The 144,179-nt window shown below is 43.2% G+C and overlaps 5 protein-coding genes and 1 pseudogene across 9 annotated transcripts; 2 read left to right on the top strand and 4 right to left on the bottom strand.

The window, feature by feature from the left end:
• Positions 1–63,373: 63,373 nt before the first annotated feature.
• Positions 63,374–68,615, bottom strand: tmem275a (transmembrane protein 275a). Of its 2 annotated transcripts, XR_008754713.1 has the most exons (3): positions 68,076–68,615; positions 66,191–67,017; positions 63,374–66,061 (listed from the first exon to the last, which is right to left on the bottom strand). XR_008754713.1 is itself a non-coding variant. In XM_055883431.1 (2 exons), exon 2 carries the CDS (start codon positions 66,867–66,869, stop codon positions 66,252–66,254), a length of 618 nt encoding a protein of 205 aa, XP_055739406.1. In that variant the 5' UTR covers positions 66,870–67,017; positions 68,076–68,615; the 3' UTR covers positions 63,374–66,251. The 2 variants fall into 2 exon arrangements, 1 of the variants encoding a protein (XP_055739406.1); XM_055883431.1 differs by having other exon boundaries at positions 63,374–67,017.
• A 6,688-nt stretch (positions 68,616–75,303) lies between these two features.
• LOC129824612 (kinocilin-like) lies at positions 75,304–82,951 on the bottom strand (annotated as a pseudogene).
• Positions 82,952–84,865: 1,914 nt separating this feature from the next.
• Positions 84,866–115,150, top strand: LOC129824099 (elongation of very long chain fatty acids protein 1-like). 2 transcript variants are annotated; one of them, XM_055883430.1, is made up of 9 exons: positions 84,866–85,058; positions 110,633–110,708; positions 112,311–112,414; positions 112,564–112,754; positions 112,910–112,990; positions 113,167–113,223; positions 113,385–113,490; positions 113,989–114,128; positions 114,290–115,150. In XM_055883430.1, the coding sequence occupies exons 3-9, from the start codon at positions 112,354–112,356 to the stop codon at positions 114,632–114,634; spliced, it is 981 nt and encodes a 326-aa protein (XP_055739405.1). In that variant the 5' UTR covers positions 84,866–85,058; positions 110,633–110,708; positions 112,311–112,353; the 3' UTR covers positions 114,635–115,150. The 2 variants fall into 2 exon arrangements, with proteins under 2 accessions (XP_055739405.1, XP_055739403.1); XM_055883428.1 differs by lacking the exon at positions 110,633–110,708.
• Positions 115,151–129,693: 14,543 nt separating this feature from the next.
• cdc20 (cell division cycle 20 homolog) lies at positions 129,694–134,847 on the bottom strand. 2 transcript variants are annotated; one of them, XM_055883424.1, is made up of 11 exons: positions 134,766–134,847; positions 134,245–134,467; positions 133,932–134,080; positions 133,753–133,849; positions 133,543–133,668; positions 132,521–132,717; positions 132,290–132,384; positions 131,159–131,393; positions 130,855–130,980; positions 130,532–130,649; positions 129,694–129,978 (listed from the first exon to the last, which is right to left on the bottom strand). In XM_055883424.1, the coding sequence occupies exons 2-11, from the start codon at positions 134,441–134,443 to the stop codon at positions 129,800–129,802; spliced, it is 1,521 nt and encodes a 506-aa protein (XP_055739399.1). In that variant the 5' UTR covers positions 134,444–134,467; positions 134,766–134,847; the 3' UTR covers positions 129,694–129,799. The 2 variants fall into 2 exon arrangements, with proteins under 2 accessions (XP_055739399.1, XP_055739398.1); XM_055883423.1 differs by having other exon boundaries at positions 134,702–134,811.
• Positions 134,848–135,004: 157 nt separating this feature from the next.
• On the top strand, positions 135,005–139,449 carry LOC129824097 (tRNA selenocysteine 1-associated protein 1-like). Of its 2 annotated transcripts, none has more exons than XM_055883425.1 (9): positions 135,005–135,348; positions 136,092–136,189; positions 136,583–136,682; positions 136,967–137,187; positions 137,388–137,519; positions 137,988–138,107; positions 138,276–138,522; positions 138,669–138,714; positions 138,889–139,449. In XM_055883425.1, the coding sequence occupies exons 1-9, from the start codon at positions 135,313–135,315 to the stop codon at positions 139,029–139,031; spliced, it is 1,143 nt and encodes a 380-aa protein (XP_055739400.1). In that variant the 5' UTR covers positions 135,005–135,312; the 3' UTR covers positions 139,032–139,449. The 2 variants fall into 2 exon arrangements, with proteins under 2 accessions (XP_055739400.1, XP_055739401.1); XM_055883426.1 differs by having other exon boundaries at positions 135,008–135,348; positions 137,135–137,187.
• A 2,360-nt stretch (positions 139,450–141,809) lies between these two features.
• On the bottom strand, positions 141,810–143,544 carry fitm1l (fat storage inducing transmembrane protein 1, like). Its single transcript, XM_055883427.1, has 2 exons — positions 143,366–143,544; positions 141,810–142,461 (listed from the first exon to the last, which is right to left on the bottom strand). The coding sequence occupies exons 1-2, from the start codon at positions 143,542–143,544 to the stop codon at positions 141,810–141,812; spliced, it is 831 nt and encodes a 276-aa protein (XP_055739402.1).
• Between the last annotated feature and the right edge of the window lie 635 nt (positions 143,545–144,179).

The following is a 144,179-nucleotide window of genomic DNA, read 5'->3' as shown; positions in this document are numbered from 1 at the left end:
CAGCCATTGAGAAATGTTTGTTGAAGTTTTCGATTATCACGGACTTATCAGTGGTGACCGTGTTACCTAGCCTCAGTGAAGTGGGCAGCTGGGAGGAGGTGCTCTTGTTTTCCATGGACTTCACAGTATCCCAAAACTTTTTGGAGTTAGAGCTACAGGATGCAAATTTCTGCTTGAAAAAGCTGGCCTTTGCTTTCCTGACTGACTGCGTGTATTGGTTCCTGACTTCCCTGAACAGTTGCATATCGCGGGGGCTCTTCGATGCTATTGCAGTTCGCCACAGGATGTTTTTGTGCTGGTCGAGGGCAGTCAGGTCTGGAGTGAACCAAGGGCTATATCTGTTCTTGGTTCTGCATTTTTTGAACGGAGCATGCTTGTCTAATATGGTGAGGAAGTAACTTTTAAAGAATGACCAGGCATCCTCAACTGACGGGATGAGGTCAATATCCTTCCAGGGTACCCGGGCCAGGTCGATTAGAAAGGCCTGCTCGCAGAATTGTTTTAGGGAGCGTTTGACAGTGATGAGGGGTGGTCGTTTGGCCGCGGACCCGTGGCGGATACAGGCAATGAGGCAGTGATCACTGAGATCTTGATTGAAGACAGCAGAGGTGTATTTGGAGGGCAAGTTGGTCAGGATAATGTCTATTAGGGTGCCCATGTTTACGGATTTAGGGTTGTACCTGGTGGGTTCCTTGATGATTTGAGTGAGATTGAGGGCATCAAGCTTAGATTGTAGGACTGCCGGGGTGTTAAGCATATCCCAGTTTAGGTCACCTAACAGAACAAACTCTGAAGCTAGGTGGGGAGCGATCAATTCACAGATGGTGTCCAGGGCACAGCTGGGAGCTGAGGGGGGTCGGTAGCAGGCGGCAACAGTTAGAGACTTATTTCTGGAGAGATTAATTTTTTAAATTAGAAGTTCGAACTGTTTGGGCATAGACCTGGAAAGTATGACAGAACTTTGCAGAGTATCTCTCCAGTAGATTGCAACTCCTCCCCCTTTGGCAGTTCTATCTTGACGGAAAGTGTTATAGTTGGGTATGGAAATCTCAGAATTTTTGGTGGCCTTCCTAAGCCAGGATTCGGAAACGGCAAGGACATCAGGGTTGGCAGAGTGTGCTAAAGCGGTGAGTAAGGCAAACTTAGGGAGGAGGCTTCTGATGTTGACATGCATAAGGCCAAGGCTTTTTCGATCACAGAAGTCAACAAATGAGGGTGACTGGGGACATGCAGGGCCTGGGTTTACCTCCACATCACCCGAGGAACAGAGGAGTAGTAGGATGAGGGTGCGGCTAAAGGCTATCAAAACTGGTCGCCTAGAGCGTTGGGGACAAGGAATAAAAGGAGCAGATTTATGGGCGTGGTAGAATAGATTCTGGGCATAATGTGCAGACCAGGGTATGGTGGGGCACGGGTACAGCGGAGGCAAGCCCAGGCACTGGGTGATGATAAGAGAGGTTGTATCTCTGGACATGCTGGTCTCAATGGGTGAGGTCACCGCATGTGTGGGGGGTGGGACAAAGGAGGTATCAGAGGTACGGAGAGTGGAACTACGGGGTCCATTGCAAACCAAAACAATGATAACTAGCCTGAACAACAGTATGCAAGGCATATTCATATTTGAGAGAGACATACAATAAGGCATAAAGTGATTGCAGGTCTTGATTGGGAGAGCTAGCTAAAACAGGTGAGATAACAGCAGCTAGTCAGCTAACACAGCAACAGCAGGTAAAAATGGCGACGACCAGGCAGACAGGGTCGGATTAACTACACACAGATCCTGAGTTAAAGCACAGAGCCGACAGATAAAACACAAATAAACGGAATGGAGTACCGTGAATTAATGGACAGTCAAGCAGGCATCAGCTATGTAGCCGAGTGATCATGGTGTCCAGGGGGCAGCCGTAGATGGAGCAGTGAGGCCTCCACTAAGCTAGCCCGCGGCGTTTAAAGTTAGTAGCCCGGGGGGGTGGTCTGCTCAGACGGAGGGGTTCTGCTCAGACGGAGGCCGGTTGAGGGCACAGCGGATGGGGTATTTGTCTGCAGACCAGACGTGGTCGTGTCGACAGAGAATCCAAGCCGGATGGCGGTGGCGAAAGAGAGGTTGTGAGTTGTAGAATTGTGTTTGCTAACTGGTGCTAGCTTCGTGATTCAGACAGCTAGTCATGGGTAGCAAGCTAGCAGAAGATGGAGGTCTGTTTTTAGCCACGCCGTGCAATTCCGTCGGTAGATTAGTGGGGTTCCGTGTGGTAGAGGGGACCAATCCAATTGTCAAAATAGTTATAGTGGCCTAAGAAGATTGTTCGATAGACCTGTTCAGATAGCAGCCGATATGCTCAAGACAGCTAACGATTAGCGGGCCGCAGTTAGCATATGGACGTTCAGGTTACGTCGCGATGGAGGGGCCAGTTGAAATACTCCCTCGGGCAGATAACGTCGGTATCCCAGTCGTGAAGGCCCGGTGGGGCTCCGCATCGGCAGTAAAACGGGTCCGGATAGGTGATTGTAGCCCAGGAGTGGCTGATGGAACTCTTCAGCTGGCTAGCTCCGGGATAATTGGTGTTTGCTCCGGAATTGATGTTAGCCGATAGTCACTCGGATAGCAGCTAGTTAGCTGCAAGATCCAGGTGTAAATGTCCAGAGCTTGCGGTAAAAATCCGGGGATATGGAGAGAAAATAGGTCTGGTATGCTCTGGTCTGAGTCGCGTTGTACAAAACTGGCAATAGTTTTCCGAGCTAAAGGATAGCTGATGAGCGCTAGCTGTGGTTAGCTGAACTACTAACGTTAGCTTGTGAGCTGGCTAACTTCTGGCTAGCTTCTGTTGTAGATTTCGGATACGAGGTGAATAATACTTTTGAGGAAAAAAAACAGATCCGCACCACATTTGGTGAGGTGGGTTGCAGGAGAGTGTTTTGAAGTTGAGTTTTTAAGAAGAAAAAATATATATATAAAAAGATATGCGAAGAAAAATATATAAAATATATATACATGGGACAAGACGAGGACAACGGACATCTGCCTGCTACGCCATCTTGGATTCAGTATGTCGCTACTATGAATGTGATCTGTGTTTGCGGGTGATCATTCTGCTGATTCTGTTGAAAAACGTTTCTTAAGCGGAAGCAAACGGAACGAAACAGGGATAAACATAGAGTACTGTACCTTATATTTGTCCAATAGAAACTTGCGTTTGCAACTATTTGGACTAATGATTACACCCTAAATCATCTAGATGCAGGCTAAAGTGTGCAAGGCAGTATTGAATGTGTCACTGTCTGTCACCATGATTACTAAAAGTTTCTCTCGACCTGTGCACCTACCTTGTAAACTTTAATTCGTAAGCTAGGTTGTAGCAACCTCATGATGGGTATAGGGAAAATTTGATCGTAGTAACCTAAATCTGTTCGTGTTACATTTAGCTGGGTGAATGGAATATGAATGACAGTCGTCCAATATGCTGTAATAGATATAAACCCATGATCGTAAAAAAATTAAATGGTCCTCCCTAATCTTAAAGGCACCAACCGCCACTGATTTTAACCTACTTCTCTTTTTTTCATGCAATACATGCTTTTTATCCTGCCAATGTTTCTACTCAAATGAATATTTACTAGTATAGTATATATTTTACTTTTGTCACCCCCAAATCAGTCTCTGTATTCTTTGTTTTTTGTCCAGCTACAAATCTGTGAGCAGAAGAATGCCAACTTGGTGTTTGAGGACATCTTGAGCTGCGTCGTTTATGACCGTTTTTTAGAATCTGACTGCGATTGTAAACCGATTGACCCTTTTCATGTGGTGCAATGAGTGATATTCTGCTCTGATTACAGGATACTGTTTCGGTCAAGTATGTAGCTGTACCTGCCCTGGTTTACAATCAATGTCCTCCTACTGTCACACTCTGATCTGTTTCACCTGTCTTTGTGCTTGTCTCCACCCCCCTCCAGGTGTCGCCCATCTTCCCCATTATCCCCAGTATATTTACACCTGTGTTCTCTGTTTGTGTCCAGTTAGTTTTGTTCGTCAAGCCTACCAGCGGTTTCCCCCCTTGCACCTGCCTGTTTCTAGTTCCTGTTTTCAAATTTTCCTGGATTTGACCATTTTGCCTGCCTTGAGCCTGCCTGCCGTTTCTGTACCTTGTCACACCACCCTGGATTATTGACATCTGCCTGCCGTTCTGTACCTTTTGGACTCTGATCTGGATTTCTGACCTCTGCCTTCCCTTCACCTGTTGTTTTGCCTGCCCTCTGTTTTAGTAATAAACTTTAGTTACTTTGACATTGTCTGCATCTGGGTCTTCCTTGAAACTTGATACCTACCACAAAAACAAGAAACCGGATCATAGCAGCAATTATAATGTGCCGCCTTGAAGCATCTGTCTGCATGCTATTCACTGCCTGCCTAAGCTGACTGAAAAAAGGAGACTTGGGAAGAGAACACAAACTGTCCTTATAAGGAATCAGGAACAACTTGTACTATCTACTGCACATGTTACTATCCTCTGTCAAAGCAGCTATAAATCTGTAACCAAACACCTCAAAAACATCTGCATAAAAAAAGCAACAACAAATTGGAATTCTTAACATATCATACGTATTGCAAATTCATAACATATTGTACGAATTGAAATACGTCACATTTCTCAGGAATTGTAATTTGTAACATATACTAAATGGAGGGAGCTAAATGTACATTTACTATGTTATGTCTACTCCTGAGTCCAGGTTGATTTCACGTGAGACTGTAAACAGGGGCAGTTCAGCTAAGCAGGTCATGACAGCTCTCCCTACTGTATATGTCTTTTTTTAAATCATTGGAAGAAAATCTAGAGTGACCAGGTGACCTGTGCTATTTGTGTACCATTGTCATATTCAAATGATTTGTATATGCCCTGCTTTTGTCCAGGATCTCTTGTAAGCCCATGTTCTGACTATTTTCTGCAGTAAATTGCAACAGAGTACAGCTGGTTCATGGTATGTAGCTGGTACAATTTTAAGCCTTAAATGCCCGGTTGCACGGGTTAGATTAGTGTACTGATATAGAGCACATTGTTTATTTAGGAGTCTGGCTGTAGGGAGAGTGTTTCCTTGTAAGAAAAGCTCAGTCATGAATACTTCTACTGCTGGGCTCCATTCGCAAGGGTCCTTCCCTTCCCCCGGTCATGGCTGATCACTGTCTCCTACTGTTTTTAACTGCAGGGGGTGTCCATTTTCAGTTACATAACAAAGAACAAAATGCACCCCTTTCTTTCTTCCTGTATGTCCCATAATAGCGGAATGCTTCACGGACTACACAATAGGAGCTATACTAGAGTATGCATATAACCCAGTCATTAGAGAGGTTGCTTTTCTAAGCTAGGTGGCTAATGCTAATGTTAGCTAGGTGGCTAACGTTAGCTAAGCTAGGGGTTAGGTTTAGGGGTTAAGGTTAGGGTAAGGGTAGCCTCTGTCGAGTCCCAAACAACCGGATGTTCCAGTTTTTAGGAGAAATGGAAAGAGAGCCTGTGAAAGAGAGCCTTCTGCTTTTGGACGTTAAAAGGCAACACAACATCTTAACTCTTCCTCCATATTTACTGGATTGGTTGAACGGTGCAGAAGAGAACCTCCCCAAACATTTTTTTCTTTTCATCAATACCAGTAATGTAGGGGATCTAGTTTCAAATCAAATCAAGTTGTATTAGTCACATGCGCCAAATAGAACCGGTATAGATAGACCTTACAGTGAAATGCTTACTTAAAAGCCCTTAATAGGGATCCCTTCACCCCCATTCCCACTCGGATCCCGTTAACGGGATTGTTTTGACAACATCCAGTGAAATTGCAGCGCGCCAAATTCAAAAACAGAAATACTCATAATAAGAATTCATTAAACATACAAGTGTTATACATCAAAATACAGCTTAACTTCTTGTTAATCCAGCCACAGTGTCCGATTTCAAAAAGGCTTACGGCGAAAGCAGACCATGTGATTATCTGAGGACAGCACCCCGCATACAAACACATGAAAATCAGATTTCAACCAGGCAGGTACTACACAAAAATGAGAAATAACGATATAATTCATGTCTTACCTTTGAAGATCTTCTTCTGTTGGCACTCCAAAATGTCCCATAAATATCACAAATGGTCCTTTTGTTTGATAAATTCCTTCGTTATATCCCCAAAATGTCCATTTATTTGGCGCGTTTGGTTCAGAAATACACCGGTTCCAACTCGCCCAACATGACTACAAATGATCAAATAAGTTACCTGTAAACTTGATCCAAACATTTCAAACAACTTTCCTAATCCAACTTTAGGTATCCTAAAACGTAAATAATCAATACAATTTCAGACGGAATAGACTATGTTCAATAGCAGATAAAATCAAAGCGGAGCGAGTTCCAGGTCGCGCGCACCAAACAAAAGAGTCCACTTGGCTTGACACTCAGTCTGAACAGCCCTACTTCTTCATTTCTCAAAGGAAAAACATCAACCAATTTCTAAAGACTGTTGACATCTAGTGGAAGTCATAGGAACTGCAACCAGGTGCCTCATAAATCTGGTTTCCCATAGAAATCCAATAGAAAACACAGTGAACTCAAAAAAAAAAAATCCTGGAAGGTGTGTTCTCTGGGTTTTGCCTGCCAAATAAGTTATGTTATATTCACAGACATTATTTTAACACTTTTAGAAACTGTAGAGTGTTTTCTATCCACACCTACCAATTATATGCATATCCTAGCTTCTGGGCCTGAGTAGCAGGCAGTTTACTTTGGGCACGCTTTTCATCCGGATGTGAAAATACTGCCCTCTATCCAGAAAACAGGTTTTAACTAACAATGCAGTAAAAAAAAAAAATCTGGATAAGAATAAGAAATAAAAGTAACAATTAATTAAAGAAGAGCATCAGTAAAATAACAACAGTGAGACTATATACAGGGGGGTACAGGTACAGAGTCAATGTGCGGGGGCACCGGTTAGTTGAGGTAATATGTACATGTAGGTAGAGTTCAGGTGTTTCTTTTACGCTTGCTACGTTAGGTTAGGGTTAATTAAGGGAAGAGTTAGCTAACATGCTAAGTAGTTGCAACGTAGTTAAAATGTGGTAAGTAGTTGCGAAGTTGCTAATTAGCTAAAATGATAAAGTTAGCCAAATTCAATGTTTCATCAAATATATATATATATATTTTTATACTTACAGGTGTCCTAACATTCAAAATCAAATAGCTAAACAATCCTTGGTATGACCATCTTAAAAACAAATCCATATTAATATGGATTATTAATATCATGAATTTGGCATCCCATTTATAGGGCTAATGGTAACTACTTCTTAGCCAAAGATACGATCAACCATGGATGAATGATCATATACTGTACCTAGCTACATGATGATGTTGTTTGGTGGGCAAATCAGATCTCAACGTAACATACGGAATATATAGACTGACTGAACTCAAACATACCAACAAACACGTCATCGAGAAATAGTGCTATTTTCGCTGAAACAAGGGAGCAATTGAAATCCTTCTGTGGGTTATATTGACAAGATGGGAAAAATGTCTCTTGCAAAATACATTTCCTTAGAATTTCATCATCTCCTGCTCGACATGCCCAGGCAGCCAGGCTAGTGCAACACATAGGCAAATTGATTTTAAAATACGAGTCTCAATAACGAACATCAGATCTCCAAGTTTGTTTTAACCCACAACACAATTTCATGTGTATCACTAGTATCTTTAAGACACCCAGCTGTACAACTATACAGTTTAAACCCTGTGACACGTTTCACTGGAGAAGGTCATAAGGAAAGACAAAACAATATTGTGACCTTACTACGCCCGATAAGCACACTCAAATCTAATGATTGCCACTCACAATGTTAGACACTGAAGGTGTGGTGGAAGGAAGGGGAAAGGTCATCAATAAACTTTCCTTGGCCAAAGACAACTTAAGGCCAAGGCTGCTCTTATGTATTAGCGTGTCGTGGGGCATACGTAAATAATAAATACATTGCTCCACAGTAAATGACACAGACAATTCCAATGTCTACCGACTGAATTAGCAGTAAAACTCATTGTGTTAAGGGGAATGTATTTTTTGGACATCACGTTGAATAGCAATCACTCCGTAAGGGCTGTGACAATAGCAGTGTGACACAGAGAGAGAAAAAGGTCAGCCTATATTGTCTGTTGTCTGTGCTGCTCAGCAATATGAACAGGCTTTTAGTCCACACCAGGTGAGACAGGAGACCTCTCTGTTTGTCTCTACTCTATTGGCCCAATCACAATGGATATATTGTGCTGTCACTGACCCAACAATATAAAGCTTACTCATCCAGGACTGTCACAGACATGGATGTGACATGTGATTCCCCTGCCTATCCTGCTACCACCCTTTAAGCAGATACACACATTCAGAATAAGTACAGTACATAAAGTACACACACACACACACGTTTTTGATCAAGGGGCTTAAGATGAATAATTGGCTACTCCTGCCCCTGCAGGTAACATAACTAAAAATGTAAGCAGACATTTGTATCATAATGAGATTGATAACACACTGATGGGTAATGTACATTTGTCTCTATGTTTTCTTTTATTTATTGTAAAAATTAAGATAAGAAATGAAAGACTGGGAGGGAGGAGGGAGAATGAAGAAGATACATTCCGTTAATCAGTAAGACACAGATACAGTAGATATTACATGTATAGTGCATTCGAATAGTATTCAGACCCCTTGACTTTTTCCACATTTTGTTACATTTCAGTCTTATTCTAAAATGTATTAACTATTTGTTCCCTCAATCTACACACAATTACCCATAATGACAAAGTGGAAACAGTTGTTTTTTAAAAACATTTTTGCAAATTTATCAAAACATCAAAACAGAAATACCTTACTTACATACATGACAGTTCAAAAGTTTAGGGTCACTTAGAAATGTCCTTGTATTTGAAAGAAAAGCAAATTTTTTGTCCGTTGAAATAACATCAAATTTATGAGAAATACAGTGTAAATAACTATTGTAGCTGGAAACAGCTAATTTTTAATGGAATATCTACATAGGTGTACAGAGGCCCATTATCAGAAACCATCACTCCTGTGTTCCAGTGGCACGTTGTGTTAGCTAATCCAAGTTTATCATTTTAAAAGGATAATTTATCATTAGAAAACCCTTTTGCAATTATGTTAGCACAGCTGAAAACTGTTAGTCTGATTAAAGAAGCAATAAAACTGGCCTTCTTTAGACTAGTTGAGTATCTGGCAGCTTCATTAAATAGTACCCGCAAAACACCAGTCTCAAAGTCAACAGTGAAGAGGAGACTACAGAATGCTGGCCTTCTAGGCGGAGTTGCAAAGAAAAAGCCATATCTCAGACTGGCCAATAAAAATAAAAGATTAAGATGGGCAAAAGAACACAGACACTAGACAGAGGAACTCTGCCTCGATGGCCAGCATCCTGGAGTCACCTCTTCACTGTTGATGTTGAGACTGGTGTTTTGCAGGTATTATTTAATGAAGCTGCCAGTTGAGGACTTGTGAGGCGTCTGTTGCTCTAACTAGACACTGTAATGTACTTGTCCTCTTGCTCAGTTGTGCTCCGGGGCCTCCCACTCCTCTTTCTATTCTGGTTACAGCCAGATTGCGCTGTTCTGTGAAGGGAGTAGTACACAGCGCTGTACGAGATCTTCAGTTTCTTGGCAATTTCTCACACGGAATAGCCTTCGTTTCTCAAAACAAAAATTGACTGACGAGTTTCAGAAGAAGGTTCTTTGTTTCTGGCCATTTTGAGCCTGTAATCCAACCCACAAATGCTGATGCTCCAGATACTCAACTAGTCTAAAGAAGGCCAGTTTAATTGCTTCTTTAATCAGCACAACAATTTTCAGCTGTGCTAACATAATCTCAAAAGTGTTTTCTAATGATCAATTAGTCTTTTAAAATGATAAACTTGAATTAGCTAACACAATGTGCCATTGGAACACAAGAGTGATGGTTGCTACAGTGTAGACATTAACAATGCTTTGTGTAGATTGATGAGGGGAAAAAAACAACAAAATCAATTTTAGAACAAGACTGTAACGTAACAAAATCTGGAAAAAGTCAAGGGGTCTGAATACTTTCCGTATGCACTGTATGTTGTTCTTTTATTTAACACCAGATAGCCGGGTGACTAGGGGACTGGGTGACGACCAGGAAAAACTTCATGAGGTGGTTTTCACACTGCTCAGCATAATAACTCTACTGTGTCAACCAAGGTGGGTGATTATTATATGACTAGTCATAACGAGATACGTTTATGCTTCAGACTGCTTTCTTTTTATGAGGTTGGTTCAGGAAAACAACATTTTGAGGGAAACTAATACCACGACCAAATCAGATGCATCTCTGAAAAGCATGTGACCCAATGAGATAACCAACTATGTATATAAGGAGTGCTGATGCTATGTATTGGCCATTGAGAGGCTTTAAAGCCACCGGTCGGCCATATTGGCACTCCCCAGAAGGAGCAGTCCTCCATTGGAATGAATGGAATTCTACAGTAACATTAGTACATTCTAATAATGCTTAGCTCGCATAATATAATTTTAAAGTATGCATTCAGCTAAATTACTTTGCACCATGTTGTCCAAAAAGTACCTGGAAGCACCTGGATGATCAAGACACTTGGAAGAATGTTTTTTGGACAGATGATTCAAAAGTATAACTTTTTGGACGACATGGGTCCTATTACGCCTGGTGAAAACCAAAAACTGCATTCCACAGTAATAATCGCATACCAACGGTTAAGCATGGTGGTGGTAGTGTGATCGTTTGGGGATTCTTTCCTGCCTTAGGATGTGTACGACTTGCCTTAATAGAAGGAACCATGAGTTCTGCTCCGTATCAAAGAATTCTACAGGAGAATGTCAGGCCATCCGTTTGTGAGCTGAACCTGAAGCACAGGTGGGTCATGCAGCCAGATATGGAACCAAAACACACAATCAAGTCTACATGAAAATGGCTAAAAAGCAACAAATGTGACATTTTGGAATGGCCTAGACAAAGTCCAGACCTAATCCCAATTGAGATGTTGTGGCAAGCAATTCATGCTTAAAAACCCACAAACGTTGCTGAGCTACAGCAATTCTGCATGGAACTGCCAAAATTCTTCCACAGCGACATGAGAGACTGATCAACAACTAGTCACGCCCTGACCATAGAGAGCTTTTATTCTCTATGTTGGTTAGGTTGTGGTGTGACTAGGGGGGGACATCTAGGTGATTATATTTCTATGTTGGCTTAGTATGGTTCCCAATAAGAGGCAGCTGTTTATTGTTGTCTCTGATTGAGGATCATATTTAGGCAGCCATTTCCCCTTTGTGCTTTGTGGGATCTTGACTATGTATAGTTGCCTGTGAGCACTATAGCAGCTTCACGTTTCGGTTTGCATTTATTGTTTTTCTTTGAGTTTCACTTCTAAATAAAGAGGATGGAACCATTTCATGCTGAAACTTGGTCTACTCATTATAATGATTGTGACACAACTACAGGAAGTGTTTGGTTGAAGTCATTGCAGTTAAAGGTGGCACAACCAGTTATTGAGTGTAAGGGGGCAATTACTTTTTCACACATGGGCATTGGGTGATTTATAACTTTGTTTATGAAATAAATTAAATACATGTGTAATTGTTGTGTTAAGTTTGTAATTGTTGTGTTAAATAAGTTCACTAAACTTCCCCTTAATCTAACATTAGGTCTTGGTTGAAGATCTGTTAACATTCGGTATCAAAAATATGCCAAAGTAGAGACAATTTGAAAGGGGGCAAATACTTTCTCACGGCAATGTACATAGGTGTACTTTACTGTGCAGCAATATGTGCTTATATGGTTTATAACAATTGCTGATGTAAACCCCTAAAATAGATTGGATCGTTGTTACAGAATTGCCAACAGTGTGTCAGGATTGTTTGTGCCAGTACAGACGCACACATATTCACACATGCACAGACACGTACACACACACACACATACGTACACACACACAGGTAATGAAACTGTTGTCTAGCTTTGTGCACCAAAAGACATGCATGAGTATGTCTGGTAGACAGAAATGCGTGTGGGTTTTGAAGACTCTTCCAAAATCTGTTTGCTTTTGTCATATTATTTTCTGTGACGAGGTCAACATACTGAAAAAACTCCAATACTCTGAGATTGCATCAACAACAATGGATAAATCGCTGAACTGAGCACTTTAGGCCTTGCTTTGACCCAAAGATGTACAAATGATTACATGGAGAGAGAGAAAAAAATGCCCCTTTCCACTCCACACTGCCCTGAGCCCCAGTGAGATTGAGATTAAGGCCTGATCATGTATCTGATGGTTACAGAGCAGTTTTCACAGAACCATTCGCCTGGTGGTGTAGTCCTAATCCCAACAAATCCTTTATTTTCCCCTGAACAGCGTGGTTGGATTTGCTTCTAATAAAAGGGGTAAAGGGAGAAAAAGAAGAAACTGTTGCGTCTGCCATGCAAAGAATGTCATCACTGAGAATTAATTGACTGTAATCTGTACAAAGTAATCAAATCAGAATGATGCACACCAGGCGAGGATGACGCATGTTCCCCCGAGCACCTGTTCTTGGTGTGCGTCTTGGGACTGGTGGAGCAATTGGATCACTGTCCCAGAGGGCATAGGGTTTTGGGGGGTGGGGAGGGGAGGGGATGGGGGAAGGGTGTAGATCAGCTTAATAAGGCGGCTCTGACGAAACTCTAATGCCCCAAATGCCTAGATTGGACAGGAGTACATTTTCATACAATCTTGGTGTGCGTCTTGGAGCTGGTAGAGTTGTATGATCACTGTCCCAGAGGGCAGAGGTTCTTCGGGGCACAGAGTGGCACAGATGAGCATGGGGTGGCTCTGAAAAAACTGTAACGCCCCAAATTCCTAGATGGGACAGAAGGTTTGCCTTGTTGATGGTTCAGTTGAGACACATGAAATAACCAGCCAGTGACATTGAACTGAAACATCACCATCATAAAAAAACACATGCATGAGGACTTCAGCATAAAGCCTCAGTGCACTAGAGACAAAACTATAAATGTAACTCCAAAAATAACTTTGAGTGTAACGGCTGTCGTCCTCCTCTTCTGACGAGGAGGGTCCCTTACCGTCCAGAATTTCCCCCCATGTCCAGGAGTCCTGTGTTCTTTGCCGCTGCTGCTGCTGTCCTTTACCACGCTGCTTGGTCTGGTTTTGGTGGGTGTTTCTGTAACGGCTGTCGTCCTCCTCTTCTGACGAGGAGAAGCGAGAAGGATCAGAGGACCAATATGCAGCGTGGTAAGTGTCCATACTGTTTATTTAAAGACATAAACTGAACACTACAAAATACAAAAACAATAAACGTGAAACGAACGAAACCGAAACAGTACCGTGTGGCGACAAACACTGACACGGAAACAAACACCCACAAACCAAAAGTGAAACCCAGGCTACCTAAGTATGATTCTCAATCAGGGACAACGATTGACAGCTGCCTCTGATTGAGAATCATACCAGGCCAAACACAAAACCCCAACATAGAAAAACACACATAGACTGCCCACCCCAACTCACGCCCTGATCATACTAAATAAAGACAAAACAAAGGAAATAAAGGTCAGAACGTGACTTTGAGGCCTATTAAACCTGACTTCAGTGTATCACATGAAACGTCTGGCCCTTTATAGAGTAAAGCACTGAGTAACCTTGAAGGCTGCACTGAACACCCTTTTCAGATTATGACCGGTTTTGTACTGAAGGAAAATGAAAGTGCACGAGATGAATGATTTAATCAGTCGTCATGTGAAAAGAACAACTGTACTTTGTTGGAGAACCTATGTCAACAGCATAAAGGTGAAACAATGGAGATTACTACTTGTGACCAGACGGCCCATAATCTCCTTGCAGATATATTACTTCAACTCTAATGATGACTCAAGGATAAATACATGTTATCTGGGCATTTTTCATCGTTTCAGTGATGTCATCAAAGTAGTTCTTAAAATATATGTATCTATCACATCACTCACTATCAATGTGAAACTGGTTGTGTCAAGCAAACATGGTTCAATAAAAATATTATGCAAGCACTGTACTTTAGAACGATGAGCTATTTTTGTTGCTGTGATGTGACACTACCAAACTCTTACAGCGATATTTAAATAGTTCAAATTTGAGACAAAACTATAAATGTAACTCCAAAAATAACTTTGAGTGTAACGGCTGTCGTCCTCCTCTTCTGACGAGGAGGGTCCCTTACCGTCCAGAATTTCCCCCCATGTCCAGGAGTCCTGTGTTCTTTGCCGCTGCTGCTGCTGTCCTTTACCACGCTGCTTGGTCTGGTTTTGGTGGGTGTTTCTGTAACGGCTGTCGTCCTCCTCTTCTGACGAGGAGAAGCGAGAAGGATCAGAGGACCAATATGCAGCGTGGTAAGTGTCCATACTGTTTATTTAAAGACATAAACTGAACACTACAAAATACAAAAACAATAAACGTGAAACGAACGAAACCGAAACAGTACCGTGTGGCGACAAACACTGACACGGAAACAAACACCCACAAACCAAAAGTGAAACCCAGGCTACCTAAGTATGATTCTCAATCAGGGACAACGATTGACAGCTGCCTCTGATTGAGAATCATACCAGGCCAAACACAAAACCCCAACATAGAAAAACACACATAGACTGCCCACCCCAACTCACGCCCTGATCATACTAAATAAAGACAAAACAAAGGAAATAAAGGTCAGAACGTGACTTTGAGGCCTATTAAACCTGACTTCAGTGTATCACATGAAACGTCTGGCCCTTTATAGAGTAAAGCACTGAGTAACCTTGAAGGCTGCACTGAACACCCTTTTCAGATTATGACCGGTTTTGTACTGAAGGAAAATGAAAGTGCACGAGATGAATGATTTAATCAGTCGTCATGTGAAAAGAACAACTGTACTTTGTTGGAGAACCTATGTCAACAGCATAAAGGTGAAACAATGGAGATTACTACTTGTGACCAGACGGCCCATAATCTCCTTGCAGATATATTACTTCAACTCTAATGATGACTCAAGGATAAATACATGTTATCTGGGCATTTTTCATCGTTTCAGTGATGTCATCAAAGTAGTTCTTAAAATATATGTATCTATCACATCACTCACTATCAATGTGAAACTGGTTGTGTCAAGCAAACATGGTTCAATAAAAATATTATGCAAGCACTGTACTTTAGAACGATGAGCTATTTTTGTTGCTGTGATGTGACACTACCAAACTCTTACAGCGATATTTAAATAGTTCAAATTGAGAACCCATGCCAGAGAAAAGCAATAGTCATTGAGCTATTCTCCACCTGCCATTCTTTGCCCAGCAGTTATATTGCACCTGTGCTTAATTGTTACAATTACATTTCATTCAGTTCAATTTAAGTAGGTTTGCTCCCGAGTGGCGCAGCGGTCTAAGGCACTGCATCTCAGTGCTTGAGGCGTCACTACAGACACCCTGGTTCGAATCCAGGCTGTATCACAACCGGGCGTGATTAGGAGTCCTATAGGGCAGCGCACAATTGGCTCAGCACCGTCCGGATTTGACTGGTGTGGGCCGTCATTGTAAATAAGAATTTGTTCTTAACTGACTTGCCTAGTTAATTAAAGGTTAAATAACAAATTCACCAACAAAACAAATCCTGAACTTTATGGGAAAGGCAGCAGATATTACGTTAAGGAAAAAGATGGACAAGCATTTACATTTCAGTCATTCTTATCCAGAGCATCTGACAGTGGTGAGGGCATACATCTTTGTACCGGTCCCCCATGTGAATCAAACACACAATGCTGTACCAGCTGAGCCACACGGAAGCTGCTATCGCCAGGTTGTTTGGATGATAACACCTCACCTCTCACATGGATAGCATAGATTTATTTTATAGACAGTAGCTACCCACGGGGCACTAACTGGTTGAACCCCGTTGCACCCCCATATAGACTACCAGAGGTCCGGACAACATGCCCTCCGATTTGACACACTGAACTCTGTCTGCAAAGTAGTTGGTGAACCAGGCGAGGCAGTCATTAGAGAAACCAAGGCTATTGAGTCTGCCGATGAGAATACAGTGATTGACAGAGTCGAAATCCTTGGCCAGGTCGATGAAGACGGATGCACAGTACTGTCTTTTATTGATGGCGGTTATGATATCGTTTAGTACCTTGAGCGTGGCTGAGGTTTACCGGTGACCGGCTTGGATACCGGATTTCACAGCGGAGAAGGTATGGTGGGATTCAAAATGGTCAGTGATCTGTTTATTAACTTGGCTTTCGAAGACTTTACATAGGCAGGGCAGGATGGATATAGTCTGTAACAGTTTGGGTCTAGGGTGTCCCTCCCTTTGAGGAGGGGATGACCGCGGCAGCTTTCCAATCTTTAGTGATCTCGGACGATACGAAAGAGAGGTTGAACAAGCTGGTAATAGGGGTTGCAACAATGGCGGCAGATAGTTTTATAAAGAGAGGTTCCAGATTGTCTAGCCCAGCTGATTGTACGGGTCCAGGTTTTGCAGCTCTTTCAGAACATCTGCTATCTGGAATTGGGTGAAGGAGAAGCTGGGGAGGCTCGGGCGAATAGCTGCGGGGGAGAGCGGAGCTGTTGTCTGGGGTTGTAGTAGCCAGGAGGAAGGCATGGCCAGCCATTGAGAAATGCTTATTGCCTCCCGGGTGGCGCAGTGGTCTAGGGCACTGCATCGCAGTGCTAACTGCGCCACCAGAGTCTCTGGGTTCGCGCCCAGGCTCTGTCGCAGCCGGCCGCGACCGGGAGGTCCGTGGGGCGACGCACAATTGGCATAGCGTCGTCCGGGGTAGGGAGGGTTTGGCCGGTAGGGATATCCTTGTCTCATTGCGCTCCAGCGACTCCTGTGGCGGGCCGGGCGCAGTGCGCGCCAACCAAGGGGGCCAGGTACACTGTGTTTCCTCCGACGCATTGGTGCGACTGGCTTCCGGGTTGGAGGCGTGCTGTGTTAAGAAGCAGTACGGCTGGTTGGGTTGTGCTTCGGAGGACGCATGGCTTTCGACCTTCGTCTCTCCCGAGCCCGTACGGGAGTTGTAGCGATGAGACAAGGTAGTAATTACTAGCGATTGGATACCACTAAAATTGGGGAGAAAATGGGATAAAAAAAAAAAAAAGAGAAATGCTTATTGAAATTTTCGATTATCATGGATTTATCGGTGGTGACCGTGTTACCTAGCCTCAGTGCAGTGGGCAGCTGGGAGGAGGTGCTCTTGTTCTCCATGGACTTTACAGTGTCCCAAAACGTTTTGGAGTTAGAGCTACAGGATGCAAATTTCTGCTTGAAAAGCTAGCCTTTGCTTTCCTGACTGACTGCGTGTATTGGTTCCTGACTTCCCTGAACAGTTGCATATCGCGGGGACTATTCGATGCTATTGCAGACCGCCTCAGGATGTTTTTGTGTTGGTCAAGGGCAGTCAGGTCTGGAGTGAACCAAGGGCTATATCTGTTCTTAGTTCTGCATTTTTTGAAAGGGGCATGCTTATCTAAGATGGTGAGGAAATTACTTTTAACGAACGACCGTCCTCGACTGACGGGATGAGGTCAATATCCTTCCAGGATACCCTGGCCAGGTCGACTAGAAACGCCTGCTCGCAGAAGTGTTTTCGGGAGCATTTGACAGTGATGAGGGGTGGTAGTTTGACCGTGGATCAGGCAATGAGGCAGTGATCACTGAGATCCTGATTGAAAACAGCAGAGGTGTATTTGGAGGGCAAGTTGGTCAGAATAATGTCTATGAGGGTGCCCATGTTTACAGATTTAGGGTTGTACCTGGTGGGTTCCTTGATGATTTGTGTGAGATAGCGGGGTGTCTTTTTGAGTGGGTGAATAAAGGTTGAAAATTCATTGATAAATGTCTTAACAAACAATGACTCATATTTCCACATTGAAATTACATGGTGTGCCCAATGGGTACATGCTTTTATTGGATAATCTGTGGACATTTGGCAGAACAGTCAAACCTACATGGTCTACTGATGTGTACAATTGGCCCAAAGACTAGCTGGCATAATTAATAGACCAACAATAATGCAGCATGCAGGATGTGCATGGTCAGTTGAGTGACTCATTCAAGGAGTAAGAACAGGGAGTATTAACATCACCTTAAAACATTTACAATGGACCAAAGTCAGTGAGTGAGTTTATGGTTTACAATCCATTTGACCATGCCCTCCCTATTTCCTAATTTGTGTATATTCATCTCAGATGGCAAATGCTATTGACTTTGTACTGGCCGTGTGTTATTTCTCAGCCTTGAGTAGGGATTTCTACCTAAGGCAGGCTTGTTCTGCACACACAGTACTGGAGGCCAGGGATTGCCCTCCAGTGGCCACTGTTGATAGGAATTATGGAAATAGGAGACATATTTGGGTCAACACGGAGCAGGATGATACTACAGTGCCAAACAGGTGGCTCAGTGTGGCATGGCTCCCGAGTGGCGTAAGGGGTCTAAGGCACTGCATCTCAGTGCTAGAGGCTTCACTACAGACCCTGGTTTGATCCCGGGCTGTATCACAACCGGCCGTGATCGGGAATCCCATAGGGCGGCGCACAATTGGCCCAGCGGTGTCCTGGTTAGGGTTTGGCCGGGGTAGGCTGTCAATGTAAATAAGAATGTGTTCTTAACTGACTTGCCTAGTTAAATCAAATAAAAATATATTTTTTAAATGGCCTGGTGCTGTACATCATTGTCATCATTACACAGAAAGGGCCACACAACTACAACACTGTAGTAAAGCGGTACAGCAAACTATAGTGGTAGAGAACCTACAACATTTGAGCCTAAGTTTGTTTTTCAGACTTCAAAAATACTCTTCCCAGACAGAAATAGATGGGCTTTGGGCATTCCCTTAGCCAACTACCTCAACTCTATATTTTTATACAACGACTGACTGTTTCCTTGTTGAGATTCAATTGGCATATGTACATTTTCGCTGAGTTGCCATCTTAGAGCAACAGCAATAAGGAAACAGTTGATGGTTATACTTGATTAAAAACTATGATTGTTTTATAAAAACTATACATTTCAGCAAACAAAAAGAAAAAACAGAGGACAAACATAGGTACACGGTAAGGGTTTAAGGAGTCAAATGTTAATTTCAAAACTCTAGTCTGCGCTCAACTCCGTGGAGGAGTTGAGTGAGGTACTTGGCAAGGCTGAGGATGGTGACTTGTTTCCAAAACACTTGATTTTGTTGCCATTATTGCGACTGCTACTTGCACTATACAAAACAATTATCTTACCCTCTGACTGGATGGCTGAATGCACAGTGAGTTTGTATTGAAAAGACCCAACGTGTTCTCATTTTGTCTTTGTCCAACTCTCCAATTATCTATCAGTCATTCCAAAGCTGGCAAAGAGGGAATTTAATTTAACATACAAATAAATGCTCATTGAGTCCCCTAGTTTTTTGGGGGGCAGCGCTGAAGTATCAGATTGAAAATTGGTCATGCTGGGTTGAGTGGAGGATCATGTTATTTTGTTTTGGGTTGTTGCTTTGGGGGCTATGAACTTTCAATGAGCAATGTCAAATTCCTTGTGTGCAAGAACCAAGAGAGCTCTCTTTATAAGAACCATATGCTCCTCTGATGTTTCAGGAGAAAAGCAAAACTGACCTCATAACACACAATACAATGTCCCTCTTTCTGTTATGGTCTATAGTACACTAACTTCCTCTGTTGCAATTTTCTCCTTTGTCCCTGTACCTTCCCAAGACCAGCGACAAAAACACACCCAAACACACTCACAGGTTCTTTCTCCTCGAACAAAGCCTCAAAATTACCTTGATCAGTTTTCCTTCACTGTTCCCTTGAAATTACTTTTTTTCTCCTTTACTTCCCTATTCTCAATGTTGTCTCTTTTGTGCAATCACCTCCCTCGCTAAAGAGAAATAAAGAGCAACTGACTTTGAGGTAAAGACTCACAGGTACTCTCAAGCAGACACACAATCATCTCATGCACTCACACAGCACACACACACGCACAGAGTCCCAGGTTGCCCACTACACCGTGGGAACTGCATTGGTCAAAAGTAGCTACATTGTGTTAAAGGAGCTGTGAGAAGGGACTTCAGTATAAACCATGAATTGTCCATCCTAGCAGACCCAATTCAGACAGTTGGCACGCAGTAGTCTTTTCCGTGTAACTTCACCCAGGTCACACGAACTGAGCAGGACTGGGAGCCTCCAAGTCCCTGAGAGGATAGATGCCTCAAAAACACCATTATTCAGGATACCCAGCTCGAGGCACACAATGGTAAAAACAAACCCTAGTACAATGACAACAACAGGCGCTTTATGTACCCGGAGCTTTGAGTGGACAACACTTGAACGTGAGCCATGGTGGTAACCCAAATGGCAGTGCAGCGCAGTACAGTGAGTCTGGCCCTGGTGACTTCTGCCTACCGGTGGACCAGGTTAACCTTCCCATCATCCGGTTCTGTTTGTTCTCTCCTTGCATATTGCTTTTAAAAGTCAGTCTTTTAAAAGTCAGTCTTCTTGATCACACACTTCAATTGGCAACACTCAGAACTTTTTAACTGGATGAAAGATGACTTTGAACCTGCACCTTTTAATCCTGGTGAGCCTTGGTGACAGTTGAGTCACAAACAGATGTATTTTGGCAGGGTCAGGGCATCCCAGAGAGCTACTGTAAATCTTTAACTACTATGGCTTGTAAATACAGTTGGACTCCACATGCTCACCCTAAACCTGTTCTGTTCCACTCAACAGTTATTCATTTAATTGAAAGACATGTGGGACAAAATACTGCAGATCAGGGGTGAGTTTCCTGAAAGCTTCGTAGCACTAAGTTCATATTTCTTCCAATGCCTACAATGTAGTGTAGTACACGATCTGAGTATTATGAAGCTTTCCAGAATCCCACCCCTGTTTGGTATTGATCTCAGTCTTCATGACTCAAACCTGCCTGTCAGTGCCTGACCATGGAATGGGTCTCACAAGACTTTGACTGGTCTGGTTAAAACGATGGTGTGGTGTAAAATTGAAATGAAAGAATGTAGCTATGCTGCAACTGCCGTTTAGGAGAGCAGTTGTGTACAACCAGGTTGTTTTGCACTGGGTCAAGGAGAGGCTAGGGTTAACTTGTTTAAAAGGTCTGTAAAGGTAAAGTAGTGATAAGGGTATGGGAAACCCAGTCAATACCGCTAGGGGAATGGATTAGGACTATACCCTGAAATATTGTCAGATGGATAGAGCACAAGTAGTTATAGTGCTGGTAGTAGTAGTATTAGTAGTAATGGTTGTTGTAGAAATAACAATGTGTTAGTTCTAACAGCAGAATAAACTTTTACATCTGCTGCTGCCACACCCTCTACTGCTCATCCTGTGTCTCCTTGACCTGCTGCCACTTCTACACTGCCAGATTGTAGCCTCTGCTCAGTCAGTCTGTGTTTTAGCCATTGGCTCACGCATAGATCCTGTGTTCATGTTGTGCCCGTTTTTCCTTGCCTGACGCTGTTTTCTGTCTCCAGTCTGTCTCCAGTCCCACGTCTCGTCAGTCCTGCCACCCTGCCCAGAACCCCCACTCAACTTCTTCCTTGGATTATGCTCCGGACCTGCTTACTCAGCCCCAACTCCCCTCGCTCCAGTCTCAGCCTCATAACCTGGCTTCCTGCAACCCCTGGCCTGCACCCCATCTTTCCCCTGCTTTTCAATAAATACCTTGTATACCTCATCCCAGCATGGAGAGTGAGGCATCGAGAGAGGGGGGCGTCACTAAATGGCCAATGCCATCACGGGCGAAGGTCTCAAACCGAATGAGACACCATGAAATGCCACTCGGAAGCTCATTGTGTGGCCACTTTGATAATGAGGATTTCCATCCATGTGTGCTGTGAATCTGTTATACAAGAGGGTCCTGTTTATTCATAGTGTTTTCAGTTTGTGCAAAATCCCCCTCTGGATTTCAATGGCTTCATTATTGGGGCCCGGTTAAAGCCTCTTTCAAACTTCAAACATAATAAGTATTCCCTCCCTCGCCTGGTCAGGCACACTAACACTGGCCTGGTGGCCTGAAATGAAATTACACTGACGGTATGTGCTTCAATGTATTTTTCTGCTGGAGTATATGGTACAATTTGAGAATGTATGTGGTGTGTGTTCGTGTGTTAGTGTGAGTGTGCGTATTTATATGCTGTACGTGTGGGCTGTTGCAGGCAGCAATCTGCACACTTTTGATGTGCATTCTGGAAAACACCTTAGATCAGCTGTGTTCCTGGGGCTTTATCCATAAGGGCTTCAGCCATGCGGAGTTACTCACATGTACCCTATAACACCACAGGACACTGATGTAACATGGGCACGGCTGAGGACTCATAACTGTTCCATTTACCTGTTCAGTGTTCCTGTTCACAGTTCCCAAGGTATCCGGTATGTTCTGCACACAAGCTCACTCAGGTGTTAGCTAGCTAGTAATTGCCACAGCACCACAAAGGAGGTGGGGCTTTGTTTCTGGGATGTGCTGTACCGTATAAAGCCTCACTAAGAGCTGTTTCCTGTGGGGTGGAATGGTGCACCAGACACTGAATGCTCCAAGTACAGCAACAGCTATGAACCGAGGCAGAGGCTCAAGGGCTGGAGGAACAGAATATTGTGTGACTGGAAGGTTGTTGGTTCAAATCCCAGAATAATGCAGGAGAAGTATTTGTATGAGTATTTGCTTAAGTTTGATTTTGTATTGAAAGAGGCCATAGTCTTTGAAGGGGTTATAACTGTGTTATGACTGCCAAATGAACTCCTAGATAGAGAATGGTACCCAGAGAGAGTGGTCTCTTCATAACAATTATAAAGAACAGTCGCACAACACCGGTGAGGTTCAGAGTCAGGAAATTTGGTTCAGTGAAGTCAGTTCCTTCCCTCTATAGATGTAGATGACAGCCACAGCTGGATCAACAGAGTGGCCAGCTCAGAGGTTTTACCTTTTTTTTTGGGGGGGGGGGGGGTCCCCATTAGCAGGCAACAGCTAGGCTTCCTGGGGTTCTGACACATAATGGAAGAGCTTACAGACAAAAATACTTTACAATTGACATATGTTTAAAAGCATCAACATAGACATTACAGACTTAAACGCATACATACATTACTACATATACAGTATGTAATGACTTTGGTTTGATTGATTGTCTTTTAACACCACATTATAATTCTGTCTTTTTGACCTATTACTTAATGACTTGCACCATATTCAGGTCTACTACACATCTGAGGATGCAGAACTTAATGCCAAACCAAAACAGTGGAATTGTGATGATCAAGGTAAATTCTATCAATTTTGATGGCTTGACAGAAAAGGAATACACTATAGGCCAATAATCATCTGTCTCTCTTTAAGAGAACATATTATGTAATGTCATGTAAGGGTTAAGTACTTCATGACCTTTGGACCTTTGAAGCATAACTTAAAAAATAAGAACGAGCAATCCTTTGTCTATAGTTGTGTCAATGGAAGTCTCTCTTTATGGCATCTGTATTATGCTGACATCACTATCACGCTGGTAGTGTCACAAGGCTAGCCGTATGTCAATCACAGGGTTGAGTGAGATTGACACTGGGCACGACCTTCCTGCAAAGCATCTATCTATCTATCAGCCCTTTGATCTCTACAGAGGAGAGGAATACTGAGAGGCACACTGACAGGAGGTTATGTAAAACTGTCTAGGCACAAAGTGCTACTCCAAGTAAAAGACCTGCTACTCAAATAACAACTTGTGAGTATTTAAATAAGGTAGTTATACTGAAATATTCAGACTACAAATTATTTTATGGAGGATGAATTGTTTACACTGCATGATAAATCGACCACATGCATAACATGGTAAACTAAAGACATGCACAAGAGAGGACCATATCATATATAATATGAATATGTCTACTACCTATTTTACTCAAAGGAACACGCTCACACGGGGGATGAGAGTGCTTGTATCCAAACTGGTTGTAACGATTCTCGTGGGCTGAAGGAAGAGTGGACCAAGGTGCAGCGTTTAAAGTGTTCATGATTTAATCCAAAAAACCAAATCGAACAAAAACAACAAACAGGAGAACGAAAGCGAAACAGTTCTGTCTGGTGCAGACACAAAAACAGAAAACAACTACCCATAAAACAACAGGTGGGAAAAGGCTACCTAAGTATGGTTCTCAATCAGAGACAACGATAGACAGCTGCCTCTGATTGAGAACCACACCCGGCCAAACACATAGAAATAGACAACATAGAACAAAAACATAGAATGCCCACACCAACTCACGCCCTGACCAACCAAAATAGAGACATAAAAAGGATCTCTAAGGTCAGGGCGTGACGTGACCCACGCCCCCCCCCCCCCCCCCCCCCCCCCCCCCCCCCCAAAGCTCCGGCCGCAAAACCTAAACCTATAGGGGAGGGTCTGGGTGGGCATTTATCCGCGGTGGCGGCTCTGGTGCGGGACGTGAACCCCGCTCCACCTTAAGCTTGGCCCACTTACGCCAAACCCTCGCAGCAGGCCCCGGACGGGAGGGCGACTCTGGCAGCTCCGGACGGGAGGGCGACTCTGGCAGCTCCGGACGGGAGGGCGACTCTGGCAGCTCCGGACGGGAGGGCGACTCTGGCAGCTCCGGACGGGAGGGAGACTCTGGCAGCTCCGGACGGGAGGGAGACTCTGGCAGCTCCGGACGGGAGGGAGACTCTGGCAGCTCCGGACGGGAGGGAGACTCTGGCAGCTCCGGACGGGAGGGAGACTCTGGCAGCTCCGGACGGGAGGGAGACTCTGGCAGCTCCGGACGGGAGGGAGACTCTGGCAGCTCCGGACGGGAGGGAGACTCTGGCAGCTCCGGACGGGAGGGAGACTCTGGCAGCTCCGGACGGGAGGGAGACTCTGGCAGCTCCGGACGGGAGGGAGACTCTGGCAGCTCCGGACAGGAGGGAGACTCTGGCAGCTCCGGACAGGGGATCGACGCTGGAGGCTCCGGACTGGGAATCGACGCTGGAGGCTCCGGACTGGGAATCGACGCTGGAGGCTCCGGACTGGGAATCGACGCTGGAGGCTCCGGACTGGGAATCGACGCTGGAGGCGCCGGACTGGGGATCGACGCTGGAGGCTCCGGACTGGGGATTGTCGCTGGAGGCTCCGGACTGGGGATCGACACTGGAGGCTCCGGACTGGGGATCGTCACTGGGGATCGTCGCTGGAGGCTCCGGACTGGGGATCATCGCTGGAGGACTGGGGATCACCGCTCCACCTTAAGCATGGCCCACTTACGCCAAACCCTCGCAGCAGGCCCCGGACAGGAGGGCGTCCCTGGCAGCTCCGGACGGGAGGGCGACTCTGGGGACGGGAGGGCGACTGGGGATCGACGCTGGAGGCTCCGGACTGGGGATCGTCGCTGGAGGCTCCGGACTGGGGATCGACACTGGAGGCTCCGGACTGGGGATCGTCACTGGGGATCGTCGCTGGAGGCTCCGGACTGGGGATCATCGCTGGAGGCTCCGGACTGAAGGGCGTCACTGGAGTGGAGAGACACACAGGAGGCTTCGTGCCATGGATCATCACTGGAGGCTTCTTGCCATGGATCATCACTGGAGGCTTCGTGCCATGGATCATCACTGGAGGCTTCGAGCCATGGATCATCACTGGAGGCTTCGTGCCATGGATCATCACTGGAGGCTTCTTGCCATGGATCATCACTGGAGGCTTCGTGCCATGGATCATCACTGGAGGCTGCGTGCTATGGATCATCACTGGAGAGGAGAGACACACAGGAGGCCTGGCTCTGGGAGCAGGCACAGGACTCACCAGGCTGGGGAGACATGCAGGAGGGTTAGGGCTTAGCACAGGCACAGGACTCACCAGGCTGGGGAGACATGCAGGAGGCCTCTTCTTTAGCCGAGGCACCGGATACACTGGGCCGTGGTGGCGCATTGGCGGTCTCAAGTGCAGAGCTAGCACAACTCGTCCTGGCTGGATACCCCCTGTAGCCCGGCAAGTGCGGGGAGCTGGAACAGGCCGCACTGGGCTGTGCTGGCGAACCGGGGACACCGTGCGTAGGGCTGGCGCATGATAACCCAGGCCGAGGATATGCACTGGAGGTCTGGAGAGCAGGGCTGGCACACTCCGTCCTGGCTCGATGCCCACTCTAGCCCGGTCGATGCGAGGAGCTGCGATGTAGCGCACCGGGCTATGAGTGCGCACTGGGGACACCGTGCACTTCACCGCATAACACGGTGCCTGCCCGGTCACTCTCTCCCCACGGCAAACACGAGGAGTTGGCTCAGGTCTATGACCTGACGCCGCCAATATCCCCATGTCCCCCCCCCCAAAAAAATAATAATTCTGGGGCTGCCTCTCGTGCATGCCTCCTCGAGCCAACTCCTCGTAGCGGCTCGCCCCTCCGCCTTAGCTGCCTCCAGCTCCTCTTTAGGATGGCGATACTCTGCCGTCTGTGCCCAGGGTCCAAAGCCGTCCACGATTTCCTCCCATGTCCAACAAATGCTGCTCCTTCCTACCACGCTACTTTGTCCTTTGGTAGTTCTGTAACGATTCTCGAGGGCTGACGGAAGAGTGGACCAAGGTGCAGCGTTTAAAGTGTCCATGATTTAATCCAAAAAACCAAATCGAACAAAAACAACAAACAGGAGAACGAAAGCGAAACAGTTCTGTCTGGTGCAGACACAAAAACAGAAAACAACTACCCACAAAACACAAGTGGGAAAAGGCTACCTAAGTATGGTTCTCAATCAGAGACAATGATAGACAGCTGCCTCTGATTGAGAACCACACCCGGCCAAACACATAGAAATAGACAACATAGAACAAAAACATAGAATGCCCACCCCAACTCACGCCCTGACCAACCAAAATAGAGACATAAAAAGGATCTCTAAGGTCAGGGCATGACACTGGTCGAATCTAGTCCAGACTGAAACCGTATTCCTCTTTATTACCAGCCGTTATGCAACCCCCTCCTCTCACACAGAGCTCAGTTAGATAACGGAATTTATTTAGTCTTTGACACAGTTGACCGCCACGCACTCTGGCGCATACTCTAGAAATATGGCTGCCCTGACAAGTTCATGAGAATACTGAGGCTGCTGCATGGTGGCATGTGTACCACAGTGCTCAGCAACAGAGGCTCTGACTCAGAACCCTTCACTGTGGAGACAGGGGTCAAAGAGGGCTGCATCATCACGTCCGCCCTGTTTGCCAAGTTCATCGCTGACATCCTCCACCTCAAGACTCAAGTCCTTTACCAACCACCACCCAACAAGCCCTCTACTCCTCCCATAATACAAGTTGACAATAACACCCTTGAAAATGTGGATCACTTCCCATACCTCGGTAGCCTTCTCTCTTCCAAAGCCGACATTGACTCAGAGATAAACCACCGCCTCACTTGTGTCAGTGGAGATAACGCAAGACCGAGGAAAAATAGTCTCCCCACACTGCTATATGGAGCCGAAACATGGACCACCTACATTATGCACCTGAAAGCACTGGAATAACACCACCAAAGATCCTTAGGAAAAATCCTGACTATCAGTTGGAAGGACAGGCACACCAAAACCAGCAAGCTTGAGGAGCCCAACAAACAGCATCACCACTACTATAATACCATACCAAATCAGATAGACAGCCCACCCACTGGGCACACACTGGTTGAATCATGAAATTGTTGAATCAACGTGGAATAGATGTTGAATTGACGTCTGAGCCCAAGTCACGCCTCCTGAAACAGATAATGTACTCCCAGTTGAAGGAAGGTCAGCGAACCACTAGCGGGAAAAAGAAACGCTACAAAGACAGCATTAAAACAAGCCTTAAAGCATCCCGGGTGGCGCAGTGGTCTAGCGCACTGCATTGCAGCGCTAGCTGTGCCACCAGAGATTCTGGGTTCGAGCCCAGGCTCTGTCGCAGCCGGCCCCGACCGGGAGGTCCGTGGGGCGACGCACAATTGGCCTAGCGTCGTCCGGGTTACGGAGGGTTTAGCCGGTAGGGATATCCTTGTCCCATCGCGCACCAGCGGAACGCTAACCAAGGTCACCAGGTGCACGGTGTTTCCTCCGACACATTGGTGTGGTTGGATGCGCGCTGTGTTAAGAAGCAGTGCGGTGTTTTGGAGGACGCATGGCTTTCGACCTTCGTCTCTCCCGAGCCCGTACGGGAGTTGTAGCGATGAGGCAAGATAGTAATTACTAACAATTGGATACCACGAAATTGGGGAGAAAAAGGGGGTAAAAAATAAATAATAATAAATAAAAAAACAAACCTTTAAAAAAGAATCCCCTCCAACAACTGGGAGAACACTGCACTAAACAGACACAACTGGAGAAAATACATTCAAGAGGGAGCTGCACTACCAATAAAATATCTCCACTGTGCCGCAGAGGACAAGTGGCAGCTATGCAAGGAGAGACTCAACACCAGGAAGGCCTAACCACCAACCACAACCACCACTCATCCCTGCCCACACTCAGAGAAAGGTGGTCAGGGAGATGGTTGATGAAGAGTCTGGTGACGATCACGTAGAGGGCTACTCTGGGAACCAGAGTAGCTACTGGACTTCTCCTCCTTCACAATGTATGGCATCCACTTGAGTGATGCCTCAGCAGCTCTGGGAACCACAAAGCTCACCACACACAGTTCAGAGTAGTAGCCAGTTGTCTTCACTACGAGCCCTCTGCCTCAGCACTGCATACCTCTACTACATCTCCAATTCCTCTCAAGGTTTAGATTACATTCAATGGATGTTTTCAAAAGATCAGGGCCTGGTTGCATTAAACATCTTAAGTTAATTTCCCCCCTTAAAGTTTCCTTAACTTTATGAAAGGTGCATTTCCCCCTTAAATAAAGTGGAAAAAGTTAAAGGTGCCCATGAGGTCCCTTAAGTGCTTCATTCAGTATGGGTATTAATGTTAACAGTATTTGTGGAGGTGAATGTTGCTTTCCTCTGCCATGGTTTCAAAAGGAAAATATTCAACTAGATAGCTTACTAGCTACTTCACCAAATAAGGGAAGGTGCATATTCACAATCAATGGCTACAAAGCTAAATGGCTAGCTAGCTACCTAACGTAAACTCACCCCATTCCGTACAAATGTGCGTAACCGCAACATTCAAACGAGGCTACAAAGAAAACTAATGGGACTGTAGCGACTGTGTTGACTTCAAAATCAAGGGTGTGAACTAGGTTTCTATTCAAGCGTTGATCGACATGGTAATGGCTCTATATTATTGGAGAAAAGTTGAAAAAAACGGACCCTCCGTTACATTGTAACGTGTCATGTTGTAACGTACAGCACGCATAAAGCAACTATTTCTGTCTTACAATCTCTCTCCACCAGGTGTAGCACTTCTCTCATAGTTTAAAAACAAGAAATGGACAGTGACGGGGGTAAGGGGGGATACCTAGTAATTGTTTGCGTCATAATTGCATGCGATCATCATTCTCAAAGCCGCTCTTTACTTCTAAGATCACTTTATCACCGCCCTAAAAACCCGATTCAAATTCGACACAAACCTTCAAATAGGTATGTAATCACACATTATATAAACTCTTTATAGTGTTTTATTTACATTTTAGAGGCGATAAGGTGATAAGTTGGACAGATCGAGTGAAAAAAAGCAATTTTCCCACACAACATCTCTCCTTCTCACTATCACGCATTAGTTTCGCTTCCCCACCCACCATTTTTTTAAAGACCCGACAGGGCTCATTGCCTGCTTGAATTATGCAGAAACGGGCAGCGTTTAGGTCATGTAATTGATTCTGTTGGAAAGGGGAGAAATTGTGCTTTACAATGGTATTGACATTACAGTTGATCTGGAAGGATTACGTTTTTGGGGCGCTAAAATAAGGGCAATTGTACGGACCAGGGCGATGTACGAGTTTACGTGAGTTTAAGTTACCTACTCTGTAAATTAGCTTGAAATGCTAGAAAGTAATATAAACAAGTTGAGAAAGAATTAACTAAAATAAACCTGTTTTCTTGTCTTCTGAATCAATTTGTTTATCCTGTCTTAAAATGTAGAGGGTCTGTTTTGCGATCTTCCAAAATAAATGTGATCTCTTTGACAAGATGTTCAGTCAGTGAATCAAGTCATCTCCATGGTAACCAGAAACTCTTTCTGCCATCAAACTACTGTAATACCCTTAAATTATGCCCTTACTGGAGGAAATGTTGTAGGGGTTCTATGCAACACCCTTAATTCCCTTAGGTAAGGGGAAACTATTCCTTAAGGGGAAAACTTAAACTGTTTTATGCAACCGGGCCCAGGAAGCAGCAGCCAGGTGAAACAAAAAAGCTGGTACAGTGTCCAGATGCACCATCAAACAAAAACAATTAGCCAGCTGGCTAGCTAGCCATGCCATAAATATATGCAATGAAACTCAATGTTATCAAAAAACAACATAACAATTAAATATGCACATATTTACAGAAGCTCTCTGCTTAGGTTGCTACTAGGGTGCCATGGCAACTACAGAACCAAGAAATATGATGGGCCTGGTTTTAGTCCAACACTGGAGTTATTTTGACCACTGAGTGTTAATTTAACTCTTTACAGTGTTAACTGTCACCGACGATGAAATTGATTTACATTAGCCATTAGGGTTAAGTGCCTTGCTCAAGGGCACAGACACTTTTCACCTAGTCGGCTCAAGGTTTAGACAGGGTTCAGGACAATGACCCTAAGCATACTGCTAAAGCAACACTCGAGTGGTTTAAGGGGAAAAATGCTAAACGTCTTGGAATGGCCTAGTCAAAGTCCAGACCTCAATCCAATTGAGAATCTGTGGTGTGACTTAAAGATTGTTGTACACCAGCAGAACCCATCCAACTTGAAGGAGCTGGAGCAGTTTTGCCTTGAAGAATGGGCAAAAATCCCAGTGGCTAGATGTGCCAAGCTTATAGAGACATACCCCAAGAGACTTGCAGCTGTAATTGCTGCAAAAGGTGGCTCTACAAAGTATTGGCTTTGGCGGGGTGAAAAGTTTTGCACGCTCAAGGTTTCTGTTTTTTTGTCTTATTTCTTGTTTGTTTCACAATAAAAAATATTTTGCATCTTCAAAGTGGTAGGCATGTTGTGTAAATCAAATGATACAACCCCCCCTCAAATATATTTTAATTCCAGGTTGTAAGGCAACAAAATAGAAAAAATGCCAAGGGGGTGAATACTTTCGCAAGCCACTGTACCTGGTTGACCGGGGTGCTGGCGACGGAACTCAGCGATGAGGGCTGGGTCAAGTAAAATACAATTGCTACACCCTGATCAGTTTCACCTGTCCTTGTTATTGTCTCCACCCACTCCAGGTGTCGCTTGTTTTCCCCAGTATATTTATTCCTGTGTTTCCTGTCTCTCTGTGCCAGTTCGTCTTGTATGTTAGTCAAGTCAACCAGCGTGTTTTTCCTGTGCTCCTTTTGCTAGTCTTCCCAGTTTTGACCCCTGCCTGACTCTGGTCTTCTTTCCTGCCTGCCTGATCATCCTGCCTGCCCTGACCTTGATTCTGCCTGCCCTTCGGTACCTTTTGGACTCTGAACTGGTTTTGACCCTTTTGCCTGTCCTCGACTATTCTCTATTATCAAGAACACGTCCGACAAGTCCCCCAGTGTCTTCTGGAGAACCAGCTGTTCATCAAAGCGGATGATAGGGGAAGGCCTGTTCACGGCCTTCCCCTATTGGATTAATAAATACTGTAAGACTCCAACCATCTGCCTCCTGTGTCTGCATCTGGGTCTTGCCTTGTGTCATGATAAAAATTGGATTGGTCACGTTCACGTGATTAGCAGATGTTATTGCGGGTGTAGCGAAATGCTTGTGCTTCTAGCTCCGACAGTGCAGTAATATCTAACAAGTAATATCTAACAAGTTACACAACATATACCCAATACACACAAATCTAAGTAGGAATGAATTGAGACTATATACATATAGAGCGATGTCAGAGAGGAACAGACTAAGATACAGAAGAATAGTATAGAATACAGTATATACATATGAGATGAGTAATGCAAGATATGTAAACATTATTAAGTGAATGAGATACCATAGAATAGTATAGAAAACAGTATATACATATGAAATGAGTAATGCCAGATAAGTAAACATTATTAAAGTGACTAGTGTTCCATTCCTTAAAGTGGTCAGATACTGTATTTCTAGTCTATGCCTATAGGCAGCAGCCTTGAATGTGCTAGTGATGGCTGTTTAACAGTCTGATGGCCTTGAGATAGAAGCTGTTTTTCAGTCTCTCGGTCCCAGCTTTGATGCACCTGTACTTACCTCGCCTTCTGGATGATAGCGGGGTGAACAGACAGTGGCTCAGGTGGTTGTTGTCCTTGATTATCTTTTTGGCCTTCCTGTGACATCGGGTGCTGTAGGTGTCCTGGAGGGCAGGTAGTTTTCCCCGTTGATGATTTGGGCAGACCGTACCACCCTGTGGAGAGCCTTGCGGTTGCGGGCGGTGCAGTTGCCGTACCAGGCAGTGATACAGACCGACAGGATGCTCTCATTTGTTCACCTGTAAATGTTTGTGAGGTGACAAGCCAAATTTCTTTATCCTCCTGAGGTTGAAGAGGCTCTGTTGCGCATTCTTCACCACACTGTCTGTGTGCATGGTCCATTTCAATTTGTCAGGGATGTGTGCGCCAAGGAACTTAAAGATTTACACCTTCTCCACTGTGGTCCCGTCGATGTAGATAGGGGGTGCACCCTCTGCTGTTTCCTGAAGTCCACAATCATCTCCTTTGTTTTGTTGCCGTTGAGTGAGAGGTCGTTTTCCAGGCACCATACTCCCAGAGCCCTCACCACCTCCCTGTAGGCTGTCTCATCGTCGTTGGTAATCAAGCCTACTACTGTTGTCTCGTCTGCAAACTTGATGATTGAGCTGGAGGAGTGCTTGGCCACGCAGTACAGGAGGGGGCTGAGCACACACCCTTGTGGGGCCCCAGTGTTGAGGATCAGCGGAGTGGAGGTGATGTTTCCTACCTTCGCCACCTGGGAAGGGGGGGGGAGGAGGGGTCCAGGACCCTGTTCCACAGAGCGGGGCTCAGACCCAGGGCCTCGAGCTTAATGATGAGCTTAGAGTGAACTATGGTGTTGAATGCTGAGCTACAGTCAATAAACAGCATTCTTACATAGGTATTCCTCTTGTTCAGATGGGATAGGGCAGTATGCAGAGTGATGGCGATTGCATCGTTTGTGGATCTGTTGGGATGGTAAGCAAATTGAAGTGGGTCTAGAATGACAGGTAAGGTAGAGGTGATATGATCCTTGACTAGTCTCTCAAAGCACTTCAGGATGACAGGAGTGAATGCTACAGTGCGAAAATGTTTAAGTTCAGTTACCTTTGTCTTCTTGGGTACAGGAACAATGATGGCCATCTTGAAGCATGTGGGGATAGCGGACTGGGATAGGGAGAGATTGAATATGCCCGTAAACACCAGCCAGCTGGTCTGCGCATGCTCTAAGGCCGCGGCTAGGGATGCCGTCTGGGCCGGCAGCCTTGCGAGGGTTAACAAATTTAAATGTTTTACTCATGTCGGCCACGGTGAAGGAGAGCCCACAGTCAGTGGTAGCGGGCCGCAAATGTGTTTAGCCTGTCCGGAAGCAAGACGTCGGTCTCGGCGAAGTGGCTGGTTTTCCTTTTGTAGTCCGTGATTGTCTGTCACGTACGTTTCGTGTCTGAGCTGTTGAATTGCGACTCCACTTTATCTCTACTTACATATAGCTTGTTTGATTGCCTTGCGGAGAATTAGTACACTGTTTGTATTCTGCCATATTACCAGTCGCCTTGCCATGGTTAAATGCGGTGGTTCGCACTTTCAGTTTCGCGCGAATGCTACCATCTATCGACGGTTTCTGGTTAGGGTAGGTTTTAATAGTCATAGTGGGTACTACATCTCCTATACATTTCCTTATAAACTCAGTCACCGTAACCGTGTATGCATCTAGATTATTTTCACGAGCTACCTGGAACATATCCCAGTGCACGTGATAAAAACAATCATTTTAAGATGACGCCGACGGAGATGGCAGCATCGTGACTAGCTCTTAGGAAACTTTGCAGTATTTTTTTTTTATGTACTATTTTTTACATTATTAGCTCAGGAAATATTTTGTGTCATTACATACAGCCGGGAAGAACAATTGGATTTTAGAGAGGCGGTAACTCACCAGAACTACCAGCATTAAGACCAGGAATACGACTTCCCTGGAGCAGATCCTTTGTTCACTCTCCCCAGAGCAATTGAACTTATTCCAAAGGCTGACCCAAAACATCACAGACGGAGGAGAGGCACTCGAGGTGGCTTGCTGGTTCAACTTAGGAGGCACGCACACCACCCACCGCTTCCGAGTATATTACTCGCTAATGTTCGGACTTTGGATACAAAGTTGATGAGCTTAGAGCAAGGATTTCTTTCCAGAGAGACATCGGGGCCAGTAACATACTTTGTTTCACGGAAACATGGCTCTCTCGGGATACTCTGCCAGAGTCGGTAAAGCCAGCAGGATTCTCGGTACATCGCGCAGACAGGAATACATATCTGTCCGGGAAGCAAAAGGGAGGAGGGGTGTGTTTCATGATTAACGACTCATGGTGTAATTCTAGGAACATACAGGAACTCAAGTCCTTTTGTTCACCCGACCTAGAATACCTCATAACTAAATGCCGACCATATTATCTCCCAAGAGAATTCTCCTCCGTCATCGCCACGTCCTTTTACATTCCACCTCAAGCTGAAACCTCGAAGGCCCTCAAAAAACTTCCCTGGATTTTATGCAAACTGGAAACCAGATATCCTGAGACTGCATTTATTGTAGCTGGGGATTTTAACAAAGCAAATCTGAGGACTAGGCTTCCAAAGTTCTTTCAACATATCAACTGTACTACTCGCGCTACTAAGACTCTCGACCATTGCTATTCAAACTTTCGGAATGCTTACAAGGCCCTTCCCCACCCTACTTTCGGCAAATCTGACCATGACGCCATCTTGCTCCTCCCGTCCTATAGGCAGAAACTCAAACAGGAAGTGCCCATGCTTCGTCCAGGATGTTCCTAGCGAGGACCCAGCACCTCTCCTCCGGGCCATAACCCTCCCAGTCAGCCAGTTATTGGAAGACAAAGGAGACAAAGGGCTGTGAGACAGGGGTTTAATTCTAGATACATTGAAAGTGGGATGTATACGGAGAGTGCGGGGCAACAGAAGGTAAACAGAAAATTGGCTAAGGACCTTAGAAATGGAGAAAAGGCAGATAAAACAGGGAGAAAGTTTGCGGGACTACACCTGAAGGGGCAGATCCCAAGTGGATAGCCATATCCTCTGCCCATGACGATAGCGGGGAGCAGGAGTCTGGTGGTGGTCTGCCTGTCACCAATACCTGGAGGTGGTCTTGAGGAGGGCGGACCGGGCTCTCTTCCAGATACGACGACAGCAGCGGACGAACATCTGGTCCGAGGGTATGCTGACCTCTTCCTCCTGCTCAGGGAAGAGTGATAACCCATGGAACACTCGAACGACGAGAGACCAGTGGCCGAGCAGGGAAGGGTGTTGCGGGCGTATTCCACCCACATGAGTTGTTGGCTCCAGGTGATGGGGTTATAGGAGACGAGGCAACGAAGAGTCATCTCTAGGTCCTGATTGGCTTGCTCCAACTAGTTGTTAGATTGGGGGTGAAAACCGGAGGACAGGCTGGCCGATGCCACAATGAGGGTGCAGAAAGCCTTCCACAACCGGGGACAAGAGCTGAGGACCGCGGTCGGAGACCATGTCCCGGGAAGTCCATGGATCCGGAAGACGTGCTGCACCATGAGCTGGGCTATCTCCTTGGCTGAGGGTAACTTGGGAAGGGGAATGAAATGGGCAGTTTTGGAAACCTATCGACCACCGTGAGGATAGTGGTGTTGCCATCTGATGGCGGGAGACCCGTCATCAGGGATATATGGGACCAGGGGAGGTGAGGAATGGGAAGAGGTTGAAGGAGGCCAGCCGGAGCTTGCCGCAGAGTTTTATTCTGGGTACACACGGTGCAGGGGGCGATGAATGTGGAGACGTCAGGAACCAAGGTGGGCCACCAAAAACGTTGTCGTACAAAGGCCAGGGTCCGTCGGGAGCCAGGATGGTAGGCCAGTCGAGATGAATGAGCCCATTCCAGAACCGGAGAATGGACAGAGTCCAGGACAAACATCCGTTTAACCCCCCTCCCAGAGTCCGGCTGGGAACGCTGTGCCTCATGGACCTGGTTCTCTATAACCCAGATGAGTGCAGCCGCGAGACAAGAGGTAGGGAGGATGGTCTCGGGGTCCGATAGTGTGGCAGCGGGGCTATAGAGGCATGAAAGTGCATCCGGCTTCACATTCTTGGACCACGGGTGGTAGGAGATGGTGAAGTTGAATCGAGTGAATATCATGGCCCATCGAGCTTGCCTGAAGGTGAGGAACTTGGTTGTGCAGAGATATTCCAGGTTCTTGTGATCTGTCCATACTATGAATGGGTGTTCCGCCCCCTATAACCAGTACCTCCAACACCATCTTCAACGTGAGTAGTTCTCGGTTACCCATGTCATAATTATTTTCTGTGGAGTTGATGGGAGAGAAAAGCGCAGGGATTCAGCTTTTGGTCTTGGCTTGAACGCTGGGACAAAACAGACCCCACTCTGTCGTCTGAGGCGTCGACCTCCGCCACGAACTGCTGCGACGGATCTGGATGGATTAGGATGGGGGCGATAGTGAATTGGTGCTTGAGGTCCAAGAATGCCCGGTCTGCAGCTGGAGACCACGTGAACGGGACCTTGGAAGAGGTGAGTGCTAAAAGGGGGGAAGTCAGGGTGCTATAACCCCAGATGAACCGGGGGTAGATATTGGCGAACCCCAGGAAGTGTTGCAGATGCACTCTGGAGGTGGGTTGCGGCCAATCCACCACCGCTCTCACCTTTCCAGGATCCATCTGTATGTTGCCTACAGCTATGATGTATCCAAGGAAGGAGATGGTGCAGTGATGGAATTTGATTTTCTCCGCTTTGATGAACAGCTGGTTCTCCAGAAGACGCTGGGAGACTTGTCGGAGGTGTTCTTGAGCCAAGCATAAAAACGAGGATGTCATAGAGATAGACCAGGGTTTCCCAAACTTGGTCCTGGTTCTCCCCTGGGAGCAAGTTTTTTTTCCCCCAGCACTACACATCTGATTCAAATAACCAAAGCTTTATGATGAATTGGTTATTTGAATCAAGTGTGTAGTGCTAGGGCAAAAAACAAAATTTGCACCTAGAGGGGGGCCTAGGACCAAGTTTGGGGAAACCCTGAGGTAGATGAACATGAACCGGTTCAACATGTCACAGAGAACGTTGTCCAGGGCCTGGAACACTGCAGGAGCGTTGGTCAGTCTGAATGGCAACACCAGGTATTTGTAGTGCCCGCTAGCCATGATAAAGGCGGTCTTCCGCTCATCCCCTTGCCGTATCCGTACCAGATGGTATGCGTTTCGGGGGTCCAACTTGGAGAAGATGGTAGCCCCCTGGTGAGGCTCAAAAGCCAAGGGGATGAGGGAAGCGGGTAATGTTTTTTAACTGTGATTGCATTCAGGCCCCGGTAATCGATACATGGGTGCAGGGTTTTGTCCTTCTTCTCAACAAATGGCCATGTGCCCGGCGGGGGGAGGCAGAAGGACAGATACCCTCTGCAGCCAGAGAGTCCTCAATGTACATCTCATTCGCCTTGGTTTCTGGACCCAACAGGGAATAAAGCCGGCCCCGAGGCGGTGTAGTGCGGTGTAGTGCCCGGGAGAAGGTCGATGGCGCATTCATAGGACGGATGGAACGGTGGAGATGTTCAGGGCTTTTCCCAAGCCCGCAAGAAGACATCCCAGGGCAGGCTGTGCCGACTTCAGGCAATGAGCGTGGCAGAATGGGTTCGAACCCTTGATCGAACCCACAGTTCAGTCAACAAGGGGATTGGGTCTCTGGAGCCATGACAACACAATGGGTACCTGAGGGATTCGATAAGTAGAAACTGGATCGACTCGCTGTTGTTGCCTGACAATCGCAGGTTGTGGGTGACTCTGCCAATCGAACACCTATCCAGCACTCTGACATCCATGGGAATGGAGAGGGGTTGAGTGGGGATTCTCAGCTCAGACAACAGGGTAGCGTCCATAAAACTCTTGTCGGCCCCAGAGTCAATGAGTACCCGGACAGATTTGGACCGGTCACCCCACAGCAGGATGGAGAGGGGTACGAGTAAGAGGAGACTGGACATTCTCCATAATGCCCACCAGTGTACTCATATCTCCTGATGAGCCGGGTCTTTTAACAGGACAGGTAGAAATGTAATGACCTGTAGTCCCACAATTCAGACAGCTCTTGGTGTTCAGTCTGTGGAACCATTCGGCAGTAGACAATCTAGCTCTGCCAAGTTGCATAGGCTCCAGAGGAGGCAAGTCGGCAGACCTCTGTGATTCCCGGGGAAACTTGGGTAACCTCTAAATTTCTCGGCAATGTAGACGCAGAAGACTTTCCAGGATTCCTCGGAGGTGAGGTGGGTTCCATGGATAAGCGAAGGGGAGTGGGAACAGACCTCCGCTCCCTCCTACATTGAGAGGGAGCGTTGAGAGAGTCAAGCTCGATGGGCAGCTCCTGGGTTGCGAGCTCGTCTTTCACCTCCTCCAATAACCCATGAAGGAATGTGTTGAACAGTGCTTCCGGGTTCCAGGCACTCTTAGCGGCCAACTTGTGGAAATCGACTGCATAGTCTGCCACAATACGGTAGTCTTGGCGTAGTCAGAGTAGCTTCCGAGCAGCCTCTCTCTCGGACAACGGAGAATCAAACACTTTCTTCACCTCCTCCATGAACTCCTCTAGTCTGAAACACATGGTGGCTTGTTGCTCCCACACCGCCGTAGCCAAGGCAAGAGCCCTCCCGGACACCAGTGTTATAAGGTACACTACCTTCAAGCGGTCTGAGGGAAAAGAAGAAGGCTGTAGCTCAAAGATTAGGGAGCACTGGGAGAGAAACGCCTGACAGGTCCCTGAATCTCCAGCGAAGCATTCCGGAAGTGGTAAGCAGGGTTCCCGGGAAGCCGGGGTGGGCTGGGGGGACGCACTGCTGACAACGGGGTTACTGAGAGGCTGGGAGGTTACTGTAGTGCCTGACTGTCTAATAGACAATCCGCAGACTTGCTCCAGCAATGTATGGAAAGTACGGTCATGGCGTTCCGCCAAGGTCTGGAATCCTCCCATAAGGTTGTGAAGGAACTCCTTGTGTCTTCCAATGGTGGCTCCGTGGGAGGAGACAGTGTCGCGGAGCTGGTCCAAGTCTGCTAGGTCAGTCATGACCAGTTCGTACTATCAGGACTCAGGATAAAACCCAGATGCAGACAAAACAGGGGGCAGGCAAATGACAGGTCAAGGGCAGGTTAGTAATCCAGGGCAGTGTCAAAAAGGTACAGAACAGCAGGAAGGCTCAGGGTCAGGACAGGCAGAATGGTCACAGCAACTATAGACACACGAAAAACGGGAAAACACACTGGTAGGACTTGACGGGACAAGACGAACTGGCAACAGACAAACAGAAAACGCAGGTATAAATACACAGGAGATAATGGGGGAAAATGGGAGACACCTGGTGGGGGGTGGAGACAAGCCCAAGACAGGTGAAATAGATCAGGGTGTGATACATTTAAAAACATTTCTGAAAATGGATAAATAGTGTTTTGGAATATATTTTTCAATTGTAAACACTGTTGAGGGATATCAGTTTGAATTAAGTTAAAATAGCCTACTGTGCAAAGTTTGAAAACAACATTTTTTTATGAATTCATGGAATTAGGAGATTCAAACATTTTAATATAAGAGATCATTAGATACAACATTTTGGTGTTTAATGTACATGTGCACACTGACCAAAGTATTTAAAGTGGATTAGAACCGGAGAGGGTGTATGCAGTACAACACCAGTTAACAGCACTGATAATCCCCAGAGGTTTGGGAAACGCAGACAGACCAACGTGTAGTGTGTGTGTGTGTGTGTGTGTGTGTGTGTGTGTGTGTGTGTGTGTGTGTGTGTGTGTGTGTGTGTGTGTGTGTGTGTGTGTGTGTGTGTGTGTGTGTGTGTGTATATATGTGTGCGTGCATACGTGTGTGCGTCCGTTTGTGTGTGTGTCAGACATACCCTAAACAAATATGATGACACACATATCAATTGAACAGGGTGGAAAACTGGCACCTAATTATAACTAAACAGGTTCATACACTTCCTCATGCTATTGCAAAAAGGAGTGCCAACTGCCTAGCAGTGTAAATAAGTATAGTTCCAGATACAATAAGAGGCTCGGTCAATCACCTTCCTATTACGGGACATTGACACAATGTTCCGGTGTGGGTTACAGCTCTGTCCTGTACCTTATCTGTCTATAATGTTTTCTAATATAATCTAATTCTAATAAAGTTGTGCTCTCTGACAGCTGACAGATTCATGCTACAGAATTAAACGGTCTCTGACCAGACCTATGACGAAGGCTGGTCACATAACTGCTCCTTTGGCTGTGTGGTCTCTATTACATCCTGGGTTTTCACTACGTCCTCATGGGGAGGCTCTTTCATACAACACGGTCCTGCTGTGCTGTCCATCTCACTTGTACCTTTTACAGCAGCAAGGTGACAATCATCCCTCCATTCCTGTCTAAGATCTGATTACATTCACTCCCCCTTTTGTTCCAAACGCAGGAGAGCGAGAGAAAAGTACTCAGGAAACCTGAAACCAGATTATGACAAAAAACAAGGTGGAGGACCATCAAGTAGAATGGAGGTAATACCACCATTGTATCAGCACCTGTTCACGCAGAGGTCAAGGTGTGAGTTTAGACTCTACAATTGGAACCAGTATATAAAACGTATTGTGCGTATAAAGTTCTGTAAAGTTGTTTTACTATTAACAGCTCTTTTGTTTTCACACTGCAGTTCAGGAAAACATTATCCAATATTAGTGATCTCAGATAAAAAGTGAGTCAAATGAATGTGGAATGCTACATTTGAGTGTATAGTAGCAAGCCATCGTATGACATACATTTTTTGTAAGATGAATGTAGATTTTACAGTAAGATGCAACATAATAGGGTAAGGATCTTGTGACATAACACCAGGACACAATAACAAGGAAGTTTGCAAAGGCAGGCCTTAGGTAAACACCTCATAGTTGTGTTCGATTATTATACTGATTTGCTTTATCTTTAATTGGCTACTATGTGGTTTCTTATTCTCCTCCTGGCTTACATTCAAATATTATCAATTGATGGAAAGCTTCGTTTATTTAAAGTGAGAGTAAATGAATTGCATTGAAAACCTTCATTGCCAAGTGTTAACTCGTGGTGAGATGTGTTGCCTAGCAACTGTGCAGTGATAAGTGGCTTTTTCTTGCTTGCTACATCAGCCTATGCTATGTTCAATGATGAACAATAATTAGCAATGGAAATAAATAAATATAATCAGCATATTTTCAGTTGGACTGCCTATATGTCATTAGATCACAGCACAGCTAGGAGTCGTAGATCCTGATAATGTCTATTAATAGAACCTTTTGTAGATGTAGCATACTGTGGGGTAGATTGCAAAAGTGTAGATACAATTATTATTACATAACATGATTTGTGGCTCAGCTAGTACAGCATGGTGCTTGCAATGTGACGGTTGTGCGTTTGATTCCCACGGGGACCAGAACATCATTTATTTTAATAAAAGTACAAAAATGTATGCACTCACTACTCTAAGTTTCTCTGGCTAAGAGCATGTGCTAAATTATTAAAATAAAATAAAAAATAAAATAAAAATCCTGGTGCTGAAGGTGCATGTGATAATACTTCCTGCTATTTAAGTGTAAGTATTAGCTGTTACGGCTATCATCATATTCTTCCTCCTTGGACGAGGAGAGGCGAGACGGATCGGACCAATACGCAGAGTGGTTAGTGATCATAATGATTTATTAAAACGAAACTGGATTACAAAACAAATAAACGAAGTGCATAAACCGATACAGTACCGTGTGGTGCAACAAACACAGACACGGAAACAACCACCCACAAACACACCGTGAACCCCGGCTGCCTAAGTATGATTCTCAATCAGGGACAACGATTTACAGCTGCCTCTGATTGAGAATCATACCCGGCCGAACACAAACAACCCGACATAGAAAAATAACACATGGACAACCCACCCCAAATCACGCCCTGACCAACCAAATAAATACAAGAAAAAGGAAAAACAGGTCAGGAACGTGACATAACCCCCCCCTTAAGGAAAGTCTAGGGGAGGGTCTGGGTGGGCGTCTGTCCACGGTGGCGGCTCTGGAGCTGGTCGTGGTCCCCACCCCACCATAGTCAAACCCCGCTTCCTTGGCCTCCTCCCAATGACCACCCTCCATATAACCCCCATTAGATTAAGGGGCAGCCCTGGAATAAGGGGCAACACCGGAATAAGGGGCAACACCGGAATGAGGGGCGGATCCTGGCTGGCTGGCTCTGGCGGATCCTGGCTGGCTGGCTCTGGCGGATCCTGGCTGGCTGGCTGGCTCTGGCGGATCCTGGCTGGCTGGACGGCCCTGGCAGCTCCTGGCTGGACGGCCCTGGCTGGTCCTGGCTGGACGGCTCTGGCTGGTCCTGGCTGGACGGCCCTGGCTGGTACTAGCTGGCCGGCTCAGGCTGGTCCTGGCTGGACGGCTCTGGCTGGTCCTGGCTGGACGGCTCTGGCTGGTCCTGGCTGGACGGCCCTGGCTGGTCCTGGCTGGACGGCTCTGGCTGGTCCTGGCTGGATGGCTCTGGCTGGTCCTGGCTGGACGGCTCTGAAGGCTCAGTACAGACGGGCAGCCCTGACGGCTCGGAACAGACGGACAGCGCTGGGCAGGCAGACAGTTCAGACAGCGCTGGGAAGGCAGGCAGTTCAGACTCAGGCTGCGCTGGAGAGGAGGAAGGCTCTAACAGCGCTGGACAGGTGGGAGCAGCTGGAGAGAGAACCCGGAGAGACAGCCTGGTGCGGGGGGCTGCCACCGGAGGACTGGTACGTGGAGGTGGCACCAGGTATACCGGACCGTGAAGGAGGACACGCGCTCTTGAGCACCGAGCCTCCCCAACCCTACCAGGTTGAATGGTCCCCGTAGCCCTGCCAGTGCGGCGAGGTGGAATAGCCCGCACTGGGCTATGCTGGCGAACCGGGGACACCATCTGTAAGGCTGGTGCCATGTACGCCGGCCCGAGGAAACGTACTGAAGGCCAGATATGTTGGGCCGGCTTCATGGCACCCGGCTCGATGCCCAACCTAGCCCTACCAGTGCGGCGAGGTGGAATAGCCCGCACTGGGCTAAGCACACGTACTCTGAACACCGTGCGCTTTACCGCATAACACGGTGTCTGACCAGTACGACGCCCTCTCACTCCATGGTAACCACGGGGAGTTGGCTCAGGTATCCTACCCGGCTTTGCCACACTCCGCTACCCGGCTTTGCCACACTTGTCCTAACACTTGATGGGTTCTAATGGTCTTATGTGTCCACATAAATGGCAATTTGTTGCACAATTTCAGGACAAATATGTTCAGCGACAGGACACTGGGTTTCTTAGATGTCCGTTACTAGCCTGACTTCAATCACTGACCTGTAGATGACAGAGTAAAACGACACAAACTGTTGAGAGGATGTGAGGGGACTTTTGAGAGATAGAACTGTAATATAAAACATTTTATAACAAATATAGTTTTTTGTTATCCTTTTGAAGAAAGCCCTAGAGACGTGGAATGGAGCAGGAGTGAAGATTGTTCTTACTACTTAAGTGTATTTAACATCAGTCCTCTCCCATGAGGATGGGACAAGTCTCTGGTAACACCTTATAGTCCCCTACAGACATGTATTGAAGGGTTGGTTGTTTAGCAACACACTGACAAGTGCGCAACTATGGGGTTGGCTTAGACTGTTGACAAAATGTAAACTATATTTTGTCTTCAAATGTTTCTTGAAAACATAAACACGTTTGTATGTTGTACCAGATGTTGGTTAGCTAGCTAGCAAATGTTTGCCATATTTGCATAGACATGTGAAAAAAGCTCAAAACAAGACATGGTATCAATAACAAGATACAACAAGCTGAAATGAGCCATGTACGATTCCCCACAAGGCAGCTTCTGGTCATTGTTGCTAGATATCTGACCAGAATCATAATAACCCACACCTTGCAGACACATCGATGCACATGCATAATTCTTGTGACGTTGTCGGCCAACCCGTAGATAGATGTTACAACAGTAGTTACATCTATAATGGAAAGTTTCCTCTGCAATTCTAATTACATTTCATTATTTATTTTACAGCTAAACTAAAACCTGCAACACACTGCTTAACAGTTGATAGCTTAGTGATGGCACAAACTAGTTGGCTTCCATTTCAACACCCTGCATCCTACACTGAGTATACCAAACATTAGGAACACCTTCCAAATATTGAGTTGCACCCCCCCCCCCCCCCCCCCCCCCCCCCCCCCCTTTGCCCTCAGAACAGCCTCAATTCGTCGGGGCATGGACTCCACAAGGTGTCGACAGGGATACTGGCCCATGTTGACTCCAATACTTCCCAGAGTCGTGTCAAGTTGGTTGGATGTTCTTTGGATGGTGGACCATTCCTGATACACACAGGAAACTGTTGAGCATGAAAAACCCTGCAGAATTGCTTGACACAAACCGGTGCACCTGGCACCTACTACAATACCTTGTTCAAAGGCACTAAAGTATTTTGTCTTGCCCATTCACCCTCTGAATGGCACACACACAATCCATGTCTCAATTGTTTCAAGGCTTACAAATCTTTCTTTAACACATCTCCTCCATCTACACTGATTGAAGTGGATTTCACAAATGACATCAATAAAGGATCATAGCTTTCACCTGGATTTACCTGGTCAGTCTATGTCATGGAAAGAGCAGGTGTTTTGTACAGTCAGTTGTATATGCTACTGAGTAGGAAGGGGTAACCCTGGGGTTCTAGGCAACCATGTAAATCACACCTCTGAAAGCACCCCCTTGCTTTTAGCCATTTTAGCTGTATAAAACAGGTCCAGGAAGAGTTGACTTGTAAACCTTGTGATGCCTTGTTCAAACCCCCATGCATCTTCCCCTCGGTGCCTTGAACAAGGGGATGCTGGACAACAGAAGACCTGTTTTTTTGTCCGCAAGTCTTCAACCCCTTAGTCCTCAGTTCATTATCTGAATGACCTGGAGGGACAATCTATGTGTCTTTTCTTGGAGGGGGGACGGCGACACACCAATTCTAGGTTGGAGGGGGTGACACAACGTGACCCAACGTTGCCTATGGGGGGGAGGGGGGGGGGGAATCAGGCGAAGACGGGGGAAAGGGAGTGGTGGGGGGACAATGCAGTGGCTGTCCCTAGTAGGCCCCATAGATGCCACATAAAGACCCGATTCTTCCCCCTGTTGGCTGGCCCAGCCGACCCGGCACTGAAAACTAGCCTCTCCCTCTCCCCCTTCGGACTCGGCCAAGGCAGAGCAATTTAGGAGGGGGCTGTTGTTTTGGAGAGAGCCCCTGTGGGAAAGTCATTAAAGTGTTAAGCATTTCCCTTTTATTTATTTATAAGGGAGTCTTGGGAGAGGGATCCGATGAGCTCCTCGATGGTAATGAGGGCTGACACCGATTGACCGCCCTTCGCTACTTTGCCCGCTACCATGGCAAACTGGAAAACGAACGGCCCGCCTCTGTTAAGAACCAGCCTGTCGACACTTTGAGACACTTCCGCTTCTCTACAGGTGGCCACCATCCACCAGCAATGCAGTAAATTAGGCTATTCTTACTGCAGGAAAGGGCCTTCAGACGATGAGGAGTGTTTTGGTTGGTTGTGTGGAAGGAGGTGGTTAGTAGTGATGTGTGAGGTTGATATTTTATTACACCAAAGATCACTGAATCATAGTTTACTTAAAAAGGCCCAGCACGACACTAGGTGACTGGCTGGGAACCACCCTGAGATGAGGCCATGCATTTAATCATAGACCGAACCGAATGAGTCTCATGTTACTCCTACTGTACCATGACCCTCACAGGTGGCTCCTGGCAACTTAATTGGGGAGGACGGGCTGGAATGAAGTCAATAGCATGGTATCAAACACATCACACACATGGTTCCATTATTATGAGCTGTTGTCCCCTCACCAGCCTCGTGACGATCATACTATACATATTCAAGAGTTGCGAATAAGGAAGCAGGTATATTCTGTGGGAAGGGCTGAAGTAATCACTCCAATGTTCTGATAGCAGACCATATACCATGATATACCTGTTGATATAAGCTACTTGAGACTTCAGAAAAGCCGATACACCTTTATAGTTGTTTACATACAAGTGTAGTGACTGTGGGGTAAACGAGTGTCATTGCTGTGTAAATACAATGAGGAAGTACATAAGGAAATTGACGATTTGATAGTGTACATGCCCCTGCTTGCATTTTAGAAATGGTTTACTTTGCTCACTCTATTAAGTACCATGACTTTTCACTTGATTGGATTGTCTAACCTCAGCTAATGTGGCAATATATAGTCAATGGCTTTATTGTAACATTAGTTCATCAGTAAACGCAGCATTATAAACTTGCCATGTGAAGACATGTTAAGCTAATTCTTATTTGACACATAAAGCAAAAACTGGTCTGAAGCAGTCTGCTGTAGACGCATCAAGTATGTTTTTTCATTGTTGCATCAGTTCTATGAACTATAGAGGCCCCTGCTGGTGAAGGTTTTACTGCATGTTGTTTACCAGTTCTCCACTGCACCCCAAATTGCCTGAACAAAATCTACCATTTCCGTATCATATTTGGTACTCCTGCAACAGTGGAGGCTGCTGAGGGGAGGAAGGCTCAGTAATGGCTGGAATTGAGTAAATGGAATGCTATCAACCACATGGGAACCACATTTTTGATACCATTCAATTTACTCCATTCCAGACATTATTATGAGCCGCCCTCCCCTCAGCAGCCTCCACTGCTGTAGGAGTACCAAACATGATATGGAAATGGTCATTTTGTTCACACGTGCTTAGCTGACCCCTTTCTAAACCCAGGACTGAAAACTCAGACCATATAGTATACCCTTCATGTTAAAACACAGACAACCAGAGTCACAAAAAATAGACAGTTCATCTAACTGACTCTCTCCACTGCAGCAGCATGTTGTTGGACTCCTATACACTCCATTTCACCACCGACAACACCTAGATATTAGTGCAACACTACACCATTTTTGGTTTGGCTAAAATATGTATCTGTTTGAATAGGCAGCACAACACCGGTGGAGGATAACATTTAGAGAGGAGCTCCAGGTCAAAGACCCCCAGTTGAGCTAAAAAAGGAACTGAAAATAACCATTACCTCGTATACGTCAGTATATGGGAGCCACTGTCTCTTAATGGAGAAAAAACTGAATGTGATTGATCGGCTTTGCTAATGGTAGAATATAGGAAAGGCTCATTGATTTGTGTACCAGAGCATCAATGCAGTTTACACAACAGCCTGGCCTCAAAGAGTAGACGTAGCATAGTACATGTAAATATGTATGTTAGTATGATATGTTATGTTACATAAGACAGAAGGTTACTTACAGCTGTTATATGTAACTTTTTCGGCGACGCGACAAAATTCACACAGAAATGTGAGTTATAGATCTGTAATTCTAACTGAATGCAAGTCTAAGAAGCGGTTGATCTGTTCTATGTGTACTATTTCTATGCGTCCTGTTTTTAAGTTTAGTTTTTGCTTCTTTTACTTTCAGTTTTGTAGACCAGCTTCAAACAGCTGAAAACACAATATTTTTGGTTATGGGAAGGATATTTCAGAGTGGTATAGATGGTGCCATGATTCTCTACACCAGGGGTCGGGAACCTATGGCTCCCGAGCCAGGTGTGGCTCTTTTGATGATTGCATCTGGCTCGCAGATAAAAAAAATATTCTCACTTTTAAAATATATATATACGGGTGTATAACGTAAATGTCTAAAAACCCAATGGTTGAGTGTTCAAATCACAGATACATTTTTGCTAATTAGCAACTACTTACTACTTTTTAGCTACTTTGCAACTACTTAGCATGTTAGCTAACCCTAACCTTAACCCCTAACTTAGCTTAACATTAGCCACCTAGATAACATTAGCCACAACAAATTGGAATTCTTAACACATCATACAAATTGAAAATTCATAACTTATTGTACAAATTGCAATTCGTAACCTATCACACAAGCCGGCTCATAGCCTGTGACAAATGAGAGGACACGAACAACAGGTATAGGCCAATTCAAAAGTGTTCTTTATTATTAAACAAACTATTAACTTAAACTAAGAAATAGGAATGAGGTGTGGATGTATCATAATGTAAGGTGTATGTAAAGTGCATGGGTGCATGAATATGTGTGTGTGAACATGACTGAGTGAAAACTATGCAAAACTAAAAAGGAACAAACAAATCATGAGCATACCTGGAGGAGCAGAGAGAGAGAGAGAGCAAGAGAGAGAGAGAGGTGATTAGTAAGCAGTTTTATACCCTGAGCCCAGGTGGCTCCAATCACTTAACGACCCTCCTCTGCCTGCAGGAGGAACCGCCCCCTGCACTGCAGAGGAGGAGCCGTGACACCCCCCTCCTTAAAATGAGGGTCCCACCCTCAACCCAACTTCCTCCAACATATTCAAAATAATTCAAATTTCCCAAAAAACAAATAAACAACAAAAATACCAATCCCGGCTCCTAGCAGTAGCCCCGTGTCCCCCATCTGACTGTCCGCCCCTCAAACTCAGCAGCCTTGGTACCTGAGGAGCAATTTAAGAGGAAAGAGGCGCAGACAGCCCGTAGGGGTCAGCAGAGAAAAGATACAAGCTAGGTTAAAGGAGCACGGGACAGAGCATCAGCAATGATATTATCCTTACCACTAATGTGTCTAATATCAAGGTTGAAAGGTTGCAAGAACAAAGCCCAACGCATCAGGCGCTGGTTTGGGTTTTGCAGAGACCTCAGAAAAACAAGTGGGTTGTGGTCAGTGAACACAGTTAAAGGGGTCAAACCAGAACCAACATAGACCTCAAAGTGCTGTAAAGCCCAAATGAGACCTAAAGCCTCCTTTTCAATTACAGAATAGTTTTTCTGATACTTATTAAATTTTCGGGAGAAGAAACTGACTGGACACTCAACCCTGTCGTCATTCTCCTGGAGAAGCACAGCCCCAGCACCGATTTGACTGGCGTCTACCTGCAATTTGAAAGGTTTCCCAAAATTTGGTGCTGCCAACACAGGTGCCAAACACAAAAGAGTCTTAACTGCATCAAATGCCTCTTGACACTGGGTGGACCAGATAAATTCAGCCTTGGCCTTCAACAGATTGGTCAGTGGGGACACTACTACCGAAAAGTTTTTACAAAAAGCACGGTAGTACCCCGCCATTTCCAGGAAGCGCATCAGTTCTTTCTTTGTAGAGGGCTGTGGGAACTGCTTCACAGCCTGAACCTTGGCTTCTACGGGACAGACAAATCCCTGACCCACAACCTTGCCTAGGTATGTGACTGTAGCTTTGGCAAACTCACATTTTGCCAAATCAATACCTGTGTCCAACATAGACTGCATCTCTGTTTCCAGTTTTAGTCTCTTCTCCTCAGATACACGATAAAATCTGTGTTTGATAGGCTTAGCATCTCCGATGTCTATATCATGTTCAATTAAGTGGGTTTGTGATGGAGTGTCAGAAAACAAAACAGGGTAGTTTCTAATAAGAGCTACCAATTCATCACGTTTCTCAGAGTCTAAATGATCTACCAAAACCCCAAGGTTTTGCAAAGTCTGGGAGTTTTTCAACCGTCCTTGTAAGACCTCATCTGAAACTTTAACTTCCTCTTCTCCCCCCTCCACCAAATTAAAGCCACAAGATGCAGGGACTGGGGCAGCAGTCAACACTGACCTCACTGCTGGAGTGCCTTCAACTTTGCTTAGATCACGGGAGTGATAACATTTTAACAGGTTCACATGGCATAATTTAGAGGACTTCCTATGACTAGGGGTTTCAATAAGATAGTTCAAATCTGACACTTTACGCAACACAGTGAAAGGACCACAGTATTTTGCCTGAAAAGGTGAACTTACAAGAGGCAGAAGAGCAAGTACCCGATCACCGGGACTAAACTCACGCAGCTCAGCCTGTCCGTCATATTTCAGTTTCATTTTCCGTTGAGAACATTTTAGTTTTTCTTTCGCTAGTTCACCAGCCCTATACAACTTCAACCTAAAGCCATTTACATAGTCAATAAGGTTCCGAGGTGGTTCCTCAGGCAAACAACCATCCTGCAACACTGCTAAAGGCCCACGCACCTTATGGCCAAACACTAAGTCATTTGGGCTAAACCCTGTGCTTTCCTGCACTACTTCACGAGCAGCTAGTAACAGCCAAGGTAACCCCTCCTCCCAGTCGGCAGACAGTTCCGTACAATATGCACGAAGCAAGGATTTTAAAGTTTGATGAAAACGTTCCAAAGCTCCCTGGCTCTGGGCATGGAACGCAGTAGACTTGTTGTGTTTAACTTTAAGCTGTTTGAGAACCTGAGCAAATAAATGAGAGGTAAAGTTAGACCCCTGATCTGACTGGATGGTTTTTGGAATCCCAAATGTTGAAATAAATTGAGTTAAAGCTTTAACTACTGATTTTGAAGTTATGGTACGCAAGGAAAAAGCTGCCGGATATCTGGTTGCTTGACACATAACAGTTAATAAGTAGCTATGACCTGACTTGGACCTTGGTAATGGCCCAACACAATCGATAATAAGATGCTCAAAAGGTTGCCCTACGGCTGGTATTGGATACAACGGTGCAGGCTTTACAACCTGATTTGGCTTGCTTGTGCGCTGACACGTATCACAAGTTTTAATAAACTGAGATACATCCCGCTTTAAACGTGGCCAGAAAAAATAACGAAGTATACGATCATACGTTTTACGAACACCCATATGACCTGCCACATCACCATGTGAAGTTTGCAACACTTTATTTCGCAAAGTAGTAGGTACAACTATTTGAAAGACTGGTTCTCCTAAACCCTTATCATAGTGTGGAACCCATTTCCTGACCAACAGCCCATCAAGAAGAAAATAACACTGAGCACTATTCCTCACCACTGAATCAGGAACCACTTTATCAAACAGATCAGCCAAAGTAGTATCGGCTTTTTGCTCAGCCATCAATGAATCTCTAGAACTAGTCAACTGTTCTGTCTGGAGTTTGACTGGCAACTCAAGACTTTCTGGCTTACTCTCAATCTCCTTACGAGAGGCTGCGCGGGTAACCGCACAAACTGGAAATACCTCAGGAGACACACAGTTCTGATCCGGAGATTCCCTTGCAGGGGACACTGAAGGTTGCTTCTTACAGATGTTTAATTTGCCATCTGCCCACACCTTACTACCTGCCAAGTCATTCCCCAAAATCATGTGCACTCCCTCTACTGGCAACTGAGGTCTAACCCCAACATCTACATCACCCTCTACCAGACCACATTTTAGGGTAACTTCATGTAAAGGACAAGAGAATGGAACTAAACCCATACCACATACCATTACACAACGGCCAGTATCAGACTCTTTAGAGAACGGCAAAACAGATTCCAGAATAAAAGAATCTAAAGCTCCAGTGTCTCTTAGGATCTTGATTTTAACATTCTGGTTGCCATCTACCAGGGACACTACACCATCTGAAATAAAGGCTGAAAAATCACAGCGGGAAAACTGAGAATCAAACTCAACTAGTGGCTGAAACAGCTCACCCTGGTGGTCAGAGGCTGTAACAGGACTTGCCATCACAACAGGTTTAACTTGAACTGACTGTTTTGATTTAAGCAGAGGACAATTTTTCTTCCAATGTCCTTCAACTAAACAGTAGCGACAGGTATTAGCATTAACCGGTCCTTTAAGTCCTCCAGACCCAAACTTCTGCCGAGGCCTTTGGAAAGATGCCCCCCAAAAAGGTGACCTACTATTCCTAGGAGTAAAGTTATTCTTATGGTACATATCACTGTTTGACTCAAAATGGCTTTTATGTGTTAGCCTGTACTCATCTGCAAGGATTGCTGCATCACTTGGAGACTTAACTTTACGTTCATTCATGTATGTAGCAACCTGGTCAGGAACCGAATTTTTGAACTGTTCTAACACAATCAAATTAGACAGACCCTCAAAAGTACTAACTTCAGAAGCTGTACACCAACGATTAAATGCAGAAGTCAAATCACAAACAAACTCAGAATAGGTTTGTGAATCTAACTTTTTCCTGTAACGAAAACGTTGACGATATGCCTCTGGCACAAGCTCGTAGACCTTCAGAACTGCTGATTTAACTTTAGCATAAACTTTACTGTCAGCTACACTCAGTGCTGCAAAAGCCTCACGTGCTTTACCTGTAAGTACACATTGCAACAACATAGTCATGTCCAAATCTGACCAAGCTCTAGCTTCCGCAATACGCTCAAATAAAGTAAAGTATGTGTCTGGATCTGACTCATCAAATTTAGGCAACAAATGAAGATTCTGTGAAACATCAAACTGTGGTAGTCTTTCCGGTCTATTAGCATTTCTCAATCGCTCTATCTCTAATTGCATTTGCATTTGCTCTAATTGCATTTGCCTTTGCATTTGCAACAGTTCCCTCTGCTGCTCAAAAGTTAATGAAGGGCTAGCCTGAAAACTTGCACCCTCACTACTAGCAGACTGACCGCCAAAAACACCCATTTCCCTAAGACCCTGCTTTAAGCTAGTTTTAACAGTCTCTTTAATTTTTTTATCAACAATCTCAATCTGACAATGTTCAGCAATTTCAATTAACTGCTCCTTAGTACACAACTCTAAGGCTACCTCTGAAGGAGCTTGAACAAAACTACTCAAAATGGAAGACATTTTCCTTAACCAATACAACTATTACAAATGCTCAAAAAAACACAACTCACCTGCTGTCAATCTGGGTTCAAGGACAGGAGCCACACCCCACTATCCTCCAAAAACTACTAACTAACTGGCCCTGGTCTTCGTGCAGTCACATGTGGTGGGGTTTTATGCACACAAAACCAGTGGAGTGGAAAAGACAACCAGAAACTGGCAGCCCTCCCATAACCACGGAGGTGCTCCCGAGCCGATGTAGGGGAAAAGGGAAAGGGATGCTCTACCCACGTTCACTGCCACCTAAAACAAAAACACCACAAGCCTCCTATGGACACTTGCTGATATGCCTGAACAGGAGAGGACTCCCACCTGAACAAAACCCAGAAAAACACAGAGTGAATTGCTTAGCTACCAAGCTAACTGAACCAAAAGAACACATGGCTCTCAACTCTCTCTTAAACAAAATTTTGGCCCAACCAAAACATCCACTCAAACAAAAAAAAATTGTCAGTCTGAACTAAACTAACCCAAGTTAACTACTATCCCGGATGAGCCCCCACTTGTCACAAGCCGGCTCATAGCCTGTGACAAATGAGAGGACACGAACAACAGGTATAGGCCAATTCAAAAGTGTTCTTTATTATTAAACAAACTATTAACTTAAACTAAGAAATAGGAATGAGGTGTGGATGTATCATAATGTAAGGTGTATGTAAAGTGCATGGATGCATGAATATGTGTGTGTGAACATGACTGAGTGGAAACTATGCAAAGCTAAAAAGGAACAAACAAATCATGAGCATACCTGGAGGAGCAGAGAGAGAGAGAGAGAGAGGTGATTAGTAAGCAGTTTTATACCCTGAGCCCAGGTGGCTCCAATCACTAACGACCCTCCTCTGCCTGCAGGAGGAACCGCCCCCTGCACTGCAGAGGAGGAGCCGTGACAACATACACAAATTAATATATACACCATACGAAATGTAATATATCATACTATTTTGAGTGTCACAGATTTACGTTTACTATGTTACGTCCAGGTTGGTTTCCAGTGCTCTCCCAGTGCTCTAATACATAGAGTCTCTCATATATAGAGTGACTGGTAAAAAGGAGGTTATGCAACAGCATTGACCACTTGAGTAACTGGTGTTTTATGGGACTGAATGGAGAGGCCTCTGAAAGGCATTATAGGAGACCATTAGAATTCACAGCAGCACTGTATTGGTATTAAGACTCTGTTGCTGCTTATATCCAAATCTGCTCCCAGATCTGCAGGGGTCTTTCTTCTCTGTGTTGCCCCCCAACAGCTCCTGGGATGGAGACCAATAGCAGAGGTCCAACAGTCCCCGGACATACTGTGGCAGACCAAAACAAAACATCACAACGACTTAGTCAGGAAGTTTCCTGTCTTTACTGCTTTGCACAGCAACAGACTGTAATCAAAGCAATTTAGAGTTAAAATAAACAAATGTCTAATCTCATTCAAGACTTCTGGGGTTGGATGGATTTCTGTGTTTTGTGCCTTCCCATTGGTTGGGAAAACATTGGTTGAATCAACGTTGTTTCCACATCCTTTAAATGAAACAACGTTGAAACAATGTAAAATCAGCAAGAAAAGAAACGTCCCTTTTTCAGGGCCCTGTCTTTCAAAGATAATTCGTAAAAATCCAAATAAGTTCACAGATCTTCATTGTAAAGGGTTTACAGTTTTTTCCAACTGCTTACACACAAAATCTTTTCATGTCACACGATTTTTGAAAACTACACACCAAATATCCAAAACCATAAGCTATTTCTCAGCCTTTGACTCAGTTGTCAATTGCATATTACACTTTTTTTCAAAACACTACACACAATTCTCTACCTAAAACACAAAAATCTAACAGGAAGTGACTTGTTTTCCTTTTCCAAACACAACCAATCAAAATGCTACACTTATTCACCAGGTCACACACACACTCCTCACATGTGCAAACACTAATAGCTTAACTGATCACTAACCAATCACTGCTTTACTGTAGTATAGGCCTATAAATAGGTCAAAGGTCAGATTACCTGTTTTGAACAATGGATGCCAACAATGGACAGAGAGCAAGAGGAGTAGGAGGGAGAGGAAGAGGAAGAAGAAGACGAGGGCAAAGAAGAGAAGGAAGGAGAGCCATCTCTGATGAGATTAGGGCAACACTTGTTGATCATGTGATCAACCACGGTTTGACCATGAGAGAGGCTGGACTGAGAGTCCAGCCCAACTTGAGTCGATTTACAGCGGCGTCCATAATTCGAACCTTCAGAAATGAGAACAGGTATGCAACTATCTAATGACTATTTTATCATTACAGTAATGTACTGTAAAATATGTATGACTGCATAGTATTGCATAAACATTTGTAACTCTAAGCCAGCCATTTACTGCATTGAATGAATGAGGTTGGTTATCATGCTGTACTACATTTTTTGTACATTGTTTACAGTTCCTATGCTGAACACATACTGTGCTTGAATTCTGTACAGAGTGGAAAGGCAAAGACATCATGGAGGACGAGGACGCTTGTTTACAGATGTACAAGAGACTGCAATTATAAATATGGTTTTGGCCAACACTGCAATTAGGATTCGAGAGATAAGAGAGCGTATCTTGAATAATGACACCATATTTAACAACATCAATGCTGTAAGCCTGTCGACCACACAACGCATCCTCCAACAGCACAGAGTGACGATGAAACAACTTTACAAGGAGCCATTTGAGAGAAACTCTGACAGAGTCAAGAATATGCGACATAACTTTGTAGAGGTATGTATGCAACACTATTTCCAGTACTTCAGACATACCATATTTACTCATCTGTATATCCTTTTGTCTGTTACAGAGAGTATTGGAGCTGGATGCCCATGTAATTCGCCATGAATTTCTTTATGTGGATGAGGTTGGCTTCAACCTCACCAAAACCAGGCGCCGCGGAAGAAATGTAATAGGACAAAGGGCAATTACCAATGTCCCTGGACAGCGTGGGGGTAATATAACTATGTGTGCTGCAATCACTCAAAACGGGGTCCTCCATCACAATGCCACACTGGGTCCGTACAACACCGGCCATATGCTCACTTTTCTGAATGCAATTTACACAATGCTTGTCCCTGATCCAGATCAGGAGCCTGCTAGATTTGTGGTTTTATGGGACAATGTTAGTTTTCACCGGGCTGTTCTGGTCCAAAACTGGTTTGCCACCCATCCACAATTTGTAGTTTTGTGCCTACCCCCATATTCACCTTTTCTAAATCCCATAGAGGAATTCTTCTCAGCCTGGCGCTGGAAAGTGTATGATCGCCAACCCTATGCCCGCATGCCGCTTCTCCAGGCAATGGAGGATGCATGTGGGGACATAGAGGTTGCCTCTGTTCAAGGTTGGATACGCCATGCTAGGAGATACATTTTCTCTTGCCAAACATCGAGGGAAGTATCTTGTGATGTGGACGAAGTATTGTGGCCAGACCCTATTTTCTGTTTCTACATTGCATTGGTGTTAACAGTGTACTTGTTACCCCTCTCAGCAGATTACTTTCACTGTAGAACATTGTATTGAAATGTAGATATAAGCCTATGAAAGACCAAAGAGCTTTAGATTTAGAACAGTGTTTACATGGTATATGCAAAAATGTACTATTATGAAAGTAGTGTTTGCCATTTGATGCAAATGCTTCATTCTGACAAGGAAATGTGAGGCATTTTGCATTTTGTGTGTGCAGTTTTGGGAATTGTGTGTAGAGTTTTGAAAAAAGGAGACAGTTTTGAAAATGTGTGTAAACAGTTGGAAAAAACTGTAAACACTGTTTCCTATGCTTGTTCAATGAACCATAAACAATAAATGAACATGCACCTGTGGAACGGTCGTTAAGACAGTAACAGCTTACAGACGGTAGGCAATTAAGGTCACAGTTATGAAAACTTAGGACACGAAAGAGGCCTTTCTACTGACTCTGAAAAACACCAATAGAAAGATGCCCAGGGTCCCTGCTCATCTGCATGAACGTGCCTTAGGCATGCTGCAAGGAGGCATGAGGACTGCAGATGTGACCAGGGCAATAAAGTGTACGTACTGTGAGACCCCTAAGACAGTGCTACAGGGAGACAGGATGGACAGGTGATCTTCATCGCAGTGACAGACCACGTGTAACAACACCTGCACAGGATCGGTACATCTGAACATCACACCTGCGGGACAGGTACAGGATGGCAACAACTGCCCGAGTTACACCAGGAACGCACAATCCCTCCATCAGTGCTCAGACTGTCCTCAATAGGCTGAGAGAGGCTGGACTGAGGGCTTGTAGGCCTGTTGTAAGGCAGGTCCTCACCAGACATCACCGGCAACAACGTCGCCTATGGGCACAAACCCACCATTGCTGGACCAGACAGGACTGGCAAAAAGTGCTCTTCACATGAAGAGTCGCGGTTTTGTCTCACCAGGGGTGATGGTCGGATTCACGTTTATCGCCGAAGGAATGAGCGTTACACCGAGGCCTGTACTCTGGAGCGGAATAGATTTGGAGGTGGAGGGTCCTTCATGGTCTGGAGCGGTGTGTCATATTATCATCGGACTGAGCTTGTTGTCATTGCAGGAAATCTCAACGCTGTGCGTTACAGGGAGGACATCCTCCTCCCTCATGTGGTACCCTTCCTGCAGGCTCATCCTGACATGACCCTCCAGCATGACAATGCCACCAGCCATACTGCTTGTTCTGTGCGTGATTTCCTGCAAGACAGGTATGTCAGAGTTCTGCCATGGCAAGCAAAGAGCACCGGATCTCAATCCCATTGAGCACGTCTGGGACCTGTTGGATCGGAGGGTGAGGGCTAAGGCCATTCCCCCCCAGAAATGCCCGGGAACTTGCAGGTGCCTTGGTGGAAGAGTGGGGTAACATCTCACAGCAAGAACTGGCAAATCTGGTGCAGTCCATGAGGAGGAGATGCGCTGCAGTACTTAATGCAGCTGGTGGCCACACCAGATACTGACTGTTACTTTTGATTTTGACCCCCCTTTGTTCACATTATTCCATTTCTGTTAGTCACACGTCTGTGGAACTTGTTCATTTTATGTCTCAGTTGTTGAATCCTATTATGTTCATACAAATATTTACACATGTTAAGTTTGCTGAAAATAAAACACAGTTGACAGTGAGAGGACATTTCTTTTTTTGCTGAGTTTAGAATAGACATCTATGCTCAGTGGGTTGTTTCATAATTCTTATGTTTCACCATTGATTTGTTTGATTGCTCTTGTTTTCAAGATCCATATGCATGTACATTATTCTGTAAAATTGTTGTGGAGATAGTCAGCTTTGCTCTGGGAATAAATCATGTCTTTCCTAATTTTACAGAACCCACACACAAGTGGTTACTTGTTGCTTTGGTGATCAGAGATGATATGAGTCACTGTAATAGAATAAAAAACTTTTCGGTCATAAAGTGTTAATATCCCCTTGTATTGTTTCATTCACACTAAAAAATTATCTATCAAATGAATCTATCAAGGACCCTGAGAGAGACAGACAATGTGATGGAAAAGCAGAATATGCAATAGAATGTATGTAAAAACCTAGTTTTCATATTTATTATATTTTTTTTAGGACAAAAAGTCAATCCTCAAGTCTTCAGTAGTCTTCCTGCCAGAGCAGATAGGAGTAAACTAGGTTATATGGGTTACGTAACCCGTCTGCTTTCATAGATCCTCTCCTCAGCATAGCAGCTCGTCTTCCCCTAATCTCTTCTGCCTGATTACTCTCTCACATCTCCCCTCCCCTCCCTGACTCATTCAAACTCTGTGGCTCTCACACACAGCCAAGCAACACATACAGTACACACACACACATGCACACACACAGCAGCAGAATCCAGCTGGTTCAGAGCGGATTGAAAGCACTAGGTCCTCTCCATCCTCAGGATGGGTGTGTGTGTGCGGGGGGGGGAGGGGGGGGGGGGGTGTAATTGTGTGGGTGCATGCCAGTGTGAGTGGGTATGAAGTGGGATTGCTGCTTGTGTGACTATAGTGTGTGATAGTGTGTGTGCTTGTGCAGCCATTTCTCATCAGTTGCTCTCCGTGACTTGAGAAGACATTTGATGGCTGTTTCTGGGGTTGGTCAAATCTATCATAGTTGTTCTCGTCGTTCCATTTTGGTCCCTGGTACAGCTGAAATGTTTGCCTTTAGGCACAGTTGTTCTTTTGCTCTTAATGCTAACCAGCTTTCAGCATTCATCGATCAGGCCAGTGTCTCTACTCATTGCACGCCATCTAGTCTATCTCTACTACTGTACATACAGGTTTGTTGATAGCTCTTGATAGGAGCTAATCACAGACTTTGCACGATCAGTCTTCTCAGGAACACAGATTCTGTGGAATTATATTGTCAATGTCCTTTGTCGGAAAACAGTTCATAGTATTGCTGAAGTAAAATTGCAGGGAAAAGTGAGGCAATAACACTTGATGCTGCAAGTATTACTGCAGTTAATGAGTATGGGTAGAATACCACTTTTTACACTGAGTGCTTGAACTTAACGGAGGAGCCCTAGCGTAAGCACCAAAGAGGAGACTGGGTCAAAATAATGATATTCATATTCATTGTTGCTGTTATGCAACAGTAATTCACAACACGTATATGTCATAACATTCTCCATCAACTTGTCTAATCCTTGAGTTGTAGAGAACAAAATACAGCTATGCACTAACAAGTGTTAGAACATATGTTGATTGCTAAATTGTGTCACCTTAGGTCGACTCTCCAGTGTTGGATTAGAAGGGATTTCCTCAGATAACATCAACAGTCTAATTCTCCTTCAGTCAGTCATCACCTCATCACCTTACAGATAGCTAGTGTTACAGTGCATCTAATTCTAGGATATAATCACAGCTTTTACCAGTCTGCATCCCAATTCGAGCCAAGCACTTCAACATGGACCCTTGATCAAGAGTAGTGCACTATGTTGGGAATAGGGTGTCATGTTTTTGGTCATGGGCAGTAAAGTAGGACACTGCGAGGGTGGAGTTGATATTTGAGTTCACTTAAGATTGTCTGAAGGTTTTTCCATAAAGTAGGCCAAACCCCATAGGTGACACATGCTGTATTATTGGTTTCTGGTATGACTTTTGAAACGTTGGCCAATGTACACATTGGAGATGATACCAGTGGAATCATAGTGGATAGGTTGAATTTAAGGAGCAAGTTTATAGAAATGTCCAATGTCAATCTTGCAAGCTCTTCCTTCGGCAAATCATTGCTCGTTCAACATTTTGGTATAACATTTGACTAAAACATAATAAATTAAAATCTTGCTTACATTTAGATAATATAATTCGTATGGTGCTTACAATTGTCCTATTTCACACATGTACATGTGTGATTTGGACACATGTTTTTTGCATATCCCCCTGAGAGTGGGGTCAGAGCCAGGGATCAGCCATTATTGACGGCAACCCTGCAGCAATTAGGGTTAAGTGCCTTGCTCAAGGGCACATCGACTGATTTTTCGCCTAGTTGGCTTGAACCAGCGATCTTTCGGTTACTGGCCCAACGCTCCTAACCGCTAGGCTACCTGCCGCCCATTTGTATACGATCACATCTCTCTATTATGTGTGGGAATACTTTGGAACGGATTTCCAAAATTAAATTCACTTGTAGCTTACTTACTGGTGTTTTTACAGTATTTTATGTCCAACAATAAAAATACTTGGGGGGGGGGGAATAAAACCGCCAGTTTGAGAACCCTGGTTTATCATATATCAAAACCGCCAGTTTGAGAACCCTGGTTTATCATATCAAAACCGCCAGTTTGAGAACCCTGGTTTATCATATCAAAACCGCCAGTTTAAGAACCCTGGTTTATCATATATCAAAACCGCCAGTTGGAGAACCCTGGTTTATCATATCAAAACCGCCAGTTGGAGAACCCTGGTTTATCATATCAAAACCTCCAGTTGGAGAACGCTGGTTTATCATATCAAAACCGCCAGTTGGAGAACCCTGGTTTATCATATCAAAACCGCCAGTTTAAGAACCCTGGTTTATCATGTCAAAACCGCCAGTTGGAGAACGCTGGTTTATCATATCAAAACCGCCAGTTGGAGAACCCTGGTTTATCATATCAAAACCTCCAGTTGGAGAACCCTGGTTTATCATATCAAAACCGCCAGTTGGAGAACCCTGGTTTATCATATCAAAACCGCCAGTTTAAGAACCCTGGTTTATCATGTCAAAACCGCCAGTTGGAGAACGCTGGTTTATCATATCAAAACCGCCAGTTGGAGAACCCTGGTTTATCATATCAAAACCGACAGTTGGAGAACCCTGGTTTATCATATCAAAACCGCCAGTTGGAGAACCCTGGTTTATCATATCAAAACCGCCAGTTTAAGAACCCTGGTTTATCATGTCAAAACCGCCAGTTGGAGAACGCTGGTTTATCATATCAAAACCGCCAGTTGGAGAACGCTGGTTTATCATATCAAAACCGCCAGTTGGAGAACCCTGGTTTATCATATCAAAACCGACAGTTGATAGAAAGCATAGGGGTGTCTACAAATACGGCTCATTATCACAGAGAGAACTGTTGAAAGTGGGGAAGACTAACAGCTCTTAGAAGTGGTTTTGATAGTGCCAAATCAGCCCAATCCACTTATCAGTGCAGTGGCTATAGTTTACTCGGAAAGTAGGCCATTCAAAAACCCATGCAGCATCCGAAAGGGCTTCATTCAAAATGTATTTACAACAAGGTCTCCTTATAAACAATTGATATTGCAAGATGTTAATCAATGCAATCTTGGTGTGATTTGTGAAATCTATTGAGATAAGCAACTACTATGTTGTTTAAGCAGTGGTTACTGATGAAAACATGCTGTGAATGATGGGGACATTAGACCCCCTGTGCTTTAGTGCAAAAATAGACACGTTGCTAACATATGCAACATCACCATGATCATTATCACTGTGGTCAGAGATCCTGTGCAAGTGCATCATGGCATACATTTATGTGCTAGAAAGTTTGTGCATGGTCAGACCCACTTTCACTTAGTCTGCATAATCACACAGACACACAATCTTATGCTCTGCTGACATCTACTGGCTTTATTGGACATTACACTGTTACATAACGTGAGAACAAAGGACCAATTTGGAAGCACTACCATCCTCATGTGGTAGTCAGTATACATGCAGGCAGAGACAGAATGAGGAGAAGCCATATTGGTCTCAAGCTATAGAGCCTGTGTCTACCCATGACTCTGGTTCAAAATGTCAGTGATACTAGCATGTCACCTGGGCAGAATCTTACATAGAGATAGTTCTTTCTCAATGGAATGTTACTGAAATATATTAGGATGTCAAAATGTCACTATGGACAAGACTTCTTGTTTACAGTTGAAATCGTAGAATACTGGTTTCAGCTGACATTCGAAAGAAACGTTTCCAGGCTGATAGCACAAGTAATTTGCTCACCATTCTTGATGGAAATGCTATATGCTCTTTTAAATGCTTAGTCACTCTTTCCTGCTCTGAAGGTTGATGCTATTTGCGAACCTGGTACAGCGAGGGTGACTCTCTGCAAATGCGGTCTCAGCTTCCTGATCTTTTACATCATCTACATCAGGGGTACTCAACTCTTACTCTAAGAGGTCTAGAGCCTGCTGGTTTTTTGTTCTACCTGATAATTAATTGCACACACCTGATGTCCCAGGTCTAAATCAGTCCCTGATTAGAGGAGAACAATGAAACAATGCAGTGGATCTGGCTTTGAGGTCCAGAGTTGAGTTTGAGGGATCTACATGATAGGAGTGATCCTGGTGTTTGGTGGTCAGTCTGTTCAGTCTAGTCAAACAGCTGAGGAAGCTCTGGAGACAATTCTTAAAGTTCATCATCAGGGGGAAGAGAAGAAAGGGCATATGGTTGCCTCTCCAAAATGACCAGCTCCCAAGTACTGCCAAGGCGCGCAGACATCAGAGGTGGTCAGAGGTGCCTTAGCATCTACAGTGGCCCCATCTCTGTGCAGTACCTTAACCAGACAGAGGACCAAGACACTAAGGAAGAGGCTGGACCTGGACACATAGCTTGAACAAAGACACAGAAAATGACTGGACTATCTATAGTCTGACAAGGATATAAACCAGAAGGGACATGGAGATGTCTTCACCTCAAGGAACCACAAAGACAGTCTGAAAAGAGCCACCGTTTCACAGACAACCAGTCATCGCAGCAGAAGCAAGAACAGACGCAGCCGCAGTCACCGGTGACGTACAAACAGCCACCACCTGTGCATCCATCAGAGGATTGTTTTTTTTGCACATCTTTTGAGAAATATTTTTTCATGCAGTTTACTGCAACAAACTCTCTTTGTGATCCATTTTATATGAGCATGTATTTTATTGATATTTTAGTAGTATCACATGTATTGTTACCAAATTAAGTAAATGTAATTTTCAAAAAAATACATTGTTAAAGATGTTATCAAAACAGAATACATTTTGAAATACATGGCCAACATTGATAGTTTACATACATCTTGACACTACACACATTTACAACAAGCCCACTCCCTGTAGGGGGAGGGGGAGTTGACTTTACTCACATGAAATACAAATATTAGGCTATGTCAAAATACTTGGCTGGGGACATAGTAAACTCTAGTTCAAATCAAACTTTTTGTCACATGCGCCAAATACAACAGGTGTAGACCATACCGTGAAATGCTACTTACAAGCCCTTAACCAACAATGCAGTTCAAGAAAGAAGTTGTTTATTCTGTATAGAAAATCAAAGCATGTTCAATCTTTTGAATCAATATTAAAGCCGTTTGGATCTTGGTGTGCTGTCCATGTTAGACATAGGGCTATATCTAACGGAACATGTCAAACATTTTCGACTTCATATTAATCATGTCCAGCACTACCCCAACATCAACATAGTGGCAAGAAAAAGTATGTGAACCTTTAGGAATTACCTGGATTTCAGCATAAATTATTCATAAAATTTGATCTGATCTTCATAGACAATAGACAAACACAGAGTGCTTAAACTAATAACACACAAATGATATTGAATACATCATTTAAACATTCACAGTGTAGGTTGGAAAAAGTATGTGAACCCCTAGGCTAATGACATTTCCAAAAGCTAATTGGAGTCAGGAGTCAGCTAACCTGGAGTCCAATCAATGAGACGAGATTGGAGATGTTGGTTAGAGCTGCCCTGCCCTGCCTTAGAGTTTTCTATTCACAAGAAGCATTGCCTGACCTGAATCATGCCTCAAACAAAATAGATCTCAGAAGACCTAAGATTAAGAATTGTTGACTTGCAAAAAGCTGGAAAGGGTTACAAAAGTATCTCTAAAATCAGTCCACGGTAAGACATATTGTCTATAAATGGAGAAAGTTCTGCACTGCTGCTACTCTCCATAGGAGTGGCCTCCCTGCAAAGATGACTGCAAAAGCACAGTGCATAATGCTCAATGAGGTTAAGAAGAACCCTAGAGTGTCAGCTAAAGACGTACAGAAGTCTCTGGAACATGCTATCTCTGTTGACGAGTCTACGAAACGTAAAACACTAAACAAGAATGGTGTTCATGGGAGAACACCATGAAAGAAGCCAGTGCTGTCCAAAACAAAATAATTGCTGCAGGTCTGAAGTTCGCAAAAGAACACCTGGATGTTCCACAGCGCTTCTGGCAAAATATTCCTTGGACAGATGAAACTATGGTTGAGTTGTTTAGAAGGAACACACAACTGTGGAGAAAAAAAGGCACAGCACACCAACATCAAAACCTCATCCCGACTGTAAAGTATGGTGGAGGGAGCATCATGGTTTGGGGCTGCTTTGCTGCCTCAGGGCCTGGACAGCTTGCTATCATCAACGGAAAAATGAACTCCCAAGTTTATCAAGACATTTTGCAGAATGTAAGGCTGTGTCCGCCAATTGAAGCTCAACTGAAGTTGGGTGATGCAACGGGACAACATCCCCAAAAGACAGAAGTAAATCAACAACAGAATGGCTTCAACAGAAGAAAAAAATACCTTGAGTCCTGACCTCAAGCTGATTTAAAATGCTGTGGCATGACCTCAAGCATTTCACACCAGACATCCCAAGAATATCGCTGAACTGAAACAGTTTCGTAAAGTGGTCCAAAATTCCTCCTGACCATTGTGCAGGTCTGATCTGCAACTACAGAAAACGTTGGTTGAGTTTGTTGCTGCCAAAGGAGGGTCAACGAGTTATTAAATCCAAGGGTTCACATACTTTTTACACCCTACACTGTGAATTATTACACGGTGTATTCAATAAAGACATGAGAACGTATAATTGTTTGTTATTAGTTTAAGCAGACTGTTTGTTTATTGTTGTGACTTTTATGACCAATTTATGCAGAAATCCAGGTAATTCCAAAGGATTTTCTTGCCACTGTATGTGAAAATGGCGCATTTCTATGTTTGTAGTAAAAATTCAGATTCCAAAAAACAAATCACATGCGACCCAGTTTTGGCCCGCAGGCCACTTGTTGCCAACCACTGATGTACACTGCATATCATCCATAATGTTTTGTCTGTAGAAACAATTGAGGAAAAATACATTTTAGTCCTCTGTTACTGATCCTTTCAGTTGAGATTATATTGCAAAGAAATCTTGCGACCGCATCTTTGCATCTAATTTTAGACCAAAGCAGCACATACTGTAATGTCAAACATAAGTGTTTAAATGATAGCATTAAACTCATTGCCATTTCGTGTCAAACCTTTCAGTTCTGGCAACAACAACAAAGTTGCTTCAGAGCAATCGGCTGAAATGTCAATCACTGAGGTCCAGACCGTCAAAGAAAAGGGACACATCACTTTGTTTTACCCCTCAGAAATGCCACAGAGAAAACGCTTCAATTCTCTCATTCTGCTTTCCGGTTAGAAACTGCTTATAATAATGCCCCATGCATGTTAAGAGAGGATTCTAAAGAGAACAGTTCTGAGGAGGTAGGAACATCAAATCCAACGAAACCGTCACCCACGTTCCTTCAATGTTGAATTGCATGCTAATTACTGTTTGGCTGCTGGAAAAAACAAAAACAAATGCAATAAATCTCTGATAGCTTCTCATAAACATGAAAAATGGCACTTCACAAAATGGCTAGACACACTGAAACACTGTGTGTATATCATCAAACCTAGTTCATATTTACATAGTTTTGCATCAGTCCCCTGGGGCAGGAGGCTCTTGCTTCAGTGCTAGTCAGAGCTGTGCTAGGTGGCCACATCATCACGTGGCAGGTTGAGCCTCACAGCCCCTCCCCCGGCCGAGGAGGCAGAGTAGTAGGCCGTGGCGGAGGTGGGGCCATTGGTCTCCATGGTGAAGAGCTTGCAGGTCCCTGGGGGGGCGGGGTCAGGAGGGGCATCCCGTTCGGGGCTGGACGCCCGTGATGACCCCGGTGAGGCCGAGGGGCTGAGCTGTACTGCCGTGGTGTCCTGCAACGTGTGCTCACTTGTCTCAATCTCAAACGTCGCTCCCCCGGCTAAACCTCCGCGCCCCATCATCCCCATGCTCCTCCCGCCCACCTTCGACCTCCGGGAGCCCTGGGCGGGGGGCAGGCGGCTGCAGACACAGCACGCTCCGAAGAAAGAGAAGGCCACCAGGAGCAGGATGGGCCCTATGATGATGGGAGGGTTGGCAGAGGGCACCAAGGTGCTGAAGGCGAATGCCCCCACCAGGGTGATGTTGATGCCTGCCAGCATGATGCACAGGCCGCATGCGCAGCACAACGCCGGGGAGGGCAGGCCATGGGGGCGGGACTTCCTCTTCTTCTTCTTTGGTTCCTGCTTCTTAGGCACAGGAGTGCTCGAACTCCTGTCAGTGACGACCATCTCTTCCTCTGCACCTCAAGGCTGCTTTGTCTCTCCGTCTTTCCTTCTCTATATATATCTATCGTTCAGCCAGGACTGTTCCCCTTGGCAACAGACCACAGAGGGAGGCCATGGCTGTGCTGGTTGATTGTTCACAGTGTAAAAGCTCCTGAATCAGAGTAGGAAATATAAATGTTTAAGCTGAATGTGTTTTCAGTTATACAAGTTTCTAAGGTGGAAATAACAGACAAGGACATGCAGAACTCATGTTCAATGATGGTTGTAATTCATGCACCATAGTGATTCAATGATGATTGTAGTTTATGTATGACATTATGATGATAATTCTAGCCTTGGTCTGAGCACTAAAACACAATTACAATGCTATCAAGAGGCCTATCAAGAGGCCTTGGCGAGAAAGCTCATGTCGTGCTTCACTTGACCAAGGCTTCGGCTCATATAACACTAAATACTCCCCCGCAACTCCTCCAGTTCACACATTTCATTTTTGGGCCTGCTTCACTGCACATTACACTAGTCTGGCCTATGGCCCTAATTCAACAACATAGATAACACGTGACAAACCTCTACACTGATGGTAAACCATCATTTGCTGGAGCCAAGTACGCATGCATGAATATTTATTGTTCATGAATATCTAAAAGTAAAATATGTGTGTTGAGGGAAATAATAAACATTGAAATGAAAGGTTATGCAGTGTGCATGAGGTGGCAGGGTATTAGCAAGGTATTGATTGACCAGTGACTAAATTGTCAGTGAACTTGGGAAAGGACAGCCTAGTCTACATACCAATATTACCTCTTAAAATTATGATCATACTGAATGATTACATTACTTGTCTTTTTATATTTTATAAAATATACAATATTGTGTGTAAATGTACTAAACAGTGACTGCATTCATTCAAGGCTGGTGGGTGAAAAAGGTTTTAATTGCTGAGTAGCAACCAGAAACGATACCCTTTTCATTCATCATCATACATACACCCCCTAAAAAGAAAGAATCAGTTATAAACCGCATAATGGTTATTTTAGTTATCTAGCCTATTGCTGCAGGAAAATGAAATGGCATGTTTGGTATAGCCTTTCTGAGCTTGGGCATTGAGCATTTTTGTAGAATGCGCGCAGGCATCAAATTCATCCTTGTACTGAACTGTTGCATATAACGTTAACGTTCAAATTAATTGATTTCCAAGATTCATCTTACCTTCTGTGCTGATGTTCAGAATAGTTGAAGGTTCCTTTAGAATTAGCCTACATCTCCAATACGCATTTTCATACCGAATCCCATTCGCATACGGATGGTCAGGTTAGAACTACGTGTATATGCCGAAGAGTTGATTTTCAGATTGAGCACCTCATAGTGTGCCAATCAATAGTAAATATTACAACCATGGCCGGTCGACGTAGTTAGGGCATCTGTGAGAGAGGCTCATTCAGGTGAAGGCGTTGCTCTTCTTGACATATGGACGAGTGTTGTGTCCACGTGACTGTGCAGTCAGATACATGAAGCCTATACAATTCTATGATACATAAACCTCTCTTACATAAAACCTGTCCAAATATTGTCATCATCTTCTTTATTCAAGAGCTGCTCTTGAAAATAATAATGAGTGCGTTTCCATAATCCCGCCAGTCTTGTGATTGACAACACATGTTTTTGATGGATATATAGCAAGTAGGATGTTTGCACAGTGCATCGAGACGCCCCCCTCTCCTCACTGGGTACCACAATATGTATGTGTGATAATGAGCATCTTGTGTCCATACAACACCACTATGATATACACCGCTCCACGTGGTGTACTGGAGGAGGAGCGGTGTCTGATGAAAGAGCATTGGGGGGAGGCTAGCGGACTCTGTGGACAGCTCCCGGAGCTGGAACAAGCTACGCAAAGCTATTACATTATTGAACATATTGCAAGGAGGCTAGTCTTCACTTTCATGCATGAACAAATAAACCTGGTCTTAGATCAGTGGCATATATTCCTGGATGCCAAGGGATTCCAGGCTATCCCCGAAAAATACAAAGAAAAAAAGAAACAAAATAATGTATCCTTCTTATTTCTGTGTTTCATAAATGTCCTGCAATTCGCAAGAGAGCATCCAAGCGAATGCTTTGTATGTGTAGCCCATCTTTGCTGTCTGGTCAAAAAGAGTATGATATTGTTGCCGCCCTTAGCATTCAATGCAAAGGAAGCCAGCAAGCATTTGGCCTCCCTCAATAAAAAAGGTATAAAAAAGGTATAAAATAATAGGCAATCAGCATTCAGCAGAGTGAGCTCAGCTATGAATGGTTACATGGTGGATACACCAAAAAAAGCGTAAAGTGAAGCCAGTTTGGATTTGGCTTCACACCAATCACATCACATTAGCCAAACGTCACTGACAGAAAACTTGAATTGTTTCATTTCGCTGTGTCGTTGTTCTCCTGTGGCTAGTAAGCTAGCTACAGTGGTTCCTCCTTTAAAAGTTGAGAGCTTTCACCGCGGGACTTAGAGGTACCCAGCGTCACGGCTTCATTGCTCCAGACCACCACAAGGGGGAGTTAGAGCACTCATTATGCATTTAGGTCCCAAGGTTTTTATATGACCAATCATATCGAGTGGTTACAATGATGAATTTTGACGCGAGCCACCTTTGCCTTGTGTCGTGGCTGACAAAACACTACGGTGGAACCAGATGTAAGTTGTTATAATATCATGTATCTCTTTTTATTTTACCACAACAATCTGTTCGTCGGACGAAACTGGAAAAAAACAACTTGTGTAGAAAGTTAACATCCGCACCTCGATGGTGTCAACTGTGCTTATGTATACGTAATGAAAAAGTAGGGGAAAAATATAAACTTCTGACTATTTCTGGTCTAGCGATTGATGACAAACAAGCTCGCTGCCCAGACTTACATAATTACAAAGAGGAGATTCTCCTGATTAAAATGGTGACCGTGTAACAGTTTTGCTTCCGTCCCGCTCCTCGCCCCTCCTCGCCCTCGCCCGCTCCTCGCCACAAACCAGGGACCCTCTGCACACATAGACAACAGCCACCCTTGAAGCATCGTTACCCATTGCTCCACAAAAGCCTACTATGTACACGTATTTCAGAGCACTCTCATCTGAGTGTACCAGAGCACAGAATAATTACTTTACAAGCGCTCAGTACCAGAGCGCAGAATAATTACTTTACAAGCGCTCAACACCGGTTGAATATGGCCAGTGTCAGTAAATGTCGGGAAAAAAGCGTAATTAAATTGTTTCCAGCAGCACATTTACAGTCACCAACGCTCTGGTTAACACTAAAACTGCCTTACCAGCTCTGCTAGGGTGAGTAAACGGTCAGAGTAGTCTCATTTGTGTCTGGAAGTAGCTAGCCGACGTTAGCTTGGGTGCTTGACTGCCGTTGTAGGGCCAGAATGCTCAAATCAATCCTACTCCTCGGCCCGAACATCCGAGAGCAAAACGGTCTGAATTTACAAACTGACAATTTTTCTCTGAATGGAAACACCATAATATTAATCAAATTAATTAAGCCAAATTTCCTAAAATCAATCCCGTATACTATGTTATTACAAAAAAGGTTTTAAATTCTCTGGAAATGCCAATACGGAATACTATCAAATGCTTCTCAAAGATGCCCTCTGGTGGTCATAACTTGCAGTAACAGAAGAAATAGCTGACAATTAAATGATATGACATAGAATGCTGCAGCAGCATGCAGGGTGGGCCGCAACTTTTAAAGGAGGAACATAAATTCATACATTGTGCCCCTGGCCTGAGAGGACGGAAGTTCAACATATAGCTAGATGTAGTAACGTTAGCCTAATGTTAACTAGCTGGCCTGGCGCATCGTTGCCCATGTAAGGAAGTTAGGCTAGCAAGCAATCATTTTAGCCAGGTAACCTAGGACAACAAAAACTAAAGGCTTGTATTGCAGAGTCATAGGCCGTTTAAGCAACATAAAAGAGGATGGCATTGGTGTTTCTCTACAAGTAGGGTGAATCACCAAGTTTTTTTTCTCCTTGCACACATGCACCATCATATTTAGCTTATGTAGATTGGTCAAAATCGTTTTTGGTATCTTTTAGTTGTCACTATATTAGACTAAGCATAGGTGATTAGATGATGTTGAAATGGTGCTGGAATAGTGGAGGAAGCGCCTGTTTCCTTTGCGGCTTGCGGTAACTCTCTGTGGTTCTAAATCAATAGCTGTTTGGTTGTCCGAAAATGTTGGAAACATTAACTTGCTTCAGCATGCTCTGAAGGTCATGTAACTGTTTGTTATATGCAATATGTGTTGTGGACTTCACCGGACAGAGGTTGCTCTCCGGCTTGTGATGAAACTAGGGTGTGGTTGAATTTATTTTGCCACTGTGTCTTCTTATTGTCTTGACTTGAGGCCTGTATATCACAGTGTCAAGACATATGAACTAACAGGTTATAGAGCAAACAACACAATTATCACAACACATAGGTTGTAATATGGCATTTTATTCCTGGCTTGGCTTCCCCAGTAATTTTACCCACACCGCTATACCAAACACCATTGCTAATTGTTTGGCATGACAATGAGTGACAAGGAGTTGTCATGTGGCATTCAGGCTATGAACAAATGGGAATAAGCCCTTCTTCTTTCAAGCATTTGAAATTCAAAACTAGCTTCATCTGAAAAAACATTCTCCCTAGAGTGAAAGTGTCCTTATATAGCCTCAAAAGACCAGTAGCATTTACTCCATCACTGTTCACACCTTGAAATTGTATTTTATTTGACTATCTTTCAATCATACATGATACAATTTCGTGAGCATTGAACAACAATGGAAATAAAGTCATTTCCAAGTATTTGCATTGTTATTCAGTGAAAAGGGCACTGGAAAGCAAAGGCCCTGCATTTAAATTAACTTGTTATTCTATACGGTGTAAGTTAGCCTTAATGAAACGTTGTACATTCATTGGAGGTTTGGTTATCCCAGGTCAGATAAAAACTTCAGCAACAAGTTAATCCTGTTATGAAATTACGTATTGAGGTCGAATAGAGCTTACATGATGTAATTGTAAACTCCTAATTTACAAAAAAGTTGTGTACTTAAAGATCTTCACAGCGAGACAAGAAGCCAACACAATACTGCATTCATTATTCAATTCCAGGCTCAGAGCACACATCATGCTATACATCTGAGCACTGCGTTTTTCCCATGCTACTACCCATGCAGCAGTCACTGCCTGGCTGAGCTCTCCTGAATATAAATGCATTGCGTTTCAATGGAGGTGTGCATTTTGGTGTGTGTGCGTGTGTGTGTGTGCATGCGTGTGTGTGCAGTGGTGGAAAAAGTACCCAATTGTCATACTTGAGTAAAAGTAAAGATACCTTAACAGAAAATGACTTAAGTAAAAGTCACCCAGTAAAATACAACTTGAGTAAAAGTAAAAAATTATTTGGTTTTAAATATACTTAAGTATCAAAAGTAAAAGTACAAATAATTTCAAATTCCTTATATTGGGCAAATCAGATGGGGACATTTTTTTTACTTACATTTTTTAACGAAAAGCCAGGGGCACACTCCAACACTCAGACATAATTTACAAACAAAGCATGTGTGTTTAGTGAGTCTGCCAGATCAGAGGCAGTAGGGATGACCAGGGATGTTCTCTTGATAAGTGTGTGAATTGGACCCTTTTCCTGTCCTGCTAAGCATTCAAAATGTAACGAGTACTTTTGGGTGTCAAGGAAAATGTATGCAGTAAAAAGTACATAATTTTCTTTAGGAGTGTAAAAGTAAAAGTTGTCAAAAATACAAATAGTAAAGTACAGACCCCCCCCCCAAAAAAAGTAGTATTTAAAGTATTTTTACTTAAGTACTTTACAGCACTTTGTGTGTGTGTGTGTGTGTGTGTGTGTGTGTGTGTGTGTGTGTGTGTGTGTGTGTGTGTGTGTGTGTGTGTGTGTGTGTGTGTGTGTGTGTGTGTGTGTGTGTGTGTGTGGGGGGGGGGGGGGGGGGGGTGGGGGGGGTGAGTATGTCAGTGAGTGGTTTTTAGTCAGAAGATGTGAGCGAGGATAATATAAGTTGTAATCAAGCTTGTCCCTACAGAGTCTGAGAGATATTTATATGTAAAGGCTCACTCGTCAGGTTCTAATAGTCAGAATCACCACATGATTATTTCACTATCTTGTGTGATGAGCTGAGTTACTATCCAGTAGTTGATTTTACTTGGTTGATGCCAAATATAAACGTGAGGGAAATCACTTCAGGGAGGAACAAGAAACCTCTTTGCTTATTTATCTGACTAGTATATACAGTTGAAGTCGGAGGTTTACATACACTTAGGTTGGAGTCATTAAAACTCAATTTCAACCACTCCACAAATTTCTTGTTAACAAACTATAGTTTTGGCAAGTTGGTTAGGTTTGTGCATTACACAAGTAATTTTTCCAACAATTGTTTACAGACAGATTATTTCACTTATAATTCATTGTATCACAATTCCAGTGGGTCAGAAGGTTACATACACTAAGTTGCCTGTGCCTTAAAACAGCGTGGAAAATTCCAGAAAATTATGTCATGGCTTTATCAGAAGCTTCTGATAGGCTAATTGTCACGCCCTGACCTTAGAGAGATTTTTTAATTCTATATTTGGTTAGGTCAGGGTGTGATTTGGGTGAGCATTCTAGTTTTTCTATTTCTTTGTTGGCCGGGTATGGTTTCCAATCAGAGGCAGCTCTATCGTTGTCTCTGATTGGGGATCATACTTAGGTAGCCTTTTTTCCATCTTTAGTTTGTGGGATCTTGTTTGTGTGTAGTTGCTTTTTGCACTGCATGTAGCTTCACGTTCAGTTGTAGATTATTGCTTTTTCGTGTTCATCAAAATAAATGATGTACGCTGCACCTTGGTCTGATTCTTCCATCAACGAACGTGACACTAATTGACATAATTTGAGTCAATTGGAGGTGTACCTGTGGATGTATTTCAAGTCCTACCTTCAAACTCAATGCCTCTTTGCTTGACATCATGGGAAAATCAAAAGAAATCAGCCAAGACCTCAGAAAAAAAATGGTAGACCTCCACAAGTCTGGTTCATCCTTGGGAGCAATTTCCATACGCCTGGTGGTACCACGTTCATCTGTACAAGCAATAGTATAAACACCATGGGACCACACATCCGTCATACTGCTCAGGAAGGAGACACGTTCTGTCTCCTAGAGATGAAAGTACTTTGGTGCGAAAAGTGCTAATCAATCCCAGAACAACAGCAAAGGACCTTGTGAAGATGCTGGAGGAAACAAGTACAAAAGTATCTATATCCACAGTAAAATGAGTCCTATATCGACATAGCCTGAAAGGCCGCTCAGCAAGGAAGCAGCCACTGCTCCAAAACCACCATACAAAAGCCAGACTATGGTTTGCAACTGCACATGGGGACAAAGATTGTACTTTTTTGAGAAATGTCCTCTGGTCTGATGAAACAAAAATAGAAGTGTTTGGCCATAATGACCATCGTTATGTTTGGAGGAAAAAGGGGGAGGCTTGCAAGCCGAAGAACACCATCCCAACCGTGAAGCACAGGGGGGGCAGCATCATGTTGTGGGGTGCTTGGCTGCAGGAGGGACTGGTGCACTTCACAAAATAGATGGCATCATGAGGTAGGAAAATTATGTGGATATATTGAAGCAACATCTCATGACATCAGTCAGGAAGTTAAAGCTTGGTCGCAAATGGGTCTTCCAAATGGACAATGACCCCAAGCATACTTCCAAAGTTGTGGCAAAATGGCTTAAGGACAACAAAGTCCTGACCTCAATCCTATAGAAAATGTGTGGGCAGAACTAAAAAAGCGTGTGCTAGCAAGGAGGCCTACATACCTGACTCAGTTACATCAGCTCTGTCAGGAGGAATGGGACAAAATTCACCCAACTTACTGTGGGAAGCTGGTGGAAGACACCCGAAACGTTTGACCCAAGTTAAACAATTTAAAGGCAATGCTACCAAATACTATTTGAGTATATGTAAACTTCTGACCCATTGGGAATGTGATGAAATAAATAAAAGCTGAAATAAATCATTCTCTCTACTATTATTCTGACATATCACATTCTTAAAATAAGTGGTGATCCTAACTGACCTAAGACAGGGAATGTTTACTAGGATTAAATGTCAGGAATTGTGAAACTGATTTTAAATGTATTTGGCTAAGGTGTATGTAAACTTCCGACTTCAACTGTAGGTATAGGATAATAATAATATTGCTAATAAAACAAGAGATTTTAGAAAAAAATACTGTTTATTCCTCTGGATAGTTAAGAGAAGGCCCACTGTGGCTTCTGAACTGTACTGTGGAATTAAATGAACATCCGATTTACCAGCTTGTGAAGTCCAATTGAGTCCAAGTGTGAATAGGTGAGCAGGAGATATTGGATTTGTGCTGTCTGCTATAAAAACAATTTATGGGAGGTCTGGATCAGGGAGGGTCTGCTTTAACTTCTGCCTGGACAAGATGTCTGGCATGTCTGAGGATGTCCTGCAACAGAATAGTGTGGGTTTTAGGAAAGATTGCCTAGCTCATTGTAAATTATAATGTGTGAAAATGTGCATGCATGTCTGTGTGTGTCTAACTGGATTAGACATGCATGCCCTGCAAGGTTGGTGAATGACAGAGTCAGATGATGAATGGAATCTGGGATCTTGGTTACCATGGCAACAGCATCTGGGCGCAACTTGATTGCTTGGTTATGACAAGGAATCAGTGTTAATTTTAGCATGTAAATCTTGGTGGGGCAAAGAAAAAAACATGGGATGCATGCCAGCAAAGCCACTACACAACACAACACTAAACAATACGTTAATTGCACTATAACGGTGACAAGCGGTACCCACAAACTGTTAGAGCCTACATAAAGCTGTCCCAACACCTTACCACTGCTACACCTGGCTATTAGCGGAGCCTTGTCTGGCAGCGAAACAATTCATTCAGCCTCATTTACTGCTTTTAAAAAACATAGCTGATATGGCTGACTTGCTTAAACAAATGTGGCTTCTAATGACAGTTGAGATGTACAAACTACGGCATAAGGGGACGACAAGCGGATAAGAGGCAATCATTAATTTCAATTAAGATATTCATGAGCGAGCTAGGATGGACATGGTCACTTTAATTATTTGTTTAGCACTTTTGAAATGTACAGTGACAAAATTCAGAACATGGACCATTCTTACAATGTTCTCCCTGTACACCAAGTCAGAACTGTACTGTAGGATAAATAAAGGGGGCATATAAGCAGACAATGAAAGCTCTTACAATATTCGATGACTGCATTTCTCTAAAACAGGCTATAGGCTACATATGCACCACCAAGTCAGAACAGTAGGCTAAATTAAGAGGGGAAAATAGACCAAATTATTAGGGTGAGGCATATGGGCTACTAACATCTTACTACACAACATACACTTAGTATTACTTTCTTAGCTACAGTATACATATCTCCCTGGCATATTACATAATTTATGCAGCAGCATACAATACAACTTGTGCTGTGCTCACTTGAACACTTGAGCGCGGCGGTCCTTCGTGGGCAAATTTTGTCATCAAAGTCTGGTATTCTATGGATTTATGGTGCTTTCAAAACAACTGGGAACTCAGAATAAAACAAGGTCGAATCTTGATGACTTCATTGAGCTTCAGGTCGTAGCTCTAGAAAGAGGCCAGATTTAAAATTACGAGTTGGATGACTGTTCAAAACGTATTTTCCCAGTCTGAGCTCATTTATTCCTAACTTCCCAGTTGTCTTGAACTCACTGAAGTCAAGTTCTAGCAGTTCCGAGTTAACAGTTGTTTTGAGTCCGGCACAAATCATGCTTCATTGACTGCACGGCCAATGTTGAATGTTTATCATTTTAAACTTGGAAAAGAGACCCTTAATCCCAGATTTGGGACCACAAAGCCACTCCACTGAATAGCACGCTAGTGATTGCTTTGCAATGCTTGCAGTTAGCCACTGTCATTGATTCCTTCCAAACCACTCATTCTTGAATTTGCGATATCCAACTTGTGTAATGTTCTTGTCCAATGGCCGATGAGCACAGATACATTTTACCTATAATTTCTCGTTATTTCTCTTCATATGACAAGGATAAAAAAGGATTTCCCAGTAGATTGTCAACTTGATTCCTGATGATCACTGCTAGCTAAGATATTGAAAGTAGGACGTTGACATGATCAGTCCAATCAAAGCTACTGTACATATAACGTGATTTAACGTCATTTTATCTGTGGCCAATGACCTTAAGCCTTCTTGGATGGGCACTTCTAATGTAACTCTATGGCAGCACCCATGGGCTAGAATTTTCTAGCTCTACCGTTGTAATGAACACGATGGGAGACAGAGAGCTGGTTTCAAGCCCAGGGCGCAGCAGGTGTTTATTTGTAAAGGACCACAGGTGGAGGCAGGTAGCTGGTTCCAGGGGCAGGCAGAAGGTCATACACAGGGGGTCCAGAAAGACAACAGTACAGGCAGGGAAAAGGCTAGTAACGTTGTCCAGGAGATCAGGCAATTGGTTGATAACAGGAAATCCAATAGGCTAAAGTACAGGCAGGAAATTGGCAAAAGGCATCATACGCGGGAGGATTAATTTACGGGAAACCCATCACTCCATATAGACGTGCATCACAAAACATACAATACCTCACAATGATGGTGTGCAAAGAACTGAACTAAATAGTGTATGATAATGACATACAGGTGTGTGAACAGATGATCAGAATTCAGGTGATTGGGATCTGGAGAGTGAGCTGCGTTCAGGGGATCTATGTGTTTGAGAGTGGGAGTTGGAAGCAGACGTTACAGACGTATTGTTCCCATGAGTAACATAACATTGAGCTAATCACAGCGCAATGTTCCGTATTTTCTGCTGGCTTGCTCCACCACCACAGAAAGCATTGAGCTAGGCTGAAACAACTGCATTTTGGAGTTGTCTTACTCAAGAAAACAAAAAAGAGACCATGTTTGTATGCGGTTTTATTAACTGAATGATATATTTTTTTTACATTGTTTGCAAACTGATATGTGACACGTAGTAATGCAAAAATAACATGCAAAACAGGCAAGCTAAAAATGTGGGGCTCTGGCTAAGGAGACAGAACACGCATATTGGTTCTCTGTACTGAACTGGATCTGATACTTTTTTAAATAGAAAGAATGCACATCAAATACACAATCTATGAAAGTATATATTTGTTAGATAGCAATGCTAATGGCTCATTCCACGAATAGAGTACATTTTGCCTCGTGTAACTTGATCAAAAACAGCACATGCTCAACCTAATTAAAAACATGTTTTCTCATCTAAAGGAGTGAAAAAAATATATACTATAGTAAGTGCAAATAAAGTGCCATTAAAGAAACAGTGTTGACCGTAACAGGGTTTGGGTTTTCATCTTTAGGGTACATTTGTAAATTCACTGTGACTATCTACTTCGATTTCAGAGCACTCTTGTCTGAGTGTGCCAGAGCAGGGAATAACTGATTAATTTACAAAAGCTCAACACCGGTTGAATATGGCCCGGTGTCATTAAAGGTCGGCAAAAAAAACGTAATTCAATTGTTGCCAGCAGCACAGTTATAGTCCCCAAAGCTCTATAACATGAAAACAGCCTAACCAGCTCTGCTAGGGCGAGTAAAATGGTCAGAGTGAGGTGTTATCTCGTTTGTGTCTGGGAGTAGCTAGCAATCTAGCCAACGTTAGCTACTTAGCTTGGGTGCTTGACTGACGTTGTGAGGTCAGAACACTCTGATCAACTCTACTCCTTGGCCAGAGCATCCAGTGTGCTCTCTGAACACTCTGACAACACTGACTTTACGAACACCCAGTGTGCACTCTGAGTGGCACTCCAGATTGAATTTACGAACACACCCTAAATCAGCCATGAATCCCCTTGTGACGGGGAAATTCAATGCAAGCTTCACACATTTTTATTTATTGTTGAAATACTTCTAGCCTGTCTATCTATGGGTTTATAGCCTGTCTATCTATGGGTAACAGAGTTGACAGGTTATGCTCGAAGCACTCAGTTTTCCACCACAAAACACCCAAAAATGGCCAAAAAGAGTAGAAACGGCTCACCTGCTTTTAACTATTATATATTTAATGTTTCTTAAAAAAAAAATGTTGTTTCACCATAATAAAACAAGAGTTCAGTTCACGTAACAGGGTTGACCTTGAGGGACAGACGTAAATTAATCACTTATCACATTAATTAAATAATTATCCCTAGAAAAGACTTTGTCAAAGCAGAAACATATCTCGGGTTTAACAATGACGGGGAAAACATTTTGGGATTAAGTGGGTTAAAATCTTCCTAAAAGTCGAAAGGGACAAAGAAAAGTCTTTATTCATAACAAAAATCTGATTTATTGCATTTTTATGTGGCTTATATTAAAGGGAACTTAATTTAATATAACAGGCTTTTAAAATTCGATATTGGTACACAATTTCAAGTCAAAATGTCAAAGGGACGCAAAATGTACTCTATTCATGGAACAACCCGAATGTTTTATATGCTTCAATGCTTAACTTGTTTCATTTACTCCATCGACAGTAAGCTCTACATTCTTACTGTTGCCTTATAATTTAGATGTAATACCGTGTGTCCTCTGCTATTATCCTCACTGTTCATTATAGCAAAATGTTGTCATGAGAAGGTCATGGTAGTGGCAACACAAAGCAAGGTGAGTCTGCCAGTGCCCCTGACTCATCTCACAGACCAATCTCACAAACACATTACTTTAGAGTTTATATGATGCCATTACATTAATCTGGTCCCAGCAGAGACTATCAAAAACCTCTCTGAACTGAGAACTGAGTGTGAGAGAAGCAGGCAGGCGCATACATCCAAGCAGGCTGCAATCCAAATCATTCCATTACTCCGGAGTGGCTGTTAGCTAGGCATCATCAGCTGATGTATGAAATAAAAACACTGATTATATTCACAACCCAAGGGATTCCCACACTGTGAAACTAAAATGTACATGTATATTTCAAATATGATAAAGTTTGAGTGTGTATGTGTGTGTGTGCGTGTGTGTCCGTCCATCTGTCTGTCATATCTCACCCCTCATCTGCGGAGGCCTCAGCGATTGGTCCGGCGTCAACAAATGTCCCTACCCGGCTCATAGAGCCCTCTAGATTCAGCTGGCTCTGAGTCACTTTCAGAGAACGGAACACAACAACCTCTGGGTCACATTGAACAATGAGAGTATCTATGAAGCATACTGTTATAAAACCACTACCTGAAGTGAAATATGTGTGCACATTAATACAATGTGAATACAATATGCATTATCAGTTCATGCCTGTCTGAGAAATGACCACTTGTAAAGGTCATTGTAACCTAGTTAACACTACTGGCTATGCAGTGTTTGGCTGGCCTTAGCTGTCTGTAGCTTATACAACTTATTCTAGCCATCTCTCCACATCATTCTATTATAGAATAGACAAACTGCTATGGTAAGTGACTGTGGTGCCTGTACAGCATCCTTCAGACAGAGCTCTCTCCAGCCCAATTGCTGCTGTTCAAAGTAATCTCCATCTCATCAAAGAGTATAAAGGAGTGAGTGTGATGAGTATTTTCTAATGTAATGGGCATGCTCTTTCGTCACACACTCTCCTGGCAGAGTTTATTATCATGTCCTGTCTGGCCCAGCCTGAAGAGTTATAAGGCCTTTTACTTAGAACTTAGAAATTGCCCTTTAGTTTTAATAAAGTTTTTATTCTATCCAATGAATTGTATGACTTCAAACTATAACTGACCACAATACTGGTGACTACAGCAATTGACTAAAAACTACAAACATGGCCATCTGGCATTTACCTTCTCGTTTCAATGTCTCTGCAGGTTGCTCAGGGCCAGGAGGGTTGGCAGCATAGGATGCACTCTGAAGTTTCCTGTGCAGGGAAGGGGAAATTATGTTCACAAAAAAAGTAAATAAACTCATTGCAGATGGATTACCTTGATGTCAAAAAAATGGGAGACATTGATGCCTTACCCAAGGTGGGGAGAATGTTGTTCATGTTGAGCCAGGCTCTTATGAAGGGGAAGACATAGATGAGGAGGCCTGGAAAAGAATACAGATATAAGCTACTAATTTTTTAAGTGTTTTTAATAAACATTTTGACTTATATGGATGTTTATGAGCAGTGTGCTCAGTGTAAAAAAAATAGGACAGATTCCCGTCTTGTGCTACTCAACTACAAATGAGCTACCACATGATGGTTAGCCTACTGGTAGAAACATGTTCTATACAATTATGTTCTTTCTCGAATTCTCATGATGTTCTGAAAAATAATGTTTTTTTCATTTATTTTTGCTTTTGTTTAATGTTTTAATTGAATGTATTCACAGACTCTTTTTTGATAAGTGGATTTTCCTTTACTAACTTTATTAGCCCAGACGCTCTTTCAGTCTCAGGAGTCCACTAGGAGTTGTGAATGCATCTAAACAGCTCCAGCTACCCTGAGGCAGGCAGGCTGAACACACTTATTGATTTCCGTTCTGAGCCACAGAGAGCTGCCATTAAACAGTGGCTGGTCCTGAGGGTGGCTGTGTGGCTGTGTGTGACGCACACGCATGTCTATGCTGCCAGAACATCTCACCAGTCGCCAGGCTGCAACAGGAGCGAAAAGATCTTCGCAAGAACAGTTGGGTTCATTCAGTTTATAGCCACAGGCATAGCTTACTTGGATTGCAATTGTACTCTTCGGAGCAAATAATATGTGGACACCTGCACCTCAGGACATTTAGATTATGCAGTGAATGAATGGGGAAAGTCCCATCGTGGGACATAAGGGGTTGTCTGTGTGCTTTATTTCTCCATACAAAATGTCTACAACTATTTGAGGAATTCATTACTACCCTATTGTTTTGTTTAAAAGCAATACGTTGTTCTTTTATTACAAGGAAAATACCCTACAGTTTGGGATGATCATGACAACAACAAAATGCAGAGTTCAAAGTTGACTTTGAATGACATACTCTGCAGTCAGTGTAGATCAAAAGCCGGACACTTGTTTCCTTCTCTCGGACACTGCACTTCTCATAGTCTCCTGGGTTGAGTGGAATACCCTGCTCCCCATGCTGCTATCAACTGTCTTAGATTACGCCAGCGGATCAAACGATCCCCGGGTGTGTTTTCGATTGAAGTGGATGGAAAATGGCATGGCCCAATGATCATTCACAGTCTTGTACAGGTCTTGGCAAATATTAGACATTGCAGCAGGCCTTGTACATCTGAGAAAGTATGACCTCTTAGACCCATATGACACCTTAGGATAGAGATAAAAATGTCTGACGTTCCAACAATGCAGTATAAAATCCCCCAGTTACAGTTTACAGTGTAAATATTGTAAAGATAGACCACAGAGATTAATAGAGAGTACATTACGTTTGCATGAAGTGTTAATATATTGGGGGAAAAGCCTACTGGTGGTTTCACCATCAAAGATGAACTAGTTTCTGAGCTGAATAAGCTACCAGTAAATATCTGTAGGCATATATTTTAGCTATAAATAATGTTTGCATGCCTCTTGCAATGTTATGCCCTGCAAGTACCAATGAAATGTTGCATAGCACTTTTTGTATAGCACGTTTTGCATAGCACATTGCATTGCGCTAAGCAAAACCAAAGAATAGGTGTAGTCCTGGATGTACTTACCCAGCCCTCCTGCACCCATGAAGATTCCTCCTACGGCATCTGCATCACACTCCCTTGACACCCGATGATGATGCACCCTGCCACGATGCTGAGCAGGGCCAAGCCTACCCGCAGACCATGGTATGCTGACCCTGTTCATCCGGCAGGTGGAGAGGAGACCCCCCACCTGGTCACCACCCGCCTAAGGCCCCATGCACACAGAGGGACTAGGACTGTCAGAGACTGGACCTAACCTAGCCTTCAGATTCTGACCCAGCTGTAGCACCTGTGTCAGCAGCAACACTGGATGCAAGTACTCACCGCCACTTTTACTCTCACTGACACAGGACCACTTTCTCTGGCAGCCAGGCAGTGTCTCTGCTCTGGCCTGCTTCAATACTCCTCATTCATCATTAAAGACATGGCTCTGGTTTCCCTTTGCCACTGAACATTTAAAAAGCCTGTTTCATTCATTCATTCACCCTCAAGACAGGGGTATGCAAACTACTCCACAAATCTGATCACAGGTGCCTCTACCTCCCCCTCCCCCACAGGAATACTTAGACCACTGATGGCTCAGTCAGGGATAGTAATTAGGACTAAACTGTGAGTGGTCACAGAGCCTCTGTAGGTCTCCTCCCTGTGGTACAATGGGAGGCTTCTGTAATAAAGGCTGGGTGTCATGAAGCATAAATGCACAGTCACATTGCCTACAGCTCTCGAGACCCTGGCTGACATGTGGAATGTGCACTGAGATTAAGGTAACAGAATGCTTGTGATTACGCAAAAGACAAGCAGGAGAGAGAGAAAGAGAGAGAGAGTGAGAGGAGAGAGAGGGAAAGGGAGGAGAGGGAGAAAGAGAGTGAGAGGAGAGGGAAAGGGAAGAGAGAGAGAAAGACAGTGAGAGGAGAGAGAGGGAAAGGGAGGAGAGAGAGAAAGAGAGTGAGAGGAGAAAGAGGGAAAGGGAGGAGAGAGAGAGATAAAGAAATAAAGAGAAAGAAATAAAGAAAGAGATAGAGGATAAGAGAACACTGCCACTGCTAGTGTCTGTGAGCTAGAAGGGAATGTACTGAAAGGTTCTGAAAGTCCTCTGTGGTCGAGGCCCGAGGCCATCCACAAAGACCCGTAGTTGCCATAGGAATATCATATCCATGGCAACAGAGGGAGCTGAGGGTGAACGGAATTAACACAGGCGAGTTGGGTAACAAATTAAGTTATCGGGAGGGAAATAACAGTGACACATTTCCTGTTCAAGCTGCATATTTTTCCCTTTTTTTCCCTTTAATCATAACATCTAATATTAATGCCTTGTGGTAATATCCTGGTGCTTGAAAGACATGTTTGCTTTCCAGACAGTAAATTACTTTGTAACAATGTGACAGGGTCATTAAACATTTTAAGAAACAACTGTGTGCGTGTGAGTGAGTGACTGAGTGACTGAGTGACTGAGTGAGTGAGTGAGTGAGTGAGTGAGTGGAGAGAGAGAGAGAGAGAGAGAGAGAGAGAGAGAGAGAGAGAGAGAGAGAGAGAGAGAGAGAGAGAGAGAGAGAGAGAGAGAGAAATAAGAGTTTCACACTATTGTGGAAAAATGTGTGTTCCCTTGTATAATACAAAGGCATTAGGATTGTGTAAAATAAATTATGGAACACGTGAAACATATCTGAATATATATATAGGGTGGGGAATAAAATACATCAACGTGGTCAGAGCAACAATTTAGAGGTTCATTAAAGATGTGCAGTGGGAGGATAAGGAGCTACATCAAATTAATGTTGTGGAAATGTTGTCTCAGTGAATGGTCATCTAGGCCTGTCTCTGTAGCAGGGGATGGACAACAAAGATGACTGGCGTGGGTTTAAAATTATTAGGCCAAGTCACTGTCAATAATCAGTTCCCTCAACCTGAAAGCAGATGAACCCAACACTGATGACATGCAAAACCTTGGACATTTTCCTCTGTTCTCCCTGGTGATTGGCTATAAATTGGCTGAGGAGCAATGTGGGGGGCAATACACAATGACCACTAACTGTATAGGTAAACAAACCGTTTAATAACTGATTAGGATCTACTTTTAAGATATTTGAGGTAGAGAACAAATCTACATTCTGGGACATTTGTACAAGCATCATTGACCAAACGTATAGTATTTAACACCTATATCAAACATTGATTCTTGATTATTTAAATGTTACTTCTATTACAATTCCATGATAACCTTATATAATCCATTAACCTGGCACACTTATACTAGAAATGGAAGGCATATGAAGGGAGCAAAACGTGGTACACAGCATAACCTTCTGGTCAGAGGAGGGATTGTGCTGTAGGCAACACACCCTTCAGTTTGACCTAAGCGCGCAGTGACAGCTCGAGCGTTTCAGTGTCGAAAAAAAGTTAGACAATTACCAAGAAATAATTAGAAAAGTTCACTGCGGGCCAATTAATGGGGCTTGGCCAGGGCTTCTGCACCGCAACCCTGGAGCGAGTTCACATACACAGCCTACAAAACCTCAGGTGAGCGCATGCGGGGGAAAAGCTGTGGTGTACCTTGAACACACATGTATCATTTGAAACGAACTTTAACTACTTCAAGGTATTTGGTCTAAGGTGTTTATCTTTATAAAGAAGGTTAATATTAAGGTTGGATGTGCTGACGCTAAAGCTACGCTTTCACCAGTAACGTTAGCTATTGTGATGGTTTGCCAACGTCATTAGAATTGCAATGTCGCCCAGGCTGTGAAATGCAGAAAGTGGTTTTGCCGCACCACAAAAGATAAGTGTGTGACTTAGTCATGCATGGGATTTGACTTTACTATCAGCAAAGATAAGGAAATGCCTATGCCATTTGTCTAAAATAATTAAAACATGACCACCAGATCAAGTTTATCAAAGCAGATTTGTCAATCAACAATGCTATTCTATTGACTTGTATCGTAGAGAGATGTAAATTTTTAGTGTCAAGTCTTGTATTTTCCTTTTAGGTCCCTGAGTATGTTGTGGCGCTGGTACACAGTGGCCTATGGACAACTTCAGGGTAACGGAATTTCGCCGAGATTCAGATTTTTCACATTAAACTGTATTCCTAACAAAATCCATTGATTTCAAAGTTTAACAAACCATACAACTAAAATAATTGAAGAACATAACAGATACAAAGTACTGACTTTGCATCCGCACCGTTCTTCAATTAAATGTTTTTGTAAAATGTTCTGTGTAAATTGTTAAAAGTAGTCCTTGTGCATAGTTGTATGGTTTGTTAAATGTAGAAATCAATGGGTTTTGTGTAGCATAGAGTTCAAAGTGAAAAATCTGAGTCTCATCGTAATTCAATCATCATGGAATTCCCCCTATGAAACGAATGAAATTCTGTACACGCATGACATGAACACAATTACCAAGTAGAAATTTCACACTAATCTAGGCCTAAATTCAATGTTATATTGACTCTCGTAGAACTGAAACTACAAACAACAGCAACCCCGAGATAGTGTAGCAGTTTTTCCAAGACAAACTATGTTCTATCCCTCATAAATCAAATCCAACCTGACATGTAGGCAACAAGACATGAAACACAATCCAAGGATTCCAACTGTCACTAGCTAGATTTCCATCCAATTGCCGATAGATTATCACGCGAATATTCTAAAATCTGCAAATTTTGTTTGTCAAATGGCAGTCAAGCATCGATCATCATGTTACCAGAATAAGACCCTCAATATTTACTGGAAAGGAGCATCAATATCACCATGCACTTTCACCACCCTGTGAAGTTCATCATAATTTATTTAATCTGTAACCTACCTAATAAACTGCGTGGTTTTCCACCATGTCGAATGAACAAATTCTGTTGGCATTTATAAAATTGTACCGATAGTACCTTTTTCCATCATAGCTGTCATGATTCGTTTTTTAAAAATTGTATGACTTTACTTGCATAAAAACTGTGGATGGAAACTGGTTAGTGTAAGTAGAAAGGGAAGTTTGGGGATGAGGAGACTTGTTGTTGGGTAACTTCTGCTCTCTCCATTAGTGTTCAGTGAAAATCTCACTTTTTAAAAGTTCATATTCTGTTATTAACTCATACCCAAATAATGTTGTTGACTCGTCCTATACTTGTATTTGTGGCCAAAACATGAATTGGAGAAAAAACTATTCAAAAACTCTGCCTCAGACTTGTATCTCAAACAGAACGTTTAAAAATGCTTGCCATTTCAGAATGTCATGTTGGCTCATTGGCTGAGCTGGCCAATCTGCATTCTACTTGCATGAACATGCGTAATGACCAGTATACGCCCACAGCATTCTGCTGTTCGTACTCCCACACCATACCAACACACAAAAGGTGTTTTTTAACATACTTAATTAAACACATTTGGAAGGAAAAGTATTTCACTCTTATTGTAATTAATGATACTTAATATTTCATAGAAAGCTGGAAACACTGGACAGTTACTTTAACCCGCTCCTAAATATGTAACCTTTACCCCAGAAGCCCAGAGTATTCAGATGGTCTGTCCTGTCGACATGATCATTTAGCAGACGTTTACATCTAAATCAACTTAAAGAACTGTCTACATTAGCAGTGAGTGACATATTCAGAATGTGGCCTATGGAGGAATCAAAATCACAGCTCCTGTTGTAGCCAGTACCCTGCTCTAACCACTGAGACATTGGAATACGTTTTCTAACAGACATGATTGAGAGCATATGGCTAGTCGAGTGGACATTGTCCATTCTTTAGCAATGAAGCTGAACAAAAACCCGTAGATACCAACAAAAAAAACATGCCCATGGGGAATAACATTTAATACGCTCTATATGTCTTTGTCTCCTTCACACACTTCTGTTGTGTGGGTATAAACTAGTGATGCACCGATATGACATTTTTGGCTGATACCGATATCTGATTTTTTTCTTTGCCAATTTTTTTGGTGACCGATATTAAACATTTTGCGGCCTTTTAAGCATTCTAGTACAGTTAAATAGTTAACACACACATGGACGCGGCAGTCTAAGACACTGCATCTCAGTGCAAGAGGTGTCACTACAGTCCCTGGTTCGAATCCAGGCTGTATCACATCCGGCCGTAATTGCGAGTCCCATAGGGCGGTCCACAATTGGCCCAGCGTCGTCCGGAGTAGGCCATCATTGTAAATAAGAATTTATTCTTAACTGACTTGCCTAGTTAAATATAGGTTACACACACCACACTCACCAAAAAGTAATTTTGTTGGCATTTACGTATGTCCCCACTACCAGTAAAACAAAATCAAAACCTATTTCTTTCACTTACTTGCTGTGCTCTTTCGTTGTTCATTTTTTCAGTCGTTTCATTCTCAACCAGGATTTCAATGGAATGCTGTTTGGGTCTTTGCATGTCAACAAAGATGCACGTCAAATAACACTATTTGACATGTCAAATAAGCTTGTTGACCAATCAGGACCTGAATATGACTGCACAGAACGAGCAGTATGACTGGTGGCATTGTCATGCTGGAGGGTCATGTCAGGATGAGCCTGCAGGAAGGGTACCACATGAGGGAGGAGGATATCTTCCCTGTAACGCACAGCGTTGAGATTGCCTGTAATGACAACAAGCTCAGTCCGATGATGCTGTTACACACCGCCCCAGACCATGACGGAGCCTCCACCTCCAAATCGATCCCTCTCCAGAGTACAGGCCTCGGTGTAACACTCATTCCTTCGACGATAAACGTGATTCCGACCATCACCCCTGGTGAGCCAAAACCGCGACTCGTCAGTGAAGAGCATAGGCGACATTGTTGCCGGTGATGTCTGGTGAGGACCTGCCTTACAACAGGCCTACAAGCCCTGTCCAGCCTCTCTCAGCCTATTGCGGACAGTCTGAGCACTGATGGAGGGACTGTGCGTTCCTGGTGTAACTCGGGCAGTTGTTGCCATCCTGTACCTGTCCCGCAGGTGTGATTTTCGGATGTACCGATCCTGTGCAGGTGTTACGTGTGGTCTGCCGCTACAGGGACGATCAGCTGTCCGTCCTGTCTCTCTGTAGCGCCCTCTTCGACGTCTCACAGTTCGGACATTGCAATTTATTGCCCTGGCCACATCTGCAGATGAGCAGTGACCCTGGGCATCTTTTTGTGTTTTTCAGAGTCAGTAGAAAGGCCTCTTTAGTGTCCTAAGTTTTCATAACTGTGACCTTAATTGCCTACCATCTGTAAAACGTGTCTTAACGTTGGAAACAGTGTTTAAACCCTTTACAATGAAGATCCTTGAAGTCATTTGGAATTTTACGAATTATCTTTGAAATACAGGGTCCTGAAAAAGGGATGTTTCTTTTTTTTGCTGAGTTTATAATACAGTGGCTTGCGGTATGTCTCAGAGGTTGGCACATCTAGCCACTGGGATTTTTGGCCATTCTTCAAGGAAAAACTGCTCCAGCTCCTTCAAGTTAGATGTGTTCTGCTGGTGTACAGCAATCTTGAAGTCATACCACAGATTTTCAAATGATTGAGGTCTGGGCTTTGACTAGGCCATTCTAAAACATTTAAATGTTTCTCCTTAAACCCCTCGTGTTGCTTTAGCAGTATGCTTAGGGTCATTGTCCTGCTGGAAGGTGAACCTCCATCCCAGTCTCAAATCTTTGGGAGACTGAAAACAGGTTTCCCTCAAGAATTTACCTGTATTTAGCTCCATCCATCATTCCTTCAATTCTGAACAGTTTCCCAGTCCCTGCCGATGGAAAAACATACCCACAGCATGATGCTGCCACATTTTACATTTACATTTTAGTCATTTAGCAGACGCTCTTATCCAGAGCGACTTACAGTAGAGTGCATACATTTTATTATTTTTTTTTTTTTTTTACATTTCATTACATTTTACATACTGAGACAAGGATATCCCTACTGGCCAAACCCTCCCTAACCCGGACGACGCTATGCCAATTGTGCGTCGACCCACGGACCTCCCGGTTGCGGCCGGCTGCGACAGAGCCTGGGCGCGAACCCAGAGACTCTGGTGGCGCAGCTAGCACTGCGATGCAGTGCCCTAGACCACTGCGCCACCCGGGAGGCCTCCTCCACGCTTCACTGTAGGGAGGGTGTTCTCGGGGTGTTGAGAGGTGTTGAGAGGTGTTGGGTTTGTGCCAGACATAGTTTGTTTTTGTCTCATCTGACCAGAATACCTTCTTCCATATGTTTGGGGAGTCTCCCACATGCCTTTTGGCGAACACCAAATGTGTTTGCTTATTTTTATCTTTAATTAAGCAATGGCTTTTTTTGGCCACTCTTCTTTAAAGCCCAACTCTGGAGTGTACAGCTTAGTGGTCCTATGGACAGATATTCCAATGTCCGCTGTGGAGCTTTGCAGCTCCTTCAGGGTTATCTTTGGTCTCTTTGTTGCCTCAGATTAATGCCCTCCTTGCCTGGTCTGGGAGTTTTGGTGGGCGGCCCTCTCTTGGCAGGTTTATTGTGGTGGCATATTCTTTCAATTTTTTAAATAATGGATTTAGTGGTGCTCTGTGGGATGTTCAAAGTTGTGGATATTTTCTTTATAACCCTACCTTGATCTGTACTTCTCCAACTTTTTCCCTGACCTGTTTGGAGAGCTCTTTGGTCTTCATGGTGCCACTTGCTTGGTGGTGCCACTTGCTTGGTGGTGCCACTTGCTTGGTGGTGCCACTTGCTTGGTGGTGCCACTTGCTTGGTGGTGCCACTTGCTTGGTGGTGGTGCCACTTGCTTGGTGGTGCCACTTGCTTGGTGGTGTTGCAGACTCTGGGGCCTTTCAGAACAGGTGTGTGTGTGTGTGTATATATATATATATACACTTTGATTGCACACAGGTGGACTTTATTTAACTAATTATGTGACTTCTGAAGGTAATTGGTTGCACCAGATGTTATTTAGGGGCTTCATAGCAAAGGGGGTGAATACATATGCACACACCACTTTTCATTTTTTTTTTTTTTTGTAAGATTTTTTTTTTAACAAGTAATGTTTTTCGTTTCACGTCACCAATTTGGACTATTTTGTGTATGTCCATTACATGAAATCCAAATAAAAATCGATTTAAATAACAGGTTGTAATGCAACAAAATAGGAAAAATGCCAAGGAGGATGAATACTTTTGCAAGGCACTGTATGCCAATTATGTGATGGTCCGACCTTATTCTGTCCCCATCGACACTTTAAAAAAAAAACTTTTGGTGCCAGAGAGAATGATTACTTTGTCAAGACGACTAGCTTGATTTAGCCTCCACGATGTATATCTCACTAGGTCAGGATATTTAAGCCTACATATATCCACTAAATCCAATATGTCCATGACATTCATGATTTCCTTAATAAGTGCATGAGGGTGATAGTTTGTAGTGTGATTTCCTTTACGGTCCGTAGACTTATTTAAAACCGTATTATAATCCCCCCAGATCCCATGGCCCCTGAGAGAACGGGACCCATCCTTCGACAAGAGCACACAGTGCCACCCACAGAAAAGAAGCAGATCAGCCCCCAAAAGCATTTCCATCGCCCTCACCTCGATGTGTATTATATACAACTATTTAAAAAAAAAAATGATATATATAAAACAAATCCTGCTTTTTTATTTATTATAACAATGAATATTTGTAATGTAAGTAGTTTATGCAAAGGACCTCTTACCAGTATTGCCATTACAAAAATTACTTTTTCCCCAAACAATTATTGTGATTCATCCTATATTGTCCCTAACATCTTTACTCCCAAGCAACAGTTGTGGGATGCATACACACTCAACCCCTTTCCCCAACAAACAACCATACACTCAGATGCTCAACAGTTGTACCATCTCAGAGCCCAACTCAAGAAAGACCTTGATTTACAAATGCATATACAGTTGCAGCTGTATGAGAAGGCATGCAAAATTTAGCAAAAAATGTACAAAAATTGGGAGATTTGACAATGGTTAATCAAATCTCCCCATTTTTGCCTAGGTGATGGATATCAGATATACCCCTTTCCCCTGAAACACCCACACGCGGTCCCCCGATTTGACCATATATCCCAAGCATCTCTGTGCAGTCAGACTTTTGATTTTGTGCCACCAGGGCCACAATAATATGCCCCCTCTCTGACTGTCCGAGTGTGACACCCTCCCCATGGGTTACTGCAGCTAGTGTTGCCAGCACTGCCACTGCCTGGGTGGGGGCACCCCACCGGAATCCCCACCGGCTATGTACAAGATCGTCACGGTTCACATTAGCAGCTTTGAGAATTTCCTTGCATATTATGCTTTCCCATCGGGGGGCTTTGGTTTTGTAGGGCCAAACCAGCCAGTGGTCATTGTCCATTCGTTAGCAATGAAGCTGGACAATAACCCGTAGATACAAAAAACATACCCATGTGACGAACATTTAATACTGCTCTATACGTCTTTGTCTCCTTCACACACTTCTGTTGTGTGGGTATAAAGCAGTGACTGAGGAGCTAACCATTTTTCTGCCTAGTCACAAGGTCCAGACGGTCAGTCTTGTTGCCTAATTTCACAACAATGAGAAATGGGTGATTTACTGTCTAATCTGATGGGAGAAGTTTTGTATTTTGCTTCTCTGTTACACTGACAACCATTTTACAATTTGTCATTCCCCTCGTAGAATGTTCAGACTCGAATAATGGGATGTAATTACTCAAACTATTTTGTAGGCTAAGGCAGGGCAGAGGTTGGAGAGTTCAGCTCTTACAAGACTCAAGCTTTTCACCCAGCAAACCACTTATTTTCATTTAGGTGATCTAATTTACTGTTCTGTTAGTTAGAATATTTGTAGTATCAGTGTATAAACAGTGCATTCAGAAAGTATTCAGACCCCTTGACTTGTTCCACATTGTTATTTACAGCCTTATTCTAAAATGAATTAAATAGTATATCCCCCTCAATCTACACACAATACCCCATAAAGGAAACAGGTTTTTAGAAATGTTTGCAAATTTATAAATTAAAAACTCATATCACATTTACATAAGTATTCAGACCCTTTACTCAGTACTTTATTGAAGCACCTTTTGGCAGCGATTACAGCCTTGAGTCTTCTTGCGTATGACACTACAAGCTTGGCACATCTGTATTTCGGGAGTTTCTCCCATTCTTCTCTGCAGATCCTCTCAAGCTCTGTCAGGTTGGATGAGGAGCAGCACAGCAATTTTCAGGTCTCTCCAGTGATGTTCGATTGGGTTCAAATTCGGGCTCTGGCTGGACCACTTGAGGACATTGAGAGACTTGTCCCAAAGCCACTCCTGCATTGTCTTGGCGGTGTGCTTATGGTTGCTGTCCTGTTGGAAGGTGAACATTCTCCCCAGTCTGAAGTCCTGAGTGCTCTAGATCAGGTTTTCATCAAGGATCTCACAGTACTTTGATCCGTTCATCTTTCCCTCGATCCTGACTAGTCTCCCAGTCTCTCCCGCTGAAAAACATTCCCACAGCATGATGCTGCCACCATGCTTCATCGTAGGGATGGTGCCAGGTTTCCTCCAGACGTGACGCTTGGCATTCAGGCCAAAGAGGTCAATCTTGGTTTCATCAGACCAGAGTCCTGTTTCCCGTGGTCTGAGAGTCCTTTAGATGCCTTTTGGCAAACTGCAAGTGGGCTGTCATGTGCTTTTTACTGAGGAGTGGCTTCCATCTGGCCACTCTACCATAAAGGCCTGATTGGTGGAGTGCTGCAGAGATGGTTGTCCTTCTGGAAGATTCTTCCCTCTCCACAGAGGAGCCCTGTTAGTGACCATCGGGTTCTTGGTCACCTCCCTGACCAAGGCCTTTCTCCCCCGATTGCTCAGTTTGGCCAGTTGTAGGAAGAGTGTTGGTGGTTCAAAACCGCTTCCATTTAAGAATGATGGAGGCCACTGTGTTCTTGGTTCTTGGTGACCTTCAATGCTGCAGAAATATTGTGGTATCCTTCCCCAGATCTGTGCCTTGACACAATCCTGTCTCGGGGCTCTACGGACAATTTCTTCGATCTCATGGCTTGGTTTTTGCTCTGACATTCACTGTCAACTGTGGGACCTTTTTATAGACAGACAGGTGTGTGCCTTTCCAAATCATATCCAATCAATTGAATTTACCACAGGTGGACTCCAAGGATGATCAATGGAAACAGGATGCACCTGAGCTCAATTGAGTCTCATAGCAATTTACTTATATCAATTTGATATTTCAGTTTTTTATTTGTAATAAATTAGCAAACATTTCTAAAAACCTGTTTTTGCTTTGTCATTGATGGGGGGGAAACGATTTAATCAATTTTAGAATAAGGCTTTAAATAAAGACAAACCCTTGAATGAGTAGGTGTGCAAACTTTTGAGTGTGTATGTTATATTGATATATATACATATCAAACACACTAAGCAAAAATATAAACGCAACATACAACAATTTCATTGATTTTACTGAGTTACAGTTCATTTGAGGAAATCAGTCAATTAAATAAATAAGGCTATAATCTATGGATTTCACGTGACTGGGCATACATATTTTTAATTTAATTAACCTTTATTTAACTGGGCAAGTCAGTTAACACATTCTTATTTACAATGGCGGCCTACCCCGGCCAACCCCTAACCCGGACGATGCTGGGCCAATTGTGCGCCGCCCTATGGGACTCCCAATCATGGACGGTTGTGATACAGCCTGGAATTGAATGAGGGTCTGTAGTGACGCCTCTAGCACTGAGATGCAATGCCTTAGACCGCTGTGCCAGATATGCATCTGTTGGTCACAGGTACCATAAAAGAAAATCGGCCTCAAAATGGGCCTCGGGATCTCTTCAAGATATTTCTGTGCATTCAAATTGCCATACATAAAATGCAATTGTGTTTGTTATGGGCAGCTTATGCCTGGGGGGGGGGTCCTAGCTAGATGCTGGAGTGGTATAGTCTTTTGAGCATACATAAATGCATACAAACAGGCCATATGTGTTTTTCATGTCAAGTAATCTATGCTTTAAGTTGATTTGGAGAATCATTTTTGTTAGATCTAAGAAGAATACACCATTTCCCTGGATCTCATTCTCTTCTGTCACCATGAAGTGCTTTGAGACTAGTCAAGGATCATATCACCTCCACCCTACCTGATACCCTAGACCCACTCCAATTTGCTTATAGCCCCAATAGGTCCACAGATGATACAATCGCCATAACACTGCCCTATCCCATCTGGACAAGAGGAATACCTATGTAATAATGCTGTTCATTGACTACAGCTCAACATTTAACACCATAGTACCCTCCAAACTCGTCATTAAGCTCGACCCTGGGTCTCGACCCCGCCCTGTGCAACTGGGTCCTGGACTTTCTGACGGGGCGCCCCCAGGTGGTGAGGGTAGGAAACATCTCCCCCCCCGCTGAACACTGGGGCCCCACAAGGGTGCGTTCTCAGCCCTCTTCTGTACTTCCTGTTCATCCATGACTGCGTGGCCATGCACACCTCCAACTCCATCAAGTTTGCAGACACTACAGTGGTAGGCTTGATTACCAACAACGACGAGACGGCCTACAGGGAGGACGTGAGGGCCCTCGGAGTGTGGGGTCAGGAAAATGACCTCACACTCAACGTCAACAAAACAAAGGAGATGATCATGGACTTCAGGAAACAGCAGAGGGAGCACCCTCCTATCCACATCGATGGGACAGTAGTGAAGGTGGAAAGTTTTAAGTTCATCGGCGTACACATCACGGACAAACTGAAATGGTCCACCCACACAGACATCGGGGTGAAGAAGGCGCAACAGTGCCTCTTCAACCTCAGGAGGCTGAAGACATTTTTACCGATGCACAATCAAGAGCATCCTGTTGGGCTGTATCACCGCCTGGTACGGCAACTGCTCCACCCACAACGGCAAGGCTCTCCAGACGGTGGTGCGGTCTGCACAACGCATCACCGGGGGCAAAATACCTTCCCTCCCAGACACCTACAGCACCCAATGTCACAGGAAGGCCAAAAAGATAATCAAGGACAACAACCACCCGAGCCACTGCTTGTTCACCCTGCTATCACCCAGAAGGCAAGGTCAATACAGGTGCATCAAGGCAAAGAACCAAAGAATCTCAAGGCCATCAGACTGTTAAACAGCCATCAGTAACATAGAGAGGCTGCTGCCAACATACAGACAGACTCGAATCGCTGGCCACTTTAATAAATGGATTTAATAAAGGTATCACTAGTCACTTCAATTAATGGCACTTTAATAATGTTTACATATATCCTACATTACTCCTCTCATATGTATATACTGTATTCTACACCATCTGCTGCATTTTGCCTATGCCGCACGGCCATCGCTCATCCATATATTTATATGTACATATTCTTATTCAGCCCTTTACATTTGTGTGCATAAGGTAGTCGTTTATGTTTTTGCCATCTGGGAACTTCGAATGTGGACTGTATGTGTCCGAAACAACCCTGCTTCAGGCTTGGACAGTAGCTATGGTCAACTGGTAAAGAAGGATTACTATCTGAAGGAAAGCTCCGCTAAGGACACGCGCTGGATACGGTTCTACCCACCATTGCATTTGGATCATATGGACAGCTCGCTTTGAAGGATTTGAACGCCTAGAATTTGCCCGCCGTGAGTAACCATTGCGAATGAATGAGCTGCCCTGTTCAATGCAATCGTTAGATAAAGAATATTATGGAAGCGCAAATGTGTTTCTTATTGGAATGTTTGATAAACTTGAATGGAAATCAAAACACAGCGCTGTGAAAACAATTAAGACGTTTGGGAAACACTGAGATCCTATGCACAATGTAGCCTCATCAAATCTCTAATATTAGGCCTAACGTGGAAATGCAATGCATCAATGGAACGCAACTAAAGGATCTAAAGATACTGAGTGTTTTTAAATAAAGGGGACAAAACCTATAATGGGATGAAGCACATTGAACATATCTAAAATGCCAAATTTGCACATGATCAATGCAAATTGGTCAATATGCTGAAATGGATGACTGTGTTTTAAAGCGTTGAAGGAGGTCTAAAGGGTCATTGCGTTTTAACAATGAAATCAACAACTGTGTCATTGTAAATTGAGTGAATTAAAAGTGAATGATGGCGGATGAAAACCCAAATGAGACTGCACTGGAGAAGGCAGAGGCGCATTAGTTCACTCTATGCAGCCCGGTGAGGCAAACTGTGAATGAGGGTCTTGAAGCATTTGTTGTTCTCAATGACTTTAAGAATGCTCATGAAACTGTGCTAGAGCTAGTCACGAAGAAGAAAAGTGACAGGAGAGCATTAACTATTATCAACCAAGAATGAGGACTTAAGAACATTGCCTGAAAAAGGTGGGAAAATGCTGAAGTGGAGCCACAAACGCTCATTGAATCACAAGACGGCATTTCCAATGTGTCAAATATCAAGTAAAACCAAGTATTCTCTACACCTTGACCAAACCGGCTGCGCGCGTGCGCCATTGTGCATAAATTTATTTTGCCCCCCCACACCAAACGTGATCACGACACGCAGGTTAAAATATCAAAACAAACTCTGAACCAATGACATTAATTTGGGGACAGGTCGAAAAGCATTAAACATGTATGGTATTTTAGATAGTTAGCTTGCACTTGCTAGCTAACTTTAATTTGTCCTGTTTAGCTAGCTTGCTGTTGCTAGCTAATTTGTCCTGGGATATAAACATTTAGTTGTTATTTTACCTGAAATGGACAAGGATCTCTACTCTGACAATTAATCCACATATAAAACGGCCAACCGAATTGTTTCTAGTCATCTCTCCTCCTTCCAGGCCTTTTCATCGTTTAAATTATATGGTGATCGCATCTAAACTTTCATTGTATTACCACGACTACCGGCAAAACAGTTCATCTTTCTATCACCCACGTGTATATAACCAATGAGGAGACGGCACGTGGGTACCTGCTTCTATAAACCAATGAGATGGCACGTGGATACCTGCTTCTATAAACCAATGAGGAGATGGGAGAGGCAGGACTTGCAGCGCGATCTGCGTCAGAAATAGGAACGACATCTATTTTAGCCCTTGGTGTCGCAAACGCTCGTTGGCGCGCGCAAGCAGTGTGGGTGCAGTAATTGAAAAACATGGGTTTCTAAATTTATTTTGCGACGTGTCCGGTCTGGTCAGCATGTAAGGCTGCATCGTCCTCCGCATGCCTAAAATCTGAGGCAGAGAGCAGCACTACTCGCTCGCCAAGCATCATTACAGGACAAGCATGCATTGGAACTGGAGAAAGCTCAACTGAATGTTAGAATGGAAATGGAAATGGCAGCATATAATGCCAGACTGAAGGTCTTGGTGAGTTTTGAGTCAACTTCTCAATCCCATGCCATGGCAGCCCACTTACTAAGCAAAAAATATAAAATTAACTTCTATTTTGAGAACCAGGATCCCAAGGTCTTTGAGGAACCTGAACCATCACCTGTTGAGTTTGCAGGATTGGTTGTGGTTCCAAAGACCCAACTACAAAGGGTTTTACAACAGACAAAGCCATGAAAACCCATTCAGAAAATAGTCATAACCCACACCCTTCAGCAGCCAACGGTAAGGTCTAGCAATCAACAGAATCAACCCTGTGGGTATCAGCCATAATACCAGCCATGAGCACCTCCTCTACTGTCATGCAAAGGCCGAATGAAATTGCTGAACACCTTGTACTACAGTACAAACAGGCCACACCCCCTGTTAGGTATCTCCCTATGTTTAATGGTGAACCTCTCAACTTTAGGCCATTTATGCGTGGTTTTGAGCATGGCATAGAAGATAAGATGAGCAGCCACCAGGATAGGCTCTATTACCTGGAACAGTACACCTCTGGTCAGCCTAAGGATCTGGTCTGCAGTTGTCTGCATATGGAAGCCAGAAGAGGCTATGCTGAGGTTGTTAAAGGAATACTTTTGGCAATGAAATCAAAGTCACCACTGCTTACATGGAAAAAGTTTAACTGGACAAACATCAAACCGGATGATGGAAAGGGACTGGGTGGCTAGCCACCATCTTATAGGTTGCTAAAATGCTATGCAAGACCTTGAGAACATGGAAGAGCTTAATCTTCCCTCCAACATAAAGTTGATAATGTCAAACTTCCCTACAAACTAAGGGAAAAATGTAGGTCTACAGCATGTGATATTTTAGAGAGAAGCCACCTGAGGGCCCAGTTCAGTGACCGTGTGACGTTCATGGACAAACAGGATATTGCAGGATCTGTTGTATGGAGATGTTCAAGATTCCCTGTCCAACAAAAGGTTTTTAAAAACCAAAACAGCAGCAAACCTTAAACAGCAGTAGCTGTAGTGGCAGATTGCAACACTGAAAAACCTTTAAGGACAAACATTCGAAGTTAAGAGACCAGGCACCTACCCTCGGCTCACGGGGGCGTGGCCACTGACTAGTTGATCTTTATATGAATATCCATACTCATTTAGAAGGTTATCACATTACATCTTTTCACAAATAGTTTCATGTTTAATCACATTATTTTCCCAATATTTAGATGTAAACATAACAGCTGGAAAATGTACACTTTAAGTGTGTGTCCTGTCCTTAAATGAGATCACCAAATGAAACACACTCGTCATAACTATGCTTTAAGTGTCCACGGACCATTCTCAAATTTAGAATTTGTTTAATTCTCCCATTTTGGGGATTTAGGAGTTTGGCCAAGTGAAGTCCTTTGTTCTCTCTCTGCTCTCTCCCTCTCCTTTTTGACGAAGTCAATCCCCGACGAACACTCTATTTCATGGAAGAGATGGCTCTCAGAGCTTGAATAAATGTCCAGATTCCAGATTGACAGGTGCATGATGCCTGTGAACTTTGGTCAAGACCGCAGAGCTGCATCACTTCAGTGACTCAAGTGAACAAAATTATTGCACGGCAAGTTACCTTAGGTTCACAAACGGTATGCTAAAGGTCCACATTGCATTCATGCTTGGGAAATCAAGGGTGACTCCACTCAAGCAGATGATGATCCCCAGACTAGAACTTGCTGCAGCAACATTGGTGGTGCGAGTGGACAGGATGTTAAGGTTGGAGCTCCAGATTGAACTCGAGGACTCAACTTTCTGGACAGACAGCCAGTCTGTGCTAAAATACTTCCGCAATGATACCAAGAGATTCCATACCTTTGTGGCTAATGGGTCACAGATCACAGCAACCCTATCGAAAGCAGTACAGTGGAGGTATTTGAACTCCAAACACAACCCAGTCAACAATGCCTCGAGGGTTACATGTTTCAACTTTCCTGAACTCAGAGATGGCTCAAATGACCAGAATTCCTGGAGAAAACAGAAACATAATGGTTGAAAGTCCCAGAGGAGCTTGGCTCCATCCCTCCGGATGATCCAGAGGTGATAAAAGACGTCATCGTGAACAGTACAAGTGTGGAAGAAAGGAGTCCGACCAGCAAACGGAGTACTATTCGACATGGAACAGCTTGAAGAAAACAGTTGCCTGGATGCTTAAACTGAAGATACTACTTCTACAGTTAAGCCAGAAAAGGAAAGTTCTCACACAAACGGATCCAGGATCAGATCAGAGTTTAACAAACTCACTGAAGGAACAAATTGACAAGTTCAAACTGACATTTGGAAAAGAAAGTCTGTCTGTGGATGACTTAGATGAAGCAGAAAAGATCATAATTGAGGAAAGACAGCATTTTAAACAAGAAATTGCACTCATTGTCAAAGGAAGACAATGTGTCAAGGGAAGCGGCTCAATCTGTAGACTTGATCCAATTGTTGACAATGGCTTTCTAAGAGTGGGAGGAAGGTTAAGCAAAGCTGCTATGCCTACAGAACTGAAGAATCCTATGATCCGTCCCAAAGACTACCACATCTCCAGACTGATCTTACTCTAGAAGGACAACCATCTCTGCAGCACTCCACAATCAAGCCTTTATGGTAGTGGCCAGACGGAAGCCACTCAGTCAATGTCGAATGACAGTCCGCTTGGAGTTTGCCAAAAGGCACCTAAAGGACCCTCAGACCATGAGAAACAAGATTCTCTGGTCTGATGAAACAAAGATTGAACTCTGGCCTAAATGCCAAGCGTCACGTCTGGAGGAAACCAGACACCACCCCTATGGTGAACCATGCTGGTGACAGCATCATGCTGAGGGGATGTTTTTCATCGGCAGGGACTGGGAGACTAGTCAGGATTGAGGGAAAGATGAATGGAGCAAAGTACCGAGATACTTGATGAAAACCTGCTCCAGAGAATGCTCTGGAGCAGGTTTTCATCAAGTATCTCGGTATATTTCATCAAGTATCTCAGGACCTCAGACTGGGGTGACGGTTCACCTTCCAACAGGACAACGACCCAAAGCACACAGTCAAGACAACTCAGCAGTTTCTTCGGGACAAGTCTCTGAATATCCTTGTGGCCCAGCCAGAGCCTGGACTTTAACTCGATTTGAACATCTCTGGAGAGACCTGAAAACAGCTGTGCAGTGACTTACCCCATCTAAACTGACAGAGCTTGAGAGGATCTGCAGAGAAGAATGGGAGAAACTCCCAAATACAGGTGTGCTAAGCTTGTAGTGTCATCCCCAAGAAGACTTGAGGCTGTAATCACTGCCAAAGGTGCTTCAACAAAGTACTGAGTAAAGGTTCTGAATACTTATATAAATGTGATTTTTCAGTTTTTTTTTTTTTTTATACATTTGCTACAATTTCTAAACTTGTTTTTTCTTTGTCATTGTCAGGTATTGTGTGTAGATTGAGGTGGGGGAAAAAACAATTTAATCAATTTTAGAATAAAGCTGTGACGTAACAATGTAGAAAAAGTCAACCATTTCCATCCCTAAAAATTAAGAATAAGCAAATGCTTTAGCTTCTGGTTAAAAAAAAAGAAGAAACTTTTACAGTCAGGTCCATAATTATTGGCACCCTTGACAAAGATGAGCAAAAAATATTATAAAATAAATAATACAATGCTGAGCTATATTGTATGCAAAAATATTTGGACATTTATTTTATACTAATACAATTGCTCAGAGGGTCAAAGTTATTGGTGCCTGTTTTCAGTACTCTAGCACCATCCCCTGGTGAGGTTTAATGACACTGAACCTTTTTCTAAAATGCTTTGAGATTGGAGAACATTTTGGGAGGGATCTTAGACCATTCCTCCATACAGAATCTTTCCAGATCCTTGATATCCTTTGCTGGCTCTTATGGACTGCCCTGTTCAATTCAAACCACAGGTTTTCAATGGGGTTCAAGTCCGGAGACTGATATGGCCATTGAAAAATGTTGATTTTTGTGGTCATTTAACAATTTATTTGTGGATTTTGATTAGTACTAGGAATTATTGTCTTGCTGGAAGATGCACTTGCAGCCAAGTGTCAGCCTCCTGGCAGAAGCAACCAGGTTTTGGGCTAAAATGTTTTCTACTCGCTCTCTCCTGTAACCAGCCCCCTTACCCACTGAGTACCAGACTTCCATGGGTGTTAAAGTAGTGGAAAGTTGGTGGTTCAAATTTGGACTAAATCATAGAGGTCTGTTTTACAAGTTTGGTCAGTAAAGTAGAGTATAGGTCAACACTGTAGAGTACAGTACTGTGCTGTTCTGTGTTGTCCAAACTTGTGAAACATAGACGTCGATGATTGGTACATATTTGGTCCGGACCAATAAAATGTGTTCTTGTTTGGGGGTGGAGCTCATTCAAATAATAGCCAGTGTGTCGCATAATATACAAAGGAGGAAATTACATTTTTGAAAAAAAAGTGTACTTATTCAGGATACATCACCATTAAGGAAATGACATTCATAATTATGCATTTCTGTAAAGTACAGATGATTGACCCATGATGTCAGTCGATTACCATCATTCTGTTACCAGGTGTTTAATGCACTTCACTTACTGTAGTTCAATAACTGAAGAAAAAAACTCAAGGTGTCAAATCATAGCTGATTTATATTTTAATCTTAATTCGGGGAGTAGATATTGAACAAGTCTTTGGAAAACTTGGTCACATAAACTGAGGGAGATTTTGTCATTCTGTTACCAGTCTTTACATCTGCGCTGTTGTAAAATTGTCAGTGGAAATTGTTAAAAGTAGTCCTTGTGCATAGATTTGTATGGTTTGTTTAACTTTGCAGTCAATGGTTTGTTGGCACACTTTTTTTAAATGGAAAGATCGAGTCTCAACATCATTCTGTTACCTTGGAATTGCCCATATTGATAACTTTGGAATTCAAACATTATGCTGGATGAGTCTCTGGCCTCTGCATTTGGTTTGAAACAAGTTATGCAGTTTTTAAAAATAGAAAATGCATTTGTTTTACTCACGGGTAACATCATAGGCCTAGTACATTCTTGTCTTTATGGTACGATGTAGGTGATGTAAGATGATTAACATTAAGCGCCACGCAATGCTGAGATGGCAGTGAAACTTGTATTGGTATTAGCGACAAAAAAACATGTATATTTACAGTAGAAATTCATCTCGACGTATGTGATCACACGTTCCCCAACAACTTGAATATTGTTCACTGTGGAGTTGTAAAGTCATGTAAACAGCGCTAGCTCCTTAATTCTTATGGCTGCAATCCCGTTAACGGGATGATATGACAACAGCCAGTGAAAGTGCAGGGCGCCAAATTCAAAAAACAGAAATCTCATAATTTAAAATTCCTGAGACATGTGTCTTATACCATTTTAAAGGTAATCTTGTTGTTAATCCCACCAAAGTGTCCGATTTTTCAAATATAGGCTTTTCAGCGAAAGCACTACAAACGATTATGTTAGGTCACACAAAACCACAATAAGCACAGCCATTTTTCCAGCGAAAGATAGCAGTCACAAATAGAGATAAAATTAATCACTAACCTTTGATCTTCATCAGATGACACTCATAGGACTTCATGTTACACAATACATGTATGTTTTGTTTGATAAAGTTGATATTTATATCAAAAAATCTGAGGTACATTCACTAGTTCCAAAAACATCGAGGGATTTTGCATAGCCACATCGTTTCAACAGAAATACTCATCATAAATGTAGATGATAATACAAGTTATACACATGGAATTATAGATATACCTCTCCTTAATGCAACCGCTGTGTCAGATTACAACAAAACTTTATGAAAAAGCAAACCATGCAATAATCTGAGACGGAGCTCAGAACAAATTAGCCGTCAAATTAGCTAGCCAAATTAGCCGCCATGTTGGAGTCAACAGAAACCAGAAATTACATGATAAATATTCCCTTTGATCTTCATCAAAATGCAGTCCCAGGTTCACAATAAATGCTTGATTTGTTCGATAATGTCCGTTATTTATGTCCAATTAGCTACTTTGGTTAGCGCGTTTGGTAAACAATTCCAAAGTCACGAAGCGCGTTCACTAAAACCTGATGAAATGTCCAAAAGTTCCGTAACAGTCAGTAGAAACATGTCAAACGATGGGGCGGCAGCGTAGCCTAGTGGTTAGAGCGTTGGACTAGTAACCGGAAGGTTGCAAGTTCAAATCCCCGAGCTGACAAGGTACAAATCTGTCGTTCTGCCCCTGAACAGGCAGTTAACCCACTGTTCCTAGGCCGTCATTGAAAATAAGAATTTGTTCTTAATTGACTTGCCTAGTTAAATAAAGGTAAAAAAAAATGTAAAAAAAAAAATCTTTAGAATGTTGTTAACATATATCTTGAATAACGTTCCAATCGGAGAATTACATTGACTTCAGATGAGCGATGGAACGGAGCTGCCTCTCATGTGAACGCGCGTGGTCAAAGAATGTTCACCTCATTGCTGTGGTGACTCATTCCTGTCTCCTTCGGCCCCCCTTCACATTAGTCATCAGACAAAGTTCTACAGACTGTTGACATCTAGTGGAAGCCGTAGGAAGTGAATAATCATTCATATCTCGCTGTGATTTCAATGGGATCTTGGTTGAAACTCTACCAGCCTCAGAATTTACACTTCCTGTTTGGATTTTTTTCTCAGGTTTTTGCCTGCCATATGAGTTCTGTTATACTCACAGACATAATTCAAACAGTTTTAGAAACTTCAGAGTGTTTTCTATCCAATACTACTAATAATATGCATATTAGTAACTGGGACTGAGGAGCAGGCCATTTACTCTGGGAAGTTAACACATCCATCGCTACAAAGCTAAAATGAAATATGAGTTGTTTAGTTTTTGATAATGGAAATTGGTGTGATTTATTTTCTTTTTTAGGAACATCTCATGCACATTAACTAGTAAAACCAAAGATGGTTTATTTATAGCGATGGTCAAAACTACTTTCAATTACAGGAGCCTGGCTGTCCCACGTGTAACAGTATAACTTTAGTCCGTCCCCTCGCCCCGACCCGGGCGCGAACCAGGGACCCTCTGCACACATCAACAACAGTCACCCACGAAGCATCGTTACCCATCGCTCCACAAAAACCACTACTTCAAGGTCTCAAAGCGAGTGACGTCACCGATTGAAACGCTATTAGCACGCACCACCGCTAACTAGCTAGCCATTTCACATCGGTTACCCATGCATCTGTCAGATGTTTCTGTCATTGGCAAAATTGACATTTTTGGCATGACAGCGGTTAGCTATAATAGCAGAAGCACAAACACCAACCTGTATTTGGAACATTAAATAAATGTGAACTCAAGCTAATACCAGAAATGTTCATACTTCAGCAATTATTTTTTTTTAGCAAATTACAAGTGGTTCATTCATTACTAGCCATATGGGCATATATTGCATAAAAATAAAAATAATGGTTGAGTTTTTATTCAACGTAAACACATACACAACAAAAGATCATTAAACCTCACATCCTAGTGTTTCTGACATTTAGAAATGTTACGTGGCGACAGTAACGTTTAGTCTTCCCATCCTATCAGAGTGACATTTATGTTGTGCAATGTGGCATTACTTCTCCGGTCTTTGGCATAGGTTTGGTTATTAGGCCAAGGCTTCTTCTTGGCATCCCCTGGTCAGATGTTAGCCGGATCCCCCATACCAGCTCTTTGGAGGTCTGTGGTGCAGATGTTGTTCTTTTGTCTTCAATGCATGGTTTTCTGGACTGCAAGAAGGAAACATATATTTGATGAAATATTAATTAAAGGGAAAGTCAAGTTTCCATTGGAATTTTGTGTTGTGTGAGCAATAGTTTGGTTGCATGGTATGCTGATTTGCATTCAATTCATAGTAATGTGATATTACACTCAATAGTTGAGGGTGACGTGCATCATTTTGAGTTGTGCATGGCTGATCTGTGGTGGTTATAATTCAACACTGCCAGCAATAAGGCCCCAGCCTCTTGCACCCTAGGATAGTAGCACTTTTACACTGAACAAAAATATAAATACAACATGCAACAATTTCAAAAATGTTACTGAGTTACAGTTCATATAAGGAAATCAGTCAACTTAAATGAATTAAGTTAATTCATTACGCCATAACCTATGGATTTCACATGTCGGGGAAGACAGATATGTTTGTCACAGATACGGGGTGTGGATCAAAAAGTAGTGGTGTGGATTAGAAAACCAGTCCAGTATCTGGTGTGACCACCATTTGCCTCATGCAGCGTGACACATCTCCTTCACATAGAGTTGATCAGGCTGTTGATTGTGGCCTGTGGAATGTTGTCCCACTCCTCTTCAATGGCTGTGCGAAGTTGCTGGAACTGGAACATACTGTCGTACACATCAATCCACAGCACCCCAAACATGCTCAATGGGTGACATGTCTGGTGAGAATGCAAGCCATGGAAGAACTGGAACATTTTCAGCTTCTAGGAGTTGTGTCCAGATCCTTGTGACACGGGGCTGTGTATTATCATGCTGAAACATGAGGTGATGGCGGTGGATGAATGGCATGATAATGGGCCTCAGGATTGCGTCACGGTATCTCTGTGCATTCAAATTACCATCGATTTTAAATGCAATTGTGTTCATTTTCCGTAACTCATGCCTGCCCATACCATAACCCCACCGCCACCATGGGGCACTCTGTTGACATCAGCAAACCACTTGCCCACACGGTACAAAACACGCCATCTGACATCTGCCCGGTACAGTTGAAAGACGATTACGACGTCGAACTGCCGTCAGGTCAAGACCCTGGTGAGGACGACAAGCACGCAGATGAGCTTCCCTGAGACGATTTCTGACAGTTTGTGCAATAATTATTTGGTTGTGCAAACCCAGTTTCATCAGCTGTCCAGGTGATTGGTCTCAGACGATCTGTAGGTAAAGAAGCCGGATGTGGAGGCCCTGGGCTGGCGTGGTTTCACGTGATCTGCGGTTGTGAGACTGGTCGTTTGAAAAACTGGCAAATTCTCTAAAATGGAGAAATTAACGTTCATTTCTCTGGCTTGGATTATCTTGACAAAGGAAAAATGCTCATTAACAGGGATTTAAACAAATTTGTGCACCAAATTTGAGAGAAATAAGCTCTTTGTGTGTAAGGAACATTTCTGGGATCTTTTATTTCAGCTCATGAAATATTGGACCAACATTCAAAACAATATTGGTGATGAAACATGCAACCCATGAATTGCAAGTGTTGATGTATGAAGAGGTGATCTCTTTAGTAATGTAGAGGGGATTCAATTTTGAATCAGTTTTTCCAGAATTTACATTTACATTTAAGTCATTTAGCAGACGCTCTTATCCAGAGCGACTTACAAATTGGAAAGTTCATACATATTCATCCTGGTCCCCCCATGGGAATTGAACCCTGGTCCCCCCGTGGGAATTGAACCCACAACCCTGGCGTTGCAAGCGCCATGCTCTACCAACTGAGCCACACGGGACCACACGGGAATCACATCCCCATGTTGGCTATGCAAGTATCCACGCTGAACACTAATAAACGCAACATGTTGCCGACTATATTCTATTCCCCCATTCAGAATGACCGGACACCACTATTAAATGGCTGTGGTTAAATCTAAATGCTGAAGCTAGCTAAATAAATTGCATGGGCCGAAATGAAGATATGATTTGTAAACAAATCCCCACAGACTCTGAATAGCAAATTCGTGGCACTCAGCAAAAGTAACGTTAGGCTACCTTGGCTAGCTTTCTACAACGAGTAAAAAAATATGTTGCGTTTTGCTGGAACATAGTACAATTAACATTAGATGACTAGCAAGATAGGTATGAATAGCAGATAGGAATAGCTAGTAAATGTTGCTACGCTAACATTAGTTTTGAGTTTTAGCTTACCAGGTTTCAGCCCAATAATGGACTAAAGGAGCCTAACATTACTTCTTAGTCCAGGGACATGTTCTGTTTAGAAGCAAATTGGCTCTGGCAGCCAAATCAGCCAAATACTTAATTTAAAAGGGAATTGATTCTCAATTGTGGTATGGTTCTAGAAACGTAAAGCCCTCTACTTTCATATGACATCAATAATTTCACAAATGCAAAATATCCACTTATTGGACACTGTTTTATCCCAGTTGCAATCGACAGTATTTCTCAGTGACAACACGTTTGTGGCGTCCGTCTTCTGTTTACACACAGGTGTATGGAGACACAGATAGCTAATTAGCACAGGTAATCAACTCTGTCGTCTGTCTGATTCCCGTAAATAAGCACTGTAACATGGAAATATGGCTGTGTGGGAAAGCTATTTTATTTTGCTGATATGAAAGATCCTTATGTTTGCAAAACCTTACTGCAAGAAATGCGTTAAATTTCAGCATTTGGGCTCTTAACAAAAGGTCCCTGGCCAGAAGGTACTATTGTCAATATGCACTAAAGGTAGTTGGCGTCTATGAATTGAGTAACCATGTTTGAGTGCACTAACAATGCGGTCCATCGGTCCAAAGTATTTATCTACCGTCTTCTCTTTCCACATCCTTCATCCAACTCCCTTTTTGGCTGGCTAAACTTAGTTTTTTAGCAGATAGTTTGCTGTCTGTCTGCTGTTGACAGCATAGTCCTTGGGAACTTTCCTTCCGTCCGTGCCATAAATAATGTTGTCCATGTTTGTTGTGACTGTCCAGAGATACTTTTGAGGGGATGGGGAAACTCCATTGGGAAAGTATTAACGCCCATTGTGCACATTGTCCATGCGTCATCAATGGTCCGCACGGTGCGCTCTGGCCGACGCTGGGACAAGGAGTAACCTTATTCAAAGAGTTAATGGGAGTCAATTGGGTGCTACCTTAAACCCACCATTAGCCTGAATTACGTGAACAAGAAGTACTATTACAAAAATATTTTGGGATGTGAGATGATTAACTTGTTCTCTGTAATATTGTATAGCTTTGAAATCGTGACATTACGTACTTTTGAGGAAAATAGGCAGGTTTCTCGACTCTTACACTGACTTTTAGAAGGGATTGCGTGACGCAACGTGAACAAGATTTGTCGACAGTCTGCTGGGTGGGGCTTTATACGTTTCTCCATTCATTGGCAACTGGGATTCCTATCTCCACCTTTTCTCTAAATATCTCTGGACTGTCTGAGTCTTGTGTCCTGGGAGAGGCAAAGGGCCACGCCTCTTACATGAGAGCACGCAGGGACAATATTCCCGCCAAATCGTACCAGACCACTATTATTCCAGCAGCAGTGGAATAGGCAACCCTCGGGTCTGAAGTCATCATGTAATGTTTAAAGCATTTTATTCTCTTATCCTTGCCACTTAAGTCAATTTTAGAGCTATTTGAACGATAAAAAAAACAAAAAACATTTAACCTTTTTTAATGAGTGGAAAGTGACGGTTCTCGATGGCCTATTGTGGCTGACAACTACACCCAGTATGGGACTACAGGTGCAGTCAATCCCCCATCTAGAGGGATGCTGAAAAGAGGGATGAGAGAGTGATTGCCCTCAATGTTGGCGATTTGCCCAAAACCTCAGCCCATAGGGAAGAGGTGTATTTGATCTTGAAAGAATCTGTGATGTGTGGTTAACCCTGTCTGGTTGGTGTTTCTAGGGTTTGTTTCTCTGTCTAATCCTATCATATTTTCACTTAGATGTGGTGGCGTCTTCCTACTTCATCATTCTCTCCTTTGTCTTAAATACACACTGGCTGTAGGCCTACATTTGAACTTGGTAACTCAGTAAGAGAAATATGGACTAATTCCTATGTCATCTTGTCTAAACAGCCAGGTCATCATCACGTAATGGTGAGAGTATATGGAAAGTCTTAAAGCACTGTGTAAACTGACACAGTTGTCAATGTGTTTGTTGAACCTTTTTGTCTGTACACTCTGCTCATGCCCAGATTCTTCTAATTCCAGTCAGCCATTCATGCCAATGTAAGAATGAGTGATAACATTTTAAGGCCCACTCTTTCACCACAACGGCCATTTCCCGTTCTCGGTGTCTGAGGAACAGGTAGAACCAGAGCTACTGGAAGTTAGTGGAACCTGTCATATTGTGACTGTAGGTGGGACTGACGTGAATTTTAAGCCTAGCCTCCATGTCTGTTGCCAGTTAGGGCCACATGGACACATTACATCCCCATGATTTACTCTCATATCCAACCTTATTATTATAAGGGATGTTTTTGTTACATATAGATGTACTATGTGATGGTCCCCCATTATTTAAGAGGCCATTCAAACTGGGCCCTGTAGAGTTTTCAAAAGTTATCTATCCAGATTTTGCCAAATGGAATGAATAGAACAGGAGTCCCTATTAAAGTGAAGTTCTATTCATTATATTTCTATGCATTTAATCCCAGGTGAAATCCAGATAAATTTTTGGCAGAGGTTGCTACTGGATTCTCCCTCCCTTACTACCTTCAGCTACCCAACCCTACTCTGATGACCAATGGCCAATCCCACTTTTTCTGCTGAACCAATCAGAGAGAGGCATAGTGGTTAGGGGAGGGTGGGTCTAGATGTTGAAACAGGGTGTGTTCCTGAAACTAGCTGGGTGTTGTCACTTAGTAGTGTGCTCAGCCTTTGGTTTAAATCTGGGTTGAATGAGTCCTAACACAGCTGTCTTCCCTCATAGCTGTACACATCTCTCTCTCTGACTTAGTCTGCCTGAGCTTTCTGTGGCTAGAAGGTAATTTGATTCAACATTTGAGGACTTCAAGGGAGAAACAAGAAATTCTGGGACTATCATTACACTTTTTCAGAGAATCTCTCTTTTTGACTCTTCTGTTTTGCTGGGCCTGGCCCATTGTAGGATCATTGGTTGTTGCCCTCGGCTGTGTGCCTAAAGGCCTGAGGGTTTGGGGACAGTACTGAGGACAACTTAATAGGTGAGTCTTGTGTTAACAAAAAAATGTCTGACTGTATATTCTCAGTAATGCTCAGTGCTAATACTCCATCTAACACTGCAGTGTCTATTTCAAGTTTTTTACTTTTATAACAAACTGTCAGGACAGGTTTTTCTTGTAGTAAGAGCTGTATTACTTGGTGGATGTGATAACACTGTCCCATCTTTTTTCTATGTGGAGTGGGTTTTATTGCCGTTGTATGGAAAAAACATAAAAAATAAAATATCCAACATTCTCTTTTTGTCCTTCGCTCTTAGTTTGGTTTGCCGGCTCACCTCCAAGCCACTCCATCTCTGTCATTTTTCTCAATCCCTCATCCATTCCTATCTAGTGAGCTCATACCACATACTGACTGTTCAGATGTGTTCACCTCACCTGTTTGACTGGATCTGTTAGTCATTGAGAGAACACATCATTGCCTCAAAGGAGTCGCTAAGGGAATGTTAAATGCTGCTGAACAAGCCCTTTGTAAAACTACCGCCATCTTGGGTCTCGGTGTGTGAGATGATTTTATTAGTATAGTGGCGCGTTTGTTTTTAGGTTGACTCAATGCTAAAGCCTGTATAGTATATTCCCTTATGTGTAGGTTAAAGCTGGTGGGGCTGCAACTGCCTGGTATGCCAGATTCAGCTATGGTATACAACTGCCTGGTATGCCAGATTCAGCTATGGTATACAACTGCCTGGTATGCCAGATTCAGCTATGGTATACAACTGCCTGGTATGCCAGATTCAGCTATGGTATACAACTGCCTGGTATGCCAGATTCAGCTATGGTATACAACTGCCTGGTATGCCAGATTCAGCTATGGTATACAACTGCCTGGTATGCCAGATTCAGCTATGGTATACAACTGCCTGGTATGCCAGATTCAGCTATGGTATACAACTGCCTGGTATGCCAGATTCAGCTATGGTATACAACTGCCTGGTATGCCAGATTCAGCTATGGTATACAACTGGATGAAAATGTAACCTATCCTCTGTTTCTTGCTAGAAACTGAAGTCAACACTGAACAAGTGAAATGCAATTCTGAGTTGTAATTGAGTTGGTGTGTCTGTTTGCCTTTGCAATCTGTTGTGTAGATAATCCCAGATTTGCTTTTGCAATCTGTTGTGTAGATAAAACATATTTGATGTAATATTAGGGATTATGTCCATGGCTGATAGTGGAATAAAACACTTAGCTACTATAGAAAAGTTAAAATAATATTATTTACCTGTGAAAAATCCCAGTAGGATCTATTGGACATTGACGTACATACAGTACATGGTCAGACCGACTACAATGCCCTTTGTGGTGGTTTTTAGGGTTGTGAATTATTTTTGTTTTGTTTGTCTATCAGATAGATAGTCATCAAAGCAGAGCCTCCGGTTCAGATATATGATGGGCCTGTGCAGCTGTCTCTGTTTGTTTAGTAGGGGAGGCAGTGTGACACTAGGCTGCTATGTTCATTACCGTATGTCTCTGTGTACTATAAGCCTAAGGACACACCAATGCATTCCATGTAGGCATAAAAGCATTACCTGCTATTATCACCACCCACTGTCTTTTCAACCAAATTGTATTTTTGTCTATTTTAAGGGTTTTTTGATCAACTGAATAAAGAAGGAAAGAGGCCATCAAAATGCTGCTAGAACTGGGATCCAATATTATGTCGTTGTATGAGTATGTATTGCAGAGAACGGGTGAGTGCTTTCTCTAAAATTCATATTTTTATTAAATTTTAAATGAATTAAATACATTTGATGATTTGTAGTTTGTAGATGATGAACATGTTGTACCAGGCTATGTGTGTAACCTGTATTGTTGTCTTTGATAAATTCCTTATCCTCAGACCACCGGTTGTTGCCCTACCCGTTGATGCGGACCCCCTTCCAGATGACCAGCATCCTGTTGGGCTATGTATTCTTCTCGCTGTACGCAGGGCCTCGCCTGATGGTACACCGCAAGCCCTATCACCTCAAAACGGCCATGATCGTCTATAACTTCAGCATGGTGTTCCTGAACGCCTTCCTTGTCTATGAGGTGAGCAAAGCAGTTGTTCAGCAGAATTTAAGCTCTTCAAAGAACCTTGTTGTGAATACAGACTACTCTAGTTACGATTATTTTATTTTTTATTTATTTGAACAGCTTTTATGAATGTATGATATGACAGCCAGTTCTGTGCTTTGCCATTGCAGTTCCTGATGTCAGGATGGGGCACCACCTTTACCTGGAGATGTGACCTTTGTGACTACTCAAGCAGCCCACAGGCTCTAAGGGTAAGCTTTATTTATGAGAGAATCTGCTTTGCATCTCATGAGATGCCATCCATGTTTTGATTCAATTAAAATGTTATATATTATACATTTAAACATGCATAGCTATTTTAATAGGTCATATGATATTATTTGATGCCATCTATTTATTCTCTGTACTTTTCTCTCCTTTTTGTTAGATGGTTCGAGTGGCTTGGTGGTTTTACTTCTCTAAATTCATCGAGCTTCTGGACACAGTAAGAATGTTTTTTTTCTATTAAAACATGTTTGTGAATAAAAAAAATGGGCATGAACTGTCCTTTGACATTAGCATAATTCTGACTTTGTCTTTCTGACACACATGGAGATTTTAGAATTTGTTTGCTTAGAGTAACTTAAACTCTTGTCTGCTTTGCAGTTATTCTTTGTTCTGCGTAAGAAACACAGCCAGATTACATTTCTTCATGTCTTCCATCACTCCTTCATGCCCTTCACGTGGTGGTGGGGCATGACCATCGCTCCTGGTAATCTTGACCTCATCATCCCCATGCAGTGTGCTTACAGTCGCTCATATAACCTGTTTAACTTTAGAGTAGTTAACTGTGGGTGGGGGGGGGGGGGTTGTTCAATAAACCTTTTAACCACAAAAGGAACATTCTACAATGTTACCAGGGAATAAGAAGCTTAACAAAATGATTTAGGAACAACATCTATTTTGTTATGCCCCTGTGACTATTCAGAATCTCTGAATAGGGCTCTCGAGTGGCGCAGTGGTCTAATGCACTGCTTCTCAGTGCTTAGAGGCGCTACAGACACCCTGGTTTGAATCCAGGCTGTATCACAACTGGCCGTGATTGGGAGTCCCGTAGGGGGGCGCACAATTGGCCCAGCGTCGTCCGGGTTTCGCCGGTGTAGGCCGTCACTGTAAATAAGAATTTGTTCTAAACTGACTTGCCTAGTTAAATAAAGGGTCAATTAAAAAATAAATAAATAATAATATGCCTGTCATTGTGTATCTCCAGCAGGGGGAATGAGCTCGTTCCATGCCATGGTCAACGCATGTGTCCACGTCATCATGTACACCTACTACGGCCTGTCTGCTGCAGGACCTCACTTCCAGAAATACCTCTGGTGGAAGAAGTACATGACCGCAATCCAGCTGGTGGGTGTTCTTTCTTAATGATTTACAATTGGAAAAAAAACTGTTAAACAGAAGCATTGATTTGTGTATAGCTGCTGGTGTTACTGTTGTGAATTGGTGACTCGCGCGCCATCTACAGACGATACATCATTAATATGTTCTCCCTTATATTTCTTCTTTAGATCCAGTTTGTGCTGATCTCACTTCACATCTCTCAATACTACTTCATGGAGAAGTGTGACTTTCAGGTGCCCATGTTTATTCACCTCATCTGGATGTACGGAACCTTCTTCTTCGTACTCTTCTCTAACTTCTGGATTCAGGCCTACATAAAGGGTAAACGGCTGCCAACAGCAACCAAGGAGGCGAAGCTCAAGCAGAATGGCGTTACTAATGGTCATACCAACGGCATTACCATTGGCAACATTTCCGGGGTGCCCAACGGCAAACAAGTGGAGAATGGCAATGGGACAACAGCGCACCGTGTCAACGGCCATAACCAACTAGGCAAAGTGAAGGAAGTCTAGCTTTGTCATTTTGGATGGGGAAACATAACTGTCTGAAGGAGCCTCAAATGCCAAATATTCCAAAACAATGCTACTCTTTCACATGTTAGCTACTGATCACTTTCCTCAAATGTATATTTTTATATTTATTTACACTGCTTTTGGGATATGGATGGCGTAATGGATTTACCAGTTGGGCCCTACTTGACACACTGTTTATTTTGAGTGGTTGAGGGAACTACTAACTGTAGATCACACTGTATGAAGAGGTATTCATCGTCACTATTATTCACCTCAAACCCAGTTTTGAAATGACCAATGAAAGCCCACTCTTGGACATTTACTTCTTGTTTGGCTGGCATGACTCCTGTGTTGCTTGAAAATATTGTAGTTTCCACTGAAAGGACTGGAACATGCTTGTAAATGGCTTACCCAGTTCTCTTTCAAAGAGATGGGATTTGTATTGATGTCCATCATGGTTTTGTTTTTTGGTGCTGTTTATATTTAACTTTTTGAAATAAAACACATTTTAAGTAAGGCTGAGTCATTAAACATACTTACCTTGAGGCACATAAGGCATCCACAATCGAATACATCAGCCGATGTCACAAAGTGCTTTATAGAAACTCAGCCTAAAACCCCAAACAATGCAGATGTAGAAGCACGGTGGCTAGGAAAAACTCCATAGAAAGGCAGAAACCTAGAGAGGAACCAGGCTCTGAGGGGTGGCCAGTCCTCTTCTGGCTGTGCCGGGTGGAGATTATAACAGTACATGGCCAAGATGTTCAAATGTTCTTAGATGACCAGCAGGGTAAAATAATTATAATCACAGTGGTTGTAGAGGGGGCAACAGGTCAGCACTTCAGGAGTAAATGTCAGTTGGCTTTTCATAGCTGATCATTCAGAGTTAGAGACAGCAGGTGCGGTAGAGGGAGAGAGTCGAATACAGCAGGTCCGGGACAAGGTAGCACCACTGGTGAACAGGTCAGGGTTCCATAGCCACAGGCAGAACAGTTGAAACTGGAGAAGCAGCAGGTGGACTGGGGACAGCAAGAAGTCATCAGGCCAGGTAGTCCTGAGGCATGGTCCTAGGGCTCGGGTCCTCCGAGAGAAAAGAGAGTTAAGAGGGAGCATACTTAAATTCACACAGGACACCGGATAAGACAGGAGAAATGCTCCAAATATAACAGACTGATCCTAGCCCCCTGACACAAACTATTGCAGCATAAATACTGGAGGCTGACACTGTGGCCCCATCCGACGATACCCCCGGACAGGGCCAACCAGGCAGGATATAACGCCACCCACTTTGACAAAGCACAGCCCCCACACCACTAGAGCGATATCTTCAAACCACCAACTTACTAGCCATGAGACAAGGCTGAGTATAGCCCATGAAGATCTCCCCCACGGCTCGAACCAGAGGGGGGCACCAACCCGGACAAAAGATCCCGTCAGTGACTCAACCCACTCAAGTGACGCACCCCTCCTAGGGACAGCATGAAAGAGCACCAGTAAGCCAGTGACTCAGCCCCCGTAATAGGATTAGAGGCAGAGAATCCCAGTGGAGAGAGGGGAACCGGCCAGGCAGACAGCAAGGGTGGTTCATCGCACCAATGCCTTTCCGTTCACCTTCACACTCCTGGGCCAGACTACACTCAATCATAGGACCTACTGAAGAGATGAGTCTTCAATAAAGACTTAATAAAGGTCGAGACCGAGTCTGCATCTCTCACATGGATAGGCAGACCATTGCATAAAAATGGAGCTCTAAGGGAGAAAGCCTTGCATCCAGCTGTTTGCTTAGAAATTCTAGGGACAATAAGGAGGCCTGTGTCTTGTGACAGTAGTGTATGTGTAGGTATGTACTGCAGGACCAAATCGAAAAGATAGGTAGTAGCAAGCCCATGTAATGCTTTGTAGGTTAGCAGTAAAACTTTGAAATCAGCCCTAGCCTTAACAGGAAGCCAGTGTAGAGGCTAGCACTGGAGTAATATGATCACATTTTTGGGATCTAGTCAAGATTCTAGCAGCCGTGTTTAGCACTAACTGAAGTTTATTTAGTGCTTTATTCGGGTAGCCGGAAAGTAGAGCATTGCAGTAGTCTGATCTAGAAGTGACAAAAGCATGTTTACATTTTTCTGCCACATTTTTGGACAGGAAGTTTCAGATTTTTGCAATGTTATGTAGATGGAAAAAAGCTTTGCAGCTTTATTTGAGACGACTGTACAACCATCAAGATTAATTGTCAGATCCAACAGAAGATCTGTTTGTTTTTGGGACCAAGAACTAGCATCTCTGTTTTGTTTGAGTTTAAAAGTAAAAAAATTGCCACCATCCACTTCTTATGTCTGAAACGCAGGCATCCAGGGAGGGAAAATTTGGAGCTTCATCGTGTTTCATCGAAATGTACAGCTGTGTATCATCCACATAGCAGGGAAAGTTAACACTATGGTTCCAAACCACATCACCAAGAGGTGAAATATATAGTGAAAACAATAGTGGTCCTAAAACAGAGCCATGAGGAACACAGAAATTTACAGTTAAGGACAAACCATCGACAGAGATAAACTGATATCTTTCCGACAGATAAGATCTAAACCAGGCCAGAACTTGTCGATGTAGACCAATTTGGGTTTCCAACCTCTCCAAAAGAATGTGGTGATCGATGGTATCAAAAGCAGCACTAAGTTCTAGGAGCACGAGGACAGATGCAGAGCCTTGGTCTGATGCCGTTAAAAGGTAATTTACCACCTTCACGAGTGCAGTCTCAGTGTTATGATGGGGTCTAAAACCAGACTGAAACATTTCGTATACATTGTCTTCAGCAAAGCAGTGAGTTGCTGTGCAACAGCTTTTCAAAAAATGAGGAATGGGAGATTCGATATAGGCCGATAGTTTTTTTATATTTTCTGGGTCAAGGTTTGGCTTTTTCAAGAGAGGTGTTATTACTGCCACTTTTAGTGAGTTTGGTACACATCCGGTGGATAGGGAGCTGTTTATTATGTTCAACATAGGAGGGCCAAGCACAGGAAGCAGCTCCTTCAGTAGTTTAGTTGGAATAGGGTCCAGTATGCAGCTTGAAGGTTTAGAGGCCATGACTATTTTCATCAATGTGTCAAGAGATATAGTTTTAAAAAAACTTGAGTGTCTCCCTTGACCCTAGGTGCTGGCAGTGTTGTGCAGATTCAGAACAACTGAGCTTCAGAGGAATACGCAGATCTAAAGAGGAGTCTGTAATTTGCTTTCTTATGATCATGATCTTTTCATCAAAGAAGTTAATGAATTTATCACTGCTGAAGTGAAAGCCTTCCTCTCTTGGGGAATGCTTCTTTTTATATAGCTTTGCCACAGTATGAAAAATAAATGTTGATTGTTCTTATTCCCCTTAATTAAGTTGGAAAAATAGGATGATCGAGCAGTGGTGTAGCAGCATTTCTGTTCCATATTTCTGGAAGATTGCTTCAGTGCTCTGGTATTTTCTGTATACCAGGGAGCTAGTTTCTTATGACAAATGTTTTTTGTTTTTAGGGGTATGACTGCATCTAGGTTATTACGCAAGGTTAAATTTAGTTCCTCAGTTAGGTGGTTAACCGATTTTTGTACTCTGACGTCCTTGGGTAGGTGGAGGGAGTCTGGAAGAGCATCTAGGAATCTTTGGGTTGTCCGAGAATTTATAGCACGGCTTTTTGATGATCCTTGGTTGGGGTCTGAGCAGATTATTTGTTGCGATTGCAAACGTAATAAAATGGTGGTCGGATAGTCCAGGATTATGAGGAAAAACATTAAGATCCACAATATTTATTCCACGGGACAAAACTAGGTCCAGAGTATGACTGTGGCAGTGAGTAGGTCCGGAGATGATGGCTCTTGTAAGAAATTGTAATAGAGACTGGAAACTAGTAATAACTACATTTCAAAATAAGCCATATTTTATACAAAAATACACACTCCTCATTTCTCTTGGACATATGCTGGACTTATTAAGACACCAACTACAGGCACACATAATTCCCCTCCCCCATAATAACCACAGAATACACCCAACACATGGTTGGAGCTCAAGACAAAGAACTATCTCAGGAACCAATGGAACGTGGACACCAGGCCTGTTCAGGACTACCCAAGACCCAGATCGACCAATCGGAAGGCCAGACTCGCAGATCTACCTACTTTGCTTGTTGTCTATATAATACTGTACAATTCTTGAAACTACCTCTTTTCCGGACGGTTCAATAAGAATCAGACAGAAAGAGCCTTGCTGCAAGATTTTACTAAGATATCTTTACATGTGATTAAACGGCCTTATTATAAAATTATCCACCTCGTCCTATTGTCTCCTCTTGTTCTCCTGTCAACAGTAAACGTTTTACTAACAGACTTGGTAGAAGAGGATGGTTTCATCTTTGAATTCGGCCCAATAGAAAATTAATCGGACAGGAGACGAGAGGGAGAAAGATTCCAGAGGAGAGGTGACCTTTTCGAGGGAGAATCGCGATTCAACCCACCCAGGAAACTGATCAGAGAGCTCGAAAATAAAGGGTGAGCAGATGCCTGTTTAATCAAAATCTGTATATTGTATTATAGTCAATATCTAAATTCAATGATCAGTACTACTGTGGTGAGTGTGAATTGTTGCTAAATTTATGTGGAATTGTTTAGAATTTAAGGCATTGTGTACAGATATCTAAGTATTAATAGGTCAAAGACTTATTCACATAGTCTGGCACTACGCGGTATGCTGATCGCGTAGGTGTACAGTGAAGAATAAGCTTTATAACGATTCACACAGTCGGGCCATATTTGACAGTCGATCAGATAGGGGTTACCGTGAAGAATCCATAATTAAAAGATGGGATCCAAATAGCCGGGCAGTAGTTAGATTTGGCAAATCAGCTAAGTGTTACTGTGAAGACCCATAAAAAATAAAAATAAAAATATATAACGATTCACACAGTCGGGCCATATTTGACAGTCGATCAGATAGGGGTACCGTGAAGAATCCATAATTAATATAATACGATTCAAATAGTCGTGCAGTAGCTATATTTAGCTAGGTGTTACGTGAGAAATCTAATGTGAATATAATACGATTCAAATAGTCGTGCAGTAGCTATATTTAGCTAGGTGTTACGTGAGAAATCTAATGTGATATTGCATGTGTAAGTTGTGTTGTAATTGTATGTGTAAGTTGGGTTGTCGCAATGTGGGGGATTGAACGTTCCACGAGACCGAATGCTACTAATTAGCTATATGCTAAGTTAAGGCTGCAGTTCATAGTGACCGCCGAGTCAGAATCTGTGGGCCGCGGTGAAGCAGCCATTTACGGTTGATGAGTTGACCTGGTTTTTCTCTCTTGTGCTGTTGATAAATCCTTAAGGGTTAGAATTAATTTGACAATTATTTTAGAAGCGCTAGAATATACTAGTATGTTGTCCCCAAAGGAAATGTCTTAAGTGTTTTGGCAAAGTATTTAATTAATCGGAAAAAAGTTCAAATTAATCGAAAAAAGTTAAAAGCAATAATATCTTTCGAATAAAAGATCTTATAATTGCCATTCCAATTATATCAGGAGCACTTGAATTCATTAGTATATTTTTCCAAAAGGAAACTTCTGAAATATTTTGCCAAAGTATTTAATTAATTGAATAAGCGAAAAGCAATAATATTTTTATTATAAGTACCTAAAACTGTCATTCCAATTATATCAGGAGCGCGTGAATGTATTCGTATATTGTTTCAAAAAGATATAGCTGAAATATTGTTGGAAAACGAAAATAATTAATCGAATACACGGCAATAAAATTCTTTGTCCACGCGGGTCGGACACGAGACTGGGGGGGGGATTAGAGAAAAAAATACATCGCTGGTTTCGATCAGTGACGGGCTAAAGTATACAAAGATAATAATAGACCCAGACATAGCTTAACGACAAAATGACCACGACTATCGTCCCCAAACACAAATTCAACGAATATTTAGATCAGAGAATGAAAGACAGAGCAGGCGGGAGATTACACTACAAACCCGTTAAAAGAATTTGGGAAGAAGTGAGGCTGAGATGGACGCAAGCAGGTTTCCTTAGTGGAGTCGCCCCATCAAAAGGGCAACTCCTCATTATGGAGAAAGAATTGGAGGAAGCAGTGAAGCAAGGGATAGAATGTGATGTTGAGAAGAATAAGAGTCACTTATTTAAAAAGGCAGGAACAAAGCAAAGGGAAAAGGCAGAGGCTGAGATGAAAATAGGATTATGGGCGATTGAGGAAATTAGGAAAGCTCTCCCTTACAGGAAACCTGATACGATGGGGGTGGGCACTGGAGCACCAACTGACACCAAAGAGGGCAGGCCCAACAATAATGACGCCCCACCTACCACCACAGCAGCCCCATCGGCCCCAATCCATCTCAGGGACACTGTGGGGTTAATGGCAATTCCCCAGGCTCAGTTCAACTCCCATGTGCATCACCACATCACCCAATACAATAAGGATAAGGGAGGGGCTGAAACACAAATCCAGTCCCTACAGGTACAACTTTTGAAACTACAATTGAAAGAGGCCCAGAAAGGAGAGAAACCCAAGAAACAGATGGTGGCTGAAGACCAACAAGAAATCTCACAAATTATTGAAAAAACTGTTTCCCGAATGATACAGCAACAACAACTACCCATCTTCACCCAGCAGGGACCACCTATACACCCACCCCAGGAGCAGCCATTCCAACTGCCGTATGCCTACCCGCTTCAGCCATACCCTTCGTCGGAACCACCACTACAACCCTACTACCCACTACCACAATCAAACTATCACCCACATGGGGACAGCCCCAGAGGTACTCTGGATCTTATGGAAGCTGTCATAATTGTAAACAAGCTGGGCATATGGTGCGACAGTGTCCGCACCCAATAACCCCGGCCCAAAGCCAGTTTCTGGCCAAAAGGGGACGAGGATACGCCCCTAGACCAAGGGGGAGTCAGGCCAATGATGTATCAACCACGTGCGGCCCTTCAACCCGCATACAATCACCCCAATCCAGACCCGAATCAGCAATCACCTCCCCCTTTTCAGGGCATGGCTGACGAATATGCCCCATGGCCCTGAAGCTGCTCACCACTAACCTACACTCATCATTGACCTGGACTACTGAAGCATCAAAGGCTTTTGCACTCTTGAAAACAGATCTCTAAGTGGCAGTAGCCCTAACAGCACCTGACTAAAAAAAAACAAGTTCCATCTGGATGTTTCTGAAAAAGAAGGATTTACATCATCCATCCTTTTCCAGAACCTAGAGGGGGAGAGTAGAGTGTTGAGGTATCACTCCTCCAAACTGGACCACATTGAAGAAGGGCAAACCACATGCTCCAGGTATGTGGCTGCAGTGGCAAAAGCTATTGGAAAAACAGCCCACATGATAATGTGCCATCCATTGGAAATCCACACCCACCATGGGGTTGCAGCATATCTGATGAGCAAAGAATTCACGTTCAGCGCTGAAAGGAAAACGAAAATCCAGAATAAATGCACACAATCACACATCACATTTGTCAACACTGACAAAAACATGGCAGACGCACTCAATGCTGAAGGTCTACCCCACTCCTGTGCAGAAAGAGCTGCACAGGAACTGAAACGGAGACCTGACCTGGGGAACGAACCACTCACCAACACACACAGATATGGGGAAAGACAATGTGACAAATGGAAAAAGGTACCTGTTAGTTATGGTAGACAGGTTCTCTAAATGGGTTGAGGCAATACCAACAGCAAGGGAGGATGCAAAATAGGTCATTAAGTGGCTGCAAACCGAACTCATGTGTATTGTTTAATGACAAACGCTCCATGTACCAATAGGGTCGGATGTGTAAATGTCAACTGATTAATGGATGTTGTTTAATGATGGGGTTAGTGTACAGGCCACAATCTCATAAGTCTCGTGGAACGCGCCAATCAAATGTATGTGCAGGTTTGAAGTTGATTTGGGTTAAAGTCCTGCCCCTGGCGTTGCTGGCCATGATAGCCTCTCCAGGTGCAGGCACCCATCTCTCTCCTCATGAGACAATGGCTGGAGGAGTCATGCTGGGTTCACCAAGGGAGGGAGGTCATATGCCCGCCCTTGATGTACAACAAATTGTAATGTTTGATAATTGACGGAACTTTCTGCAGCTCTCTCCACACAGATTCACAAGGTCCAACGGGGAAGCTGACGGGAGATCTGGCACCACTGAAGGAAAAATTGGTGACTGGGTGGGGTTAATGTCCACAAGAGAAATTGGCTAGAACCCAGGTGGACTGGACTGTACGAAGTGAGGGAGGTTACTTCACACTCAGTCCAGGTCAAAGGTAAATCAGGCGCACCTTGGCACCACCTCACACATTGCACTCCAGCCCCAATCCCTTCTAGAACACTGACAGAAGTCAGAGCTGATTTAAACAGCTTAAATTCGATTCCAAATGAAGACATTCCTGACTCAGATGATGCGGAATCAAACTCCGCCTCCCCTGATAAAGGAACCTCGCCCAGTTAGAGGGATATTTCTCCCTCCCTGGGCAAGGCTAGGGATATCTGGCCCCTTATTTGTGATATTCCTACTGATATTTGGGGTGTCCCTGGGCACTTTCACATGGTTAATAGAATAACTATAACCGGATCCCCATGGATGTATGTCACGGACACTCTAGTCTAACTAGATAATAATAGATTAAAAAAAATAAAAAAATAAAAATTTGGAAAACAATAGTTAAAATAAGAAACTAATATGGCTCAAATTGAGAAGGTTGAATAAGAGTGGGTGGAGAGCTGTGCAGAGAATGGACAGAGAATGGAAGATGGCAGTATTGCAGCACCCAATGGTCTCCCAGTCGACGGGGGGCCTGGTTGAATGCTGGTGACATAATTTTGTTTTTTGGAGTAAACATTAAGGTTAAGGGTTTCCGTGTTCCCAGAGATAAGATATCTTAAAAGAATACACTCATATTGGAATAGGAGTTTTACTTTCTGAGTTTTATTTAGGCAAGGGACTTTGAGAAGATAAAGGGTTCTTTTGGTATGTATAGATATGGTATGGAACACGAATGTAGGTGTAACCTTTTGACCTATTTTCTGTTTTCATTGCATTTTCCGGCAACTTGATCACTCGCGGGGAAGTGTAGTGAGAATAATGAGATTGTGTCATTTGGGATACTAGTTTTGAGGTAAATTGATTATAATAGAGTTTATAACTCTTGACCATAAGGTAAGCGTTTGTATTGGCCATTAGAAGATAGAGATAGGTTAATTAAGGTTATGTTAGGACTTTAGAGATTGACACTATAAGACCTGTTGTTATTTTTAAATCCATGCAGATAAAGTCAAAACAGTGAGACACTTAGTTAATATTGTAAAGGAACACATAGTTGTTATTGACTATTATTAGAAAAAGGCAGACAGATGGGTCTACCCCGCACTGTTGAGACCTTGAAGGTTTGAGAGCAGAGTGGGGAGGGTGGACCAGGAAATGAGCAAGGTAGGCTGTGAAATAAGATAGGAGAGAAAGGGGTTAACATATATAAGCAGCACAGATACATTTCAAAGTAGATAAGTCACTTGACAGAGAATTGGAAAAGAATAGATATGAATGTACGCCCAAGGGAGAATTGGATATGCGGGGAATAAAAGGGACGTTCTTATAATATGATGTACTAAGTCATTATTTAGAGTAGGTAAGGTTGATACCTGGCCAGAGCCAGGTATCAAACGAAGGAGGGTACATTGTGGTCTAGGAAAGGATGGGGCCTATTGGATAATAAACGTATTTAAAATAAAAAAATTCTAGTTAACCAAACCTGTATGTCCAAGAGTTTATGCATTGCAGGTGAATTAAGGGAGAAGGTGAATCACTCGACCTGGGGGCATATCGCACTTGGAGGGTGAGACACACTGACACTGCCGAATGATCACAGAGTTAAGGAGAAGAACCGTTGCTAATAGAGCTCGGGGATCAACTCCTTAATGAAGAATTCCCTGCCCCCGACCTTTCCTCAATGTGTTCGTTCATAGAAGTGAAAGTGTTGCTTGATCTCTGGCTGATGATGTGTTCTCTGGGAGAGGGTGGGGTTTTACAGGACTGCTTGTAGTCCTGAGCTGTCTGATCAGGATACGATGGGGATGTTACCATCGCAGTGCTGCCAGAACCACCACCAGTTCCAACGGACCAGGGTTCAGCCGGCCTCCTCCACCACTTCAAGACCAAGTCCCACGTCATCACCTAAGCTCTCCAATCTGGTACAGATAATAAATATAAAAGACATCTCAGATAGTGAACATTTGGGGACTGAAACTGGTTATGAGGAAAGGGAGAATATGTGGTTGGCCTACAAAACACTTAATAGAAAGGACTGTGTCGTATGTGGACATGCCAGACCTATTCTGGCTGCTCACCCATTTGTCCTAAGTAATGGGGAAGGTTGGATGTGCATATTGGAAAAGTTCAAGCCAAATTCAACCCTGTGTAAAACTCTGAGTCTTGTGTTCCCAGTGGTCCCTCCCCAGAAGGTACCGTGGGGAGTTAAGGCATATGGGGGATATAACAGCTGTATCACTGGTACAGGTAGAGGTATAGACTATGGAGGGCTCCCTGCTACTACCTGCATCACTAATACCACTATGAACTAGAGGTGTTGCTGATGTATGGTGGATGTGTGGACCTGCCAGGCGGTTGACCCCATTTTTGAAAGGAAATTGTCGTTGCTCATGTGTTTTGGCCAGTCTGATACCACCATTGCCTATTATTATAGCTAATCAACTTCTGGGAGCTACACAGGACACAGAGGCTTGGGACCAACCCAGGAGACGGCCAGTCTGATACCACCATTGCCTATTATTATAGCTAATCAACTTCTGGGAGCTACACAGGACACAGAGGCTTGGGACCAACCCAGGAGTCGGCAGAAACGTGACGCTCCTTGGTCCGAGGGTACAGATAACATGCACACCAACCTGTTGGGGGTCCCAATAGGGGTCCCCCACGAATTCCAGACATTAACCAGGAATGATGGCCTGTGGCATCTGATGCCCATCATTGGCCCAGCTATTGTTGATGCTAAAACAAAAGGTCTGGATCAATTATATCTACTATAATTAATGATGATTTGTTAAACACACCCACACAGGACTTACAGGGATGGCTGAACAATTGGATGCTACCTCACAAACCAGTAGACACAATAGACAAACACTGGACATAAGTCTGGCCAACCAGGGAGGTGTATGTAAAAAGATTGTAGAACAGTGTTGCACGTTTGTTCCTAACAATACTAGTCCGGATGGGAGCATTTCAAAAGCTCTGAGTGGGTTGGCAAGGTTATCAGTGGAGATGAAGGGTCTTGCAGGTGTGGAGGAGAGTGGACTGTTCCCCTGGCTGGGTGGTTGTTTTGGTAAGTACACTGCAATGATGATTACTGGATTTCTGACACTAGTTGTTTTTCATTTCTGTGTTGCCTGTATCATACCTTGTTTGAAGAAGTTTGTTACAGATGTGTAAGGGGCCTCTGGTATGATGCCGTTGCTTGATGCTCCAGTTGGAGAGGCTGATACGAAAACGAGCTTCCGCAGGAGAGTGGGCTGACAGAGGAGGACCCTTGGTTTGCTGTAGATGATGTTGTTGAATGAATAAAAAGTGATGTTTGTCCTCCCTGTTGTGAAGGCTTGAAGTTCCCGGGTGGCGACGAGCCCACCTGGTACAGGTTGTATAGAGGGATGGACCGGAGGGTTTAACATATTCTCGTTTTTTGGTTTACTAATGTGTGGTTGGCCACTCCAGGTGTAGTTATTGGAGTGGTCTTCTTTTTGGTCCTTGCTCAGTTACGACTCAACTTACATTGATGCTATTGGTGTCCCTAGGGGGTGCCAGATGAATATAAACTGGTGGACCAAGTGACAGCTGGGTTTGAATCATCATTTTGTTGATGGTGTACAGTTAATAAAAATGTGGACAGAATTAACTACATTCATTTTAATGTCCAGAAACTGGGCAATTGGACTCAACAAGGCTTCGAGGCGGTCCATGGACAATTGGCAGCTACGTCCCTGATGGCATTTCAAAATAGAATCGCGGTTGATATGTTATTGGCTGAACGGGGGGGGGGGGGGGGGGGTCTGTGCAATGTTTGGTGAACAGTGTTGTACTTTCATTCCCAATAACACAGCTACGGATGGGAGTCTGACTGTAGCATTGGAGGGACTTCGTACCCTTAATGGTAAGATGAAACAGCATTCTGGAGTGGACACTACTATGTGGGACTCATGGATGGATGCTTTTGGTAAATATAAGACGCTGGTTTCCTCCATCCTAGTATCAATTTCTGTTTTTGCGGCCATTCTTGTACTTTGTGGATGCTGTTGCATTCCATGTGCGCGCACGCTTGCTAGCCGTGTTATAACTGCCGCCATAGACCCTAATCAGGAAAGGGCCCAAATGTTCCCATTGCTTGATGATGGGGAAGCTGGACCTGTCTATCTATTTGAGGACTAAGATACTTTTATGTCACGTCTCTTGTGAGACGTGAAGAGAGGGAATTAAAAATTTGTCTTCTGACAAATTTTATCCCTTAGCTTTGTCTTTTTATACTTTTATGTCACGTCTCTTGTGAGACGTGGAGAGGGAATTAAAAATTTGTCTTCTGACAAATTTTATCCCTTAGCTTTGTCTTTTTATACTTTTATGTCACGTCTCTTGTGAGACGTGAAGAGAGGGAATTCGAATTTGTCTTCTGACAAATTTTATCCTTTAGTTTTGTGTTTTTTATATACTTTTATGTCACGTCTCTTGTGAGACGTGAAGAGAGGGATTTGTAAGAAATTGTCATAGAGACTGGAAACTAGTAATAACTACATTTCAACATAAGCCATATTTTATACAAAAATACACATACTCCTCATTTCTCTTGGACATATGCTGGACTTATTAAGACACCAACTACAGACACACATAATTCCCCTCCCCCATAATAACCACAGAATACACCCAACACATGGTTGGAGCTCAAGACAAAGAACTATCTCAGGAACCAATGGAACGTGGACACCAGGCCTGTTCAGGACTACCCAAGACCCAGATCGACCAATCGGAAGGCCAGACTCGCAGATCTACCTACTTTGCTTGTTGTCTATATAATACTGTACAATTCTTGAAACTACCTCTTTTCCGGACGGTTCAATAAGAATCAGACAGAAAGAGCCTTGCTGCAAGATTTTACTAAGATATCTTTACATGTGATTAAACGGCCTTATTATAAAATTATCCACCTCGTCCTATTGTCTCCTCTTGTTCTCCTGTCAACAGTAAACGTTTTACTAACACTCTGAAAGCCTTTTGGAGTGGGTCTGTGGACTTCTCCATGTGAATATTAAAGTCACCAAAAATTAGAATATTATCTGCCATGACTACACGATCCGATAGGATTTCAGTGAGAAACGCTGTATACGGCCCAGGAGGCCTGTAAACAGTAGCTATAAAAGGTGATTGAGTAGGCTGCATAGATTTCATGACTAGATGCTCAAAAGATGAAAATGCAGTCTTTTTTTTGTAAATTGAAATTTGCTATCGTAAATGTTGGCAACACCTCCGCCTTTGCTGGATGCGCTTGTAACCGATGTGAAATGGCTAGCTAGTTAGCGGTGGTGCGCGCTAATAGCGTTTCAATCAGTGACGTCACTCGCTCTGAGACCTTGAAGTAGTTGTTCCCCTTGCTCTGCAAGGGCCACGGCTTTTGTGGAGCGATACTTCGAGGGTGACTTGTCTGTGTGCAGAGGGTCCCTGGTTCGAGCCCAGGTAGAAGCGGAAGCTATACTGTTACACACGGGGGATATGGTCACTAGTGTAACCAGGAGAGGCCTCATTTAACACAGTAAATTCATCAGGCTTAAGCCATGTTTCAGTCAGGCCAATCACATCAAGATTATGATCAGTGATTAGTTAATTGACTGTCTTGAAACTGAGGGATCTAACATTAAGTAGCACCATTTTGGGATGTCAATATCTCTTTCAATAATGACAGGAATGGAGGTCTTTATTCCAGTGAGATTGCTCGAGCGAACACCACCATGTTTAGTTTTGACTAACCTTGATCGAGGCAGACAGTCTCAATTGGGATAGCTGAGCTGACTACACTGACTGCTAGTGGCAGACTCCACTAAGTTGGCAGGCTGGCTAACAGCCTGCACTCTCATTGTGGAGCTAGAGCCCTGTATCTGGTCTGCAGCAGCATTCTTGATAAGGCTCCCCCAGGTCCGGCCACTCTTTTTCTATAGTTCTCCGTGCATCTTTTGGGTGTTCTGGCACATCCCAGCCATTGCCATCTTTTCCTTACCATCAGGGTCAAGGGTGTTACATTTTTGGCTTTCATAAAGGAGCAGATCAAACCAAAGCATTCTGAACATTAGTCATACATGCCTCATTTTAGGCATTCATCCAACAAGCTTACTATTGTAGAACACCATCCCGGCCTCTGGCCAGGTTTAGAACAGTTAGCTAGACGAAGGTTAGCTGGGACACAATTTTAGAATATCTTAATTCCTGCAGAAGTGCTTCTCAGAAACTTACCGATCAACAATCTTGTACTCTGCAGAATGTCTTACTGGAAAGCACCCACTGGTTTTCCAGGTAGTCTTTACTGTGGTCACACTGCTAGTTTCAGAAGATTGTTGTTCCTGAGCTGTTAACACTTCCAGGCATTGTGATATCTGTTCATGACAGACCCCACCCTTTCTGGCTGGACAATATCATTAGTCAAGCACTTCAGGAAACACCATTCTTGATTAAAGAGCCATATATGAATACGACCACTTTCAACTAGGTACATCACCAATAAACTCCCAGGAGTACTGTACTTCAAAATAATGTTAACCACAGAAATATGAATCAAAAGCAGAAAGTAGTATGGGTTTCAGCAAAGAAAGAAACCTCAGTTTCACATTGCCCGAGGGCCCGAACAGTATTTCACTACATTCTACCCAGGTTATAATACTTGAAGATTTTCTTAAGTGGAAAATCAGATTTGTAATCAAGTGCCATGGCTGCAAAATATTCAAACGCAAAGAAAATGTAAAAGTGGCAATCTTTATTTTACAGTGAATAAACATTTTGTACATTAGTAAAGAATTAGGAGTTGATCAATAACTAAATTGAGCACACAACACATAAAAGGTTAATTATCGGATAGATTGGTGAATACTGCTGCTGGTGGACTTCACCATCCTCTCTTTGGCCTTCTTCTTGACTGGATCCAGCTCAAAGCTCTTCCAGAGACGGACAGTTTCATCACCGGCTACAGTGGCGATAGTCGAGCAGTCTGGACTCATGGTAATGTTCAAGACCCTGCCCTCATGACCTGGGGGGGGGGGGTGGGATTATAAAGTTTGAGATTTCAGTTTTGAACTTTGACCCCAGAATGGCTCCAGTTCAAAACATTTGCTATTTTAGTTTCAATTTTGTACACCAGCTTCATGAAGCTGAAAAAAATATACTTTTTGGTTATGGAAGAGATTTCACAGCAGTTTAGATTATTCTTTACACTATACCTGCTTGTTTTGTCAAACTGAAATTAAGCAAACTAATAGAATTTTAGGAACCAAGAAAAGGCAGAGCGATTTCAGCATAGCACATCTTTAAGCATGCATCATTATTGAGATGGATTGGGAGGTGTACATGCCCAAAATGCTTCAGCATTGACATTAAGCTAATTAATGCTACAGTTTAGTTTAAATTAGGATTATGTTTACCCAGTTAAGGAAACTGGGGTGAGGGACATTATCCGTCAGGCTCTTTGATGCTTTTACAGCTTCAGGCAACAAAAATGGTCCTTGTCAACTGATCCATCAATGACAAATTTAACAGCTCTGTGTAAAGTTATTACAAGTCATAATTTCAGGCCAGTCACTCACCATTGAGCTCTGCCACTTTAGTCAAGGAGGGATACTTCCAGATGACTACGTTGTCGTGGGCATATCCGTGGCCGGAGACCAATTCCTTGTAGTTTGGCGCAAACTTCAAAGAGGACACCTGTAAGGCAGATTTGACCACCAGTCAATGTCTGATCGTATGGCATTGCAGTTATGGAATGTAAACTTATTTAAAAAGTGACCGGTATGCAAATATTCATGCTGCTATGACTGAGCAGCCGGGCCTTGGAGGTGTAATATCATCCAGCACAAAATTGAATGAGAACTCAGACAATCCCACTAGGAATCAAGATGGGCGCAGTTACCTGAGACTGAGTGTCCAGGGCACTGATGCAAGAGCCACTGGTGACGTTCCAGATGCGGATGTGACGGTCACTGGTGCCCCCTCCAGACGCAAGAATGTTAGGTTGCCATGGGCACCAGGCCAAAGCCTAGGGAATTTCATTAAGAAACAATCATTACGGTTGGGCATGTCTCTTTACAGTGAGTGGACTTTAATGTGCATCAAATTGTGGCCTTTTATTCAATCCCAACTCCATCCTTCAATAAAACATGGTAGTTTAGCACGTCGCACAAAGAATTACATTTATTTAAAAAATGTTTGCTTACCTTGACTGCACCTTGGTGCTCATTGAAGCCGTGGACAGCATTGCTGCCTTGGCCGCTGCCCTCCTGTACACCTGGCCACACGTACACAAGGTTGTCGTTTCCACCGCTGGCCAGGTATCTTCCATCAGGGGACCACTCCAGCCCACACACCTCCTGAGAGTGTCCGGACAGGGTGAAGATGTGGTGGTCTGCTACTCTTACATCATGGTGGTGGATGTGACCAGATCTGGAGCCACTGGAAAAAATAAATCACAAGACGGTTAACAAAAACACCAAATCAAAACATTATGGACACAAGTATAACAAAAAAAGATCCTGGAGGGACTGACTTAAGCCCTTGGCAGACTGTACATGAGATTCCATCTTTTACATTTTGTCACATCACACTGATGTTACCAAATTAAAATCTTTATCAACCTGTCCAGATGTACAATTTGCTTCAGTTCTGGCGTCAGTCTGATTGGCGAGGCTTCATCAACTGTAGTGGTGCATTTGATCTGAGCATGTGCCAGCACCAGCAGTGCAAGCCTCACTATGCTTATGCGCAAGTATATTGAATTCAGAAAAACTGAAAGTATGCATTGTAGAAAGTTTTCAAATAAAATAAATCAAATAGGCTTCCTCAAAATAGCATGGTCGCTGTGGTAGAACATTATTTTGATTGGGATTATATTAAGTGCACAATCACCATCAGGTAGACTGAATTTAGATGTGTCACGTAAATAAGACTATTAGGGAAATTGTTCTTGCACAGCATGTAGGCGTAACATTTAAATAGAACTATTACAATAACCTGACTATACACAATAATCATAGTGTGCATACTCTGTACCAGCAGTGTTCCTAGTCGACAGCCGCTGGGATCGGCTCGTAATACAAGCCACACTGCACGATAAAGCCCCCCCCCCAAAAAAAATAATTGGACACGGCTAGAACGTCGAGGGGTCTACGAACGCATGTAACGGTACTCAAAGCAACAGACCCATGTCACACTGAACGAGCCAAGACGTACCACAATCATTTACGATCTAAGAATTTGCCCACAACGTGAACATTGTCTGGGAAAGCAAAAGCATTAAGTGGGACTGACTATTCATACAGTTGTTTCCCCCCCCAGACATGAATCTTTACCTGGAAAGAATGTGATTGTTCCAACTCAAACTGCCAACTCTGGCAGTGTGGCTGGCCATGCTGCGTAGACGCTTCTGGTTCTCCACATCCCACAACTAGGGACAAAGACAAATTCAGGTGATATGTATATATAAAAAATGAAGCATAAAATCATTCTTTAACACCACAAAATTGCATTGAAGCCAAATTCAGTTAGATGAGTGCTGGGTAGGTTCACAGCAGACAGTTTACCTGAACTTTGCAGTCACTGGTACCAATGGCAAGGAAGTTGCCCTCCTTGATCCATGACACAGAGCAGATGTAGTCTTCCTCCCGCTCCATCTTCATCAGTAGAACGATGTCACCCTGGGTGGCGTCCCACAGATAAACACTGTTGTGAAGGGCAACTGCTAGAAGGTTCCGACTGCTCCAGTCAAGTAGGTTCAGATCTGTGTGAACAGACGGAGGTAAATGGAGCTTTTTAACAAAGTAAATTGTCAAAGAATGCTCATCTCCACCCTGAGTGAATTAAGATGAGTTTGAAGACAAAAGGACAAGATACACTTGATATGGCCCATTAGTCACTTAGTGCAAATCTCCCATTGAAATCTAGGACCTCTTCTCCTCTCTATACACCAAGTCACTCAGCTCCGCCGTATATCAACCTGGCAGATATCTCAGCTTGGATGTCAGCCAACCACCTCAAGCTTAACCTCGACAGGACGGAGCTGCTCTTCCTGCAGGGAAAGGCCTACCTCACCATCAGTTGTCACCTCCACAGTGTCCCCCCAGAGCGCAAAAAACCTTGGCCGGACCCTGAACACCCGTTCTCTGCACACATTAAAGCAGCGACTCGCTCCTGCAAGTTCATGCTCTACAACATCGTAGAGTACGACCCTATCTCACGAGAAGCGGCGCAGCTTCCAACTCAAGCTAGGACAGCAGCTTCCCCGTCCATCTTCCAAAAACATCCAAAACCCTACCTCTTCAAAAAGTATCTGAAGTAATCACACACCTCCACCCCCCTCTGGATAAGAGCAGCTGCTAAATGACTAAAATGTAAAACAGTGATTTATGCATCACGGCAGGCGCATGTTACACCCACATCTAGTATTACTTCCCAGGTAGGTTACTGAACATTTACTGTGTTAGGAGACTGTCGTAATTTTGAAGTTTCGGAGCATCTTTGACCAACACCCCTAGGTTAAGTCAAGCGGTACCTGCTCCTCAGACAGGTTATTAGACATTTGTAGTACTGTATTGGCAGGACTCACAGAAATCATTTCGGAGTTCAGGAGCGTCTAAGATTCTGTCAGGCACTGATGGTATGTATCGGTTCTTTTTGGTGGAGACTGGGGTAGGAATCTGACTGTAGAGAACTTTTAGGTTGTTCTGGTAACCTGCAAAGAAAAGAGAATTGGACACTAGATTCTGATAGCAAGCAACTGACATCAAGTCACAATCATTCCCAACAGTAGGCCTACCTTCTGGAGCATTCAAGGGTTTTCCTCCCAGATGCAAGATCTTTGCCTCCTCAATGTCATATCCATTGAGTGTAACAGACCATGCTTTCTGGTTCTCCTACAATGACAAATTTGCCTGTGTTTAGCTACAATACAACATACCAACAAATGTGATTGGAAATGTTAGAGAAAAGACTCACTGATGTTGCTGCTGAGGGGTTTGTGTCCATGGGCTCATTTTCCTTTGAGAGCAGGAAGCTTGCCACATCCATCTGTTTGTTGTTTCTAGTGGGAATGAAACGGTCACCACCTGCCTTGGAAGGTGTGCACTGTGTCTTTCCATTTTTACCTGAGCAAGAGAGAAGGGCAGACTAGTAATAGAACCCTTGGTGAAACAGATTGGTAACAGTGCCAGCCACACCCATAGATAGTTGAAAAAGACTACCTACGTCCACAGACGCAAGTACTGTAGAGCAAGATTCAACATGAAAAACAAATATAATAACTAGTCACCTGGTGTTTTACTGGGCGTCTTGGACAGACTAAGAGATCGGTTTCCGGATTTGCCAGGTGATAGAGCGCTGGTGTTGGCACAGCTGGTCGACATCGACGAACTGGCTTTTCTCTGCCACCTCGCCATGGGCGCGTTTGTGATCGGCATATCCAGCTTCAGAATGCTGTGAATGTCGTTGTCGAATCCAAATTGAGCCATGTCTGAATCTTCCTTTCGGACTCCCTACAGGGTAACGTTGCAAGAAAAGAACCAAGTAGTTTATAAAATACACTAACAAAAGCGTATATTTGGTTAACTAAACGTGCATATTAGTTAACCTTAGAAAACGAATTCACTGACGCTATAATTGAACGGCTAACGTTACCCAGCAAACTTGCTGGCTTTCTCCGTCATTTATTATTTACATTTCATGCAACAAAACCTAAAAGTAGGTGTTAACAAACGTGAGCTACTTACTCCAAATTAATTCCACACGTAAAAATGTACTTTTAGAACTACTGGGAGGGAAAAATCAACTCACAAACTTCACTGAACCGTTTTCCTTTCTGCCGCAGCTAAGGTTTAAAATTTCAACATCCAATGACGAACTTTCTTTTAATTACTAAATGCGCTGTCGTGATTGGTTTGTTCAAAAGATTTGGGAGGTTACCATGGAAGCGGAATAGCATCCGTTACTATGATTGGTGGAAAATGTATCCGTTGCCCTCCTGAATAATCAATGCCGAAAGAAAATATCGTCACACTTTCGAAGGACGGATATAATCCACATCGCCCCCTAGCGAAAATAATGTACAAACCACTGGCACTGAGTTTTATGTTTTTGTTAATACTGATCTATAGTCAATCATTTTGAAGTCGCCTACATAATCAAATGCGGAAATGAATTCAAGATGTGTCCATTCTTGCAAGTCCATTTATTTAACTTACCGAATTTCCGGAGGCGTGGTCTTCACCATCTTTGATTTCAGTAGCACCATTTTCGGGAGGAAGCGCTATCAATTTATAAAACTTAACTAGTAGCTACATATTCGTGTTTGTAGGATACCCCCCGAAAATAAACCACCAATATGTTCAACAGGATGACAAGCCTTTGGATGGGTGATGTACGTTCGCTCTGTTTTAATCCTCTTGTTACTAACTGACTGAAGGCAAACGTTTTAGCCAGCTACTTTAGCTACAGGAGACTAGCTATCTAGTAACGTTAGGTAGCTACACCAGTAACGTTATCTAGCTTGCTAACGTCAGCTTGCTAAATTCCCCAATTGTTGTGAAGTGTATAATCTGTATGGTTATGTGGACGTTCATTTAAAAACAGGATAAGATATACAGCCAGTGATGTATTAGCTACCGAATTAAAATGTGTAAACTTCTCAAAAGTAATGTTCCCGATCCCGACAGTTTAGCTAGCTCGCTGCCCTGTCTGGGCCTAGTAGTAGAGCGCCTAATAATATCAGAGTTTCTAAACCTGTCTTTGGTAATAATCTACCGTGTTTACAGCTACTCCTGAGCCCAGGCAGACATTTGGGTAAACATTTGGGTTGTCACGAGTTATCATAGCTGACTAATCTCCACTCCATGGTGAAGGAAGTGTCTGACGAATTGAATTACGTTCAACAAATGTTTGGTCGTCACTAGTTACCACAGCCACAAAGTCATAATTATAGCAACATTTTAAACCTAACTTTAACCACACTGCTAACATTATGCCTAACCTAATTAGGCCTTCTCTCACTATTCTCTATTTCCTGGCTTGTACTGTAGCCAGCTTTATATTTCATGGATATGAATGGGATATTTGCAAGTGTATATCTCACAGACAGATAACTCTACACAATCTTTTTCATAGCTGGACCCATACATGGATGAGAATTTCATCAAACAAGCCTTCAGCACTATGGGCGAGACGGCGTATGGTGTTAAGATCATTACCCACAGAGTAACAGGGTATGTTCATCACACCTCTGTGTAATGTAGTCAAGTAATGCCATGTGTTTAGCATGTGTTTCCTTGTTTGAAAATAGTCCACACTATTTTATCTAGGCAATATATCAAGCAACTACTTTCCCAAATTAGAATCATTCAGTAATTAAAATACATAGTGAGTAATTGAACCCCTATCAGCTACAATGCCAGGCTACCCTAACCTTAAATGGCTGTTGTTCTAGAACCTCCTGTTGTCATTTTAGGGAAGTACTTGGTTTACTTACCACAGAGCTGTGAATTGATACTGTAATTCCAAAATGCAATATTTATTACCCCACATTGGGAGTTTCTGTCCCGTTTCTAAAATGTTGTAGTATCACACTGTTGGCACTAATACAATCTCTTGTTCTACAGTGGTTCAGCGGGCTATTGCTTTGTGGAAATGGCAGACGAAACCAGCGTTGACCGATGCGTTCACCAACTGAATGGGAAGCTAGTTCCTGGATCAAATCCGGTGAGCACTCATCATAAGCTTGACATTTCTAAAATTCAAAGTTAATTTGAACAACTTACTGATGATGTGTTAGCGGACAACCACCCTCTAGTTTCAAATGTGTTGTTGATAGCGGAGCTTCGCTAGCATTGGCCTCCACCTTAATTTGAGGTTGATGGAACGGAATACAGTATCTCAGATTTACATTACTGCAAAGTTACTGAGCTCCGTATTCTTCCTGAGGAAGGTGGTTGAGGCTGTTTGTAAGTTGACTTTGTTTAAAGCTGGTGAATAAACTCTGTTAGGAACTAACTGACGAATGGAATAAAGCCTGTTCTGGGTGGTGGAGGTATGTAAACCAAATAAAATGTTATTCTCTAATAATATACTCTTTATTTTCCAGCAATATATGTCCTTACTACACGCGTTTGTCTTTGAAGGTGCTTGACTGCTTGTTCTTTCTTCCTGTACAGCCCAGAAAGTTTAAGTTAAACTATGCAACTTACGGGAAACGGCCAGAGGCTGGGTAAGCTGTTTTACTTTCTTCCTCATTTGATGCATGATTCTGTTGTTGGAACCCACAGTAACTTATTTATCATGTACACTGTTCTGTGTGATATTTTCTATCTCCCGAAAAAAGATTGTGCGAAAGAAACCGCTAGATGGTATGGTGTTGGTTCACCTTCGTAATCCCTCTCTCTGTGTCTGTCTATTATGCAACCTCAGCCCGGAATTTTCAGTTTTTGTGGGAGATCTGTCTTCAGAGGTGGACGACTACCAGCTTCATCAGTTCTTCTTGAAGAAGTACCCTTCCTGCAAAGGAGGCAAAGTGGTCTCTGATCAGTATGGTAACTCCAGGTATGTGTGCTGAACAGACTTATACATTGATGTTATTTGGTGAGGCTAGTTATGCACCACCTGCTTTTGAACACAATTTGAATTAATCTGACATTTTCATTACATTTAAATTCTTTGTAGAAGCTCATGGCGTTTTAACAATAGATTCTTATTACATTGGATTGTGTGTGTATATATACTAGTGTGTTGGGTATCTTCACCACTGTTTACCACTGGTATATTTCCCCCAAAATACTGGAAAAGTTTGTTTCTGACATTTATGCTAAAACTATTGTTTTCCCCATGTAGGGTAAGCAAGAGCAACTCACAATTGAAGTGATGCTACTTCATATTAAAAGTAAAACAACAAGTTTCAGTTCTACCATACCATTTTTGTTTTTCGAATTAATTACGTATTTGATTAGCATGATACGGCGAGTTCGGACAGAATGTGTGCTCAGGGTTTTAGCATTTTGCTTGCTCTCGCAGAGGTTATGGCTTCATCAAGTTTGAAGATGAGAACGAACAGAAGAAAGCCATCGATGAGTGTCAGAATGCTTCAGGCCTGGGGACGAAACCAATCAGGATCAGCATAGCTGTGAACAAGAGGTATGGTTCTAATCTTCTGAAATAAGTGTATAAATTATACTGTATCAGGGTCGATTAGTGTCATGCTGGTCTGTCTTTGTTGAAAGTTGATATACTATGTGTGATTGTCCTCCTAACTTAACATCCACTGCACCCAACATAAATTTTTCCTGTTTCCTTACTTTTTAGCCATAAAATGAACAGCTATAACAACCAGAACCACAACTCCTACCACAACAATTACCAACAGCCATACTATCAACAACCCAACCAGAACTACTACCCTCAGTGGGGCTATGACCAGTACAACAGCTACAACTATGGTGGGTACGGTCCCTACGGGGGGTACCCCCCTCCAGGCCCCCATGGGATGATGGGACCCCCACCTCCCATCGGCATGCCCCCCATGCCCACAGACATGCAGACTTCCTCAGATGTAAGGCTTCCTTACAAGCTCCTGGGATCTTTCCTCAGAATTTCCCATAACCTGTCCCTTAATCTAATGAAATCTGTCTAAAAATGGTTTTCATGCTAACAGGTGTTTACAATGATTAATATATGTTGTCTTGTTTTTCACATTAGCAAACACAGGAGTCCACAGATGAGCCTGAAGAAGAGGCAGCAGAAGGTAACTCTTCACTATACTTTCACATGCACTAAAGGAAAATGCAATGTGCTGCAGATATAAGGTCTTTCTTGTTCTTCCTTTTAAATGTATTGTTACTGCCTGAGTCGGTTGCATTCAAATCCCTTGGTTTCTTGACTTATTTACTCTTCTTCATTCCCCTCTCTTCCCTGCCAGAACCCAATCCTCACCTGGATGTGGATGCACTGAACAAAGAATACATGGAGAGGAGTGAGGAGCTCTATGATTCACTAATGAACTGTCACTGGCAGCCACTGGATACCATCACTTCAAAAATCCCTCACTTTTCCACTTCCTGATCTGTTTTAACTTGTCCTATGAATTTAGTATGAAGTGTATTTTCTCCAAAAGAGCAGTCATAGAAAATGTCAGCGTTGTTTAAAAAAAAAAATCACCAGTAGAGACACATTATGTTTCTGAGCTACATTATTGGCCATTTGTATATATTGTCCATGTCCTTTTGTCTTTGTTTTTTGCCAATTTTTTTCTGTCTCTAGAATATTATAATTATTTGATTTTTTTTAGACAACTTGATTCTTCCATTTAAATTTGATTATATCAAGTAATCAATGTTCGTCATCTCCCAGACACTTTGTTTGTATTTAACACTGTTTTGGGTACCATCTTGTCTTCAGAAAGAAAATGTAAAGAAATATTGGTGTAAGTCTATTTTTCAAAAATGAGAAACTTACATTTAAGCTTGTATTTCAAAAGCTTGCATCACACCTTTACTTTAGCTTAATCTGTGGGGTTCTTTAAAAAAAAAAAAAACTTTACCTGTCATTTTCATGTTATATCAACTTGTCTATTTGTCTTAGACTTGTAATTCATGTCTGCTTTTTTTTGTGCCTGTAGCTTTTGGAATAATTGTATTATTAAAGCTGACTTGGAGGGGGAAAAAACAAGATGTTGAAGTTATGTTTAAGTACAGTAGTAAACTGTGTTTTCCAATTTATAATTTGACACGGAAAAGTGGTGCTTATGCAAAGTTTAACATTTTCATTCAACACATTTGGTCTGGTTTGAATAAAATCACAATTCATTTATTTTCCTTACCTACAGTTGAAGTCGGAAGTTTACATACACCTTAGTCAAATACATTTAAATTCAGTTATTCACAATTCCCGACATTTCATCTTTGTAAAAATTCCCTGTCTTAGGTCAGTTAGGATCACTTTTATTTTAAGAATGTGAAATGTCAGATTAATAGAGAGAATTATTTATTTCACTTTTTATTTCTTTCATCACATTCCCAGTGGGTCAGAAGTTTACATACACTCAATTAGTATTTGGTAGCATTGCCTTTAAATTGTTTAACTTGGGTCCAATGTCTTGGGTAGTCTTCCACAAGCTTCCCACAATAAGTTGGGTGAATTTTGGCCCATTCCTCCTGACAGAGCTGGTGTAACGGAGTCAGGTTCGTAGGCCTCCTTGCTCGCACACGCTTTTTCAGTTCTGCCTACACATTTTCTATAGGATTGAGGTCAGGGCTTTGTGATGGACATTCCAATACCTTGACTTTGTTGTCCTTAAGCCATTTTGCCACAAATTTGGAGGTATGCTTGGGGTCATTGTCCATTTGGAAGACCCATTTGCGACCAAGCTTTAACTTCCTGACTGATGTCTTGAGGTGTAGCTTCAATATCTCCACATAATTTTCCTACCTCATGACGCCATCTATTTTGTGAAGTGCACCAGTCCCTCCTGCAGCCAAGCACCCCCACAACATGATGCTGCCACCCCCTTGCTTCACGGTTGCGATGGTGTTCTTCGGCTTGCAAGCCTCCCCCTTTTTCCTACAAACATAACGATAGTATGGCCAAACAGTTCTATTTTTGTTTCATCAGACCAGAGGACATTTCTCCAAAAAAGTACGATCTTTGTCCCCATGTCCAGTTGCAAACCGTAGTCTGGCTTTTTTTATGCCGGTTTTGGAGCAGTGGCATCTTCCTTGCTGAGCAGCCTTTCAGGTTATGTTGATATAGGACTCGTTTGACTGTGGATATAGATACTTTTGTAGCTGTTTCCTCCAGCATCTTCACATGGTCCTTTGCTGTTCTGGTATTGATTTGCACTTTACGTACCAAAGTACGTTCATCTCTAGGAGACAGAATGCTTCTCCTTCCTGAGCGAGATGATGGCTGCCTGGTCCCATGGTGTTTATACTTGCGTACTATTGTTTGTACAGGTGAACGTGGTACCTTCAGGCGTTTGGACATCGCTCCCAAGGATGAACCAGACTTGTGGAGGTCTACAATTTTCTTTCTAAGGTCTTGGCTGATTTCTTTAGATTTTCCCATGATGTCAAGCGAAGAGGCACTGATTTGGGAGGTAGGCCTTGAAATACATCCACAGGTACACCTCCAATTGACTCAAATGATGTCAATTAGCCTATCAGAAGCTTCTAAAGCCATGACATCATTTTCTGGAATTTTCCAAGCTGTTTTAAGGCACAGTTGACTTAGTGTATGTAAACTTCTGACCTACTGGAATTGTGATACAGTGAAATAATCTGTAAACAATTGTTGGAAAAATGACTTGTGTCATGCACAAAGTAGATGTCCTAACCGACTTTCCAAAACTATAGTTTGTTAACAAGAAATTTGTGGAGTGGTTGAAAAACGAGTTTTAATGAATCCAACCTAAGTGTATGTAAACTTCCGACTTCAACTACATGTCCTGCACTGTCAAAGATGCATAATCAAAACGATACAGCATTATGTAATGAATGTTGTATGGTCAGATGCACTGTAAAAATGTGTTCGAGGCCTAGTTAATACCATATTGATATGCATGTACATTTGCAAAATGATGGCACCTGAGGTCTGAAAGGCAGCCATCCAATTGTATGAAGAATTTTATTTATCATAAAACTGCTTGTAGACAAGTTCACAAACAAATATTTCTTATCAAGTTCAATAACTGGATGCTAGTTGACAGCAGTTAAAATTGACTTAACATTCTGTAGAGGGTTTAATTAGCCCCTAATTCTGTCCTGGAAAAGACAGCACATTCATTAGCTCCGTGTCTAAGTTTAATGAGGTGTGTTTATGCCTAAAACCATTCCTCTCATTCTTTCACTCAGGCTTCCCCCCTTCCTTCTTGGTGAAGAGTCCCACCCCTGGTCGTCCAGGACAGTACCAGCTGGGGCCCAGGCGGTACCAGCCCTGATACAGGCCCCTCCAACTAAGACACCCCAGAGCCCCTCCTAGGATCTGTGTGGGGAATGCGGGGAAGTAAGCCAGCAGGCAGAGAAGCAAGAACATCCAGAGGCCTAGCAGGGTGACACAGAACAGGAAGAGCAGGCGCAGTGGGGCCCCCGAGGGCCCACCCAGAGTCAGGTAGGGCCCGAACACGGCCGTCTCCTCTGCCACCAGCAGGCAGCACAGACACAGCAAGAAGATGTCCTCAGAGACCTCATAGCCACGCCACAGCATGCCGTTTCCCACACACAACTGCTTGCTCGCCCCCTCCCGAAGTAGTAGGAAGGGCTGGCCGTCCACCGTGGGCTGGCCATCTACAGCGCTGAGAGGCTCGTAGCAGCTCCCTGTGGCATTCTCAAGGACATCCAGAAGCTTTCGGAACCCCACCCACAGCACGCCTGCCACCACCAGCCTGGACAGGTGTCGCAGTGAGAGAATGAGGGATCTGCGCACTGAGAAGGAAAGGAGGAAGACAAAGGAGCCGACGAAGATGCAGGTCCATCCCCAGCCTGAGCGCAGGAATGCTCTGAATGGTAAAGAAATGACAAGATGGTTGGAACATAGTTTTAAATTAACTGGCAGGCATGTTTTGGAATATTGATATTATGTACAGGCTTCCTTCTTTTCACTCTGTCATTTGGTTAGTATTGTGGAGTAATTACAATGTTGTTGATCCATCCACAGTTTTCGCCTTTCACAGCCATTAAACTAACTAACTATTTTAAAGTCACCATTGGCCTCATGGTGAAATCCCTGCAGTTTCCTTCCTCTCCTGCAACTGAGTTAGGAAGGCGCCTGTATCTTTGTAGTGACTGGGTGTATTGATACACCATCCAATGTGTAATTAATAACTTCACATTGCTGAAAGGGATATTCAATGTCTGCTTTTTTTTCTTCACCATCTACCAATAGGTGCCCTTCTTTGCGAGGCATTTGAAAACCACCTTGGTCTTTGTGGTTGAATCTGTGTTTGAAATTCACTGCTCGACTAAGGGACCTTTACAAATAATTGTATGTGTGGGGTCCAGAGATTAGGTAGTCATTCAAAAGTCATGTTAAACACTATTATTGCACACAGATTGAGTCCATGCAACTTATTATGTGACTTGTTAATTAAGCACATTTTTACTCCAGAACTTATTTAGGCTTGCCATAACAAAGGGGTTGAATACTTATTGACTCAAGACATTTCAGCTTTTCATTTTTAATTAATTTGTAAACATTTCTAAAAACATAATTCTACTTTGAAATGATGGGGTATTGTGTGTAGGCCAGTGTCACAAAATCTCAAAATTCTGACTAACACAACAAAATATGTAAAACGTCAGGTGGTGTGAATACTTTCTGAAGGCGCTGTACTTTAGAAAAAGACCTTGAAACAAACAATAAGACAATCATGCATTGTTATTTGGGCCCATCTTAGTTCTCACCTGTAAAGAAAATTTGTCCTTTTGGCAAAGATGCTGTGTTGGGAGACCCACATGCTCAGGGCAGGTCCAAACACGATCAGGCATGACAACAACAGGTGAAAATGGCGGCGGAAATTGGCACTTCCCATGAGTCTGGCTGCCAGGTCAGTCAAGACCACCAGAATGGTATTGAGAAACATCTCAAGTGACTAAATCTAGTCTCAACTGAAACAATAATGAAGCTTTTATCTCTTCCTCTGGCTTTAAAACTACACCCTATAGTTCATGTGTGCATCCAATGATCCTGTAGGTTGTTGTTTCTGTATTGCTTACTATTCCCGTGTGACTGACCAATCCTGCATGTTATAATCCAAAACCAATACCTTCAGTTGGTGTAAATCACTTTTCATTGAATCAATCCAAAGGTTTGGTAATTCAATCGAGATGCAATCTTCTGCAAGTTTTTGACATTCAACTCTTCATGTGTAGATGTCTTAAATAAAGTGGCAGGTGTTCTGACTTTCAGAAGCTCATTTATTTGAATGTGCACAAATCCAGTTGTTCACCTCCTGTATCCAACACAGTTGGTACATTCCATTTCCACAAATGTTGCACTTAATTTGTTATTCAATATCTTGCAGTTTTCCACAGTTGAAGAATATTTGAATCCTGCCTTGTCTGACCTTGACTAGGTTTCCACTTTGGACTTACTTCCACGTGTTGCCACTGTTCTTCCTGTTATTGCTGAGGTAACTGCCCACCTCTTGCTCATGCAGCATTAAAAAATGTGCTCATCCACAATGGCGTGTTTGTTGTCCTTGTGCTCATACAGTAA

Source organism: Salvelinus fontinalis, chromosome 26 (assembly GCF_029448725.1).
Source record: "Salvelinus fontinalis isolate EN_2023a chromosome 26, ASM2944872v1, whole genome shotgun sequence".
Lineage (NCBI taxonomy): Eukaryota > Metazoa > Chordata > Actinopteri > Salmoniformes > Salmonidae > Salvelinus > Salvelinus fontinalis.
Note: the sequence above shows the minus strand (reverse complement) of the source record. Positions and strands in the feature narration are given on the sequence as shown.

Bases quoted from the DNA above. Each gene is read 5' to 3' on its own strand.
- tmem275a (XM_055883431.1), bottom strand. From the start codon at position 66,869: ATGGTCGTCACTGACAGGAGTTCGAGCACTCCTGTGCCTAAGAAGCAG.
- LOC129824099 (XM_055883428.1), top strand. From the start codon at position 112,354: ATGCTGCTAGAACTGGGATCCAATATTATGTCGTTGTATGAGTATGTA. The intron at 112,415-112,563 runs GTGAGTGCTTTC...CCTTATCCTCAG, and splicing joins GTATGTATTGCAGAGAACGG to ACCACCGGTTGTTGCCCTAC. The intron at 112,991-113,166 runs GTAAGCTTTATT...CCTTTTTGTTAG, and splicing joins GCAGCCCACAGGCTCTAAGG to ATGGTTCGAGTGGCTTGGTG.
- cdc20 (XM_055883424.1), bottom strand. From the start codon at position 134,443: ATGGCTCAATTTGGATTCGACAACGACATTCACAGCATTCTGAAGCTG. The intron at 134,081-134,244 runs GTGACTAGTTAT...TCTCTTGCTCAG, and splicing joins GACGCCCAGTAAAACACCAG to GTAAAAATGGAAAGACACAG. The intron at 129,979-130,531 runs GTGAGTGACTGG...CCCCCCCCCCAG, and splicing joins TAAAGTGGCAGAGCTCAATG to GTCATGAGGGCAGGGTCTTG.
- LOC129824097 (XM_055883425.1), top strand. From the start codon at position 135,313: ATGTTCAACAGGATGACAAGCCTTTGGATGGGTGAT. The intron at 136,190-136,582 runs GTATGTTCATCA...CTTGTTCTACAG, and splicing joins ATTACCCACAGAGTAACAGG to TGGTTCAGCGGGCTATTGCT. The intron at 138,108-138,275 runs GTATGGTTCTAA...CTTACTTTTTAG, and splicing joins AGCATAGCTGTGAACAAGAG to CCATAAAATGAACAGCTATA.
- fitm1l (XM_055883427.1), bottom strand. From the start codon at position 143,544: ATGTTTCTCAATACCATTCTGGTGGTCTTGACTGACCTGGCAGCCAGA. The intron at 142,462-143,365 runs GTGAGAACTAAG...TTTACCATTCAG, and splicing joins AGGACAAATTTTCTTTACAG to AGCATTCCTGCGCTCAGGCT.